The 144,179-nt window shown below is 39.2% G+C and overlaps 3 protein-coding genes across 8 annotated transcripts in view; 1 reads left to right on the plus strand and 2 right to left on the minus strand.

The window, feature by feature from the left end:
- Nucleotides 1-2,425: 2,425 nt before the first annotated feature.
- Nucleotides 2,426-81,364, minus strand: LOC132133738 (anoctamin-3-like). 4 transcript variants are annotated; one of them, XM_059546667.1, is made up of 28 exons: nt 81,002-81,364; nt 61,999-62,199; nt 61,059-61,189; nt 60,363-60,518; nt 59,649-59,749; nt 59,508-59,552; nt 59,019-59,153; nt 56,315-56,421; nt 52,125-52,211; nt 49,710-49,765; nt 49,494-49,615; nt 45,278-45,412; nt 44,994-45,090; nt 34,742-34,802; nt 16,798-16,880; nt 16,625-16,651; nt 14,127-14,267; nt 13,035-13,199; nt 11,707-11,743; nt 11,482-11,593; nt 11,210-11,267; nt 9,851-9,948; nt 7,769-7,914; nt 7,245-7,397; nt 6,857-7,004; nt 6,439-6,525; nt 6,223-6,328; nt 2,426-2,829 (listed from the first exon to the last, which is right to left on the minus strand). In XM_059546667.1, the coding sequence occupies exons 1-28, from the start codon at nt 81,096-81,098 to the stop codon at nt 2,647-2,649; spliced, it is 3,075 nt and encodes a 1,024-aa protein (XP_059402650.1). In that variant the 5' UTR covers nt 81,099-81,364; the 3' UTR covers nt 2,426-2,646. The 4 variants fall into 4 exon arrangements, with proteins under 4 accessions (XP_059402650.1, XP_059402651.1, XP_059402652.1 ...); XM_059546668.1 differs by having other exon boundaries at nt 61,999-62,196; nt 81,002-81,363; XM_059546669.1 differs by lacking the exon at nt 52,125-52,211 and having other exon boundaries at nt 81,002-81,363.
- A 30,248-nt stretch (nt 81,365-111,612) lies between these two features.
- LOC132133743 (small VCP/p97-interacting protein-like) lies at nt 111,613-115,061 on the plus strand. Of its 2 annotated transcripts, none has more exons than XM_059546677.1 (5): nt 111,613-111,771; nt 111,998-112,061; nt 112,700-112,750; nt 113,571-113,675; nt 113,965-115,061. In XM_059546677.1, exons 2-5 carry the CDS (start codon nt 111,999-112,001, stop codon nt 113,977-113,979), a joined length of 234 nt encoding a protein of 77 aa, XP_059402660.1. In that variant the 5' UTR covers nt 111,613-111,771; nt 111,998; the 3' UTR covers nt 113,980-115,061. The 2 variants fall into 2 exon arrangements, with proteins under 2 accessions (XP_059402660.1, XP_059402661.1); XM_059546678.1 differs by adding an exon at nt 113,188-113,225 and having other exon boundaries at nt 111,613-112,061; nt 113,965-113,985.
- Nucleotides 115,062-115,785: 724 nt separating this feature from the next.
- LOC132133742 (growth arrest-specific protein 2-like) overlaps nt 115,786-144,179 on the minus strand; it is a 31,062-nt gene continuing 2,668 nt past the window's right edge. Inside the window, exons 2-9 of one of the 2 annotated variants that reach the window (XM_059546675.1) lie at nt 142,662-142,744; nt 142,005-142,153; nt 137,803-137,927; nt 124,569-124,710; nt 122,881-122,944; nt 122,471-122,657; nt 122,231-122,338; nt 115,786-116,495 (exon numbers count right to left, since the gene is read on the minus strand). In XM_059546675.1, coding sequence (XP_059402658.1) covers nt 116,286-116,495; nt 122,231-122,338; nt 122,471-122,657; nt 122,881-122,944; nt 124,569-124,710; nt 137,803-137,927; nt 142,005-142,152 — 984 coding nt within the window. In that variant the 5' untranslated portion in view covers nt 142,153; nt 142,662-142,744 and the 3' untranslated portion in view covers nt 115,786-116,285. The remainder of the gene's footprint in view (nt 116,496-122,230; nt 122,339-122,470; nt 122,658-122,880; nt 122,945-124,568; nt 124,711-137,802; nt 137,928-142,004; nt 142,154-142,661; nt 142,745-144,179) is intronic. The other variant, XM_059546676.1, reaches the window with a different exon arrangement.

Genomic DNA, 144,179 nt, shown 5'->3' on the forward strand with positions numbered 1-144,179 from the left:
TGTGTCCAAGAAGTCGAATGTCAGTTGTTTGAATGACTACAGACCAGTGGCCCTAACCTCTGTTATCATGAAAGTTTTAGAGCGATTAGTGGCTAATTACCTCTCAGATACGTCATTTGATCCTCACCAATTTGCATATAGGGAGAACAGGTCTGTTGAAGATGCAGTCTCTCTCTGTACCCATAATATTCTCTCCCCTTTTATAGTCTTTTTATACCAATGACTGTTTTTCTCATCATGACTCAGTCAAAATTTTTACATTTGCAGACGATACCACTGTGGTAGGCCTCATTACTAACGATGATGAATCGGCCTACAGAACAGAAGTATCCTTACTGGCTGAGTGGTGCACAATTAACAACTTGTCCCTTAACATCTCCAAAACCAAGCAGATGGTTGTTGATTTTAGGAGCAAAAATATTAAGTAGCTCCAACCCCTTGCCATCAAGGACAAAACTGTAGAGTGGATGGAAAGTTTCAGGTTCCTTGCGACCACCATATCCTCCAGTCTTAAATGCAACCTTAATGTCAGCCAGATTGTTAAAAAAGCTCAGCAGCAACTTTTCTTTTTGAGACAACTTAGAAAATTTAAAGTGTCCAAGGCTGGAATGCTCCACTTTTACAGGACTGTGATAGAGAGCATTCTCACTTTCTCCATCACTGTATGGTGGGGTAGCTGCTCGGCGGAGGATAAGTCTGCATTGAACAGGGTAGTTAGCACTGCGTCAAGAATAATTGGGTTGGACCTCCCTAAGATCTGTGACATCTATAACATCCGTCTACTCAAAACTGGTCTGAAAATACTCAAGGATTCATCACACCCTGCTTATTCCCTTTTCATCCCTCTACCATCAGGCAGAAGGTTAGGAAGCACAAGATGCAGAACCACCCGTTTTTCTAATAGCACTTACCCGCAGGCTGTGAGGGCTCTCAACTCACAACAACAATCTCTATCTACTTTCCTTTTACAGACACAGCTATGCCCTCCTTCTTCTTAGGGTTACTAAATGCACTAGCAATTTGTCTGATTAGCTTTATTAGTAATTATTATCAGTAATTTAAGTATTTGTTTTCTGTTTAGATTTCATGTTTTTATTGTATAATATGTTATGTTGTACTGTCTTGTGTGAGCCAATTCACCAAAATGAATTCCAGGTGATGTGGGTCGTTTTGGCAAAATAAAGACTTGACTTGACTTGTGCATGGAATGATGGGACCATAAGCACATACAATACATGACACTCACACATCAATTATGTTCACACACGCTACAAAAACCAGGCATGTGGACAAAAGGACATAGTCTTATTATAAAATAATGAAAAACAAAGAAACAACATGCAATCAAAGAATATCATGCATGTTATTTACATCACCATTTTGCCAATTTTGGCTAATTGTTTTATTTATTTTGTTTTGACAAAATGAGTTATCGTACTGAAAGACAGATCTGCATATCTTGTCAAGGCAATGCAGTACATAAAAACTGTTCAGTTGCATAAACAAACTGATTTTTATTTGGTAAACTTTACCAGAAACCACTTTTGTAACAAGAATCACAATGTGAGATGCTGGCAAGCAATGAGAGAGGGCATATCGTTAAATATGTTCATACGTAAACGTCGTCATGTTGCCTGGTCTCCAGGTAGAGAACTGCTTCACAGCGGGATGATAGCTGCCACGCACAGAGATGCAGACAAGTAGGTAAGCAGAAAACAGGAACTTCAAAAGCCCTTCGTCTGCATGGTAAACAATCCAACCGCAAAAGTGCTCCATTCAGAACTGCGACAGAACACAGGTGAAAGTGCAGTGCCACTGCAGGCCATGCTGGGAGGGATTCGTGTTCAATGAATGTTGTGAATGATAATACCCACCCACACACTGGAGTTTACTGTGTGTTAGAAAACACTGTAATCCATTGATCTCAATGTTGATGATGCTTCACATGAACGATGGTTTGCAAAAGTGAATATCCTTCTTGCGCTGCAATGTACGTTTGTTGACTATTGAGAAGGCAGGTGGGTCCAGTTGCGCTTTTGGAAATCCTGTTTCATTTGCACTTGATTTCAAACTAATCCCAATCATTCCATACGCTCAAGACACATTTATATAGACAAAATGCCCTATCAGAGCTTTCTGTATTGCAGTGGTTCTCAAACTTTGCCAGACTGCTTTCATAAATACTTTTAGCTAATGAAGCTAAATTAACCAACAGTTTAAGTAGCCAATCACTACAGTTTGAGAACTACTGCTCAAGTGTGTAAATGCACTCAGCAGGATGAAAGTATAGGATAATCAGAGGGCTCAGGTAGGGACTGAGGAAGATCCTCTTTGGTGCAGAGTACAGCTGCCAACTCCTGGCTCTAAAGGCCCAACCATAGTTAAGATTTGACCTCAAACACTGAATCCACTCCCTGGTTTGTCACAGCAATGAAAAGTGGGCAGCCCATGGATGCATGGAGTCAAAGCTAGCCATCCAAGGTAGCAGAACGGTTGTACATGAATGTCTGTGTTCACATGTGTGCTGCAGTTGTGCATGTTGCAAAGACGCTTGTTTGCCATTCTCAAGTCTTTATGTGCTTTTGTGGGTGGTTCGTGCAGTTCTCCAGTGGGCATTACTGTGTGTGTAATTATGGACAGGCATGGCTAAGGCCACTCATGGTGATAACGTTTGCCGTTCTTTTTCCGCTCTTTCTGCAAGTGCTCCAGTTCTGCCTCATACATCATCTCCTGCATCAGGTATTTCTCCCTGCGCATGCGATCACACAGGTCTTTGGGCATGTCTGGAATCATGTGGGCTATGAAGGTCTTAATGCCAAACACCAGGTGCTATGGAGAATATAACAGACAATCAAACAATGGGAAAATCATAAACATTAAATAATCTTAGATTGAATTGCAGTATTGAAAAGTAGCTAGATTAGCCTTGTGTGAAGGAAGACCAGTGCCATCATGGTGCCATGACAATGAGCACTTCAGAATCTCAGTAGTACTACATACTAGGAGATGTAGATGTAGGAGGTAATTTGGGTATTTTGTGCATACTGTTTTAAGAATACTACCTATTTGGACATACTACTCATTTAACTATTTTTCCAACATGAACATATTCTGGTGGTTCTTGGCCAGAATAAGTCTTTTTGCCAAGAGTCAAAAGTCTGGCTCCTGTTATTCGGCTAGTGTGACCGGTTCCTCTCAGCCCAGTGCAAGCAAGGCTTGTACAGATGATAGCTGGCATGGAGGTGTTAACAATTACGCTAAACGTCTCTTGTATCAGTGCCTAATGCACTTCTTGAGGCCAGGACAGTTAAGTTCATTACCTACACAATGATCATATACCAGCTGGCCTCCGTTACACTCACCCCACTTAATCTCACTCCCATCCGGGTCATGGCACCACTGTAATCTGTTCTTTCCAGGTCACTCCATGTGTGGTTTGAAGCAGTGATGGAAGTCAGGCACATTAACAGGACTCTAACACCGTGTCTACACCGGATGTGACAGCTGTCATGTTGTGCTGCACAGCTCCACAACAACTAAAGGATGTCTACACTGTAAGCGGCAATGGGAATTTTTACTGTCTGGGACTTTGGACGCACTGCACCGTGCGTGCAGTGCGTACACTATAGCATACACTATACACTATAGCTAGCAGCCATATCACCCTGCAGGCCAAGACTGGTTGCCCACTGAAGCTAAGCAGGGTTGAGCCTGGTCAGAACCTGGATGGGAGACCTCCTGAGAAAACTAGGTTTCTGCTGGAAGAGGTTTTAGTGAGACCAGCAGGGGGTGCTCACCCTGTGGCCTGCGTGGGTCCTTAAGGCCCCAGTGTAGTGATGAGGACACTATAATGACAAAAAGCACCCGTCTTTCAGATGAGATGTTAAACCGAGGTCCTGACTCTCTGTTGTCATTAAAATGTATGTCCTTCGAAAAAGAGTAGGGGTGTATCCTCGGCATCCTGGCCAAATTTGCCTATTGGCCTCCTAACCATCCCAATACACTGATTGTCTTCATCCCTTTGTCTCCTCTCCACCAATAAGCTGGTGTGTGGTGGCAATATGGCTGCCATCGCATCATCCAGGTGGATGCTGCACAATGGTGGTGGTTTAAAGACTGAACACTTGCACTTGCAACAGGTTTAAAGACTGAAGCCTCTAATGTCAGCAGTAGTGCACCTCCTGAGGCCAGGGAAGTGAGGTTTATCTGCATTCCCATCTTGTACCAGCTGGCCTCCATTACACTTGAACAGGGGTGTCTAAACTCTGCCCTAAAGGGTCGGTGTCCTGCAGAGTTTAGCTCCAACTTGCCTCAACACACCTGCCTTGAGGTTTCTAGCATGCCTAGTTAGATATTGATTAGACCGTTCAGGAGTGTTTAATTAGGGTTGGAGCTAAACTAAGGGGGTAAATCAGTAGCTAAACTCGAGAGGTTGAAAATCTGAATGTGATAACTTGTCATATTAATATTCGTATTTGTAAGTTGAAATTTACACTCACAGCTCTGATGTGAAAAGCTGAATCTTTCAATTTGCTGCACAGACAATGATCCAAACGCCTGTGTTTTGAATTTGAAGTTGTAGATTAATAGTCACAAATGTGTAACATGACATTCACACATACACAAATGTTTACGACATATTTACTTTTGCGCTTTACCTCAATATCGCTCCACAACGTCAAGTCGGTACTTACAACCTCTCAGATCTGTCAGTACAAGTTCAAAACCTAGTGCTCTGATTTTTGCTACTCCTTTTGCGGTATTCCTGTTGCAAAACTCACTTGTGGACTTGTATATGCAGATGTGATTGAGCAGAGCTGGGGGCGGGGCTTTGGTGCGAATGAAGACATTTTATTGGTCGATGCCCGACCAATGAACAACGGCAGCCATAGCGACTTGTCATGAAAGACATTTGTGTTGTATGCATATGTATCAGTTATTTGTAAAAACACTGCAAACTATTTTCACTGAATATCCTTAGCTTTTACAGGATTTTAAGTTAAGATTTTAAGGTATCAGTTGGTAGACAAATAATGCAACATTTTTCATGTATATCCCACTGCATATTGCTGTAATAGAGTTGCAACTTGATGCTGTTGTTTTTATTTTTGCATGTTTTGTTAAAATAATTTAAACTTCTTCATTGGGTTAAATTCATAATTTGCTTGTCAGTAATTAACCTTTTTAAATGCAACATTAAAAAAAACTTATAAAAATCGAGTGTTTGATAATGTCTAAATTTACATTAAAAAGCAAAACCTAAAAAATAAGCAGTTTAGACATTATCAACCACTCAACTTTTATATATATTCAATGTTGCATTTAAAAAGGTTCATTACTCACAAGCAAATAAGGAATTTAACCAAATTAAGAATTTTAGATTATTTTTAAAAAACATTAAAATAATAAAAACAACAGAGTTATGTTGCAACTCTGGTACAGTGATATGCAGTGGAATATACATCGGAAAGATGTTGCATTATTTGTCTACCAGGTAATACCTGAATGATTAATCTAGTGTCTTAAAATCCTATAAAAGCTAAGGATATTCAGTGAAAGTGTTTGCATACATATGCATAAAACACAAATGTCTTTCTTGGCAAGTTGCTATGGCTGGCGTTGTTCATTGGTCAGGCATCGACCAATTCAGACCAAAGCCCCGCCCCGGCTCTGCTGTCTCACATCTGCATCTCACAAGTGCACAAGTGAGTTTTGCAACAGGAATACCGCAAAAGGAGTAGCAAAAGTCTAGGATTTGAGCTTGTACTGACAGATCTGAGAGTTGATCTGAAAGTGCCAATTTGATGTTGTGCAGCGAAACTGAAGTGCAAAAGTAAATATGTTGTAAACATTTGTGCATGTCATTTTCTTTGTTTGAATTCCAATAATTTTCAATTCAAATTCCAATTCAAAATACAGGTGTTTTGATCATTGTATGTGTGTGCAAATTGAAAGACTCAGCTTTTCACATCAGAGTTGAGTGTAAATTTCAACTTACAAATACGAATATTAATATGACAAGTGCTCACATTCAGATTTTCAACCACTCGAGTTTAGCTACTGATTTACCTCCATGCAGTAAGACCTTACTTGGATATGTCTGACATGAAACCCATTCAGAGCTTATGCCAGTTTTGTGTTTACAGTGGCTCCCATGAAATGTAGGCTGAGATTGTTAACGGTTTTTACTCAAATAAGTTTATAAAAACGTGAAGCACTGACCTCAAAGACTATGATAAATGCTAATCTGGCAGCCAAAACATGCCAGAACTGCAGGGTGAACTCATAGGGTTCAGGACTCCATGGAGGCGCTCTGTAATCCCGATACCTGTACAGGGATATAAGACAAATTTTACTCAAATATTTACATAGAGAGAAAAACAAAACAAAAAAACAACAACAACTTAATGGCATAAAACAATATGAATGTTGTAGTACCTGCAGTATCGAGTATGAAAACTCCCATTTTTTAATTCGCCCATATCAAAAACAGACAAGCTGTTGTTCAAGTATCCTCTTAGACATCTTTGTAAAGACACATAAAATGCAAATACACAGAATTAGTAAAGCTGAATTTGGGATTTTGAATGCAACCAATTATCTTTTGTAATCAAGTTACATGAATTTGTATGTCTAAATACACTGAGTACAATTTGTTCAAGTTGATTAACTGAATTTATGATTTTCAAAATAATTTCACAGAAATGCACTGACATGGATGATGGTGAAGCTGAATTTTGGCAACCACCCATCACCACCAGAGCGGCTAACCAAATAAATCTTCTCAGCTTTACAATGCACACACCACTGGTGTGTTTGACCTAGTAATTGCTGCTTGTAATTGCTGCTTTCTTACTTCTCGTGCCGGTAACCCTTGTCCACACAGGGCCCATATTTAAAAGCATAGACAAAGCGAGGGATGTAATCTGAAGTGATGGCAATGACAAAGGCATTTGTTATGACAGCCACAACTCCAATTCCCTCCAGGATACCATGCCAGATTCCTAATGATAAAAAAAAATCTATCAAACCAAAATATACTGACATTTACCAGGACAGATTATGCATAAATCTATAAAATAATCTGCTACATTAAAGAACATTAAGCATTTAAATATTCTGTATATACATGCTAACATTCAATATTTACAACAAGCTAAATGTAATTTTAACAACTGACTGTTGTGTTTCTTTTATTTAGATAGGAATAAACTAACACCAGGCTAATGGGGAAAAGGACCAACCAATGTCAGTGGCTCGGGCAGGCATCGGTCTTCTCCACTGCGTGACAAACTTGTAGGCGTCTAATCGAATCTCAATGATGTTGTTGAGCAGAGCAAGAAGAGGAGCCAGAGGAAACGCCGCCACAAAGATTGTAGTGAAACCAAACTGCAGAACTGTACAGAAAGCATATGAAATTTGCAGGCAATCAAGATTACAAGCAAATAATGAGACAAACTAGAATATTTTCAGTATAATCAAGGGGGTCTAACAATTGCTTATTTAAGGCAGCAGCATTGGCACAAATGTTTGCCCAATGGATTGCAAACATGCTGCCCTGTTAAACATACTTACTGTTACATGTTTTTGTGTTACTGTGGTTTTAACAAAGCAGCTATCAGCAACCTTCAGTTACATTAAATCAGATGTGTTATTTCGAAGATAGCGGTTGTTTAACTTAAACTATGTAATTTGCTGCTTGTTCACCATGACAGAAAATGACACACTTCACCAGATCTCACAATAAGTGTTGTCGAGCAGAACTCACCCATCTCTAGATACTCGTCCACCAGGCCATGTGCGTTCATGGGCTGCAGGTTCCAGTCTCTATCCCACTGCGGCAGCTGTTCTTTACTGTTATTCTGCTCTCCTGCTCGTTTCATCTTACGCCGGGACCACCAGTTCTGCAGCAGCCTGGAACAGAAAAAAATGTAAAAATGTTTAATTTGATAAGTTATATAGATTGATGTTTATGTATGTATCTAAATAATCAAGCAACAGAGCAGTACATTTGCTTTACTATGTTAGTCAACACTATTCTTTTAAAGCACAACAAAAGATTATTAAAAAAGCAATGATTTAACACTTTTGGACCCACTTCATATTAAGTGTCCTTAACTGCTGCTGCTATGTACTTACATTTAAATTAATCATTTGATACAATGCACTTATTGTGTACATAAATGCTTTTACATTGTAATTATATTTGAAAATACGATCCTGAAATTACAACTGTTATTAATTTCTGTAGTTACATGTTGACTCTATATCTCAAACCTAACCATAGCACCAAACCTGCCCCTAACCTTACCTGTATCCCACCTCAATAAACAGCAAATATATATATACATAAACCTTACTTTTTACAAGTCTTCTGTGTTCCATGAAAAAGACTGGTGAAATAAGTGTAAGTTCATAATAAGTTATTATTTTTTTGGAAAATGGAAGAGAGTGGAAGAGAGAACAATAATGATAATCTAAACTAATGTCCCTCAACATGTTTACTGACCGTCTGTTAAGTACACTCTGTTGTCGAGGAACTTTCTGATGAGGCATTCATTTCTCTCTGCACTGCAGTGTTGGCAAAATCAGCCAGACGTGAACGCAGTGGACAGGAACTGAGGACAAACTCTCTCTTTGTATGTCCAGTGCAGCAAACATATCAAATGGCTAATAATTGAGTGACACAGACCTCTGTGTTCATACACTCAATAACAAAGTCAGATCTGATGGAATAATGTAGATATTTAACAACATTAAAATGTACTACAAAGAAAGATCAAGGATTGACAAAGAGACATGAAGAAATCTGTATGACTGCAGCTTAGGTTTAGGTATTAAGAAAGAACCAATACAATCAAACTAAATGCAATTTACCCCATCCTGGAGGAAAAAGAGTGTATCAAGAGTTGATTGGCCAAGTAAGACTCCAATTACGAGCAGTTTGACACAATAAGTATCTTCCCAAATCTATGTGAAATATGCCAGCTGTATTGTGTATATACACAATATACGATACTTGTGTGATTAGAACATGATAGGCGAGAGGCTGAATAGAATTTCATTGGTTAAATTGGCAATACAACATTTAGGTTGATAGCCAGGTGTTTTATAGCCTTAGCCTCCAACAGACCATTCATGAATTATGTATTTGCAGTTGTGATTTGTTTTAATTTGCTGGTGTCTATCTAATTTGTGGGAGAGAACAGTCATTATTGCAGACATTATACCAGTCCCAATTTTTTGAAGGGCTCTTAAAATGAACTGTTTTCTCCTTGTCTGCTTGTCATCTTTGACATCTCAGGATAGCTTGAAAGTCTTGGTTAGCAGCTGAGAATGCCCCGTTATTTTTTCACATTAACATTGTTGTAGTTCAGAGATGTCATACAGACATGGATACTCGGAGTCCAGCAGTATTTATTTTCTCTCTGTTGTTGTAAGTGGAATGCGATGGTTGGTGAAATTTGTCCCGCCCCTCCTCCACTGTGATTGGACGATAGGGTTAACAGTGACACTGATGAGTTCTGTGTTTTACCCAAAGATGCTCACCGCATTGTCACGCTGCTGCCGTTTTTGCAATAGAAACAGTAATGTGGCTAAAGAGCTTACACATACTGGTGAATTAACCATTACAGAAACATAAAAAATGTTTTTAGAATCTACAGAATAAGCCACTGTGGATGAGATGTTAGAGAGCTTCAAACTAATGACCCCAAAACAGTGAAAAGATTTTTCAATCATTTAGAAATGTCTGGATTGTTTTAAGATACTGCAGGAGGGCCAGTCATCGTGTTTCATGGCCTCCCCAGGTCTGCCCCTCTGATACCACAGTGTGTCTGCTGATACTCACGGGTAGCCAAGCTCCATGAAGTTATTCCAGATCTGTTTCAACACCATAATCACTCCCATCTGTAGGCACAGGTCGATCAGACAACCACTGGGATGACACTAAGAGAGAGAGAGAGAGAAAAGCATAAATATTTTGGTTGCCCTTGTGAAATAGAAGTACACTTTGAAAATGTAAAAGATGAACTTACATAAGTGCAAAATGAATATTACATTTTTATGACACTGCGTGTTAATAGCAATTAAATTAAATGGTAGTACTGTATGCAGTTTAATATAGTCTAAATGTATGTCAATGCATTTTGTATAATTTTAGTGGGGCTTTTTTATGACACTCTAAAATAAGACTTAAATGCACCTCTATATAATGGTGAAGTTGCAATTTAGTACATTTAAAATACAGGCCCCATCATACACTCAATGCAATGCAATGCCAGGCTCGCGCGACACAAGTGTTTTTTGCTAGTTATTGTCACGTCCTGCACCACATTGTTTAAATAGCAAATGCATTTGTGCCCATTTGTGCGTCCATGGGCGTGCTGCTCTGAAAATAAGGTGTGTTCAGGCGCATTGACACGTTGCTATTTTGAGGCAACTGAAATAGACCGTGCCTTTGACGAACTGAAACCTGGCGTGAGCGCAACTGGCCTTTAAAGGGAATGGGAGGTTAGACTCTGATTGGTTTTGCTCCAAACACACCCATGACTCATTTAAATAATAGGTACATCTGCATCCCTTTCCCGTCATTAAACTAGCAAAAGTGGATTCAGACATGCCCTAAGTGCACTTGCGTCATGCGCTTTTGACCAAAATATGGGCCATTAACTTTTAAATGTAATACTGAATACTCAGATAAATTTGAAATTAAATGCTGTGCACATGCTTTAGTATGTTAGGGTTAGGTAGTCAACACGTAAAAAAAAAGTACTTTCATAAGCTCAAAAACAAATATTAAACAGTTTTTTAAACTGTACTCTTAAGTAAAACTTTTCATTTGACAATTGGACTTTTTAAAACTGTTAAATGAAGTCATGAAAGTGTACTCTCTCTGTAGGTGCAATTAAAATGAAACTGTCTGCAAGATCAGTTCTTAAGTTAAGATTTCCAAGTTTTATAATTCAATACAATTTACCACACTTCTTTTTTCACAAGGGTGGTTTTTTATTATATTACATGATTTAAAACAGTACACTAATGTTATGAGCAACCACAGTTGCAATAATGAGGCAATTGTGTCTGCACAGAATAATGACAATTTTTATTGAAATCTCATGGCAGTTGCGTAACTGAGGCAGATATTTGATCGTGCCGAAGGGCAATAATAAAAGTGTGAGAGGACTCATTACGGCCTCATATCACCCACCTCCTCCATCCTCCACCGGTTGAACAGCTTATTATAGTCACCCGGCCTGCCAGCAAACCTGCAGAATACACACAATCACAACACACACACGTCAAATTAGCTTTGAAATTCAATTAGCCGGGCTATTCTGGAGAGGCATTTGTGTTAGCGCTGTATATTTCCTGTATGAGTTGATGCCAAACAGATCTTAAGTGGTATAATCTAGGCAAATGAAAGCAGCAACAGCAAACCAAGAACTGAATAATTCATCAACTAGGTCAAAAGTTGCTTACCTTCCTAAAAAGAAAGCTATGTAGAAGGTCGAGCTGTTGAGATTGACGAACTGGAAGAGGAACATCTTGAGGGCAAAGCTGTTTTCCCATTCTGACTCTGTCCGTGGGTGCTCTAGATCACAAGTGAACATGTTAAAATCATTAGGGAGCAAAGCACTGCATGGTACAGGCGTGAGGAGAGTTGCACTCTCAATCAATAGTAACTTTGACTAAATCAATACTTACCCAGGTTTGTAAGTAGGTAGGCCACTTTCTCATAGACCTGGGGGGTAAAAGGAAATTGACTCAGAACTATTTTTTAGACTAGGCTGAAAATATGAAATTAATAACATTTTGCAAGAGATTTACATCTTATGCCATTAATAATTATTTTAATACATGGTTTATACTAATCAACAGGACATCAGTACATTTATTTATTTATTAAGAAATTAATAGCTTTATTCAATAAGTATGCATAATGTAAATGCATAGTGTATAATTTATAATGTGTAATGTAAATAAATGTACAGTGTTATAAATCATTTATATTTTAAAACAAGCTGCGGTTTTGAACTTTGAACTTTTATCAAAGCATCCTAAAAAATGTATCACAGGTTACATAGAAATATTGATCAGCACAACTGTTTTCAACATTGATAATAATCATAAATGTTTCTTGAGCAGTAAATCATCATATTAGAATCATTTCTGAAGACTGGAGTAATGTTGCTGAAAATACAGGTGCACATCACAGAAATAACAATATATTACAATAGAAAACTGTTCAATTGTAATAACATTTTTGAGCAGAAAGCATCATCTTTAAAGAGTAAAAACCCCAAACTTTTGAAAGTTAATTTAACTCACTATATTTCCAATTAAGTTGCAATGTTATTAAGGGAAGTCACTCTTTCATTGAGTTGAATAAATGACTTGCTGTTTTAAGGATGCAAACAAAACAGTGTAATAAAATATATATTTGCCAGCAACCACCTTACATTTTATGCCTGGGAGCGTCAGTATGCAATAGTATTCAATCATTTTGATGATTTCATTATGAGGCTCTGGCATTTCAGAATAACATCTGAGATGCTATGAAATAAGAAAAATGTAAAAATAATAAAATAAAAAATAAATAAATGCAAATGTCACTGAATTTTTTTGCATAGCCATGGAAACACTTGGATTAACCGCATATAACTATGCTGAAAAAAATTGGAATGTATTTTATTTAAAATCTATATTATTTTTATTATTATTACTGACAGTATCATCAAATATTACTAATTGAACCATACCAAGAGAGAGAGAAAATATCAGTTTACATTTTATCAATGAGTTTAATTTTGCATTAAACTATTTATTTTACTTTGTACTTATGTTTTTATTGCTTCAAAGTGCATTTTGCTTTCATTTAAGTTCTTGTGGCAAAGCCCTCCAAAAACGTATTTCTCTTTTTGTGTGAAACCTCAGTGTAAAAAAGTTTTGTGTATCTTTTTGAAAAGTTTGTTTCTTTATTGTGTCTCTCTCTGGTGTGAAGAGGCCTTCGGGACTAGAGGAAAGACACTAACCACATTCAGAGACATGATGATCATGAAGTTGATGCAGACTCCAGTGCCTGAGGTGGCGAATTGCCAGTTCTTCTTCACAAACTCCCACTGAAAGGAAGCAAACTTCTCCATAGCAATGAGCCGGAACACCACCACGGCAAACACGGCTGTCAGGACCAGAGAGATCTGAAAAAAAAAGATGATGAGAGGTGAACAGGATGGATTATTTGAGATGGATGGATATATATTGGAATCTTGCAGAAGTTTCCCTTTACAAACTTAGATATAGTTTTGATATGCTTTGACTTTTAGTTCAGGGCCACCAGAGGAAGACAGCTATTTATGGTAGTGCGACTGTGTGAGCTAATTTTAATCAACAAGAAATCTAATAAAAAAAAAAAAAATTATAATGATTTTAATTTAAAACATAATTTCGGGCTACAAATAGGGTTCCGAGTTGAAAATAATGGAATACTGGAACTGATGGATGATTTTCATTCAGACGCTTGCATTCTTTTGCATGTGTGGATGAAACACTGGCATAAAATATAAATCATACCATGTACAAATGCATCTTAAAAGCACCTTTCTGTCAGCTGTGAACAAAAAACTACAATCCTACCTTTTCATGGTATGTACACAGATGTGGTGTGCATGATTTGGCTTTTGTGTAATTACAGTGTAATTACACAAATGAGTATTGAGTGATATTCATTATTTCATAACAGGCTACTGAGAGCATTACATTCAATAAGTACTGTTTTCTAAATATTCTCAATTCCTTCATTTGCAAAATTACTAAAATAATTGGGTAATTCTTAGTTTTACAGTACCCTTGTTACACATTACATGCATTAACTAAAGAAATAACATGCAATAACAAGCAACTAAACAAAAACTAAGCATTACTCTAACATTAATGTTAATTAGTTATTTCTACAATGACTTGTTGAAATAAACCAGTGTTTGTGAAAATGTCAAGAAACAAAAAAAATATCTAATTTGAAATGAAACCAGAATTAAATTCCATAGAATTCCCGTCCCAATTTTCATGACGGGGTGGTGATAAATCTGATCTGCTTGTTGTAGCTTCAGGGATATATTGAATCTTACCATGAAAAAGATTCCCGAAACAGACACCATGAGTCGGCTGAGTTTGTCTGTGAAGGGCTGGAAGGGCTCTGGTTTCCCTGAGATGGGGTTTGCTCTCTCCTTCCGGGAGTATTTGGCTTCAAACTGGGGCCGTAGTTCCTCCTTTTTTTAAAAACAAAAACAACAACATCATGTTACTCATGAAACAAGTGGCTGAAGATCTTTTTACAGATCTCCTGAATGATTCTCATCACACACAGATGTTCAACATCATCATCTGTTTCGGTTGGACATGATGATGTCAATCCAGAGGCTGTTTACATATGCTGAATGAGTTAACATAAGAAACTTCAGTGCCTCAGCATGAGATCTATTTATTAATACATTCCACAATATGACAGTTAAATAAGGAAGAGATTGTATACAGCAGCAGTTCTCAAACTTTTCAGGCAAGTTATCACATCTGATCAAGTCACACCATCCAAGTATCACCTAATCACCACCATACTGTCCTGCACTGTCAAGGTAAGAATGTAGGCTACATAATAGAAACACAAAAATATAATAAGACTAGTTCACTTAAAAATTTAAATTATGTCATTATTTACTCTGCCTATTGTCTTTCAAAACCCCAATATCATCCTTTCTTTCTCAGAGCACAAAATAAGATATTTTCAAGACTGTTCGAGCTCTGCTTTTCCATACAATGATAGCATATAGTGACCTGGCTCTGCTAAGCTCTAAAATAGAAAAAGCACAATAAATGTCACATAAATATAGTTAATGTAAGTAGTGTGCTACATTCCAAGCCTTATGAAAATAATTTGATAGGTTTATGTAAGTAACAGACCAAAAAAACAAAAATAAAACAAACAAAAAAAAAACAAGAAGAAGCTTTTTACTTCTTCAGGAACAAATTACCAATTAAAACTTTAAATAAAGTTTTTCTAACAACAAACGTTTAGCTGTACTGTGTTAACGTGTACACTAAGCACTTATAATGATGATGTATTTTTGTAGGGCAACCTGTAAGATAGCATCACCCTGGTTCCCTCAATAAAGAACACAAACCTTATTTCAGGCAATAACCAAAATCCCATTCAGTAAAACCACTGACTTCAAGCTCAATGGAACTGAAAGTGTTTAAATCCTAACTTGTTTACAGGTTTTGTTCAACAAAAATACACCGAGCCTGCATCACTTTGTGTAGCACTTTGTGTGTTTGTGTAGCACTGTTAGGTCATGAACCACAGTTTGAGAACCACTGTTATACAGCAGAAATCTACAGGGCAACGAATGCAAACTCCAGACGTACAGCAAGTATGAGCCACATCTGATCGCTTTGATCTCTGGGTTATTTTGAGGTGTTCCCTCAAACGCATTTCACACAAAATATGCACAGAACATCAATTCACCATCACTCTGTACATGCTGATGTTATGCGGTTCACAAGTGCTGTTCACACTGAGACTTCATCACGGGAAATTGTCAAGGGAATGTGTATGAGTGTACATTACTACAACTGGATGTCTATAACCAAAATGTTACTGGTGTGATGTGCAACTGGCCTTAGCTAGAAAATATGCTTACAAATGAGATTCTGTTTTGACAACAAATAATACATCATATGAATAAAATTAACGAATTATTAAATCAACGCACTTAGAATGACGATTCACCACATGTAGGCATAGAACAATTATTTTTTGCTCACAGAAAAAACATTGGCTCATTGGAAATACCTGCCTATACCTAGAATTTTTGCAAAACAGCAAAAATGGACAGTTACATAGAATTCACACCAGTTTTCAACTGAAACGAACACTAGTGGCAGTAAAACACCAACAGCTTTTATTCCTTTTCATTCAAATTATGACTACAGGGACAGATTATTGATTAATAAAACCATATATGTAACGTTTAACGTAAGTGGTTCTTTTTTTATCAAATACAAAATTAAATTAAATGTATGCATTTAGCAGACGCTTTTATCCAAAGCAACTTACAGTACATTCAGGTTAATTTTTAGGTATCATGTGTTCCTGGGATTCAAACCCCCAACCTTGCGCTTCATAGCGCAGCGCTCTACCACTTGAGCTACAGGAACACTAATACAATTGAGGGTTAACATTTTAGCAACACTTGCAACAACTAATGTAATAAAATGATAGCAGAATTACATTCATCTTTTGGATAAAACTGAAAGCGTTTTAAGTGCCACTAACTGGACATTTCACTTTGAATGTTTTGAATGTCTCGCAAATATTTCAAGAAGGAATGTAATAACATTTTATATATATATATATATATATATATATAAAGATTTTCCAATGAGCCTGGTTTGCTGCAAAATTAATGTCTTACGTCTTGCTGACATTTTACTAAAATCAAAGAATGGCACGCAACAACAGACGCTTTGTCAAAGCTAATTCGCTGTCAGTGTGAACACACTTGAGTCATATTCACATTAGGAGCAAGGCATGCACAATACAACATGATACGGTAGGAGGCACACTCACAGAACACACCATGACACAGGGTTTACACTATAGGAAATACAACAGACAGCACATAGATTGGCCACACACCAGTTACAGTTGTTCATGAACTTAATGGTCATTTTAACAGGTTTCAAGAAATTTATGATATTTTTAAATGGAACATAAAGCAACAAACAGGAAGGCAGGCTCACCTCCTCTTCCTCCCAGTCAATCAAATCCCAGTCGTAGGTTAGCTCCGCCCTTCTCCTCTTCCAGAACTCAAGGAATACCGTGGCTGTGACAGCACAGGAGGAAGTGGTAAGATGTGAACACAATATGAGCAAGAGCTTTCAGATACAGTATGGTTCTATTCAAAGTTACAAGGCTTATCTAAGTTAGGTGAGTAAGGAAGGTCATCTTAGGCTCAAACATATGTACAGTATACAGGAAAACAAGTCCTTTAACTATGCAAACTCAATTTCAGGCATCGTTAAGAATGCAAATGTCTTTGTGGGCATTTGCATAATCCTCCTCCATGGAGGTTTTTTTTAATATGTATATTTTTAAGGTCAATTACTGCCTATAACAACTGCTGAGGAAGTTTGTTGTATTTCAACACATTTATAGCCCATTTAATCCCATTTGTGGGTAGGGTATAAAATATGTTGGTGATGATTTTTTACATTGTGTGAATAGTCACATGACCACAGCCATTGTGTATTTGCCACTCTGAAAGATGATGTCTGTGCCAAGTTAAAAAACACAATATGAAAAACCTGTTATAATGTAGCTACAACTCTCACATTTGGTTCTTATGACATTTAAAGCAAAGAAAGCAGGCCAGGGCCCACTACTCGACTGTGGCAAACATAAAGGGTGACCTAAGTACTAAAATTATTAAAATGATTTAAATTTAGTTACATTAACAATCTTAATTAAAATGCATAAAATTAAAAGTACATTTCATCTTAGATACAAAGGCTTTTAAATGTCATATTGGAAATGTGCAGCAAAAATAAATAAATAAATAAAATTCAAAGTATAAGTAAATATTATACAACCTGCTTTTGGTCTTATTTTTGCAATGTTGAGAGGAAACCAAAGTCATTTAAAAATAATTAAATTATATTTTTCATCTGGATCAAATATGACCTGAATAGAATACAAGGATTGTAACTCTTGATTGCAAGTTTGAATCTTGTCTTTGTCTATATTCGTTTTCTCCATTCGCAATAATTTAGCTCTGATGAAAGCATGTGTCGAAAAATGCTGTAAATATAAAGCTTTATCATTTGATTATTTCATTTCTCCATTCCACAGGTGTTGCTTTTTTGCTGTTTATCAAAATACTTTTGTCTTTTCCACACACATTGCTGGTTTCGTGAAGTTGCACCTAAATAACACCACAAGACTGGTTATACAGTAATAACAATAATATAGAACACATGATCACAGATATGTGTTTATCATATTACACCAGCTTTGAATGCGCAACCAAACAGGGTTTTGGATTAGAACTATCCATTTTTATAATGTTTCATCTCACTGGTAGATATTCAGATTCAATCTAGCTTGCAGATTGTAATCAGTTATATAATTCAGAAGCATGAATTTTTTACAGTATCAAAAGAACTGAATTAGGCACTAAAAAGGAATACTAAATAAACTGATTTAGGCACTAAGAATGAATACTAAATAAATCAAAGTAAAAATAAGATAAGTTCTGTTAGGTTTTCATGTTAAATTTAACTATTAAAACAAAAAACTGCAACAACAACAACAAAAACATCTGGGCTCTCTGAGTTCACATGTCCCTTGTTTCTACCAGAGGACTGTATGACCCACTTTTGTTGAAAGCAAAACAGTTGGAATGGAAGAAACTGATTGAGAGACCAAGAAGAGAGACAATGTTTAATTTTTAAAGCCCAGTATTTTTGCTGAAAGCTGTCTTCACATTTGAGCTTAGACTTGATTTAGACTTGCAGATCCACCTGGGTCTCTCAGTCAGGAACAATACGCTCCCCATCACAGTGTTCTTACACTATTATGACTTTTGTCAACATCCCCCAAAGTAGTGGACTCTTAAAAGGAAAGCACTAAATTCAGCTTTTCAGTTGCCACCCATCTCTCAAAATCACACAATTATCTTGTATTTACAGAGTTACTGAGGTGTCCTGTATTTTCCATGTAACCCATCCAAAGTGCACACACACAGCAGTGAACACACACCCAGAGCAGTGGGCAGCCCTTTATGCTGCGGCGCCCAGGGAGCAGTTGGGGGTTCAGTGCCTTGCTCAAGGGCACCTAAGTCCTGGTATTGCCGGCCCGAGACTCAAACCCACAACCTTAGGGTTAGGAGTCAAACTCTCTAACCACTAGGCCACAACTTCCCATGAGGAGGTCAAACCAGCGCATGGTTATGTTAAGAGTTGTGTTGAAGTCCTGACCTCAAGGTCATAATGTCCTTGCTCTCTCAGTCGGCCATTCTACTTCCCTAATTTGTTTACTCTAGATTGCCATTTCTACAGCTAATAATTTAATCATTTACACTTGTAGAATAAAAACCTAACAAGCCAGATAGCATTCAAACAGCCATTAGTCAAATACTTTCTGAATCAATTTTGTAGCTCATTTACCAACTCTCAAGAGCTTCTACAAACATTCAAGAGCTCCTACACCACTTAACAATAACCTGATTATTAATCACCGGACACTTGCATCCACTTACCACACCATTCAAAAACACACTCACCACAGTCACTCGTTGGCTGGTCTCAAGGTTACAAGCTTCTCAGCAGGTCTGTTATTTACCTGTCAGCCTGTCGATCCCAGGATCCTCTGCTATCCATTGAAGAACTAGAAGTTTCAACCCAGATAAGACTGCTTATTCTTCTTTGGTTGATCACCTCAGTTTTGATTCCCCTATTCAACCCATGGCCTCTGTTTCTACTGTGGATCCAATGAGCACCAGTCCTGCACCTGCAACCATGCCCAGTGGTGAGTACTATCGAGATCACTCCAGATGTATCTTGCATGCATCTTATAAATGCACTTCTTATGTATCCAATCCTTTCCAGTCAAAATCGTCATGGACTCAGGAGCATCAGAAAATTACATGTCCTCCCACAACCTTGCTGGATTCAAAATTCCCCGCTGCAAAAATGACACCAGCTACCAGATCACCACTTTCCAAGGAAAACCCCTGGGCAAGGGCCTGGTGCGGCACCGCACACCAGAGGTCATTCTACATATTGGGTGCTTCCACACCGAATAGATCTCGCTACTGCTGCTAGAGGAGGCTGTCGTGGACATCGTCCTATTCAGTCCTGTTCCTCCTGATATTCCCAACATATTTCTGATATTATCGATCAATCTTAGATTAATTTCGATCGTTCACTTTTATGTTAAATCAGTGAGTGCAGTTCATCTGCATTGCGTTAGCACTCGTTAACCTGTCATTAGCATTTTCATTCATACCTATCGCCGTTTTCTTTTCTCTTCCTCTCTCTCGCTCCTCACTCTCACTCCAGTTTTTCACAAGTTCATCAAACAACTGTGGCAAGAATATTTCATCAAGCACGGTGAGTAATGGCTTCTCCTGCTATTGTTATTTGCCCCTCTTGCCACATGTACAGTTTGTCTATCTCTGTCGCTGATGAGGGATTCACATGTGATAAATGCAGGGAAATAGTTAGACTGACAGAGAAGATTTCAGAATAAGAGACAAGCATCCAAACTTTAATTGAGGACAGTAAGAATGTTAGGGCTCTAGATACGGCTTTGGATGCGTCTAGCTCAGGGATTTCTGTACATTGTTCGGTTCCGGAAACATAGCCCTTGCAGCAGGGCAACTGGGTGACGGTGAGGCAGCGTAGTCGTGGGTGAAAACACTGCTCTTCTGTTCCGATCAAAACATTAAACAGGTTCTCCCCACTCAGTGATACACCCACTGAGAAACCTGATGAAAGTGCTCTAGTTATTGGCGATTCTATTGTACGGAACGTGAATATAGAGACAACAGCCACCATAGTCAAATGTTTACCGTGTGCCAGAGCGCCTGACATCTTGGCAAATTTAAAAGTGCTGGCTAATGTTAAACGTAAATACAGTAAGATTGTTATTCATGCCGGCACTAATGATGTTCGACTTCGCCAGTCGGAGATCACTAAAAATAACATTAAAGAGGTGTGTGAACTTGCAAGCACTATGTCAGACATTGTATTATGCTCTGGTCCCCTCCCTGCTTACCGTGGTGATGAGATGCATAGCAGATTGTCATCACTCAATGGCTGGATGTCTAAGTGGTGCCCACAGAATAACATAGGTTTCATAGACAATTGGACAAGCTTTTGGGGCAGACCTGACCTGTTGAAAAGAGATGGTCTTCATCCCTCCTGGGGTGGCACCACTCTTCTCTCTAGAAATATGGCAAATAGTCTTAGAGTTAATACTTGACTAACTGGGGCCCAGGTCAGTAAGCAGACAAACTGGCTAAACTGACCATGTGCTAGCTGCCTCTTGTCACAGAGGTCAGTTAATTCTCAGCACATAGAGACTTTTTCACCTAGATATCACACTATAGAGACTGTGTCTATTCCCCGAACTAGAAAATGCAAAAAACATCCAAACCAAGCTAAGAGTAACAATTTAATTGAGGTTCAACAAACAAAAAAAATGATGCAATACGGATAAACAAATGATAATGCTTGGCTTATTGAATATCAGATCCCTTTCTACGTAAACACTTTTTGTAAATAATATGATCACTGATCATAATCTAGATGTGCTCTGTTTGACTTAAACCTGGTTAAAACCTGATGATTACAGTATTTTAAATGAGTCCACCCCCCAAGATTACTGTTATAAACATGAGCCGCGTCCAAAAGGCAAAGGGGAAGGTGTCGCTTCAATTTCTAACAATGTTTTCAGGATTTTTCAGAGGGCAGGCTTCAAGTGTAACTCGTTTGAAGTAATGGTGCTTCATATACTGGCTACTGTATACAGGCCACCAGGGCACCATACAGACTTTATTAAAGAGTTTGGTGATTTTACATCCGAGTTAGTTCTGGCTGCAGAACAAGTTTTAATAGTTGGTGATTTTAATATCCATGTTGATACTGAAGAAGATGCATTGGGATCAGCATTTATAGACATTCTGAACTCTACTGGGGTTAGACAACACGTTTCAGGACCTACTCATTGTCAAAATCCTACTCTAGATTTAATACTGTCACATGGAATTGATGTTGATAGTGTTGAAATTATGCAACCAAGTGATGATTTTTTCATTATTTAGTTTTGTGCAAACTTCTGCTAAAATTTTAAATTCTACTTCTTGTTACAAGTATGGTAGAACCATCACTTCTACCACAAAAGACTGTTTTGTAAGTTATCTTACTGATGTATCCGAATTCCTTAGCATATCCAAAACCTCAGAACAACTTGATGATGTAACAAAAACTAGTTTTTTTTTTTTAAGAAAGTGAATGTGACGTGACATTCAGCCAAGTATGGTGACCCATACTCAGAATTATTGCTCTGCATTTAACCCATCCGAAGTGCACACACACAGAGCAGTGAACACACACACACACACACACTGTGAACACACACCCGGAGCAGTGGGCAGCCATTTATGCTGCGGCGCCCGGGGAGCAGAAACTATGGACTCTCTCTTTTCTAGCATTTTAAATACAGTTGCTCCTTTACGTTTAAGGAAGGTAATGGAAACCAGTCTGACACCATGGTATAATGAGCATACTCGCACCCTAAAGAGAGCAGACCGAAAAATGGAGCGCAGCTGGAGGAAGACAAAACTGGAGGTATTTCGTATTGCTTAGCGGGAAAGTAACCTATCCTACAGATAAGCATTAAAAACTGCTAGATCCGATTACTTTTCTTCTAGAAGAAAAAAAAACATAACCACAGGTATTTATTCAATACAGTGGCTAAATTAACGAAAAATAAAGCCTCAACAAGTGTTGACATTTCCCAACATCACAGCAGTAATGACTTTATGAACTTCTTTACTTCTAAAATCGATACTATTAGAGATAAAATTGTAACCATTCTGCCGTCAACTACAGTATCGCATCAGACAGTGCACTATGGACCCCCTGAGGAACAGTTCCACTCATTCTCTACTATAGGAGAGGAAGAATTGTATAAACTTGTTAGATCATCTAAACCAACAACATGTATGTTAGACCCTATACCTTCTAAGCTCCTAAAAGAGGTGCTTCCAGAAGTCATAGATCCTCTTCTGACTATTATTAATTCCTCATTGTCATTAGGATATGTCCCCAAAACCTTCAAACTGGCTGTTATTAAGCCTCTCATCAAAAAAACCACAACTTGACCCCGACGAACTAGTTAATTATAGACCAATCTCGAATCTCCCTTTTCTGTCCAAGATGCTAAAAAAGGTAGTATCCTCACAATTATATTCCTTCTTAGAGAAAAATGGCATATGTGAGGATTTCCAGTCAGGATTTAGACTGTATCATAGTACTGAGACTGCTCTCCTTAGAGTTACAAATGACCTGCTCTTATCATCTGATCGTGGTTGTATCACTCTATTAGTTCTATTGGATCTTAGTGCTGCGTTTGACACTATTGATCACAACATTCTCTTGCATAGACTTGAGCACTTTGTTGGCATTAATGAAAGTGCATTAGCATGGTTTAAATTGTACTTATATGACCGCCATCAATTCGTAGCCATGAATGAAGAGGTATCATATCGATCACAAGTGCAGTATGGAGTACCTCAAGGCTCAATACTAGGGCCGCTACTCTTCACGCTTTATATGTTACCCTTGGGAGATATCATCAGGAAACATGCTGTTAGCTTTCAATGTTATGCTGATGATACTCAGCTCTATATTTCTTCGCAGCCCGGTGAAACACACCATAGTCGATATAAAAAACTGGATGACAAGTAATTTCTTACCGCTAAATTCTGAAAAAAAAACCAGAGGTGTTAATTATAGGACCTAAGAACTTTGCATGTATTAACATAGAACACTGTCTAAGACTTGATGGCTGCTCTGTCAATTCTTCGTCATCAGTTAGAAACCTAGGTTTGCTATTTGATAGCAATCTTTCCTTAGAAAGCCACGTTTCTAGCATTTGTAAAACTGCATTTTTCCATCTCAAAATATATATCTAAATTACAGCCTATGCTCTCAATGTCAAATGCAGAAATGTTAATCCATGCATTTATGTAGAAGCAGGAAGTATGACCATATTAGCCCGGTCCTGTCGACACTGCACTGGCTCCCTATCAAACATCGTATAGATTTAAAAATATTGCTTATTACTTATAAAGCCCTGAATGGTTTAGCACCTCAGTATTTGAATGAGCTCCTGTTCCATTATAATCCTCCACGCTGCATTCTCAAAACTAATTTGAAGGCACCATGGTTTTTTGGAAAAAATGTTGTATTTTGACATCAAGTTTTCAAAAGCTTGTGGCTTGAAAGGGCTTAAAGATAGAGACCTACTGTCGATTAGAAAAATGTTTGGCATGATCAAAGGTTTATGTGGGGTGTAAATATATTCATCTAATTTGCATATTATGACGTCACCAGGGGCAGCCATCTCGAATTTCATAATATTCAGGAAATATTAGATATTGAATTGATGTTTGATTGAATTGATGTTTGAACATATTTGCATGTTTTTGTTTGTGTGTCTTTTTTATCCTCATTCCAAATCATCAGAAAAAAGGAAGCCAACAATAAAACAGGAGAAAGTACTAAATTATTACTACACTATATAGTAGTAATGTGAACAGTAGCCTACTTTTTGATCAGTTCATCAGTAATATTCAGGAAATCATAGATATTGAATGGATGTTTGAACTTATTTGCAAAATGTTTTTGTATTTGATTGTTGTTGTTGTTTTTTGTTGTTGTTGTTTTTTTGTCTTTTTATTCTCATTCCAAATGATCAGAAAAAAATGGGGAAAGTAGTACATTATTACTATATTACTGTGCCATAGTAAAATACATGTGCCTAGTTTTTTGATCAGTTGACCAGCTATCTGCCTAATCAGGTATCTATGTGACACAGTTCATAGTTCTTGAGAGTATGGTTCCTCTCATTCATTGCATGACACAGCGCAGAGTGCACCTTCTCTACACAGACTGCACCTGTACTGTCTGCCGGCCGTGCATTAGAGTGTGCGCGATCAGCAACAGCTCTCCTATGGACACTATGACCACGTTCACCTCTGCCACCCGCATCCCTGTTGAGCAAAGGGTCGAAATGATCGCTTGTTTGTGCTTCGTGAACACTCTCGCCTTGCACGGCGGCACCATTTCGCTGCAAAGATGTACCGCGAGAAGATCGACCATTAGACGGCGATCGTCATTTCCAAAAGGCAAATATTCCCCTTCAGATTCAGAATCGGCAAACAACATTTGCAACACATCCTCGCGGTATAACTTTGTATTAGCCATCTGGCGATTTTCTCTCATAAATCTCACTATTTACACTCACGCTATGAAATGAATTGCTTCCGCATCAATGACATGAGAGCTCACTTACTCTGCTATTTCCTCGAACACATTGAACAGAAACATGGCATAATGTTGGTCTAGAATCAAAGTACTACATGTCTGCCATCTAGTGGAAGGGAATACAAATTAGATATTACACCATATAAGGAACTACAGTCTATTTTATTAAGTATGAAATCTTGTCGCAATTTTGCAACTTTGGCGCTTAGAGGGTTAAAGACCCATCTCTTTAACCTGGTTTACACATAACATACTAATATGCTTTTAATATCCAAATCCATTAAAGGATTTTTAGGCTGCATTAATTAGGTAAACCAGAACCGGGAACACTTCCCATAACACCTGATGTACTTGCTACATCATTAGAAGAATGGAATCTACACTAATATTAGTCTGTTTTTCTCTTATTCCGAGGTCACCGTAGCCACCAGATCCAGTCTGTATCCAGATCAGAGGGTCACTGCAGTCACCCGGATCCAGTACGTATCCAGACCAGATGGTGGATCAGCACCTAGAAAGGACCTCTACAGCCCATAAAGACAGCGGAGACCAGGACAACAAGAGCCCCAGATACAGATCCCCTGTAAAGACCTTGTCTCAGACGACCACCAGGACAAGACCACAGGAAACAGATGATTCTTCTGCACAATCTGACTTTGCTGCAGTCTGGAATTGAACTGCTGGTTTCGTCTGGTCAGAGGAGAACTGGCCCCCCAACTGAGCCTGATTTCTCCCAATGTTTTTTTTTATCCATTCTGTCACAGATGGAGTTTTGGCTCCTTGCCGCTGTCGCCTCTGGCTTGCTTAGTTGGGGTCACTTCATCTACAGCGATATCGTTGACTTGATTGCAAATAAATGCACAGACACTATTTAAACTGAACAGAGATGACATCACTGAATTCAATAATGAACTGCCTTTAACTGTCATTTTGCATTATTGACACACTGTTTTCCTAATGAATGTTGTTCAGTTGCTTTGACGCAATGTATTTTGTTTAAAGCGCTATATAAATAAAGGTGACTTGACTTGACTGAGTATCAGGTATTCCAAGACATGTTCAGCAGGGTCACAGCCACTCACTTTCCACCTCACCAGCCATGGGACTGTGCCATTGACCTGCTGCCTGGGGCCAAATTACCCAAAGGACAGGTCTACCCACTGTCAATCCCGGAGAGAGCCGCCATGGAGGAGTACATTCAAGAAGCCTTACAACAGGGGTTCATCCGTCCGTCCACCTCAACCGCAGCGTTGAGCTTCTTCGTGGCCAAGAAAGATGGGGTTCTGAGGCCCTTCATAAATTGCGTGCACTCAATGACCAGATGGTAAAATTCGCCTATCCCCTTCCTCTGGTTCTGGCCGCCTTGGATGAGCTACGTGGTGCCCGCATCTTAAGCGAGCTTGACCTAAGGAGCACCAATAACCTCATCCACAGGCGTGACGGATGGAAGACCGCTTTTGTGATGCCCAACGGGCACTATGAGTACCGTGTGATGCCCTATGGGCTCTTCAACTCACCTTCCATCTTCCAAAACTTTATGCATGAGATCTTCAGAGACATGCTCAACCGGTCCTTCCTCATCTACATAGATGATGTACTCATACTCACCTAATCTAGAAGAAAACCATGGCCATGTCACCCGTGTACTCCAACGCTTCCGCCAACACCACCTGTGTTTAAAAGCTAAGTAATGTGAATTCCACAAATCCACCATCCACTTCCTGGGCTACATCGTCAACCCTGCAGGAATGTAAATGGACCAGAGGAAGGTGGATGCGGTTCATAACTGGCCACAATCCTCTACGGTCAAAGAGATGCAGATGTTCCAGGGGTTCACAAATTTCTATCGTTGCTTGTTTGCCCACTTCAGCCAGAAGGGGGCACCACTCACCTCTCTCCTCCAATGGAAGGCCAAAACCCTCACCTGGACCCCAGATGCACCAGGCCTTCCTCCAGCTCAAATCTGCCTTCTGTACGGCCCTGGCTCTTTTACACCCAGACCCCAATCTCCGTTTCGTGGTAGAGGTGGATGCAGCAACCCTGGGAGTTGATACACCTGCCTGACCATTACCATATCTTACACACCTTCCATGTCTTAATGCTAAAACTATTCAATAACCCTCTTACCCTTCTCTCCACAGAACATGAGGTCTTTCGTTCCAGGCTATCTTGTTTCCAGGTGGAATGTTGAAGAACGCAACACATGTCTCACAGAAATCCTGTAGAATTCAACCAATCCACTTCTGAAGTGTTTCCACTTTTGTGTCCCTTATGCATCAGACGTTTAGCCAACGGTTTGTGGGTGTGATGTCCGAGGCTGAGACTATGGAATCACCTGCCTCATCAGTCAAACCAGCCCTTCTACACCTATTCACAATCACGTGATTTTCACGGACACCTGCATCCACTTACCACATCATTCAAAAACACTCACCACAGTCACTCGTCGGCTTTTGTCAAGGTTACAAGCTTCTCAGCTGGTCCCTTGCGTTCCTGTCAGCATGTCGATACTGGGATCCTCTGCTATCCATTGAAGGACTAGAAGTTTCAACCCAGATGAAACCGTTTACTCTGCTTCCGTTGATCACCTGAGTTTTGATTCTTGTATGTTGGAAACTTCTCCTCAGTTGCCTTAATAAACTTACCAGCTTGTTTGAATCTGTCTGTTTTCCTCCTTTACCAGCTGTGACACTGGGAAAGGTGGGGGGTTTCAGAAACTATGAAAAGCATGCTGCAGGAACCTCTAGTGAATGCTAACCAGCAATCCAAATGCAAGGCATTAAGCTCATTGGCTGCATATACAGCATTAACCAATCAGCTTGGGCCAAGTGGTTTAATTCTCTGAATATCATCAGTTACGTTAACAACCCATAAGCCTGCACCATCTCTCCACCAGCTCTCTCTCTCTCTCTTCCAGATAAATATATAAGTTGCCTTTTGATTGGAACTCACTGCATCAGTGTTTTGAAGGCCACAGCAAGGGTGTCCAATCTTGCTCCTGGAGGGCCAATGTCCAGCAAATTTTAACTTCAATCCCAATTAAACACCTGAACCAGCTAATTAAGGTCTTATCAGGCACACAAGAGACTTCCAGGCAAGTTTGTTGAGGCATGCTGGATCCAAACTCTGCAGGACACTGGCCTTCCAGGACAGAGTTGCCTTCCGTCCACCTCAGTTCAACAACATATTAACAACAGTAGTACATCAAGAATCAGAAAATATATTTTTCAACCAGGAAGTCAAGTCAAGTCACCTTTTTTTATATAGCGCTTTAAACAAATACATTGCGTCAAAGCAACTGAACAACATTCATTAGGAAAACAGTGTCAGTGTCAATACAGTGTCAATAATGCAAAATGACAGTTAAAGGCAGTTCATCATTGAATTCAGTGATGTCATCTTTGTTCAGTTTAAATAGTGTCTGTGCATTTATTTGCAATCAAGTCAACGATATCGCTGTAGATGAAGTGACCCCAGCTAAGCAAGCCAGAAGCGACACCGGCAAGGAACCGAAACTCCATCGGTGACAGAATGGAGAAAAAACCTTGGGAGAAACCAGGCTCAGTTGGGGGGCCAGTTCTCCTCTGACCAGGCGAAACCAGTAGTTCAATTCCAGGCTGCAGCAAAGTCAGATTGTGCAGAAGAATCATCTGTTTCCTGTGGTCTTGTCCTGGTGGTCATCTGAGACAAGGTCTTTACAGGGGATCTGTATCTGGGGCTCTAGTTGTCCTGGTCTCCGCTGTCTTTCAGGGATGTAGAGGTCCTTTCTAGGTGCTGATACACCATCTGGTCTGGATATGTACTGGATCCGGGTGACTGCAGTGACCCTCTGATCTGGATACAAACTGGACCTGGTGGCTACGATGACCTCGGAATAAGAGTGAAAAAGACTAATATTAGTGTAGATGCCATTCTTCTAATGATGAGCCTGGTTTCTCCCAAGGTTTTTTCTCCATTCTGTCACCGATGGAGTTTCGGTTCCTTGCCGGTGTCGCTTCTGGCTTGCTTAGCTGGGGTCACTTCATCTACAGCGATATCGTTGACTTGATTGCAAATAAATGCACAGACACTATTTAAACTGAACAGAGATGACATAACTGAATCCAATGATGAACTGCCTTTAACTATCATTTTGCATTATTGACACTGTTTTCCTAATGAATGTTGTTCAGTTGCTATGACGCAATGTATTTTGTTTAAAGCGCTATATAAATAAAGGTGACTTTGACTTTGATGTAGCAAGTAAATTGGGTGGTATGGGAAGGGTTCCCGGTTCCGGTATACCTAATTAATGCAGCCTAAAAATCCTTTAACTGATTTGGATATTAAAAGCATATTAGTATGTTATGTGTAAGCCAGGTTAAATAGATGGGTTTTTAATCTAGATTTAAACGGCAAGAGTGTGTCTGCCTCCCGAACAATGTTAGGTAGGTTATTCCAAAGTTTAGTCACCAAATAGGAAAAGGATCTGCCGCCTGCAGTTGATTTTGATATTCTAGGTATTATCAAATTAGTTTTGAGAATGTAGCGGACATAGAGGATTATAATGTAAAAGGAGCTCATTCAAATACTGAGGTGCTAAACCATTCAGGGCTTTATAAGTCATAAGCAATATTTTTTAAATCTATACGATGTTTGATAGGGAGCCAGTGCAGTGTTGACAGGACCGGGCTAATATGGTCAAACTTCGTGGTTCTAGTAAGAACTCTTGCTGCTGCATTTTGGACTAGCTGTAGTTTGTTTACTAAGCATGCAGAACAACCACCCAATGAAGCATTACAATAATCTAAGCTTGAGGTCATAAATGCATGGATTAACATTCCTGCATTTCACATCTAGAGCATAGGCCGTAATTTATATATATTTAGATATATAGGAACTGCAGTGTCTCCTTGCATAAGGAGCCATAGAGCATGTACCTCTCCCAAAGAAAGATTCAGGGTTGTACACTCTGTACTTTATTTTACCCCAAAAGAATGGATTGTTGTGTCCAGTTTTAGATCTGAGGGGCCTGAACCGTATTCTTTGGACATATTTTACAGGTTCAAGACGCTGACCCTCCAGCTTAGATCTTCTGTATCAAGCGCAGGAGATGATCTACCACCCCAAGATGAAGATTTGGAAACCTCTGGCCTCTCTTCCCCTCTCCCCCCTCCTTTTCTATCTCGCCCTGTCCCTCTCCCTAGATCCCGGCCACCCGGCCCTCATCGGGTCCCGCCCCGGGGGCGCGCGGGACGGACCAGGGATCCTTCGCGGGTTCCAGAGCCTCTCTCCACGCCAATTGTTCAGCCCACTCCCCATCGCTGGGGCAGGGGGAAGGTCTGGGCTGGCCTGTTGGCCTTGCGGGGATCCGGACCATTTTGTGGTTAGAGCCCTTTTTGTTCGCCGTGCGAGAGGTCCCACAAGCCTCCACGGGGTTTTCCCCCTTCAAGCTTCTCTACGGACGACCGCCCCGCGGGGTGCTGGATGTCCTGAGGAAAACTTGGGAGGAGGGACCCTCTAAAATCAAAAACGAAATTCAGTATGTCCTGGACTTGAGAACAAAACTCCACACTTTGGGGCAGCTATCATGGGAGAATTTGTTACAAGCCCAGGACAGACAGAGCCGCCTGTACAACAGGGGCGCTAAACTCCGCAAATTTGCACCGGGAGAGAAAGTACTTGTATTGCTCCCAACGTCAAGCTCCAAATTAATGTCAAAGTGGCAAGGGCCGTTTGAGGTCGCATGACAAGTCGGAGAGCTCGATTACGAGGTTATACGGTCGGAAAGGAACGGAGCACGTGAGATATACCACCTCAATCTCCTTAAAAAATGGAAGGAGGTCGAGCCAGTGATGATGGCGACGGTGATTAGTGGAGAGGACGATCTTGGGCCAGAGGCGAGTGTCAAAACGCAATCCCTCACCCTGGCCCCAGGGGGAGATCACCTCTTGCCGTCCCAGCTCACTGACGTCACGAGGTTGCAGGCTGAATTTGCAGACGTGTTTTCGCCCCTACCCGGCCGTACAAACCTAATTCAGCACCATATCGAGACGGAGCCGGGCGTGGTAGTTCGCAGCCAGTCATATCGTTTGCCTGAGCATAAGAAAAAGGTAGTTCAGGGTGAATTAGACGCGATGCTTAAAATGGGGGTAATAGAAGAGTCCAACAGCAACTGGGCGAGCCCAATAGTTTTGTGCCTAAAGACGGTTTGTGCCTTATTATTCGGACCTCACCAGCCCCTTGACTGATCTTACTAAAAAGGAGGCGCCTGATACAGTACAGTGGACCGAGCCTTGTCAGCAGGCCTTTACCCAAGTGAAGGCTGCCCTATGTGGCGGGCCGTTGTTACATGCTCCTTATTTTTCTCTCCCTTTTCTTTTGCAGACAGACGCGTCGGACCGGGGTTTGGGTGCAGACCTGTCTCAGGAGATGGAGGGAGAGGAACGGCCGGTGCTGTACATTAGTCGTAAGCTCTCTAAGAGAGAGACTAAGTACAGCACCATTGAAAAAGATTGCCTGGCTATCAGGTGGGCCGTACTCACCCTCCTCTACTATCTCCTGGGACGGGAGTTCACCCTCTGTTCGGACCACGCCCCCCTGCAATGGCTCCACCGCAAGAAGGATACCAACGTGCGGATCACTCGGTGGTATCTGGCTCTACAGCCTTTTAAGTTCAAGGTGATCCACAGGCCGGGTGTTCAAATGGCTGTGGCCGACTTCATCTCCAGAATTGGGGGGGGGGGCTGCAGGCCGGATGGCTCCCTGGCCTGAGTCGGGCAGTGGGGGTATGTGGAGGCGGAGGCGTGGTTTAGTGAAGTCTGCAGCCGGAGAGAGAATTGGGAGACGAACGGTGAGTGAGCGGGCTGAACGGAAATAATCAACACCTGTCTCTTGTTTCAGTAATTGGCGTGGAGAGAGTATTTAACGGCAGGAGAAACAGGAGTAGAGAGAGCCGCTGCTGACGAGTGTGAACGCCAAAGCTGCGCATACCGGACTGAGTTTCCTGCTTATGGTGCGAGAGGCACCGTCTTTGTTTTATGTTTTTGTAATTAAAGTCGTCAGCAGTAAAGCCGACCCCTCGTCCTCTTCCTTCCAACCTCTGAACTCATTTACAGTTATGTATGTATCACAGTTCCCTGAAAGGGCAAAGAGACACTACATCATGTGACCAAACCCCGACCATGCTTTTGTGTCTTGTCAGACAATTAGAGTCTGATGACATGTTAGCTTGGCATCTATTTATTGTTTGGGTGATTTACTAAGCCATGTTGCTACGTCATCACACTCAGCTAGTCAGTGGGTGCAGACTTGTGCTTCAGGCACTGGCTTGCGTGAAGCATTACCATAGCATCAAAACAATGATGCACTGTTTTGTTTTGTAACTGGGTTAATTACATAAAATTTGAAGTTTTTTTTTGTGTGTGTGTTTTTTTAACTAGGAACTCAAAAGCTTCTGGCCATCTATTAAATGTTTCATGCTTGTATGCTTGCTGGTAAATTATTATTTGAGTTAAAAGTGCCAATGAGGTATTCTAGCATGCATATGCATGAAAGGAAAGACGGTTGAGTGATACAAGAAAAAGTAAAATAAATCTTTTGTTCCCATAGACAATTAAAAATATAAAGCTTCAACTTCAGAATGTAAAAACAGGCATCATAGTGAGTGACCAATTAGAATCAATAATTACAAAGAGCTTCTGCAGATCAAGAAGGTTGACACTCCCAATAGTCTGCAGTAAGGACATATATTTAATTGGTATTTTTAACGTTAGCTTATATTTGTACACATTTTGTTCCATTCTAAGCTTAAAGCTGTTGGCAGATTTCCAATGTGTTAATGGCCGGTCATCGTTGTAAAGCTTTTGATTTTGCCTGAACTATAATTTGTTTCTGAGATGCCTGAGGGAGACCAGACATTTATTCTGGTTTCTCTTGACAACAGAACTTAATCCTAACTAAAGCCATCCTTTTGAACAGTTCATGAATTTCATGAATAAACTTAATTGTTAAGTTAAATTGTTAAATGTATCTTTTGTTCATTATTTATAATACATTTTAATCATTTAAAGGGGTTTAATTAGTAGCCTACAATTTCATGTTATACACAGTGTATTTGCGCGTAGCGTGTGCGCGCACAGCGTTTGAAGCCCAATTCATGTGTACCACAAATTGAGACTGTGTCACGCATAATCAATGCTTGCTCAAAAAAAGTTGGTCGCTCTATATCCTCGAGCCCCAGGCAGCCAAACGAACATTACTTGACAGTTCAGCACGCTACTGTTGCCACACCCACCCCTCAGTTGAACTGCTGACTAGGTTGTTGTCAACTGTTTCGTTGTTGTCATGACAGCGCACGCACGTGCATACCAGACACACTGGGAAGGAACTTTTAGATGCATGCTTTCCAATTCGAAAAATGAAGAAAGTGAGGCACCGCCATCATCAATTAAAAAAGAGAAGGTGTGTCCTGTTTCAAACTGCTTTTTTTTTATGCGCCTGCCTTTACTAACATGCAAGTTCATCATCCTTTCCGTGAACCTCTGGAGTTGTGAGTTTAGACTTTTTTTTTTTTTTTTTACTGTTCCTGTGGTGTTTAGCATCTACAATTCATTTTAATTTATTTAATTATAATTTATTTAAAGTGAATAAATTGTAATGAAAAATAAATAAAATAGCTAAAGTAAATCGTAAGTGGAAGTGCATCTGTCAATTCTGTCATGAGCATACATCAGCAATTACACATGTTTAGGGGAATAGTGCATTATTAATATACCATGTAAGGTAGTATGTGCTAGAAATGGGTAAACCATTATCAGTGAGTCTGCCCATGGGGTGGGAGCACCGCCGCGCAAGGCAGTGTCCCACATTGTCCCTCAGAAACATACCCCTTGTCCCCCCTTGGGCTTATTAGCAGGTGGTCACCCTACCCATACATCACCTAGATATCTGCACCTGAATATATCATACAGCACAATAATAAGCATGGCCACAAAGATTATTAGTGCAAACTTTTACGGTTTGTCTTTCCTTGTTATGGTGGAGGAACATTGTTGAACATTGTTTTTAACTAGCTATTGTACTTAAATTATAAAAAAATGGTTTAACAGCACATTTGAAGGTAAACATCTACACCCCTGTAAATCCCTCAGAGAACTTATCTACAAGCCCGTAGAGTGTCCTACTCACATTACTTTCCTCTAAATTCACTCCTGGGAAGTGTTTCTTTGGCTTCAGCCAGTCAATCACACTTTATAATGTGCCCACAATTATCAGGCATTAACTCACCTTTGATCGCTGCTAGCCATCCTTCAACACTCATCTGTGTATCCCTCCTCATGTTCAAAGGAATACACTGAAGTTCAAGCACTTAGTATTTACATGTTTAGGCGGTAAGCGAGGTCTACTGTGACCTGATTGGATCTTTGTTGTAATGTAGGACAAAGCAGTGATTGATTATAGCTACTTCTCTTTGGCTTTGGAGTGGATCCTTTTATAGCAGCCCACAGACTGCTATAGATTCTTATTCTGTCCTCATTTGCTGAAGGAAGCCTCTTTTATAATTACTTAATTTGTACTTTAAACCAAATGCTGATCTGCCTGTATTTCTGCTGGTGAAAGAGCAGATTAAATTGAAAAGATTCAAACTCACCCCATATTGCCATGAAGATGGCAAAGAAGACTGTGCCTCCATTGTCAAAAAGATGGGTCACCTGGTGGGCAAAAAGGGGTAATATATTTAAGAATGTATAATTAGGAAATTAGTCAAATCTGATTTTTCTAAATGAGTCTTATGATAATTCCTAACTATTTTACAAGTTTAAAATGTTTCCCATTCACACAAATTCATCTGGACATTTCGGTAGCTCAAGAAGCAAAGAATGGCACTACTGTACCTATTCCAAGGTTTGAGTCCCAAGGAATGAATGAAGTTATAAAAATGAACATTATACACTTAATGCAGTGTAAATCTCTTTTTGATAAAAGCATATGCCAACTATGAAAATGTAATGTATGTGTTAGAGCAACTACCTCATGGTTAGGTTTAGGTGTGAGGTCAAAGGTGCAGGTTCATGCTTTTTTTATTACAAAGTTGCAATTTCTTACAATTTTGTATGCTGTTATTTGTTGGAAAACATGTTAATGTAATAAAAAAACATGAACCTGCATGAACATTATATATATAAATTTATATATAAAACATAAATATTTATGTTTTCTCCTGAGGTTGAGTTGAACACAGGTTGTGGCTGCAATAGATGCCACTTGTGTAATCGGTTCCGCTCTGACTATTCAGGAAATAGCCGGCACAGGAGTTTGTTCAAGTTACAAAGACACTGAAGACCACAGTCTACATTTCACAAAGGAGGTTAAGTAAAAACTCTGAGTATGTTAACCCTGAAATCAGGGAAACTCTAGGTTTTCTGTTTCAGAATGGAAGGTTTGTAAAACCCGAGAAAGCAGGGTAAGTCAAGCCCATTCCTGAAAGAGAGGTAACTTAGTCAGTTACCGTAGTAACTTACGCTATGAACCTAGCCTGGTCAGGAGCAGGTTTTCTTCGATAAACCCAGAGTTTATTTCGGTCTCCTCCCCCTTTTTAAACACTTCATTGATGCACGCTGGAAAAATGCTCTTCTTACTAAGAGTTTTTTTTTTCTTATTTTTTCCCCCAAATGCATATATATATATATATATATATATATATATATATATATATATATATATATATATATGTATATAAAAAATAATAAAATAAAGATTGAATTTCTATATAAGAAAATGATATAAGATACTTAGTCTTGTTTCCTGGGGGGGATCTAATTTAAGTGCATTTTACTTAAGTAAAATTATATTCCAGTGTGGTAATTTAAATAATCTTAATGCAAATGGAAAACAAGATTCTGAGTGTCCATTACTAAGTGCAAATCTACTGTAGCTCCGCCCTCCATCGACACATAAAGTTAAATACGATACATGTGAATAACGGCTTCAATGGTGTAGGCAGTAATATTTTGGGCACGGAAAATTAGCTTGTAACGCGATTGATTGGGTTAGAGTCCGGCTTTTGCAGAGCTCGTTCTTCTCACTTTTCCCATCACATGTCACATTAGAATTTATTTTCAATAAAAATGAACAAAATCTTCTAAAAGTGGAAATAAAGTGCCCAACGAGTGTTTAATAATGATACAACTATTTATAATTGTAATAAATATAATTATTTACAATCTTATTATTGCATCCTGTTAATGTAGAACAATACAGAGGTGCAAATGTATCTGCCAGTATAAAGTATAACTAGCATCTAATTATTATTTACACTTAGCCTGTTGCAAAGAACTGCTACTTTTACATGGTAAATAGAATATATCACAATTCTCACTGTACATTTTTTCTGTAAATAGCATCTAGAGCTACTTGCACTAAGCCTACTGTAAATAGGATCTATATCTAAGAAAGTATGTTAATTCCACTTAGTGTATATAGCCACTGCCGTATTTTTCTTACTCTATTGGCAGATCATTTGTAAAATAAGAAAAATGCACTTAAAATATTATTATTAATATTATTATTTTATATATATATTTTGCCCATGAGATACCATAAAATGATTAGCTATTAGTTCATTAATCTAACGGTTTGCCAGTTCTCACCTGTGATATTATACCACTGATAAGAATTACATTTGTCTCGAGTCTGAAGTATGCAGATGGCTTTTCGGCTGGAGCTGTTGCCATGGTGAATCTTAATATCAGCGCTTCATTGATAATGGCTTTTTATAGTTGTGGTGCACGTGCTTAACTCAGAGTCAGTCAATTTAGAGTTGATTAAACCAACTCATTTCAGCTGTTCTGTAACCAAAAACTCAGAATTTCCCATCTCAGGGTAAGTCAACTCAGAGTTCAAGTTTGAAACTCAGAGTTGGTTGAACCTCCTTAGTGAAACAGGCCCCTGGTCTATAGCATCAGTCACTAGTGCACCATTCGAGGCCAGAGGAGTGAGGTTTATCTATACAGCTATCCCATACCAGCTAGCCTTCTCTTATTGGGTCATGGCACCACTGTAACCAGTTCCTCTTGACTCTCAGAGTGGGATCATGTGTACCATTGGTTCAGAGACTACATTTCCCATGACACCCCACGTCAAGTACTGATTACATGCACAGCTGTTTCAAATTAGAAGGACTATTTAAGTTGCAAACTATTGCCTTGTCCAAATACCCACACTTGCAGTCTTTGCACTTGACTACTTGACTACTTCTATAATGTATTTCCGGTATTTGGTCCAGGTGAGCGTGAAGACCACAAGTGTGTGTGTAGAACTTTTAATTACCTGATGGGACACACCGATAGTGGGGTAAAAATGCAAGTGTTTACAGAGTTTTATTTTTATTTTCAATACTTTGCATTTTAAAATAAACATCTAAATGTCTGTTCAGTAGTCCCTATAACAGATGACACACTTTAATTTCTGGTGCTTCTAATTAATTGATAAAAAAAACTGTTCCAAAACTGTTGTACAAAATAAATATACTAATCTTTGCAGCAATAAAACATGTAGCACTTTGTTTTACTACCAAATTATATTTAATTTATTATTTAATATATTATTACTAATAATATTTAACTTACATTACAACTTACATTACATTGCAACGGTTTCTGTGAACTCTTGCGCAATCTTGGCAAAAAGAATCACAATTTATTTCCAGAACATGATGAATGATGGGATACACTAAGCCTTAAATACCACTCTGAAACTGTATTCAAGATAGTGTGAATTTATTGTGTGTTAAGGGCACTGCGCTTTGGCGTTTTTAAGATCTGGACAGTCTTGCGCACTTACTTCCTGTCGCATGTATATGCTCTCAAGTGGCCAAGACCGCAAGTGTGGGTATTTGGACAAGGCATATCTCACTCACATGATGAATTAATGTTTAGCTGTTGCGGACTCTACCAAGTGTTTTCATTAAAAGATGGCCTTCCACTCGTGTGTTTCTGGATGTGGTAGCTTCCTGGCTCCATCTAATGGTCACACGATGGGAGGACCCCCATAGATGCCCGAACGCAATCGTGCTCTCCTTTCTGCAAGAAGGGCTGGAGCAAAGGCTGTCTCCCTCCATCCTCAAAGTGTTTATAGCCGGCAACATACACTTTATGATGCAGTAGATGGCAAGTCCGTTGGAACGCATGACTTGATCATCAGGTTCCTTAGGGATGGGAGGAGGCTGAATCCTCCGCGCCCTCACCTGGTACCCTCCTGGGATCTCCACCCGCTCCTGATGGCCTTGAAGCAGGAGCCCTTCGTGCCTCTGCAGTCAGTAGAACTTAAGTTCCTGTCGCTAAAGTCAGTTTTCCTCACTGCATTGGCTTCGGTCAAGAGGGTGGCAGACCTGCAGGCATTTTTGTTTGATGATACTTGCCTTGAATTCGGGCCAGGCAACTCTCTCTGAATATGTGCCCTAAGTTCCCACCACGCCTTTCAGGGATTAGGTGGTGAACTTGCAAGCACTGCCCAGGAAGGAGGCAGACCCAGCCATCGCTCTGCTCTGTCCCGTCCTTGCTTTATGCATTTATGTGGACTGCGTCTTCCTGGGCATTCACCAAAAATAAATTTGGGTGAGTTATCTTCCTCTGTAAAACCTTGGGTTAAAAATTTAGGGGTTATTTTTGATGATAAGCTGAAATTTGACAAACACATCAATACTGTGGTTAGATCATGTTTCTTTCAGCTTAGACTACTAGCTAAAGTTAAACCCATTTTGACGAGTAAAAACTTTGAACAATTGATCCATGCTTTCATTACGACGAGACTGGATTACTGTAACTCACTATATTTTGGGATTAGCCAGTCAGCTTTATCCCGGTTACAAATAGTTCAAAATGCAGCAGCTAGACTCTTAACCAGGACTAAAAAACGGAGCATGTTACAGCAGTTTTACGTTCTTTGCACTGGTTGCCTGTGCGTTATCGAGTACATTTCAAACTTATTCTTTTGGTGTTTAAATCATTAAATGGTCTGGCCCCTCCGTATCTTTCGGAACTACTTACTGAGTATCGTCCTGTTCTTTCTCTCCGGTCATCTAACCAGAAGCTGCTATGTATCCCAAAGTCAAAGCTGAGGTGCAGAGGCGACCGGGCTTTTTCAGTAGCTGCCCCCAGATTATGGAATGCTTTACCTCTGTGTATTCGCTCTGTATCATCCTTATCTGTTTTTAAAACTATGCTAAAAACGCATCTTTTTGAATTAGCATATTCTAAGTGAGGAAGTGGTATTGAAATGTTTGTTTTATTATGATGTTTTTATTGCTTATTTGTTTTGTGCAATTGTCTATTACAATATGTGCAGCACATTGGACAACCTCGGTTGGGATAAATGGTGCTATATAAATAAATTTGACATTGACATTGACATTGACATTTGCATAGGGAGCCCACGATAGCAGAAATTTGTAGAGCTGCCGGCTGGGCAACACCTAACACATTTCCGAGATTCTATAATCTCTGTGTAGATCCTGTGTCCTCTCGTGTAGTGGCCTCAGATGTTCAGTAACACCGGACTCGCTCTGTGTCGATCTGCGCCATTCTCCTCAGTGGACTGAATACGTGCGCTAAAGTGCTTCTCAGTTTCCCTTTTGGCGAACCCTGTAGAAGCTCTTCCTGCACCCTCAGCAGTCAGGTGTGGCGGAGCTCCAGAAGCCAGGTCCAGCACTTGTGTGTATACCCAAGGTCAGCCCTTGTGCTGGGCTAGGTGCCCGTGTTTAGTGATTCCCCCTTTGGGTGATCCCACATGAGTGTTCTTCCACGGTATGGCTTCCCTCATGGTAAGCCTTTGTCTTTCCCTGGCAGAGTCCTTCTGCTGTCTCTGCTGTGCATTGATCTCACCCCAGGTTGGCTGAGTCTGCCGCAGGGACTTCCATATGTAGTACTGCCCTTTGGCTAGTCCATATGTGTAATTTCCACATGTTACCTCCTATATGCAGGATGTGGCTTCCGTAGCGTTCCATTACTTGGGTACGCTCTCCCAGTGTTATGTATGTACGGAACAGCAGTGAGGGATTCCTCTGCCTAAGCCCTGTCCTATTTTCTCCCCCAACTGGTGTGGGAGGACTTGCTGGCTTACACATGGCACTGGAGGGGGTCAGCAATAGTGCTGTTTTCCACAAGGATCCCAATTTGTCAGTCGAATGTGACCAACTGAAAGGGAACACCTTGGTTATGTATGTAACCCTCGTTACCTGAAGGAGGGAATGGAGTTGTTACATTCCGTCACCACAATTGCTGTTCCACTGGTGTACGGTCGTGGCACACCATCTTGGCTCCTCAGCGAAAAACTGAATGTGCGACTGCACATGCTCTCCTTATATACCCGCACTGTTGGGCAGGGTGCGTGATGGTGATCCGTCTCTAGCGAGATCCCAATTCATCAGTCACTGATGTAACATCTATGTTCCCTCATTCAGGGAACGTCTCGGTTACGTACGTAGCCCTCATTCCCTGATGGAAGGAACAGAGACGTTATGCCGAATGACATATGGGGTCTCACTTGGGAGGCCAATCATCTCTGAGTTTAAGAGAAAACACCAATGAAACTTGGCTAGTGGATTTTGCATGCTGAGCCACTCCCTTTGCCTAAGTGTATATAAGGCAACAGCGTGCATCCACTCATTCAGGTTTTACCTAGAGGAGCCAAGAACATGTCCCGGCAGCAGCGAATAGTTCAAGGCTGTGGCATGGGGACATAACATCTCTGTTCCCTCCATCAGGGAATGAGGGTTACGTATGTTACTGAGACGTTACCTATCTGTCGGTCACTACGAGCTATGTAAAACGACATATGGGGTCAATGGAAAACGCCACAACCCAATCACAATTGTCAAAAAGCCGCAGAGTGTCACAAAAGCTACACCTCCCAAAGCCCCAGCGCAAATTCACTGACCTAGGTATGGAAGGGGACCAAAAGGGTGAGAACATTGCTGCTGGAGAGGGCCATGCTGCTGTTCCGTCCACAAAAGTTTTTGGAAGGGATTTCAACCTTCAGTGAAGATTTCTTCGAATCTTTCCTATTTATTCTTTCAGCTTGGCAGAACGATGGGGAAGCGAGACTAGGAAAAAAGTTGATACTGAGACCAAATCCTACCCGTAGGGAGATGACATGTGAAGATACTGATATGGACTGACCCAGGGGGCAGTAAAACATATGTAATGGGTCTCTGAGGCAGGTCCTACCTGAGATTAGGGATGAAACAGCTGCCAGAAGAGACTGACAGAGCGGCTCTGTCAAGGGAAGACATGGGTTTACCAAGAGGGAAACCTTACCATGGAAGAATACACATATGGGATTACCTATAGGGAATCAAGCGGTATGGGCACCTAGCACAGTACAAGGGCTGACCAGGACTCCAGGCATGCTAACACCAGTACTGGGCCTGGCAACAGACTGCTTCGCCAAGTCTGACCACCGAGGGTGCTGAAGGTTGCTCAACCAGGATACGCCAACAGGGGAACTCTACTGGGAAAAAAGGCGCTCGCATCCCTGTGGGAGGGGGAATGGCGCAGCAAGCGTGACACCTAGCCAGTTCTTCCTGCCAATTACCTGTTACCCAACACATGGGAAGAAACCGGCTCTACATGAAGGTTGTAAAAACTTTGAAGGTGTTATGTGTCGCGCAGCTCAACAGATGTCTGGGGGTACGGCTCACCTTGGGAATGGTATGCCAAGTCAATGGCATCCACTATCCAGAGGGCCAACCTCTGCTTGAAGACTGCCTTCCCTTTCTGCTGACCCCTAAAGCAGACCAGGTGCTGCTCAGAACTTCTGAAGCTCTGGGTGTGGTCCACGAATATGAGAAGCGCTCATACGGGACACAGCAATGCCAAGGCTGAATCTGCCTCTTCCCGGGGCAGTGCTTGCAGGTTCACCACCTGGTCCCGTAAGGGAGTGTTAGGAACCCTGGGCATGTTTCCAGGCCGGGGTCTCAGGACAACGTGAGAGTAGGCCGGTCCGAACACAAGGCACTCTTCACTTACTGAAAATGCTTGGAGGTCCCCGACCCTCTTGATGGAAGTGAGCACAGGAGTCAGGAGTGCTGTCTTGAGAGACAGGAACTTCAGCTCGACTGAATCAAGTGGCTCAAAGGAACCCCTCTGAAGTCCAGCCAGGACAATAGACGCTGACCGAGCATCTCTGGGAGTCTTCTCGGTGAGAAGAATACCAGTTCGTGAACAGATTCCACTTCCAAAGCATAGGCCTGCCTCGTAGAGGGAGCTCTAGCCTGCAGTTTATTTGGAGTTTGTTTCACATGTTCAAAACAGCTTACAAAAAGGGAATCTTACTGAAAATGTTCAAACTACCATTGGTCCATGGCAATTACATGATTGGAAGGTGTGTTATGCATCTCCACCTTCTTTGACATGAATCTCTTTTCCATTTTATTTTTTTCTTTTCAGTCAGTTCATTGTATAAAGTTCTATATAAATAAATGTAATGTGAATTTTTGTTGTGTGCTTATTTTGTCATTGAGAGGAAAGCATGGAGCACATATTTACATATTCACCTAAATGTGCTCCCAGCAGCAGGGATGTTCTCTTATAGTATAGACTGTTTTATACCCCTAAACTTAATTTTTAAGTGAAGGATGAAAACTATGTTTGTTGTGAGTATATCCTTAAGGGGTTTTCATTCTGATATCAATTTGCAGCTATTTAGGCGGCCAATATATGCAATTTAATGAGAATTGCTATTTTTTGGTAACAAGAGCAACAGAAAGCACTGGCACTGAAAGATCACCTTCTCATATAGTCTTTGAGCCAAAAAACACACTTTGACAGCTTAATCATTAGGAAAAGCCCAACTAGATGCACTCACAAGACATAATATATGGTATGCCTGACAACAACATGCATTTATACAAGTTACATATTACTTGAAGTGATGTTGGTAAGTACAAATCCAGAGACCCCCGGAGGAGATCCTCTTGATTAAATTATTTGGTGAAAAAGGTAATAGATAGTGTGCTTTCCATGACTGGATGCTCGGTCTTGAACTGAGATTAAGCTTTATAAGGAATACATTGAAGTACAGGGTTAAACATGTGGGCATAAATGTGAGAGAAGGTGACGAGGTGGGATACTGAAGAAATGTCATAGGAGAGAAGTAAACTAAACTGCTGCTTATATACCCGTGAAACATGACTGACATGTTATAATAATATTATATATATTGTTATAATAAGCTCCTTCCGAACTTGCATTACGAACTTCCTTAAGAAGCAGGAAGAGAGACAGAAGATTGTTGGTAGTTGGTGGTTACCAAAACTCCAGAAGTAGGACGCAGAGAAAGTGATTGGTGTGTGTCAAATGACTCTCCATTATGATATACATTTAGAGTAGAAAAGCAAGAAGAATCTGTTGTTTTGACATCCCATTGGGAGCTTTGTTTGTTGAGGAGGTGGAGATTTTGGCAGAGGAAATTTGAGCTGTAAGTCTTGAGGAGCTTCTGAGGACTTGGCAGGATCATTTTCTTTTTTTCTTCCTTTTTTTTGTACAGCTCATATAATTGTTTATTTAACCTGCATGAAAAGAGTATATTGACATTTAATCCTTTTTGATATGGGAGGAATGACAGGACTTTTCTTTTTCTTTTTTTCAGCAAAACTCCTAGTATTGAGTGAATTTTGAAGCGAGTTTGAAGAACCGTAACCGATGTTTTTGAAAGCAGAGGAGTAGCAGGCAGGTATTAAATCCCTTCAAGCAGATGAATCAATGGTGGGCTGTAAAAGTAATCCTCAGAGGTGACGAATTTGCAACCATGTGACAAAATTGTTTCCCTGGTGTGGCTGGGACCAGTGGGAAAGAATTGCTGAAAGATGTAAGGACAGTAGCTGATAACATTTCCATTTTTACCGCTGGCCCGTGTCCAGGCTCAAGACAATAGTGGGTAACTGTGACTACATTGTCTTCTGAGCTATGACAGAGCAATCTTCAAGCAATAAAGCTCTTCTGGGCAGGAACCAATTATTTTTATGTGTATTTTATTTAAATAATAGCCTCTCTCAGGCACATCACTACCATGTTCCCACGACACAAAAACCATCTTTTAGTCCTCAATATTGGCTACACAGCTTGGGGAATCTGTGTTTGATTTGCATGTTGAAAATCCAGGACCAAACTCTAATTTAAAACATGTGAATATCTTTGACTTCAGACAAAACAGGCTTTCCAAATGAGTCTACAATAATAAAACAAGACATTCTGAAAAAACAAAGCTATTCTATAAACCATGTCTTTACACTGGAACATAGAATAGAAACATCTTTTCACCAAAACAAATTGTATTTGCCTTAAAATGTCTACAGGAATAGAATCTTTATTTATCGTCACAACCAACCCACTAAACATTGGACATCGGATAGACGTCCTGATCATGTCTATAATAGGCCTGTCAGTTCATGACCATTTCTGAACATCTATTCGACGTCCAAACTAGGTCCACTATTTGGAAGTCCAACCATGACCCAACTTGGACATCATCTTGATGTTCAACATTTGACCTGGGTAATTTTTTTGGACGTCATTTGGACCGAATTTGGACGTCCAAAAATTACATGAAAAAGACGTCACTCTGACAGCACATTGCGCAGTGGGAAGATGTGTTGTTTTCTTGACTTTCATGTTGTTTGTCTTGGTTTTCTTGAGTTTCCATGTTTCCACAGAACAGCATCATGAACTAATTACAATGTCAGATGCCTAGATGCAAACTGACGACACTATCGGGAACATTACATCACATCAAAAGTGCTATTTGAGTTACTGAAACTTTATAAAATTTGTCAGTTTCACTGATCTTCTAAAATTTTCTAAGGGGTTTTATGTGGTTTATGTCAGTATTGGGTGGATGTACGGTACCTTTGCATAGACACAACTGTCACTCAGCGTCCAAGAGCTGCAGTTGCCTTCACACATGGGGCACATGATGGTGGTGTTGGCCTCACAGATCTCTTTACTGTAACACAACAATCGTGAATCAGTGCTTTATTTTAAATAAACTGTAGGGGGGGGGGTGGCAATGGATACTAGTGAAAGAAAATGGCATAAAGTTTATAGAAATTCTCTTTTTTGAATTATGGACTACTGGGACCTGGACACTGGGGGTTATTCTGAAATAACTGAGCATACCTGCTGGGACTGACCTTACTTGGCTGGAGTCCATGGTGAAAAGCCCATAGAGGAAGACAAAGAGGCCGACTAGCGCAGCAGGGATCAGCATACCTGTATACCAGCCCAACCAGGCAAAATACAGTCCAATCTTCTCCCCAAAGTACCGCCTATGAAACATCAGTAAGAAACAACATTTATTAGGACTCATTTTACAGTATTTATCAAAGCTGATAAATTTTTATTTATGTATAACAATACTACTGTTCATTGTTACTTCATAATTTCAAGATTTTTATTCCTCACGTACACAATTATATATAGAGCATATATAACCAGCAGTGAAATGTGAGATTTATGTTATTTATATAAATTTATGTTAACATACAGTATACAGTTTATGTTACATTACAGTTTATACCGTACATGTTTATGACTATATATGATTCTAAAAGTGTCCCGATTATTTAGTTAGTTAGTTGAAACCAGCATGTTTTTGTTTAGATACAAAAAAAAAATTAATGAATTAGTTTTTCTTTATAACAAATACATATCTAAGATTTTCCAGGTTATTTGATTTATTTACTTACTATTTATTTACTACATGTTTTTTAACACAATAATAATAATAATAATAATAAAAATGTTAAGTGGTTTTCAGTATATTATACAATTGACAGTATATCGACAGTCACATAAAAATCCAATACATTTACAGTATTTCATTAAAAATGGACTGTAGTTTTTACTGTAAATATAAGACCAATAAGTAAAACTTAAGACATTGCTACAGTGTTTTTTTATAATGAAGTTCTAACAACTACAGCTGTTTTTTTTTTATCTGATCTTATAATGAATGCTTCATTAAATGCATGCTATTCCAGACACAGAGAGAGAGAGAGAGAGAGAGAGAGAGAGAGAGAGAGAGAAAGTTGTCTCTTTAATCAAAATATAAAAACTTTATTTTTCTTTGAAACAAATTTCTTTTCTGCTTATATCAACTTATCCATATGGGCTTAATAGATAGTCTTAGCCCAGTCTAAGCAAACATTATTTAAATCATTGCATTGTAAAAGTGTTTTTAATAAATTATTAGATCAGGACACACACACAATGAACGTATATGTCCCAGATACTAAGTTAGACAGATATTGTAGAGTAACAGGAGGAAAGACTAAGGTGACTAAAAACAGGGCCATTCATTCACTTAAAACATACCAGGTCAGGATGGTTATATAAATCTGAAAATAGAGGGTGACCTCACTCTCAAACTGATGAGCAGCTCCAGCAGAGAGAATGTGTCTGCAGATCACCATCACAATTATTTTTCAATCTCCACTTTAAAAGCAGAGAGATCGATCTAATTCAGCTTCAATATATGTTTGTTATGAGCCTGAGACTCCATTTTCTCTTGCTCTATTTGACTACAGCAGAGATTTACACTAGAAAGCTGCGTTCTCCCACATCAATACAGTCTTGCACGAGTTAGTGACATTAAAGCTGTTCTCACACTGCAAATATTTCCTTTCAGGATTTGACTGTCATTCCTACTGTAGTCGCCAAGAGCTTTTCAGAAAGACATTTGAGAAAGCCCCAAACAAACAGACTGGGAAGAATTTTTAGGCTTTATTCAAAATGCACTTAATTTATATTTGTTTTTGAAATCAATAAAAATCCGATCCATTTGTTTAGACAGCATCGTAGTAAATATCTGGATCATCTACATAAGTGCTTTATATTGGTGCTCTATATGTACCCTGTATACTATAGATAGCCTGTTGAGTAAACACATTTATTCTGTACCATTAATTGTGGAAAAAAATTATGTGAACATGAACATGATGCAAGATAGTGACTGACTGCATCATTAGAATGCAGTTATTTGAAAAAATAGAAAGAAAAAAAAAGACCCTGCATGGATTATTGTCTTATATTTATATCATATGATATAGGTAAGTAATATCATGTGAGCAAGAATGGTGTTTACCCCAAATATGATTGCAAATGTGAAAATGATTATTTATTTATTTTTGCAATACAAAAAAGAAACTCTTTAGACACAATATTGTCAGTACTGTCTATTTTGCTCAGTTTCACAAACAAAAATATTTCCAAACAAAGCCACAGCAATATGGGCCTTTCAGATCAACACAGCTGTGTTTTGTTACTTGCTTTGTTTCTGAATGATTCAGCCATTTGAACAAATCAGTTAAATAAAAAACTGAATGACTCGCTCATTAAAACAGTGGCTTGCCACCACCTATTGGTGGTTTAAGAATAACATTTCTTTTTTTTACCCCTTTTTTATATTTCAATATTCATTAAAAAAATAATACTGATTTATTACAAATATTTATGCAATATAAATATTTCTTTTTAAATCTACTTTTTTGTAATGTCTACTCAATGCTTTTCTCATGTCACACAATAATGATTTTAAATAATCTTTTTAGGGCTAATTTCTCAGCCAAAACTGCAAAACTGGTATTAATTTGTAATAAATTTGTGTATGTTTCACCAAATATATAAATTTATATATATATATATATATATATATATATATATATATACAGGTCCTTCTAAAAAGACTAGCATATTGTGATAAAAGTTCATTATTTTCCATAATGTAATGATAAAATTTAAACTTTCATATATTTTAGATTCATTGCACACCAACTGAAATATTCCAGGTCTTTAATTGTTTTAATACTGATGATTTTGGCATACAGCTCCTGAAAACCCAAAATTCCTATCTCAAAAAATTAGCATATCATGAAAAGGTTCTCTAAACGAGCTATTAACCTAATCATCTGAATCAACTAATTAACTCTAAACACCTGCAAAAGATTCCTGAGGCTTTTAAAAACTCCCAGCCTGGTTCGTTACTCAAAACCGCAATCATGGGTAAGACTGCTGACCAGAAGGCCATCATTGACACCCTCAAGCGAGAGGGTAAGACACAGAAAGAAATTTCTGAACGAATAGGCTGTTCCCAGAGTGCTGTATCAAGGCACCTCAGTGGGAAGTCTGTGGGAAGGAAAAAGTGTGGCAAAAAACGCTGCACAACGAGAAGAGGTGACTGGACCCTGAGGAAGATTGTGGAGAAGGACCGATTCCAGACCTTGGGGGACCTGCGGAAGCAGTGGACTGAGTCTGGAGTAGAAACATCCAGAGCCACCGTGCACAGGCGTGTGCAGGAAATGGGCTACAGGTGCCGCATTCCCCAGGTCAAGCCACTTTTGAACCAGAAACAGCGGCAGAAGCGCCTGACCTGGGCTACAGAGAAGCAGCACTGGACTTTTGGACAAATTTTGCATGTCATTCGGAAATCAAGGTGCCAGAGTCTGGAGGAAGACTGGGGAGAAAGAAATACCTGAAGTCCAGTGTCAGGTACCCACAGTCAGTGATGGTCTGGGGTGCCATGTCAGCTGCTGGTGTTGGTCCACTGTGTTTTATCAAGGGCAGGGTCGATGCAGCTAGCTATCAGGAGATTTTGGAGCACTTCATGCTTCCATATGCTGAAAAGCTTTATGGAGATGAAGATTTCGTTTTTCAGCACGACCTGGCACCTGCTCACAGTGCCAAAACCACTGGTAAATGGTTTACTGACCATGGTATTACTGTGCTCAATTGGCCTGGCAACTCTCCTGACCTGAACCCCATAGAGAATCTGTGGGATGTTGTGAAGAGAAAGTTGAGAGACACAAGACCCAACACTCTGGATGAGCTTAAGGCCGCTATCGAAGCATCCTGGGCCTCCATAACACCTCAGCAGTGCCACGGGCTGATTGCCTCCATGCCACGCCGCATTGAAGCAGTCATTTCTGCAAAAGGATTCCCGACCAAGTATTGAGTGCATAACTGAACATAATTATTTGAAGGTTGACTTTTTTTGCATTAAAAACACTTTTCTTTTATTGGTCGGATTAAATATGCTAATTTTTTGAGACAGGCATTTTGGGTTTTCATGAGCTCTATGCCAAAATCATCAGTATTAAAACAATAAAAGACCTGAAATATTTCAGTTGGTGTGCAATGAATCTAAAATATATGAAAGTTTAATTTTTATTTTGTGTGTGTGTGTGTGTGTGTGTCTGTCTTTGTGTGTGTGTCTGTGTGTGTGTGTGTGTCTGTCTTTGTGTGTGTGTGTGTGTGTCTGTCTGTCTGTCTGTGTGTGTGTGTGTGTGTGTGTGTGTGTGTGTGTGTGTGTGTGTGTGTGTGTGTGTGTGTGTGTGTGTGTGTGTTTCTTACCGTATAAGGTCTAGAGGCTGGTATTTGTACCAGATCCCCCAGCGCGCCCATCTTTCGTACAGAAGGTGTCTGTGGTTTTGAGCTCCATGAGTTTTAATCGGATGTCTGCTTTTATAACTTCCCTAGAAATACAATAGCAAAGTTTTCCATGTATCTACGAGCACTTCAGCAGTAACCAAATAGAGGTTAAAAAACAATAAATTTTACTTATTTTACCTCATGTGGAGGAAACGCTGCTTCATATGTGCCGTTGCCAAGTAACCGATTAATACCTACAAAATAGATGGAAACAGAAGAAAAAACATGCATGAATGTAATATTTCTTTCCAATCTTTTTATTATTGTTGTTATTATTTATTTAATTGTTTGTTTTTTGTTTTTTTTTAATCTTAGTGTCTCTTTGGCATCTTTTGTGCCCAGACATTTATAATGTCTGACAGTCTGATGATTCTACACACACACACACACACACACACAAAATCTAGAAACCTTCATAACCACAACATATAATTTCACATAGAACACTGACCAACATCACAGTCACTACAAACGTGAGGGAATAACAGACAATAGCAAGAAAAAAACAAACAAACAATCAAACAAACAAAAGTAAAGCAATAAAGTATGGTGGCAGAGAGAGCTCACCGCGAAAAAAACAAACAAAAAAAAAACGACTTCAATTCATTATTTGGTTGTGTAGTGAGCATTTGCAGCGCCTGTTGTCAAACTGATGAAGATGTTTTCATGATTGCTGGTGCTTTTTCTATTTGCATGTGTTTTCTAAAGTTGCAGTGCTTTGAGCTCACTCGGCCACCAACACAAGATTTTTTTTCTCTTAAAATTGTACACAACACACATTTTGATTCCAGAAACAGATGGGTAAGTAAGGGTGAGGTTGGGAAATTAACTTTTTGCCCACCAACCTAATGAACTAATGAATGCCCAATTTTAGTGTATATATACTGTATATATAGCCTCTGACTGCATTTATTTAGTGATTTTACTGCTTGATGAACTCGTGGCTAACATACTGTAACATCCCCTGTATGTTTGGCTTCTAGCAGGAGATGAACAAACAGATAACAGCAGACGTGAAACTGGCCTGCTTACAGCAGAGACAAAAGTGCAGCAACAAGAATACAAATCATTTTCAATAAAAGGAGCAGGTAGAATTGAGCGCAGGCAGAATCCTGTAAATAGTGCTGGAGCTTGTCTTTTCAATATGTGGGTGCATGTGAGCGCCTGGGTTAGGTGTGAGTTTCAGTGATTGGGTTAGGCCTATATCAAACAGCTGCAGAAGGTATGAGAAATGGCCCAAAATTGTCATGTATAATATATGTATTTAGCTAAAGGGGTTTTTTGTATTATTATTTTTTTTACTGATGGACTGGAACATTGTGGATTACTTGTCGATCATTGTGATGTTTTATCAGCTGGTTGGGCTCTCATTCTGACGGCACCCATTCACTGCAGAGCATCCATTGCTGAGCAAGTGATGCAATGCTACATTTTTATAAGAACAAGTACTAAGCAAAATCAAGCACCACACTGAAAATTTAAACAAACAGCCAATCAGAAATGTCTATTCTTCAAGATATAATAAAAAAAATGTATTGCAAGTAGGTGCTAAGGTACTAATCAATTCTGGACAAAGGCATAGGCTCTAGTGGCTGGCATATACAGAAAAATAACCTCTTTGGCAGGTTGCAGGTATTAATTTCCCACCTTAGTTAAAGTGCAAAAATAAATAAAATAAATACATAAATACATAAACACATAAACACGCACACATACACACATATGCAATCAGAAGAAAATAAAATCTTCCTGAAATATAAATGTAATATTGAGCATTTGTCTCATTATTATACTGCAAATTTCTGTTTTTTATACTGTGTGCAATTCTACACTTAAACACTTAAACACACTAAATTAATGAATCTCACAAAACAGTCCAGAGCATTTCTTGGTCATATTCAAAAAAAGAAAAGAAAAAAAAAAAAAAGAAAAAAAGAAAAGAAAAGAAAAAAAAAAGAAAAATATTTTTTTTTACATCTAAACATATAAACATCTAGATGTATTGTGGTATAAAGAATTGGGGGGGGGGTCGATTTAAGTCTTAATGAGTATTTGGTAAATGACTGGAAGAAAGATACAATTTCTACCAATATATATTATTTTTTATTAATTACTTTTATTCTGAAAGGATGATGCATCAAATTGATCTGACTGTAAAGACTTTCTATAAAAACATTTAATAAATAAATTAGCCAGGAATTATGAAGTATTGGTTTTCACAAAAATATTAAGCAGCACCACTGTAAATGAAGTTTGCCATTACATCAATTACATTTTAAATTATATTAAAATTAAATTATATTGATCAGACAGAAAACAGTTATTATATTTCACAGTATTATTGTTATTTGTTTATTTATTTATTTATTTTTGTCTTCTTTTGCATGGTGGTGCAAAAGAAATCTGGTCTGGACATTTCACATTTGTGAGATTCAACCCAAATCAGTGTTAAAAAAGCACACTCTGTTTTGCTGATGCTACTTTTAGAGGTGTGATGATATTTGGGCACCCCTGTGTGCCAGCACAACAGAGACTGTACAGCACTGTACGCACCTTCCCACGAACTCCCTGACTGGCCCATGAGGAGCCGATCGTGATGCCCATAATAATTAAGCAGATACAGACAACACAACGGAGGAGCTGCAGAGAGACGAAGACTGTGTGACCAGCAGAGACATGCACATATACGCTCACACATGAGGGACACAGATGGATGGGGCCCATTTCGGTTCTGTGATGTCTATATTTCGATTAGTGCTGGTCCTAAGGATGGAGTTTGAAGGCTTAATGAGTATGTGGTGAATGACTGGAAGAAAGATACTATTTCTACAAATATATGGAGAAACAAATGTCCATTTACAAATGACAAAATGGTACTGAACCTGAGCTGGCTCAGGAGCCAAGTTGACAAACTCTCTCTCAGAAGCCTCAGTTGTCATCTTACAAGTTTTGATTAAGAAGTAGTTAGTTAGTTAGCTAGTTTATTTATTTATTTTTTTTTCCGACTAGGAATAAATAGGAATAGTTCTTCCAAAAATAAAAATTCTATTCTATCATTTACTCATACATGTTTTTCCAAATCGGTATTTCACGTATCTAATGGAAACAGGCAGTAATGTTGGTAGTTATATTTATGCCAGCTGTGTGAAAATGTGTATTTGTGGATGTACTATCAAGCCTCTGCAACTGATCCAGAATGCTGCACCAAGAGTGGTCTTCAATGAGCCGAAGAGAGTGCACGTCACACATCTCTTCATCATTTTGGACTGGCTGCCGATAGCCGCTCACATCAAATTCAAGGCACTGATGTTTGCCTATGAGACAACCACTGGCTCTGCACCAAAGTACCTAAACTATGCGGCCTCCAGAAGCTTGCGTTCTGCAAGTGAACGACGCCTCGTGGTACCATGCCAAAAAGACACAAAATCACTCCCACAGAACTTTACCTGGACTGTTCCAAGCTGGTTGAATGACCTCAAATCGAGCAGCTGAGTCTTTGAAAAATATTTTTTTTGTCAGCACTTGACTAACTCATGCTAACATTTTCTCATTATATTTGTCTCTTTTTCTGAATTGTGTTATGTTAGACTATCTGAGACTTGTTACAGCACTTACATACTATTGCCCCCCTCTTCTCATCTGTAAGTCGCTTTGGATAAAAGCATCTGCTAAATGATTAAATGTAAATTAAATGTAAATGTGAAAAACTTTTAAAGATTTTTTAAGGTTTAGTTATTTGCTAACTGTTCTTTGTATGTGCTGGAAAAGACCAACCTCATATGAAAAGACATGTGAGTGAGAAAATGATGACAGACTGTTCATCTTTGGTTGAAATATTGATAAGATTTTGAAATAAATGGTGTTGCTTGGTTTAAAGGGATTGTTAACCCAAAAATAAAAATTTGACCACACATTATTTTAAGGTCCAATTCTCACTGTAAACTCACTATTCACAATGAATTTTGCCTTAATTAACTAGCGAGCATTGTGAGTGACCTGGCATGTGACGACAGACACAAAAATTACAAAGGGACGCTGGTACACAATACAGGTAGCTTTTTATAGCTCAAAGCAAGTTCCTCTCAAGCATACCGTGGTGTGGCGAAGAGAAGCAGTGTCTCGTTCCCTTCCCAGGGAACAGGGGTTACAGTCGGAACCCGAGATATTCCCCTTCGAGGGAACTCGAGCTGTGTCGTATGATGATACTTTGTGGAATGAGATACCTTCTGCGCCACACCGGATAATGTCTGTCCTAGTGTGAACTGTCCAGGCACAACTTAGGACGATATGAATCAAAAATTATGAATCAGCCTTTCATGACTGTGCCTGAAATCGGTTATTTTTTGTGTCGATAAGATGCCCCCAAAACTTGGTCCTGGACAGAAACCAAGTCATACATAGATGCCTTCATGCTCCGGTCATATAGAAGAACCAGCACAAAGGACCAAGACAAGAGCACGAAGGCATCTACGTGTGCCTTTGGTCATGTGGAATGGAAAACCCCTTGGTTTTCAACCACCACCACAGGGGTCACATGTACAGAAGGCCAAAAGGTATCATGTTGGACGCAGTTGCCATGAGGCCCAGCACCCTCTGAAAATGCTTCATATGACCTAGCTTTATCCTAGATACTGTAACCAGGATGGTCTCGATACATGTAGGAGACAACCTTGCCCACATCGTAGTTGAGTCCCATACCCCACCCCAGGAACATAGTACACTGGGAAGGTATCAAAACACTCTTTTTTGTGTTGAGTCTCAACCTCAGACATTTTATATGGTCAAGGAGAACATCTTGATGCCAAACTGCCATATCATAAGACTGGGCCAATATGAGCCAGTCATTGATGTAAATCAATACACGGATGCCCTGGAGTCTTAGCGGAGCCAGAGCTGCATCCATGCTTTTGGTGAGTGTGCGAGGGGAGAGCGCTAGGCCAAATCGAAGAACCTGATGTTGGAAAGCCTCACCCCCAATGGCGATCCTCAGGAATTTCCTGTGAGCAGGAAGGATGGAAATTTGAAAGTATCCATTCTTTAGGTCTATCATGATAAACCAGTCCATGGACCAAATTCATATCATAATAATAGGAATAATTTGCATCTTGAAACTGAATCTCCTCAGAGAATGGTTCAGATTCCCAGATCATTGACGGGACGCAGCCCATAATCCTTCTTTGGAACTATGAAATACTGGCTGTAGAACCTGGAATCCCACTTGGGAGGAGAGGGAGTGCACTTCCTGTTCCAGCACCCGATCCTGCTCTAGGTCTATGGTAGTCCAGACCACCCCATTGAAATTCGGTGGGTGAGACCCGAACTGAAGTCTGTAACCTTTTTCTAGATGCGCAGGACCCACTGAGACATATTCGGAAGCTCTTTCCATGCTTCTAAGTGATCTACTAAGGGAATTAGCCAGACAGACTGTTTACTCTGCTTCCGTCGATCACCTCAGTTTTGATTCACCTATGTTGAAAGCCTCTCAGTTGCCTTAAGGAGTTTTTACTTAAAAACACACTGAGGGACAGGTGGAAGTTGTTTTCTTTGAGGTTATACCACAAATGCTGTAAACAGACCTTAGCTAAAAAAAAACAAAAAAAAAACAAGACCTGAGTGCCTCACGTCAACTACCAAAGATTCATTGTTGACCAACAATGAATTGACCAGCGCTGGTAGGCTATTGCCGTACGTCATTTGATTAAATCTCTCAGTTTAAAATTCAGATTTGTTAACTACGGCTCATTTGCTGCAGATGTTTTGAGTTCACTAGTAGGACATTGAGCTGAGCTGCAGTGGCATGATTGAGCAGTAGCATTTGTGGGGGATTTAGAGCTCTTCTCCCAATCTGATCTAGTCTGAGCAGGTGAGCGGTCACTGGTATTAATTTATTAACATGAAAATCCCAAATGCAAGACCAGCTTTAATCAGCAGAAAACCACAACAGCATGCAGACAAGAATATGAAGGGCACAAGTATGACGTTAAAATAAGAGAGATTAGCAAAAAGGACGGCATTCAATTAAAAAGGTCAGAGGGATTGTAGGTCACTGCAGATAAAAGATGTCACATCTCTTCAAATATTTACTGGCAGAAATGTATTGACAACAGGTGAATTTCATGAAAACATACTTATGTTGTATAATTTTAAATTAGCTTTAAAAAAAATTTCAGTTTTCTTTTACATTTTAGTTTGATTAATTGATTTTGTTATGGGTTTTTATAAAAAAATATATATTTTTATTTTTATTTCTGTTTTATTTTCTGTAATTTGTGTGCTTCATCTAATTTATTAAATTTTGTTGCCAAGGCAACATTTCTTTTTTCTTTTTTTTCTTCTTTTTTTTACATTTAAATCTTTTATTTTATCCAGATTTTTTCATAGTTTGAATTTTAGTTGAATTTAAGGACTTCTTTCTTTTATTATTTTATTCGATATTATTCTTATTCTTATTATTTGATTTGGGGGTGATGGGTGACCTGCATATGTTTTTTATTTTATTATTATTATTATTATGATTATTTGTTTGTTTTAGATTCAACCAATTTCATTTAGTATTACTGAAGAAAAAAAAGATCATTTAAGACAGAATGGTATGAGCAAAGGTCAATATCAATAATGAGCAAGAGAAATGGCATATCATTGTGCATATTCTACAGACAAGGTTGTAGTGTCTGTGGAGTGAGAAATGAGTGTATGTGACATGTTTGATGAAGATGTTTGAGTAGATTTAGCTGTCATCTTACCCATCTTAGACTTCCCGTCTTCATACTTCATACGCTGTAGTACATGATGTACTATTCTGCTTCTGGTTGAGTTTGAGAAAAACGTCTCTCTGTTGTTGATGCTAAAACTACAAGAAAAAAAAGTCCATTGTTTTAAGACACAAAGTTGCTGTACGTTGCATGCATTAATTTACTAAACTGAATACAGTCAATATTAATATACCAACAGCAGCCTAGAGATCAGTACTCAAAGCTTTAGTATGTCAGTGTAAATAATAAATTGGAGCCCAGCTGGACCACAGCTGACCCAACACATAAAGCTCAGAGCAGATTGTATGTCTTACTACACCCAGCTATCTCAGCTAACAGAAAAATTCATATATTTAAGATAGGCTTCCTTCTTGAATGAAATTAATGTTATTAATGTTATTATGTTTCAACTAAGTAAGCCAAAAGGCACATATTGCGTTCTTGCTAGCTATTACTTTCCCTACAGACTGTAGGAGACCTTTGGGTGCTGTCAGTTGCATCTTCCTGCCTTAAATTTGCTCCATTCATTCCATGTTTTTGCAGGCTTTTCATCCCCCTCCCTTTGTGTCGGCGGATCTTGAGATGCTTCACTCTTGAGATGCTTCACTTTCACTTCAACACTTAGGTTAGAAGAACATCTCACTGGTGAAAAACTGACCAGCTATTGGTATGCTTCGGGACCCCCAAGAAGGGGACCCAGCCTCTAAACACAGCATTATCCGATGGCTTGTTGAATCGATATGTAATGCATATGAGTTGCGGGACATGTCTTCACCTCTACTGTTAAAGGCTCATTCAACCAGAAGTATGGTGTTACCCAGCACTACCCGCTCCTCTGCTTGTGCCTCAATAAACTGTGTTTCTGTTACCTCCTGTATTGGTATTCCGTAACATATGGCAACTTCAGAACTTTTTATATTTGAAAAGATTTTAAAGTCTGGACCTGCCTTCTACTATAGACTGTTGAGTGCTTTCATCCTTAGTAGTTCCAAGACAGTTTCACACCAGGACAGGCATTTCTCAATATGCCGGAGTAGGCATTTTGTTACCCATAGTGTAATCATATGGATGCAGTGTGAGTTCCTTCAAAAGGTTAATGTCTTGTTTCATGACTGTAACAACAGTTCCCTGAGAAGGTAACAAAATGCCGTGTCCGCTGCCCATACCTACTGCATGCCTAAGAGTTATTTACTTCAGCCTATCAGAATCTAGGCAGTGAGGGGGACATTTTTCAGACAGTCACGCAAAGGCATTCCCTATATTGTCATCATTTGGACAGTGCTTTGTTTCCTTCTCAGGGAATATTAAAACTCAAAAGTAAAGCTTTAGCACAAATTAGATTAAAAACAAAAAAAAATGTAAATGTGCTCTAAATACACATTTAACATTGCAAAATTTGAAGTACTAAAATTACACAAAAAAAATAAATAGAAAATTGTTACGTTTATGAACTTTGTTTCCTTATTTGGTCTTCCTGTTCTAGTTTTGGTTAATTGATGATTCCCCACCTGTCTCCAGTTCCCTCATTACCTTCTGTGTGTTTAAATACCCGGTCTGTTCAGTTCTCCCTGGTTCTTGATTGTATGTGAAGTTATCTGTGAATGTCTATGTTAATGCTGAATGTAATGTAGTATATTGTCTGTATTCTCCTTCTTCCTTTAGTAAACTCCTCATCTGATCCCGATCCTCCTCGAGCACTTTTTTCCTTTTGTTTAGCATACATACACACCCATAATTGTAACAAAAATACTAATAATAAAAATTAACACTGACATAAAATAAAAATCTAAATAGCAAAATTTCTAAATCGTATTTTAATAAAAATGATAGCAACAAAATCACTAAAACCTAAAATTAAATAAGAAAAGAGGAAAAAATACAAAAGCTAAATCAAATTATTTATAATTATAACAGTATAAATAATACTAAATAATATATGCAAAAAAATAATTCTAATCTAATCTTTTTTAATCTTTTTGGGGGGGGGGGGTAATATGACATTTTGACAGACTTCTGCTACTGTGGAAAAAAATACAAAACCATCATCTGTCTCACGGGTTTTAATTTTTTTAATTTATTTTATATGTTTGACACTGCAGGGCATTAGAAAGATATCTGCAAAGAGTGTTTCCAAGTTGTTTTTCAGGTTAAACCCTACTTGCCCTCTGTGCATACAAAACCTCTGGCCGGCCTCAAATAAACCCTTCCTAACAGCCTCTACTGAACAAAAACTAACTCACTAACTCTACTGCCCCAGGACACTGTTCTTCATGAGGTCATGCATTTATACTGATCTCTGTTCTGTGAAGTAAACGTCAGAAACCAATGAGTCATAAATTCACAAACAGTCATCAGGTTCAAGTACTGTACATCAAGTACATGATCTGAAAGTGCCTCCATCATAAAATCTGCTCTAAGAGGGTCAGCTGAGGCTAAAATCTGTGATCTGTGGTGGATTCAATAAGTCCCTTGAGCTCATTGGTTAATGAAGGTTGCAAGATTGTGTTTTCAGCCTCAGTTAGCAAACCATGGCTGAAATGTATATGAGGCCATGGCTATTTAATTGCAGTATCATATTCCCAGAAAACAAAAAGTGCCATGCAATCACATTTTTGTTCTGTATACGTAAAATATATGATATTATCTGAGAAGACGTGGAATTAATTTAAAACAAGGTCATGGAAGAGGGACATACTGGTGCATTCTGGCCCTGCTGAAGGGGGCGGTGTAGCAGTCGGTTTCCTCCAGGTCTGGCAACGCCTCTTTATCCAGTTTCATGGGGTTTCTGGGCAGCCAGCTCTTCATCTGACGATACCTCAAATGAAATTGACTGTACACATAATGTTTGCATTAGCATTTGTCAAAAATAAGGCCCAACAAGAAGAAAAAACAACTCCAACGAGCAGAGATATTATTTTATTCATTTCACTCACAGTCACTTCTAGAATTAAATTAGTTTCTGATGCAAATTAAATCAAGCCTGATTAAATCTCTGAGATACACAACAAATATTGGGCTAATTAACTATATACATTTTTTTACTCCCCACAGTCTGACTCAAATTAAATTTCAAGAAAATTAACAAAATTGAGATACTTGAGAGGCTTTTGACTTCGATGCAAATGAAATGAAATCATTAACTATCAGCCAAACATGTGGAAACACAGAACAGGAACAGTCCTACCTGCCCATGGTTTTTTTCTTCCAGTCTGTGAAGTAACACTTTTTCCTATAAAAATATATATACTGTATATCACATGGTCACAATGCATTCATATACAGTACAGTATAAAGTATAGTAGAGTATGGTGACAGTAATTTCTACCTGAAGGGCATTCTGATGTTCATCTGCTCAGCATATTTACACAGCGTGTCCCACGGTGCATGAATCTTCACAAACATGATATCACTGTTGGTTAATGAGGGCTGTCAAAGTGACAAACAAATCATTATCAGCATATACATTCAATTAATATGACATGTCTTGGTTTTATAATATTGGAACTGAGGTTTATGAGCAGAAATGACACATAACTGAAATATTGCACACAATTCTGATTAAGTTTTTGACACTTGACTGACATTAGGTTTGTTCTCAAACTTATCAGCTTAAGTCGTGACATATCAAATACTGTATACTACATTATAATTGGTTATGGTAAATATACAACAGCTATGTCAATGTTTATCAGAATATTAAGTAGTAAGCGTGAAAGCATGCTAACATCAGACTCTATGAGAATCAATCAGGAGTCAAGTCTCCTGTCTTTCCATCACATTAAAAGTGCTATTTGTGGGCTGTTGTCTATGAAGAGTTTTACTTCTAAGGTTTTATTTCAGACAGAATGCATTAGAAGGCAGCGGCCCAGACAGCAAGGCAGCTCACTTTGAAACAGAGCTAGTGTCTATTTTCTGCTGCCATTCAAAATAACCCTGATTGTTTCTATTCTGTGATCTTTCCTTGAGGGCAAAAATAATCAATCCAAACAAATGACCTTTAAAATACCACTGTCATCCAGAGAAAGACCTTGTTCTGTACCTCCTTCTCCAGCATTAGCCCTTCCGCCCGCAGGTTCCTCTCAAATGTGGCCCTCTTCTCCACCTGAGGGCTGGATTTCTTATAGACTAATATATAGTCAATGCGCTTCTTCCCATCTCTAAACATCAATCCTGAGGGCTTTTCTAAATCGTTCCCCTGAAAAAAGAATCACATTTTTTTTTTTTTTTTGTTATTACTGCCTTTCTTAGGGATTTCAAATTATCTTTTGAAGTATGAGTGTCATTTATATCCAGCAAAATGGGAAATGCACTTCAAATAACATTTTACCACGGACCTTTTTGTATTTATAAATCAAAAACGACTTTTCTAAAAACCCATTAGAATTTCCAGAGGGGATTTTTTCAGTGTTGGCTTACAAATTGACATCATTGAATATCATCTCGATATTCTGCTGAATCAACATTTCTTTTAACATGTTCTTTTGAATGAACATGTTAATGTGATAAGCCCTTTTAAATGGGTGCTACTCAAAGTAAAAAGGTAGTGTTCCTGTGGCACAGAGGTAGATCATTGTGTTAGCAGCGCAAAAGGTTGTGGGTTCAATTCCCAGAGAACACACATACTGAAAAAACAAGTTATATCCTGAATGCACTGTAAGTCGCTTTGGATAAAAGCGTCTGATTTAGTTCATCATCAAACACAGATCATCAGCAGGTAAGAGGACAGATGTTGTACCTGTGTGGAGTCTGTGCGGGCCTCTAGCTTTGCTCTGGACGCTGGCTTTTGCTGGACGAGTAATGTTTTGTCTGTTTTAGGCTCTAACTCCGCCACCTCCCTCTCTTCCACATAGACATCCTGACTAGTGTCTGTCCAAGAGAGAAACATTGAGTTTTATGAGTTTAACTTGTTACAATAAAATGTTAATAAATACGGATGTGCAAATTGGCTCATAAAAGTTAGCCATTACTAATCACATGCCATTCATAACCCAGGTTATTGGCTCAGAAACAAACAAACAAACAAAATCTTTACCCATGAGTTAACATGGCATCATGAGGGTCACACACTTCTAGAGGATTGCGATTGGAAATAGCTTTCTCGGGGTATTACAGACCTAACTGGATTTGACAGGCTGGGTTTCGCTTGACAATGGGCTATGAATTTGAAGTTGAAGCAACGAGCCATTACATTTCTGCTAACACAAAGTTAGTGCTTTCATCACCAACATTTGCCTAATTTATCTTCTCAGTCCTGATCGCTGCTGACCGCTGCAGCCAGTAGCCCTCATTAGCTCTACAGGTGTTTAGACAAGACAGCTTGTTCCAAGTGCTGCTCTAAGGTTCTCAGTGAATCATTTCCGGACTCTTCTAAGAACAGCATTACATTTTCCCTTGAGTTTAGTACCACTAATGGTCATCATTTTGATACAACACTCTTGCCAGGAGATCTTTTAGCAAAAGCACCTGACCTGATGAGGTCAACACAAAAGCAGAATGAATAACGGATAATGAGATGGTCCTTTCTAAGCCAGATGATTTTCATAGTTATTTTGTGCCTTTAGTCCACAAGCATGCAGAGAAAATTTAAGCTCTGTCTTTTGTTGGGACGATAAGTGATGGTTTGGATCTGATTCATGATAACTGAAATACAAAGAAAAACGTTTGCTAGTGCGTACCTATGGGAGGAGGTGTGATGTGTGTGCAGGAGGCACTGATGTTGTGAGTGTATGTTTTGGGTTCAGGACTCAGAGGCACAGACAGGAAGTGATTGAGGTTCTGAGGATGCGTCTGACTCTGAGCCAGACACGGCAAACTGCGGCGAGACGACTTTAGCGTTTTCTCCTTCAAAATCTCACTGATACTGGTGTGCATACCTGCTGAGAGAGAAACACAGAAATACATAATCAAGACTTTGGATTAAAAATACCAACATTTCCACTTTGAATATCAAAATAGATTCTCTTCAAAAAGGCATTTTTCATTCTGTTGTAAATATCTCAAGAATCAGTGTCATCTGTATTTGATCCAAATTCTCTGTAAAGCAATATCGTACCAGTAAAAATCACTTACGCTATCAAATACAAAGGTACAGTGATCACATCAAGGATAACCAGTGTATTTACTTAATTAAATAACTCATGGAAGCACAGTCAGTCTTTATTGACTCACAAGGTCAGCTAAGGATAAAGGATTTACTAACTGCATTTCAGAACCACGTGGGCCAGATGCTGTTCGATGGTTTGCAATAGTCAGATGAAACAGCAGATGTTTTGGTAGACATAATAATTTCTATTAAAGGGGCCATAGACAAGCTGACATGGAAAATCGGACAACACTTTATTAGTCCACTCTTTAGGGGGGTGCAACTGGTGCGGTCGCACCGGGCCCTGCGTTCAATGTACTCATGGGGACCCCCCAATATATATATATATATTTTATATTAAAATATATTTTATATTAAAAACAAAACAGTAAGCCCAGCCTAGATGTGAAAAAGTAAGGCAAAAGTGACATAAAAAAGTCACTAAGTACGCAATTGGATATTTTTATTTTAACTTTAACTTTCCCCAACACTGCATTTTATAATAAAGTTTAATTTGTAGCATAAACGTTAACAGTTTATCGTTATGAATGTTAGTTAATAAAAATAAAAGTTTATTCATTGATTGTTAGTTTACAGTGTATTAAATAAAAAATAATGAATAAATGATGAATGAAGGAATAAGAATCAGCAATGAACAGTAGTATATTTATAATATTTAATAAATGCTGTAATAAGTTTTTTATTGTTAGTTTATTGTTGGTCGCCTCGGTGGAAATCGTATTCTGCAGGGCCTCTCTGGATCGTGGGACCCATGCAATTGTGTGGTGCCCAAACACCCCACTGTTAACTGTTAATGAACAAAGTTAGCCTTATTTTAAAATGTTCCAGAAAATACATATTTTAATAAACTTTAAACTCAAAAGATATCATTTATCATATCAACATCACTGACCAGAAACATACATCATTTTAAAATCTAGATCTCATTTTAATATAATATTACGGTGAATGTATTCTGAATGTGCATTCTATAGCTGCATTTTATCAGCTAATACGCATTGAAATTAATGATAATGTGGCATAGCAGAGTGAAATTAATCCTGCTTGCAAAAAAAAAGAAAGAGAGAGAGTTATTGATGTTGTGACATCATGCTTGCATGCTTGTTCAGTTGTTGACATATCGAACGTAAAAACTAACCTAACTCTGTCAAAGTATTGAATCTCTATTCATTACTCAATTGTGCAATAATTCAAGTCACATAAACTGAACATTTAAATAGCAATTGCTTTCCCATACTACTTTGCTTTACTTTAAAAGGTGTTTACCTTAAAATGAATGTTTCATCAGAGAAGTAATGTCAAAGATTGATTGCTAAGTTATGCCATTATACTAACAGTGGATATCAATACCGATGAAGGCAACTTAATCCCCTTGGGAGCAATTTTCAGTCTATGAATATAATATGGGATTGTTATCCTCATGTACAGTACACAAGGAATAACCCATATGGCCCTTTTGGTATGCCTTTAACAAACATGTTTTCATGCATACCAGATCAAAATGTCTAAATTAATTTACATTAAAAAAATATAGTCATCTTTGTTATTATTAATAATAAAAGTTAATATACACTCCACAGCTTCTCATTCTCAGATATTTACTGTATAACATAAATGAATTGAAATAACAATGTGCCGAAACTCACTGTAAAAACAAAACCCTTGAATACCAGAATGCTAGCAGAAGCTGCGGTCAAATCTGGAAAAATGACTCCACATAACCATTTCATGTAATATCCATCCTTCCCGGGAAGGCGTCCAGGAGGCATCCGAAACAGATGCCCGAGCCACCTCAGCTGACCCCTCTCGATGTGGAGGAGCAGCGGCTCTACTCTGAGCTCCTCCCGGGTGACTGAGCTTCTCACCCTATCTCTAAGGGATCGCCCAGCCACCCTGCGGAGAAAGCTCATTTCGGCCGCCTGTATCTGGGATCTTGTCCTTTCGGTCATGACCCAAAGCTCATGACCATAGGTGAGAGTAGGAACGTAGATTGACCGGTAAATCGAGAGCTTCGCCTTGCGGCTCAGCTCTTTCTTCACCACGACAGACCGGTACATCGACCGCATTACTGCAGAAGCTGCACCGATCCGTCTGTCAATCTCCCGTTCCATCCTTCCCTCACTAGTGAACAAGACCCCAAGATACTTAAACTCCTCCACTTGAGGCAGGAACTCTCCACCAACCTGAAGAGGGCAAGCCACCCTTTTCCGACTGAGGACCATGGCCTCGGATTTGGAGGTGCTGATTCTCATCCCAGCTGCTTCACACTCTGCTGCAAACCGTCCCAGTGCATGCTGAAGTTCCTGGCTTGATGAGGCCAACACGACAACATCATCCGCAAAGAGCAGAGACGAAATCGTGTTGTCACCAAACCTGACCCCCTCCGGCCCCTGGCTGCGCCTAGAAATTCTGTCCATAAAAATCATGAACAGAACCGGCGACAAAGGGCAGCCCTGCCGGAGTCCAACACGCACCGGGAACAAGTCTGACTTACTGCTGGCAATACGAACCAAGCTCCTGCTCCGGTCGTACAGGGACCGGATAGCCCTTAGCAAAGGGCCCCGGACCCCATACTCCCGGAGCACCCTCCACAGGCCGCCGCGAGGGACACAGTCGAATGCCTTCTCCAAATCCACAAAGCACATGTGGACTGGTTGGGCAAACTCCCATGAACCCTCCAGCACCCTGTAGAGGGTATAGAGCTGGTCCAGTGTTCCACGGCCTGGACGAAAACCACACTATTCCTCCTGAATCCGAGGTTCTACTATCGGCCGGATTCTCCTCTCCAGTACCCTGGCATAGACTTTCCCAGGGAGGCTGAGAAGTGTGATCCCCCTGTAGTTGGAACACACCCTCCGGTCCCCCTTCTTAAAAAGAGGGACCACCACCCCGGTCTGCCATCCCAGAGGCACCGTCCCCGACTGCCACGCGATGCTGCAGAGGCGTGTCAGCCAAGACAGCCCCACAACATCCAGAGACTTGAGGTACTCAGGGCGGATCTCATCCACCCCCGGTGCCTTGCCACCGAGGAGTTTCTTGACTACCTCGGTGACTTCAGCTTGGGTGATGGACGAGTCCACATCTGAGCCCTCAGCCTCTGCTTCCTCAATGGAAGACGTGACAGCAGGATTGAGGAGATCCTCGAAGTATTCCTTCCACCGTCCAACGACATCCCCAGTTGAGGTCAACAGCTCCCCACCTCTACTGTAAACAGCGTTGGTAGGGCACTGCTTCCCTCTCCTGAGGCGCCGGACGGTTTGCCAGAATCTCTTCGAGGCCGACCGATAGTCCTTCTCCATGGCCTCACCGAACTCCTCCCAGGCCCGAGTTTTTGCCTCCACAACCACCCGGGCTGCAGTCCGCTTGGCCTGCCGGTACCTGTCAGCTGCCTCAGGAGTCCCACAAGCCAACCAGGCCTGATAGGACTCCTTCTTCAGCTTGGCAGCATCCCTTACTTCCGGTGTCCACCACCGGGTTCGGGGATTGCCGCCTCGACAGGCACCGGAGACCTTACGGCCACAGCTCCGAGCGGCCGCTTCGACAATGGAGGTGGAGAACATGGTCCACTTAGACTCAATATTTCCAGCCTCCCTCGGGATCCGGTCGAAGCTCTGCCGGAGGTGGGAGTTGAAGATCTCTCTGACAGGAGACTCGGCCAAACGTTCCCAGCAGACCCTCACAGTACATTTGGGTCTGCCGAGTCTGTCCAGCTTCCTCCCCCACCATCGGATCCAACTCACCACCAGGTGGTGATCAGTTGACAGCTCCGCCCCTCTCTTCACCCGAGTGTCCAAGACATACGGCCGGAGGTCAGATGAAACGACCACAAAGTCGATCATCGACCTACGGCCTAGGGTGTCCTGGTGCCACGTGTACTGATGGACACCCTTATGCTTGAACATGGTGTTCGTTATGGACAAGCTGTAACTAGCACAGAAGTCCAATAACTGAACACCGCTCGAGTTCAGATTAGGGGGGCCGTTCCTCCCAATTTCATTTCATGTAATATTATTCCACAATCTGATGACAGCATGAACGTCTGATTCACACACATCCAGTGAAAAGCTCATTTGTAAGCCAGTGCTGGGAAAATGCCTGGTCTTCCTCACATGACCGCACAAAGATAGAGCTGATGTGGAGTTCCTCTCGTCCATGACGGCCGCAGCAATCTAACCCATTCATAACTCATGGATGGCCTTTTAAATAGAGCTAACGTGAAACAAGAAGCAAACCCAAAGCGCACAGAAAGTTCAAACACATGCAGGGCTGAATTAATCTAGATTTTCTCACATTTTGGATGCGGGAGAGAATTCAGTACAAGGCTCTTGAATCTTAAATGCTCAGCTCTAAAATATCTTCTTCCTGTAGCATCTTGGGATGAAGACTTGAGAGAGAAATACGATGCGATATTTCTATATTAACTCATTTTGCCTTTAATTTGAAGATGATTTGAGTGGTGCTTTCATGTGAACAACGCACCACCAAGATTGCGTGTTATCAGTGGTTGTTTCAAGTGATTTTTGCTGTTTTACTACTAAAGCGTTCTGTTTGTTCCTCTCTGCTTAACCACCGTTATACGATGCTTTATTAGAGAAATCAGCTAACTAGTCATGGCTGTTTCCCAAACCTGTAACATGATTGCACTGCCATTGTTTCAATCACATTAATGCAGAATGGGCATTAATGACGTCATGCACAGGTGGTGCAGTAATAATAAGGTTTAAAGTTCATTTTTTAATCAATTTAACATATACTGTAGTATGTAATTGGCGTACACATTTGGTAATTCCCGTATACATTTGGTTAATTCAGCAGCTATCTCTGATATGTGTATAACTCTGAAACGCTGCTTTAACAACATTAGCATCTGAGGACTGCTTCCCTGTTTTTGATCCCTGTGGTTTGGTTGAACAACCACAGGTCCCTTCTCTTTCTTCTTTTACTGTCCATAAATCCTGAGATTAGAAATACAAACGCACACCGCTTGATTTGAGGCATCATTCACGTTCGCATTGCAAATGGTGCAGGAAAAGTTACACGCATGTAAATCAAAATGTAATTCATCCTGGTTTGCCAGATGATGAGATTTCCCACTGAACATATACTGAACACAGCATGAAAGTTTCTGAGATTGTGCAAAACACTTGAATATTTAATGAGGTAAGCACTGAGGCAGTTTATGATTGGTTGTCTGCTACAAAACAACTCAACATAACATTCAAACACAGCATTGCTTCCCACTTCATTTCTTTTGCACTGCAGTATGTTAAGCCAGCTCTCAACCAGGGTTTCATAACCAAGGGTTAAAACAGTGCTAAGCCCCTTTTAAAATTAGTCTATGGTGTAAACTTTCGATTTCTTGTTTACACACATATTCAGCTGAAATGTGTGTCTCTCTAATCAAAATGTGTGTAATATCTCCATATTGTCTGTAGAGATGCATCACCATTGCCCAAATTCATTACACTCCACAATAACCACAGCCCCCCACAGGCAGAGAAAATAAGACATCCAATCAACTAAATGCAGACTAATTATCTCCTCTGCTTTATCTGGGTTTGGAGATTTCTGTGCAAGAGAAGAGCAGATGGTGCTATGGGCAGCATGTGCCAGAATGATGATATCGCATAAAAACACATAAAAACACTCATTAAACATTAGTATTCTTTCTATGATGCTGTAATTCCGAGTTTATATAATAATATTGAAGTTGTGAGAATAAAGTTGCATTATAAATCTTTGAATATTTTAAAGTCAGCATTAAAAAGCGCCTGTAAATAATAATAATAATAATAATAAATGCTGTTGTGGGAGCAGGTGGTTCTCATTAACACATTGTATAGGTTTATATAAAAATATACAACTATAAAAGCCTGTTTGGTCCAGATTTAAATCTGGCTCTGAGCTCATACTGGTGTGAAACATAATAATGAGAGTACAACACAACAATTTCAATGTGCAACACTACACAGAACAGCAGTGCTCTGAATCTCTCTTCCTCTTTTCCTCTGTATTACTGCCTTTCTGTAATATTTTTCTATATAATCTTATCAAGCACATCTCCACTACTGATTGAAAATGTGAGAAATAGAAGTGACATAATAAATGTTCCCAAAGACAACAAACACTGCTGTTCGTGCAGCACGCTTGCACCATGCTTGCTGTGTCAGGGGTGAAAAAAATCTGCAATCCTGGATTTATCCACAGAGACAAAGCCAATAGGACCTTGTGATTGAGTGAGATTATCATTGTGTGTGTGTGTGTGTGTGTGTGTGTGTGTGTGTGTGTGTGTGTGTGTGTGTGTGTGTGTGTGTGTGTTCCTGCTACACGCTCACACACGTGTCCCACCTGGACAGTTGATTCTTTACCTTAAACCTGCCTTTCACATCAATAATAAAAATAAAGAGGTACTCTAAACCGATCTAGAGTCTCGTTGCGTGTAATCCATGTACAGCTGTGTGCTGTTCACGTATCATTCCAGCTTTCAGTTTCCATTTTTATACAACACACTGTGAAATGCTACATAGTGTATTCCTGCAGCTATGTATGTGTTTGAAAATATATAATAATAATTATCATAACTTAATTACATGATTCTGGCTTACTTTTCATAAATTATTGCTTGGCGGGAAAGTAACCTATCCTACAGAAAGCATTAAAAACTGCTGGATCCGATTACTTTTCTTCTCTTTTAGAAGAAAACAAACATAACCCCAGGTATTTATTCATTACAGTGGCTAAATTAACGAAAAATAAAGCCTCAACAAGTGTTGACATTTTCCAACATCACAGCAGTAATGACTTTATGAACTACTTTACTTCTAAAATCGATACTATTAGAGATAAAATTGCAACCATTCAGCCGTCAGCTACAGTATCGCATCAGACAGTGCACTATAGACCCCCTGAGGAAAAGTTCCACTCATTCTCTACTATAGGAGAGGAAGAATTGTATAAACTTGTTAAATCATCTAAACCAACAACATGTATGTTAGACCCTATTCCATCTAAGCTTCTAAAAGAGGTGCTTCCAGAAGTCATAGATCCTCTTCTGACTATTATAAATTCCTTATTGTCATTAGGATATGTCCCCAAAACCTTCAAACTGGCTGTTATTAAGCCTCTCATCAAAAAACCACAACTTGACCCCAACGAACTAGTTATTTATAGACCAATCTCGAATCTCCCTTTTCTGTCCAAGATACTAGAAAAGGTGGTATCCTCACAATTACATTCCTTCTTAGAGAAAAATGGTATATGTGAGGATTTCCAGTCAGGATTTAGACCGTATCATAGTACTGAGACTGCTCTCCTTAGAGTTACAAATGATCTGCTCTTATCATCTGATCGTGGGTGTATCTCTATATTAGTTTTATTGGATTTTAGTGCTGCGTTTGACACAATTGACCACAACATTCTTTTGCATAGACTTGAACACTTTGTTGGCATTAATGGAAGTGGATTAGCATGGTTTAAATCGTACTTATATGACCGCCATCAGTTCGTAGCAGTGAATGAAGATGTATCATATCGATCACAAGTGCAGTATGGAGTACCTCAAGGCTCAGTACTAGGGCCGCTATTCTTCACGCTTTATATGTTGCCCTTGGGAGATATCATCAGGAAACATGGTGTTAGCTTACACTGTTATGCTGATGATACTCAGCTCTATATTTCTTTGCGGCACGGTGAAACACACCAATTTAAAAAAACTAATGGAATGCTTAGTCGATATAAAAAACTGGATGACGAGTAATTTCTTACTGCTAAATTCTGAAAAAAACAGAGGTGTTAATTATAGGACCTAAAAACTCCGCTTGTAATAACCTAGAACACTGTCTAAGACTTGATGGCTGCTCTGTCAATTCTTCATCATCAGTTAGGAACCTAGGTGTGCTACTTGATCGCAATCTTTCCTTGGAAAGCCACGTTTCTAGCATTTGTGAAACTGCATTTTTCCATCTAAAAAATATATCTAAATTACGGCCTATGCTCTCAATGTCAAATGCAGAAATGTTAATCCATGCATTTATGACCTCAAGGTTAGATTATTGTAATGTTTTATTGGGTGGTTGTTCTGCACGCTTAGTAAACAAACTACAGCTAGTCCAAAATGCACCAGAAAGAGTTCTTACTAGAACCAGGAAGTATGACCATATTAGCCCGGTCCTGTCAACACTGCACTGGCTCCCTATCAAACATCGTATAGATTTTAAAATATTGCTTATTACTTATAGAGCCCTGAATGGTTTAGCACCTCAGTATTTGAGTGAGCTCCTTTTACATTATAATCTTCTACGTCCGCTACATTCTCAAAACTCAGGCAATTTGAAAATACCTAGAATATCAAAATCAACTGCGGGCGGCAGATCCTTTTCTTATTTGGCGCCTAAACTCTGGAATAACCTACCTAACATTGTTCGGGAGGCAGACACACTCTTGCAGTTTAAATCTAGATAAAAGACCCATTTCTTTAACCTGGCATACACATAACATACTAATATGCTTTTAATATCCAAATCCGTTAAAGGATTTTTAGGCTGCATTAATTAGGTAAACCGGAACTGGGAACACTTCCCATAACACCCTATGTACTTGCTACATCATTAGAAGAATGGCATCTATGCTAATATTTGTCTGTTTCTCTCTTATCCCGAGATCACCGTAGCCACCAGATCCAGTCTGTATCCAGATCAGAGGGTGACTGCAGTCACCCGGATCCAGTACGTATCCAGAACAGATGGTGGATCAGCACCTAGAAAGGACCTCTACTGCCCTGAAAGACAGCGGAGACCAGGACAACTAGAGCCCCAGATACAGATCCCCTGTAAAGACCTTGTCTCAGAGGAGCACCAGGACAAGACCACAGGAAACAGATGATTATTCTGCACAATCTGACTTTGCTGCAGTCTGGAATTGAACTACTGGTTTTGTCTGGTCAGAGGAGAACTGGCCCCCCAACTGAGCCTGGTTTCTCCCAAGGTTTTTTTCTCCATTCTGTCACCGATGGAGTTTCGGTTCCTTGCCGCTGTCGCCTCTGGCTTGCTTAGTTGGGGACACTTCATCTACAGCGATATCGTTGACTTGATTGCAAATAAATGCACAGACACTATTTAACTGAACAGAGATGACATCAGTGAATTCAATGATGAGCTGCCTTTAACTGTCATTTTGCATTATTGACACTGTTTTCCTAATGAATGTTGTTCAGTTGCTTTGACGCAATGTATTTTGTTTAAAGCGCTATATAAATAAAGGTGACTTGACTTGACAAACTATTATACATTTCAATATAGCGTCTATTCAGGCAAGTTATGACCCTAGATAATAATACTGTATATGATTATCTCAAGATGACTCACAGTTGAATGTTTAGGTGTTTTGTATTTGTTGCATTTTAAACAGATCCACTGACTGCAAAAAGAGTTCTCAGCTGCACCATTGCATATTATAAGAAACGACTGGAAGAAGACAGACTCTATTTGCCAATATGAGTTGTATACCTCAGAGAATACTGCTTGAATACTGTCACATAATGCAAATGATATATCCCACAATGTAATGTGCTTCCACTTTGAATTGTGACAAATAAAATGGAACTAATATCAACCTTGACTGATATCAGCATCTCCATTATGTGTGATCTGTAATAAATAGTGTACAGTGCAGTGTTCACTGAGCAACACACTAGTGTTCTATTCTGAATATGTAAACCTGCATTTTTTTACACACAATCTCAGAACAAAAGGCACAAAAGCAGTCACTGTGGCAGTACCTTTTTAAATGGTACACCTATGTATCTACAGAGTCCATATTGGTACCTTAAATGTACATGTTAATACCCAAAAGGTACAAAATTGTACCTTAGAATACATATATGTGTAGTATATGGTGTACTGCCTTTTATATATGATGATTTAAATAGATATACTTATGAATGGGTTCAAATGCTATTAATAAAATTAATAAAAATAAGAATAAACACACACGATATAATGTCTCCTCTCTCTCTCTCTCTCTCTCTCTCTCTCTATATATATATATATATATATATATATATATATATATATATATATTTCAACACATACACACATGCAGATATATCACACAATCTTTGACAGAATCTGTATTGCATAACGCACCATATAAATAAAGATGACTGGATATATAACACAGATATCATTTCAGCCCATTCAGTGACCTAACCATGTTATTGACAGGCTTCATGAAATTCAGCCAAATGTCATGTGAGGACAGCTGGTGAGTAAATTAAACAAATGTAGCTGGATTAGTGTTTATATAATGCACGTAGAGCCGAGTTAAGACCTAGAATAAGGAAAGTCCACGATTGAAGGTATTATTTTTATTCTACTGTAACCAAAAAAAGGACAAAGAGAGATACGCTGCTATCTGAAAAGTAGCTGATAGCTACAGAACAAAATTAGTTGAAGTAAAGATCTTTCCTTGCTTGAGGGAAATGAGAGAGTGAACAGAGTGAAGGAAATGAGGTCAGTGGGTTTGCCCGTCTTCCCTTTCTGAAAACCGTGCATAATTTATCTCTGGTTCCCCACCGCTCTCGACACGCAGGAGTTTTACATCGCCCTGCCCCACTAACAGATGCTTTTTATAGATCGGAGAGGCAGAGTGGGCTGGGTAACTCTACACCCCTCTCAGAGCCAGTCTTTACGGGACGTTAAGGGGCTGCTGGCTGACCATCAGATGAGGCTGGATTTACAGGAGCTCGACTGAGGCTTTTTCAAAATCAAGTGATTTACAGCAGCTAGACTGACTCTGTGATACTGTTAGCAAAGTGCAATGCAGCCTAAATTAATTATTTGTGAGTTTCATAAATTCAATTTCCATCAGTCTGGACTGTAAATTTGGTCTCAGCACTTTGTAATGGAATAAAATGGATTATAACGGAATAGTATCTAAAAATAAAAATGAATATTTGTTGAGAATTTACTCACCCCCAGGTCAAACAAGATGTAGATGAGTTTGTGTCTTCATCAGATTTGGAGAAATGTAGCATTGCATCACCTGCTCAACAGTGGTTGCTCAGTAGTGAATGGGTGCCGTCAGAATGAGAGTCCAAACAGCTGATAAAAACATCACAACAATCCACAAGCAATCCAGACCATCAATTGATTCTCCAGTGAAAAAGTCATCTCATCTGAATCAGGAGAGAAATATGCACAAATCAAACAGCATTTATAAGCAGGAAACAGAATATGTGGGTAGATTTTGATGTGATAGGACAACAGGGGATGGGATTTTTCACTGGAAGAAGTGTTCTTATGAAAAATGGACTCGCATTTTAGCCAGAAGCAACGGTTTGAAGTGAAAAACATCTTAACAATAGATTTGTTTGATCTATTTTTAGTTTCTAACAAACAACAAGCTTTCCACTTCACAGGATGTTGGTGTTGATGTTTTTATCAGCTGATTGGACTTTGATGGCACCCATCCACTGCAGAGGATCCACCGGTGAGACATCTGATGAAGAAACAAACTCCTCTACATCTTGAATGGCCTGAGGGAGAGTACGTTTTCAACTATTTTTAATTTCTTGGTCAACTATTCCTTTAAAAATGTGTTTTTAGGTAATGTTTTTCATGTGACTGTTGTTTTTTATGATCATCAAAACTGAAATCTCTCTATTTCAATCACACTGGGCCTTAGGTTAGTAGCAGATGGCACTTTTCCAGAGCTTAACTGTGTTCAGCACAGAATTACACACAAGCCAGTCAGCGCCGCACTGAAACATACAGACGGGAGATTACAGTATCCATCACTCTACTCTCTTCAAATGTCAAACAATGTCATAGTGTCCCCTGTACATAAACATATACAAGCTGAATATCTACTCGTGTGTATTCACTTGCCATCAAATGGAAATTCTTGCTAAATAGACATAGTTCATTTCTAAACTATGAATATTAAACTACATACAGTAGAAAATGAATAGCACTTAAAACTATTTCAAACTTACAAGTAACATTATTTCATTACAAATGCTGTCACAATTGTGTGGCAATTTGTTGGTTAATATAAGTGTTACCATTTTTAGGTTAATTTAATTTTATTTAACATTGGAAACACTGAATGGGGAGAGCTGCTTTAATACATGGTAATAAACTAAATTATTATAGCACCTTTACAGGTAGCTCTTCAAGATTTTTTGCAGAGAAAATGTATTAAAAAGGTTACATAGAAATATGATACAGTATTATAGTCAAAGGCAAACAAGTTAACATATAAAAAAGTTCAGAAAGGCTGAAACTTTAAAAAATATATATATTTATATATTTACTTTAAAATTCCCTGGATACAAAGATTGATTTTTTTTGCAGAAACAATTTACACTTGAAACCTATTAACAAGGTCCAATAACCAATGTCTTTATTAATCTTGACACTCCCATGATTTTTGAGCAAGTGATTCCCATTACTTTTATTGTGGTTTGACTTCACAAAGTACGGTATAGAAATTTCCTTGACATTTTCCATAAATTTTAAAATTTTAACAATTTGCATTAATTTTTTCAGCCATGAAAACAAATTGGGGTATTCATTCATTCACTCATTTATTAAAAGCCAACACGTTTCTGATAATCACAGGTTGTTGTTTTAAATAATACATCTATTGGTCTGTCTGGGGGTCTGTGATCTGCAGCGATACTCTTCCCCATCTGTGTGCTATGTAACATGACAGGTGGCAAGTGTTGTGCAACACACACACACTCTCTTTGACACAGAAAAAGATCAATTCACAGCTCCCCCGTGGAGAAAGCCACGTCTCCCTGAAAGTGGGCCCTCTCTTTTTAGCAACCTATATCTAGTTTAACAACTCACCTGTCCTATCTATTACATCAAACATATAGCTTGAGCTTATATACAGTCATGAGAGCCAGGAATGTGGTGCCAATCCCAGACACGCTGATATCGTCAGCCTCCTACTAACTTCAGTTATTGGAGAGTCGCCCATGTCGCAGGAAGTCCTCGCGTCTGGCCAATCTGTTTGTGACGGCAATGGATCACTGCCACACAGCCAGAATCCCATGTTAACAAACTGCTTGCTTTTCAATTACAAATTTCTGGAGAGAAATCATCTAGCAGTTTGTTTATCCACATGCCATGGTTTCTTTAACAGTGAAGTCTTTATTATGGCTTCCGGTCTTTGTTCTGAAGCCATAAGGATTCTGATGCTTGTTGTTTGATTCTGGAGTGAGGCATATACAGTACTGTAAATTATCACCGCCGCGGAGGCATATATCAGTTTATTGCTTTGGGTTATTGTCCTGGTTGGAATTGATTTTGGTGCTCCACTGAGTCTTCAATGGTTTGAAGATGTCAGTACAGGAGCTAATAAATCTCTTATGGCCGCAGCTGAGAAATGTTGGTTATTTGGCACAGGTTAGTCTTACAGTAGATCTAATTTCTTCTTCTTATCACATTGCCCATGTCTCTGCTACATGTGGCTTCTCTTGAATGAAAGTGTGTTAGTCTCTAATTCTGGCTGTTTGTCGGTTTCATCTGTTTAGGTTTCAGTAGTCCAGCTTTCATCACAATGTGCTTAATGTATGGCACATTTACATTGTGATGTACTGTCGGATATATATATATAGCTTTTGTATCAGTCCACTGGAAAACTAAGGCCATTTTTACCAGTAGATTGTTCACTTTGTTCCAAAACAGGGAACTGAAATGTTACAATCCGTGTACAATCACACAAGTAATGCAAGTAATGTAATCAAATTACTTTTTTCAAGTAACTAGTAAAGTAGTGCATTACTTTTTAATTGACAAGTACATTTCTGAGTTACTTTTTCAAATAAGTAACTCCAGTTACTTTGTATTCCAATTTATTTTGCTGGCACAACTGCATTATTAAAAATATCCCGTTACTCGCTGATTTGTCTCAAGTTTTGCCACAGGAAAGGAACTGTGAAAAGATTTTCTGTCAGAATGTAATATGAAGATTGTATAATGTAACATCTGAAAAGTGGATAACAGGCACAACATTGGCACACCATCTTGATTGAATGGATCACATGATGAACATGCATCAGCATTTTCAAAAAGCTCGGATTTCGCTGAGCAAAAATGCCCCAAAACAGAGCTAAAAAAGATGTGTTTTTAAATGTATCAAGATTGAAGTGGATTTAGCTGTAGTCCAGTTTGGCCCTGAACCTAAAATGAATTTGAGAGCATATTTTCAAGTCCACTTCAGTTTTATGTGGTAAATAATAAACCCCATCCTCAGCCGTCTGTCACACTTCCTAGAATTATCATTAGCCGAGAATTCATCTCATGCTTTTAAGATTAGCCGAAATGCTAATTTTCATTATTTATGGTATTGTTAGTGTATTATCCATTATCAACACACAAATAGTACAATTTGCAAAAAACATAATGCTCACAATGTATTACCCTGGCACTGCATATTTCTGTGATAATGTGATAAGATACACTGTATGCCAGAGAAGGAGTCTGGGGACACACATGCTTTGATGTGGACATAACTGAATATAAAACCCAGTCTTCTGCAGAGGCCTAAACATCAAAGAGTCTCTTTCTCTCTATTCCCATCACATCTCACCTTCCCTGACTGACATGTTTCTTCCTCTGCAGTCTCCACACTTCACTCTTACTGTATATCAAGGGCATGCACTGTTTGGGCAAAATCCTGTTTTGCTGTAAAATGCTGTAGTTATTTTGTCATTAAGCACTTGAGACAGGCGAGGTTCTGGAGTCGGTGGATATTTGGGTTTTGGTCAGGCATCTGAGGAAGCTTCAGGGCCATTCTTTGATGCAGAATTTGACAGCAAAAACAGCTGAACAGTTTAAATGAGCCAGCACTAGTTTGCTGGGGTCCCAGGTTCGGTCAGGCCGGTCTGTTGGCAGTTTTCTGAGCCAGCCTGAGACCAGCTAAAGACCAAGTTGTGTTGTTTTTACAACATCTGGGATTCTTTTGGATGCAATTTCACCCAAATCAGACTTTTTACACATACTACAGTACTTTGTAAATTTGTAAAACAAATTGGTCAAGAAAATATTTTTACTGTTAGTAAATTTTACAAAAGTACAAAGAAATTGCAAGTAACGCTAAGCATGGAATTAAGCATTAATAGTTGATAATCAAGCAATAACTACCAAAAAACTGACATTTCTATAACATTTTAAAGGTTTCCTTATTACACGTTACATGTACTTACTATTACAATTAATTACGCATGATTACATGCAAGTAACCATAAACCAAACCCTAATCCTAACCCTACCATATAGTGAGTACATTTAATTAATTAATATCATTCAGTACTTAAATGTTTAAGTACACCGTAACAAGGACACCTTAAAATAAAGTGTAAATGACATTTCTAAATTTGTTACGATACCTTTAAGAATATTAATATTTGCTACCACCATGGGGGAAAACTGCCACAACATTAAGGGCATACTGTAAAGATAAATGCAACAAGCCTAGAACATGACAATGAGGTGAAAAGTTCTTGAGGTGTTAAAACACTGGTGAAAACTTGTGGATTTGCATACGTTTACTTCAAATTTCATTAGAAATAAGTATGATGGTTAATGGTTAATCTGCATGCCAAATTTGCTCTTAAGTCACACAGTGTGTTTTATGTAGTTTTAAATTAAAGGGGAACCCAAACCGAAAACCAGTTCCAGCGAACACTTGCAAACAGTCTCACAAACTCTTGTGGTTGGAACTACAGCTCTCGACCTAGTTTTCTTGTTAGTATAACATGTGGACTTTAATAGATCATGCTCCTGAGTGCACATGTTTGTGTGTGCTCTAAGAGGGAAACTGCGACTGAATTATAACACAAGAGAACAAACTAGTCGAGTAGTCCTCAGATGCCATGTTCATTATCTGCAGCAGTAATCTAATGTTTATTCGACCTTAAACTAGTTAATTCTCTGAAATTATTATTCAACCGCGCATGACGACGTCAATGGCGACTCCGATTTCATATTATTGAACACAGTCCTGACTAGTTTATTTTTCCAGCAATGCTAGGTAAGCAGTGAGGGATGCTGTTAAACACTCCCTATTCCTATTCCCTATTCTGACACACAGGTTCATTTGTCACAATTGAACAGATTTCAAGGCTTTGTTCCAGAGGGACTGCCAGTGTGATAAGTGTGACTTTTGGACTTTTGGATAAAAGCATCTGCTTACTGTAATAAACAGAAATTGCACTAGTGAACTAGTCTCCCGTGAAACCCTGAAGAAGCAGCATTTGGTGGCTTTAGCTTTGTCCTGGCATGCTGCACAAATCCTAAATAATTAACCGGGAGTCATTAAAGAGCCTCTAATGGTTGCAATAATCTGCATATCCGCTCTTAGATCGATAGCTGATGACCGTGACCGAGTCGCCTCTAGGTAGTGCAAAGTGCCACTATAAATACATGCTTAAAAAGGGGAAAAGTCTAATTTACTGTGGCACAAGAAATGGCATCACACTGGAGCCATTCAGTCCAATCACGTAACATTCAGAGATACAATGAGGAAGAGCTTGATAATAAAGTGTGTCCTCATAGGTGTGGAACAGACTCTCTTTTAGCTTCTAATCCCTCTTAGCTACTATTACTGTCCTTGTAAATCTTTCAGCACTTTTCTGCTATCAGAGAAGTAATCAGGTTGAGTGAATTTCCTCAGGAACTACTGTATAATAGCTTTCATGTGTTATTATATATTACATTTATTTAAGCATAAGATAACATAAAATAAAATCCATTACATTCTTATAATTTATTATGATAAATAATTTTCCTTGTGATTTATTTTTGTTTTGTTTTGTTTAGTTTTTTTAATTATTCAAATGTGTTGATAGGGCCACAGTTACATTATGTGTTGTTAAAACAACACGGACATCTGGTTCTTTATTTATTTAAGTTATTTTAACTTGTATAATTAGTATTCGTTTTTAGTATTATATGTTGACTCTATGGAGAAGTTCTGGAACAGGAGTAAAAATTTTGTTCTCATGTGTAGAGAATGACAATAAAGAGTCAAACATTATAATAATTATTATTATTACATTTTATAAATTAAAATAAATTAATAATAATTCCTATTATTATCATTATTATTATTTTATCATTTTTATACTAAAATCTTTTTTTTAATGTGTGATAGGGCTACATTTTCAAATAAAAACTTTCATTATTATTAATGTTGTTGTTTTTGTATAATTACACTGATTTTCCATAAAACAAATATGCATCCCCATATGTATTGTTATTATCTAAATAGTTCAAGAATTCAGGAATGCTGTGATGTTTTTCTTGTATGGCCCACTGCTAACTGGCTGCAGGAGACGGATGGATTTGGGATTTCTAAACTAAACTGCTGCAGAAGATTGATGCTAAAGTCGGCTAGATCTGCTTAATGAGATGAGAGTGCTGTAAATAATCTACGCACAAATACACAGACTGCAAGTTACTAGGTGACAATGCATCTTTTACCCGTTTCAATCTCCATTTCAGTCTCCATAACAGCATGCTGTAGTACTAATGAGATTTTATAGAGCTGTTTCCTCAAGTGCTTTTCTTTACAGTGACCACGTCCTGAGAAGTGTAATCATATCTGTTTGTGTTACTGTATCTAATATCTTCAATACAAGGGACAAAGCACTTTATCAAAACAAAGTGTAACATACAGTACGCCTCTAGTTTCACAGTAGTGCACGAAAGTTGTTGTCCTTTTCTTCCCATGGCGAGCTACTAAAACCTGTAAAACTGTCTCTTTCTTTTCCATTTCACTGTAATCAAACCATCAATTCAGTCAGAATCACCCTGAGAGCAGCGATTTTCAGCACAGTGTGATTTAATAGGCAGACGACCACTTAGTGTGTGTGCGACCCCATTAAACCAGATGAAGGAAGATCAATGGAAAGTGTTTTCCCATAACCCTGAGTCAAGATCTACCAGTAACTGCACTGTTTTTTTTATTCTATGGTTCATGTTACTAATCACCAAAACTACAGCTATGAGAACAACAAGAGCGAAGCAACATCCAGTCCAATTAACTCAAATGGCAAAAATAAATCTGTATAACCCCCAAGTTACATCAGAGCTGCACATCACAGATGAGTAGTTTTAATATAAAAAAAATAGACAAATATATCAGAGAGAAAGCAATGCTTTAAAAAAAAATCCATCCTTTCAGATTATGGGATCAAACAAAGGCAAAAAATAAATACTAAAACAATATAATCACATATTAAGAAGCATTTAAAATATTTACACAATAAAATGAATATTTTAATATTTAAATGTGTTTTTAAAGCCTTGAAAACGCATCTATGATCTACGCGAATAAGCTCAAGTGTTGTTTCTCTCGTGATCTGTTCATGAGAACGATACTGTAGTCTCGTGGCATCTGTAGCACTCGAATATGCGACAAACACTTCATCACGAAGTTGAGCATATCATGAAAGCATCTTTAAACCGTACACTGGGTAGCCTACAGCTGCCCAGAGCCGCACTTTCCCCCAAAACACGTTATCACACACAAACCCCCGCAGAAACAGCGCACGCACTGACCCTTCTGCTGCTTGAAGGACTGTATGGATCCAGAGTGATGCACCATGGTGGTTCCCGACACAGATCCTCGCGTGCAGAAGATGAAGGCAGGATACATGGGAGAGTATGGAGCGATCGCGTAGATGTCTCTCCTCTGCGCAACCCGACACCTGGCTACCCTCGAGCTCCACCATCCGGGGATGTTGTCATGGTTTCGCACTGTAAGAGGGTGGACGGACACCCGTCAGTGGCTCGATGTTTTGGGGGACGTTCACACAGGACGTGCTCTCGCGTGCCGTCTGCGCTATTTTAAACTGTTGGACACATACACTTGTACGCTGCGTCTGTGACTGTTACGTCGCGTCCTGCTCTTTATTCCTAATGCTTTGCGACATAGCGTTGCGACCTAATACGCGCTGTCAAGTTAAACAGTAACTTTTTGAAAAACACATCTCCGACGCTTTCTGTTCCATTCCGTTCTGTTTTTGGACACGAGATAAGGAGATGATGAGACTCGAATGACTCGAAACGTGTCAATGCCATTATCCCGGGAAATAATACACCAGCTATAGTCATAATCTCCAGCTATTTGCTCCATTTTGTCAGAGAATATAGTCATGAGGCAGAAAACATGTTCTGCATACTGTAAAAAGCATGTGGTAAAAAGGCAATGTCGATTAGCAATGGATTATAAATATATACCAACTACAAAAAAAAAAAAAACTCTCTTACCTCTGTGCTTGCCAACAAGGGTTTCTGCAGTGAGTACTAAGTCATGTTTTACCAGGGATCGAATACTTGTTTCACTCACTGAAATGCAAATCAATTTCTAACCTTAATATAACGGTTTATTTATGGATTTTTTTGGTTGGTATTCTGTCTCTATATATTAAAATAAACCTACCATAAAACCATTTATACATACCATTTCTTTGTAGGTGGACAAATTTACAAAATCAGCAGGGGATCATATAAATTTAAGGTATGGACTCTTTAGGTACAAAGGTTTGCCTTTTGAAAAGGTACCACCCCAGTGACAGCTTTTTTACTTTTTTTTCTAAAATTGTACAAGAAATGTACCCCAGACGTACAATGTATCAATATAATTACAGTCCAATGTAAATATATAAAGGCCAAAAATCATGTCAAAACCACTGCGGTAAGCCTTGAAGTTTAAATGCAGCCTACTAATCCATTTTAGGCACAAATAAAGTTTTCCGACTTCCATATTATCGCTACTCTTATAATCTTCTCATAGGCCTGTAAAACAGTGGAAGGTCACTAACTCAGTCCCACAAAGAGTTATTTTGAGAATGCTTGAAATTGCTGGACTGAAGTGAAAATATTCTTTGATAACTTAAAGGTTCTTTGCTCTCATTTTGTACAATGAAAGAGTTACAGGCTAATTAGTAACTTTACAATGATTTTTGTTCGTTTTTTTAATTCACTTTAAATACAAAATCAGTCATATTAAAAGTATTTTATGGTATGACACTCAGATCTGGTACTTAAGTAAAAAGCCAGATTTTTATGCAAAGTTAATATACACTATTAGGCTACTTTGCCTATTGCCCATTATAGATCAACTAACATAATCTATAAAGGTGCAAAATGCATTTACTTACACATGTTTGAGAATCAAGATATTTCATGATATATTTTGGGAGTATTTAGAAGAAATTTTTTTTTTATAAAATGGCGATTCTATTGTACAGAACGTGAATATAGAGACACCAGCCACCATAGTCAAATGTTTACCGGGAGCCAGAGCGCCTGACATCTTGGCAAATTTAAAAGTGCTGGCTAATGCTAAGCGTAAAAATACAGTAAAATTGTAATTCATGCCAGCGCTAATGATGTTCAACTTCGCCAGTCGGAGATCACTAAAAATAATATTAAAGAGGTGTTTGAACTTGCAAGCACGATGTCAGACACTGTAATATGCTCTGGTCCCCTCCCTGCTTACCGTGGTGATGAGATGCATAGCAGATTGTCATCACTCAATGGCTGAAAGTCTAAATGGTGCCCGCAGAATAACATAGGTTTCATAGACAATGGACAAGCTTTCGGGGCAGACCTGACCTGTTGAAAAGAGATGGTCTTCATCCCTCCTGGGGTGGCGCCGCTCTTCTCTCTAGAAATATGGCAAATAGTCTTAGAGTTTATACTTGACTAACTGGGGCCCAGGTCAGGAGACAGACGGACTGGCTAAATCGACTGTCTGCCAGCTGCCTCACGTCACAGAGGTCAGTTAATTCTCAGCACATAGAGACCCTTTCACCTAGATATCATTAATGTTGGCATTAATGGAAGTGCATTAGCATGGTTTAAATCGTACTAATATGACCACCATCAGTTCGTATCAGTGAATGAAGATGTATCATATCAATCACAAGTGCAGTATGGAGTACCTCAAGGCTCAGTACTAGGGCCGCTACTCTTCAAGCTTTATATGTTACCCTTGGGAGATATCATCAGGAAACATGGTGTTAGCTTTCACTGTTATGCTGATGATACTCAGCTCTATATTTCTTTGCGGCTCGGTGAAACACACCAATTTGAAAACAAATGGAATGCATAGTCGATATAAAAAACTGGATGACGAGTAATTTCTTACTGCTAAATTCTGAAAAAACAGAGGTGTTAATTATAGGACCTAAAAACTCTGCATGTAATAACCTAGAACACTGTTTAAGACTTGATGGCTGCTCTGTCAATTCTTCATCATCAGTTAGGAACCTAGATGTGCTATTTGATCGCAATCTTTCCTTAGAAAGCCACGTTTCTAGCATTTGTAAAACTGCATTTTTCCATCTCAAAAATATATCTAAATCACGGCATATGCTCTCAATGTCAATTGCAGGAATGTTAATCCATGCATTTATGACCTCAAGTTTAGATTATTGTAATGCTTTATTGGGTGGTTGTTCTGCATGCTTAGTAAACAAACTACAGCTAGTCCAAAATGCACCAGAAAGAGTTCTTACTACAACCAGGAAGTATGACCATATTAGCCCGGTCCTGTCAAAACTGCACTGGCTCCCTATCAAACATCGTATAGATTTTAAAATATTGCTCATTACTTATAAAACCCTGAATGCTTTAGCACCTCAGTATTTGAATGAGCTCATTTTACATTATAATCCTCTACAGTACATCCACTATGTTCTCAAAACTCAGGCAATTTGATAATACCTAGAATATCAAAATCAACTGCGGGCGGCAGATCCTTTTCCTATTTGGCGCCTAAACTCTGGAATAACCTACATAACATTGTTCGGGAGGCAGACACACTCTTGCAGTTTAAATCTAGATTAAAGACCCATCTCTTTAACCTGGCTTACACATAACATACTAATATGCTTTTAATATCCAAATCCGTTAAAGGATTTTTAGGCTGCATTAATTAGGTAAACCGTTACCGGGAACACTTCCCATACCACCCGATGTACTTGCTACATCATTAGAAGAATGGCATCTACGCTAATATTAGTCTGTTTCTCTCTTATTCCGAGGTCACCGTAGCCACCAGATCCAGTCTGTGTCCAGATCAGAGGGTCACTGGAGTCACCCGGATCCAGTACGTATCCAGACCAGATGGTGGATCAGCACCTAGAAAAGACCTCTACATCCCTGAAAGACCAGGACAACTAGAGCCCCAGATACAGATCCCCTGTAAAGACCTTGTCTCAGATGACCACCAGGACAAGACCACAGGAAACAGATGATTCTTCTGCACAATCTGACTTTGCTGCAGCCTGTAATTGAACTACTGGTTTCGTCTGGTCAGAGGAGAACTGGCCCCCCAACTGAGCCTGGGTTCTCCCAAGGTTTTTTTCTCCATTCTGTCACCGGTGGAGTTTCGGTTCCTTGCCGCTGTCACCTCTGGCTTGCTTAGTTGGGGACACTTCATCTACAGCAATATCGTTGACTTGATTGCAAATAAATGCACAGACACTATTTAAACTGAACAGAGATGACATCAATGAATTCAATGATCAACTGCCTTTAACTGTCATTTTGCATATTGACACACTATTTTCCTAATGAATGTTGTTCAGTTGCTTTGACGCAATGTATTTTGTTTAAAGCGCTATATAAATAAAGGTGACTTGACTTGACACTATTTAAACTGAACAGAGATGACATCATTAAATTCAATGATGAACTGCCTGTCATTTTGCATTATTGACACACTGTTTTCCTAATGAATGTTGTTCAGTTGCTTTGACGCAATGTATTATGCTTAAAGCACTATATAAATAAAGGTGACTTGACTTGACTTGTATTGGTTTTACTGGAAACTGTAATGGTGCCTGTTGGTCTCTACTGGTAATTGGTTGCATTCTATTAGTGGCCTGTTAAAACCTAAATCCTAATGGAATTTGTCCCAAAACACACTACAGATAACCATTTGGTTAAAAGTTAATAGTTTGTAATGTAATTCAGACTTTCTGTGTTTGATTTATTTGGGGGGGGGGTATTGTTTACCAAAATTTATCAAGAAAACAACATCATAAGGATATTAAGGAAAGACCATGAAGATATTTTTGTAAATTTCCTACTGTAAATATATCACGACTTGATTTGATTAGTAATATGCATTGCTAAGAATTAATTTGGACAAATTCAAAGGTGATTTTCTCAGTATTTAGATTTTTTTTTCACCCTCAGATTCAAGATTTTCAAATAGTTGTGTCACAGTCTTCTGTCTTTCTGTCACTGTCTTCTGTGAGTGTTGTGTTTGTTTGGTGCCATGTGCTCTCTCCTGTCCTTTTCTGACCCCACCCACCGTGGCTGATCACCATTCCCACGAGGCGCCGGTGGCCGCTCAGAAAGCTCCAGAGGTGGCGGCGTCCACTCACTACCCTCTCGGGCGGCGGCGTCCGCTCTCAGTTCCCCCGAGGCAGCGGTGTCCGCTTAAAGTTCCCCCAAAGTGGCGGTGGCATCCGCTAACAGTTCCCCCGAGGCAGTGGCGGTGGTGTCCGCTCACAGTTCTCCCGAGGCAGTGGCGGTGGTGTCCGCTCACAGTTCCCCCGAGGCGGCGCCGTCCGCACACAGTTCCCCCGAGGCGGCGCCATCCGCTCACAGTTCCCCCGAGGCGGTGGCAGCGTCCGCTCTCAGTTCCCCCGAGGCGGCGCCATCCACTCTCGGTGCCCCTGGAGTGAACCTTTCTACCTCTTTCTCCAGGCCCTCTTCCACGACACGGGCCTGGCCCTCTATCCCTCCCCCTGATCCACCTCCGTTCCACCTCCCGCCCTGATTTCTAACTTTGGAGTGTCTGGAATCCACTCCTTAAGAGAGGGGTAACATAGGTGTCACAGTCTTCTGTCTTTCTGTCACTGTGTTCTGTGAGTGTTGTGTTTGTTTGGTGCCATGTGCTCTCTCCTGTCCTTTTCTGACCCCGCCCACCTTGTCACCTCATTACTGTTTAGTTGCTCCACCTGTGTTTCTCCCTTGCTCCCGGACTCATTACCTTCACTCCGCACACCTGTTTTACCCGCTCACACACACACACACACACACACACACACACACCTGGTGCCCATTGCCTTGGCTATATATTCTCCTCTGTCACACCACTCTGTCTGGCTGGATTAATGTTAATCGTAATTGTTACTTGTTACTCGTGTCTTGGATTTCTATTACTTCTGCCCTTGTCCTGGTTATCGGTTTCTGTTTTGTTTTTGCCTTGTCTGTTTTTTGTTTTGTTTTAATTAAAAGATTCTTCCCTGCATTTGGACCCAGACCATGTTTTTTCCTCTGCACGTCCTACCGTTCCGTGACAAGTTGTATCTCGGTCAAATATTGTCTGATCCTAATAAACCATACATCAATAGAAAGCTTATTCATTCAGTGCGAAAATCGAAAAGCATTCGATTAGCTACTTTATTTCTGTTACATCCTCTGTTATTTCATGGCTATTAGAATAGCTGTGGTTAGACACTAATGATTTCAACTTTCCACACTCATTTAAGCATCAGAATGTTTCAGTATAATGGTCAGTCCAGACAGTCAAATAACAGCTGGTCTCATTAAAAGTCATCTATTCACACTGCTGCTGTCACAAACCCCATGGATACAGTGAACACAGAAAAGCTGTTTGAAATACTATTGGCTCGTGTGATTATGAGTCCAGCCAGCCTATGTTATTATAAGCCAAGCTGACACGCTATTTCAGATCTAAGTTTGGGTTTAAAAGTGACTGCATATGATCCACAGAAAGTGTTTGGTACACCTTTGAGACACTGACTATATCATGGCTGGAAAGGTGAAATTCAATGCGGTCTTTTCCATCATGACTGAAATGTCACATATCCTATGCAAGTTCCCATACTGAAAAAGAGTCTGACAGTGCTTGGAAAAAGTGTTAGAAATCAATATCCATTTAAGGTTAGTGCTGACACCTCAACTATGAGTGACGAATGACAGAGACATCTGCTGAGACCAGCAAAAAACAATTAATCATACAATATTTTGCACACACACATGGAAACATATTGGTAGCATTAATAGAAATCATCGTCTGTACTGCACTGATGCATATTGACATGTTAATTAGTTAAGTCAAGCATCATTTGCTGGGTTGTTGATTCTAACAACCCCTAACGCTAAGTATAAAACTTCAGCACATGAAGCATTGTGCTAGGGGTACGAGTGATAGCTCTAATTATGCAGTTTGTTGAAGAGATGTTCTATTATTTTCCTATGAAGTTAGATGTACGGTTTTCACCTAATGCATGATAAAACAGGTGAACACCCCCCAAAATATAGACAGACCAGAATATCATAAGGACTTGGAGGCTGATACGATAGCAAACATCCAGACAGCCTAGCATCTTAATAGCAATAAGCTAACAACCTACAGTAGAAGACTTGGCAACAACATGCACTGTAGTAACCTCAGAGATGACTTAAGAATCACACAACAATGCACTAACTACCCCTGAAAACAACTTTGTTTTCGAGTAAACTGCATAGCTAGCAAATATATTCAGAAGACCTTTGCATACTAGTGCTCTAGTGACCACTCACAACACCCTAGCAACCACTGTGCAATGTGCTAACTAGTCCTAGGAATCACAAAGAAATGCACTGACTACCCCTGAAAACAACTTTGGCTTTGAGTTAAATGATAGCAGCATCCTAGCAACCAACCAGAACACAGTAGCACAGGGGGTGTCCAGATTTTTAGTTACAACCAGTTGCAAGTTACTTGCCTTGAAGTTTCTCATGAGTCTGAAGATCTTTATTAGCTAGTTCAGTTGTGTTTAATTAGGATTGGAGCTAAACTATAAAGGATAGTGGCCCTCCAGAACAGGTTTGGACATCCCTGCACTAGCAAGCAAATAGTAATGCTCTTACAACGCTTCAGAAGTCATTTGTAACTGTATAGTAGTGCCCTAATGACCACCCACAACACCTTAGCCGCTATGTGCCACTGTTATGTAATAAAAACTAGTAAAAAATACCTTAAAGTAACAACATAGCAAAGCCCTGGGAATCATAAAGAACACCCTAGCAATGGCATACAACATATTAACAATTCAAAGCCTTTGCATCCACCTAAACAACCAAGCAAACAAATAGCTAAAAGTGCTAATTATACATGTTTCCCCCCAAACCCCGCCCACAGCTAGTTCTAAAGATTTCAATGGTCATGCCAATCACAGTGCTGACTGCCTAACCAACACTGAAACAAATACTTACCCACAACCATTACCTACACCCTAACCCCAGAATAGCATTGTTAGCTCATCACTTCAGCGTTAGCATCACTCTAAACTCTGAGCTAAATCAAAAGGAGTACATATTGACAGGTGACTGCACGATTAAGTTGGCCAATTAAATTGGCTACAGGGCGAGGTTTGGAACTGGTTTGGAAGAAGCACATCCATATAGCTAGCATCTGCATAGCAATATACTAAAAGTGTGGTCACATTAGTGAAATTTCAACAAAATTTGTCAGGCAAAAAAGGTCTTAGAACCATATAATAGAACCAAGTAACCTTCTGTTGGACAGCAAGGTGAAGTCGAGTGACCAACTTGAATCAGTTGGGAAATCTGCATGGAGAAATCTTTCTTCATACATGAAATTCCCAAACCTGTGGCTTCCAATTACAATGCAAATTTCTTCTGGAAATATATGACCGCAGATTAACAAACATGTAGCACTGCATCACATAGCAAACACCTACATCAACCTAGCAGTGACTCTGAATGGGAAAGCATTAGTAACAGTTTCTTCAGAAGATGCAAAGGCCTAGTTTATGTACATAACAAACTCTTTCTTGTCAAGTAAGTGCTAATTACCAGAGCTGGTTGCCATGAATTAGTGATAGGAATTCCAGTTCTTTTCAGGGATCTCAGCTCAGCAATAAGAACCATCTCTTTTGCCTCCCAAATATCCCTTTATTTAGCACCACTTCCAGCTTTAATTTAAATTATTCCAAGTAATTACTAAAGCTTTCCAACATACCACAACTGTACATTATTTGTGGTATAAAAAACATAAATTATGTAAAAACATCAAACACTATTACAGAATGTTACAGTGAACTATCAAAACACAAACCATTCCAAAAGAATAATACTTAAAATGGAATACAGTGTGCCATATTATAAATAAAACTCATAGAGCCGACTCATTCACCACGCAACAGCATGAAATGCAGCAACATTAAAGTGCTTGTTTTGTATGGAGTTCCATTTGTGCCAAAAGAATGTTGACTACTTTGTACAACACATTTGTTTACTGTATGTGATGACTTGTCCATAACTTTTAGACATATTTATCATTGTGTTCTATAGACCTTATGTAGCTCCATCCTTTTCCAACACTGCACTCATTGTCTTCTGTCTTCCAGTTCAAATTTCTACAGTGTAAAGATAAGGTCCTTTGAATGGATCCTATGGATTTATGAATGAACTGCTCATTTTGAAATCTTAAATTGGTTATGACATTACAATGCACATGATAATTTCGATAACTATAAAATAAGTAAATACACTTCACGTCATAGAAATATACAAAGCTACCTGTTTCTCTGACTCATAAGGTCTTGAATTAATCTGTAGTCCTTAGGTTTCATCTTAGGTTTTAACCAAGATAAACGTTCTGTTGTTTACCTTAATATCTAAAATGGATTGCAGAATGTTCACTGAGAGCAGCAATTGCATAAAACTGAGCTGAATGCATAACAGAGAGAACAACACAAGCAGTCAACACAATTTTTGGCACAAATGGTATGCCATAGTTTATGTGCTAAAGTCACATAAAATGTGCCTCTTTAAATGATTATTCATGACACTCTAAATCTGAAAGTGCTATTGTGAAATACATTGGACTCAAAATGAGCCCTTTTGCACTTGACAGATTCAAACGAGGACTTTTTACCTTTGTATTGCTTCCTAGACAACTGCAATCAATTACAATAAATGAAACAATGTGCATCTCTTCTCATCCTGGATTATTCATTTCTCTTCCGCCCTCTTTGATGTTTATTTTCTTCATTGCCCGATGTTGGGGTGGTCTGATGAGAAGGGACTTATAATCGAGATGGACATGTGCAGTGGGATGCGTCACGGTGGTCCAAACACTTTAATGTCAGAGGTGTGATAAACAACACGTAAACACAGATGCATCCCAGAATATGACTGTTTGAAAGCCTGAATATGTGAGACAGTTCCATTGTCGGTCCTCATTTTCATCCCCCATCCTGTCTGTGTTTTTCACCTCTGCAGTCGCATGTACAGTACTGTCTGCCTTCCCTGCAAACAGCAGGCAACCTCCACTACCTACTGACCCCACACAGTCTCCGAAGTGTCCTGCTGGACCGTATGTTTGTCCTCTCAACAGCACACTGCACATGCATAGTGTGATTTGTCACAATAATGGAGGTGTTTTTGCAGATTAGCATTGGTCTTGTTTTGATATCCTGGTCAAATGACTTTGCTGCAGTGTACCGCATGTCATTTCCTGAGATCTGATGCTGCCCCCTACTGGAAAAATGAAAGTGCATTAATGTGGATGGGGGAACTGTACTGCATTGCTGTCATTCTGTACTAGGAGTCATTTGGCTTGCCAGTCAAAGTGGCTGATTATATCAGTCTGTTGTATCCACTGATCTTTAATAAAGAACATAATATAGATCAGTGGTTGTATGCATGGCATGTGATGTCATAAACAGGGTAACAGCAGTAAGTTATTTAAATTACGATCTTTTAAAAAAAAATCATATTTTAGTTTTCTAAAAAAAAAACTTTTTCATGACTCATCATGTATTATATTGTCTTTATTCTGTTCAGGGTAATCATTTTTAAAACTAAAATTCAACCTAAAACCATTAAAAACTATTATTGTTACTTGAAATAAAATACATTTTTAACTTAAATAAAGGTATGAAAAAAAAAGAAATTGCACATTTAAAATCTCTAGACAAATGTCTATAAAAATTGGAAGATTTTGAAATATGCTAATAATAAACAATTGTTTCTTCATTTACTTCATTTACCGTAAATAAAATAAAATAAAATAAAATAAAATAAAATAAAATAAAATAAAATAAAATAAAATAAAATAAAATAAAATAAAATAAAGCTAGCAAATTGAAGTTCTGGTGTTGGTCTCGGTCTTAGGGGTTCTTCTGGATTTTATTTTTGACCTTGTAGAGTCTGGTCTCAAACTATTCCACTGCGAGACTGTCCTGGATTCATTGTTGTGCAGGTCTGCACAGGTACCAGGACACAGCACATCAGAGCAAATTCCCCACTTATTCCATTTCATTTCATTACATTATTTGGTTTCATTCTGAAGCTTTGGGTTCACTATATGATACACAATATCACTAGTAAAAATAAAACAGAAGGGCAGAAGTGAATTAATCGACTGAGGAGCTCTGAAGTCTCTGTAAATGAAACTGGCAAATGGTTTTCCAAAGCAACAAGATTCCAACAAACTTCATTTATCTAAAAGCTTCTAGACGATTTCTGCTTCTGTGAAGAATTCAAATAAAGCATGGCAGTCCCTTACACTGATTAAAAAATTGATCAGAGGTTGAATCAATAAACCAAGAAGCGTTCCTTCGAGTTATTAGAGTTCCTGTGAGTTAATTTTGAGCTGATCACTTCAGCAATTCAAACTGAATGAATATGTGAAGGAAATTTCAGACAGTTAGTGCTATTGATTTCACTGTTGTTTATAGACACATTCTCTCGTTTAGCAGTTAATCATTTCATGGCTTTCACCACAATAATACAAACCTCAGACAATAATAATAATAATAACTCTCAAACAAAAGTCATCCATAATGAAGGCAGATTTTGACTAAAAGTTTAACTGGATAAAGCCACTTTCTCCTTTTGTTTTTGAATTGTCATTGGTTTCATAATTGCTTATGAAACCATGTTTAAATCTTGCTGAAAAGCTATTAAATAGACTCCCTGAGGGTTATATTAATTTTATTTTCTCCCAGAAGACCAAATGACAATAAATACCACCACAGCAAATGAACCTTCACCTGTTCACCATCACTAGAAACTGCACCATTTTACCGGGAAGTGGACAGATACAATCATAACAGGGAATTAACTTCTCTAAAAAAAATTCTTTATAAACATTTTAGAGACAGTGTGCTGTTCATTTATACATTTTTCTTAATTAAGAGGTTTTGTAATGCCGAATGTTATAAAATTAGTAAGAATTGTTCATATATTTAATAAAGTGTCAAATTAGAAATTATATGTACTTAATTTATATAATTTAATAGATGATTTCTTAAATATGAATAATAGGTAAATATATTGTATACTTATATTTAAGAATATAAATACATTGTAAAATAAGTATGCACTTAAATGTTATAAAAATATATACAGGATAAAATATTTGCTGATAGTGCTAAATTATTTATTGTAATGTATACCAATACATTTACATTTACATTTACATTTATTCATTTAGCAAACGCTTTTATCCAAAGCGACTTACAAATGTCTCAGTTAGGTTAACACAGTACACGTAGCAAGGGCTTTTAAATAATATAATAAATAAAAAGAAAATAGGTAGAATACAAAAAAAAGATTAGAAAGGTGCTAAAATTAGAGGGTCAAATAAAGATGTAAGAGATGTGTTTTAAGTCGATTCTTGAAGATGGCTAAGGAATCAGCTGCTCGGATTGAGTTGGGGAGGTCATTCCACCAGGAGGGAACATTTAATTTAAAAGTCCATAAAAGTGACTTTGTGGTAAATTATTTATTCTAATGTATACCAATACTTCACCAAATCACATTTTATCTTGTGCTATAGTCCTTATATTTATTCTCAATCAAAATAAACATATTTTACCAAAAAATAAGTTCCATCAACTTTCAACAAAAATAATCTCCTTAAAGAATTTCCCTTAACTAACCGTCGTAATTGATAACATTTTCTTATTTGTTTATGTATTTTTTAATAATTGAATTATTTTTATTTCCCTTTTTGATATCAATATTCAGTTTTAAGATGGCTGCTGATAGACTAAAACTACATTTATCAAGCAAGATTAAATAATAAAATACTAAGTCTGCTCCACAGGCTCTGCATTAATTTCCTATATTTGTCACATTTGCCTGTGGATGTGAACATGCCATTTGGAAAGGCTGGAGGAGGAGAGCATGTTACAGACTATCATTCCCAGAATTCAATGCTCATTCATCAGGTGCCCTCCAGCTCAGATGAGCCTTCCAATTCTGCCTGATCTCCATACAGAGATTGAAAAGGAATGGAAGAGGCCGTTTTCTTCTCGCATCCATCAGTTTCAGCATACGAGTTATGCCAACAATGTGAGGTGATGCGCAAAAGCAGCCCTCTTTGTTGGGGACACGTTCTCTCTTGAATCTCCCTCCTTGCCATCTAAGCCCCTTCAGGATACATCTAACTTAAATGGCAAGGCATATGCAGGCTGATCTGCTAAAGACCTGGATAAAGGAGAGGGCCTTTCTCCTGATGAGGTAGTTGGTAGCCCTGATCAAGCACCACAGATCTCTCTCTCTATGCTACCAAGCAGGCCACCTCTGCCATGGGCAGGTCTATGGTGGCCATGGTGGTAACAGAGAGACATCTGTGGGTGAACCTGGCAGATATTGGGAAGAAAGAAAGGGGCTTTCTTCTCAATGCTCTGGTTTCTCCTTCCAAACTATTCAGTACCTCCTTTGAGATGCTAGCCAAGAAGTTCAGGGAGGCGAAGTTGCGCTCAGGGGCCTTCAAATCCTTCATTCCACGAAGGTCCAGGTCAGACAACATAGGGGTCCTGGTCCATCTTGTCTGAGGATCAGAGACAGAGACAGATATTGAAGGCTAGTGTCGCGGCTCGCGCTCCTCCCCCACCTGCGGGAAGGGTTAGGAGGAATCGCGGGTCAAAGGAAGGCAGGCAAGACCTAAGGGACGTGAGCCATACAAGGAGTCAGCGCTTTCATCTGAATCAGAGTAATACTTGAGTATTGACTAGTTCCCTTTGGGGGTTTTATACCTGCCCTTATCTTCCCTTTCCTAATTCCCTTATAACCACCAGTTCTCCACCTGACCGAGGTTAGTTGGGAACTTCTTGCATCACATTCTCCTATGCTGGACCTATAATGTTTTTGGTTGATTCGATGGTTTCATAGTGACCACCAGAGGTGGAAAGAGTACAAAAATATTCTACTCAAGTAAAAGTACCATTACATTAATGAAATTTTACTTAAGTACAAGTAAAAGTACCAGTCTAAAAATCTACTCAAGTAAAAGTAAAAAGTAGCTCATTTAAAATTTACTCAGAGTAAAAATTACTTAGTTACATTTTAACAGTGGGAGGGAGTCAAAATGGGACAGGCCAAGGGTGTCAAACTCAGTTCCTGGAGGGCCACAGTCCTGCACAGTTTAGATATAACCCTAATTAAACACACCTGATCCAGCTAATCTAATCATTTAGGTTTATTTGAAAACTACATGATATGTGTGCTGGAGCAGGGTTAGAACTAAACTCTGCAGGGCTATCGCCCTCCAGGAACTGAGTTTGACACCCCAGGGATAGGTCTATTAATCTCAAACTAGTTGTTTTTAATGAAAGGAATCAGTTATTTAGAATAATAAAACATTTGGGCTGTTACCAGGCAAATCAGTATCAACAAACTCATCTTTTCATGCAGAGGAAATGCAGAAGATTCATTGGAAGTGGCATTTAGATGTATTTACACACTGTTTAGTGCAGGACAAGAATGCATTTAACCTGCAGTTACAAATGCATGAATAATGTTTTGATATACAAGACATAAAATGTTGAATACTCATTTGAAATTATAAGAAATTAATTATTTAAAAAAAATCAAAAGATACTTTAAATGTGAATTTAAAATGGCCAGTATGTGTCAGCAAGTCACTGTTAATAAGTGAGTCATTGCGATTGAACCGAATCATTTAAACGGTTGATTCATTCAGAAACGAAACACTGTCACGTTGCTCAGAGACGCAAAACTGTGCTTTGGTGGCTGTGTTTGGAATTATTTTCTGTTGTAGAAATAGAGCAAAAAAGGCAATATGGTGTCTAAAACGCAAGTCTCTTAATTAACTTGTTTACTGAACTGTTACCTATATATATATATATATATGTATGTATATATTCATGATGATTTTTGGAGGAAAAGATGGCATTCTTTGTGTGATTTTGATTTAATATATGGAATTATATAAATATGTGAATTTTCTGCCCCTATATCTTCAATTTTGTGATCATTCTAAATGCATTTTAGGAGACTGAATCACACAGTGAAAGAACGCACTATAAATGCGCGCGCACATCATTAAAACAAAAATAGCACACTCCTCACCACTGTCTTTTTGGCTAATTTGTGCAAAGCCTCTTGCTAAAATGTCAAAGCTTCATTTTAACCACCAATGCAACGATGCAATTATTTAGCTTACCTCTACATTCTTGCGAAGGGTTGATGTCTTGTCGAGATTTTATAAGCTGCTAGTTTGGTCTTCCTAGGCAAGTACAGCTTACACTGCATAATAGAGCATACATATGGCCAGGGGTTCACTTCATTTCCTTCGAGTTCAACTTCAGAATATGACGGGGTTTCGTTTTCAGCGGTGTCTGCACCACTAACGCCTGTTTTGTCCATCTGCATCTTTCTTGTGATTTTAGCGCCAGTTTGCCCTCCTGCCCATTATTTACTGCCGTAGTTTCCAGGGAGCGATTTTTTTTTACTCAGTAATTAATGTGTTTTAAAATGTAGCGAAGTACAATACTTCAAAAAATATATACTTAAGTAAAAGTAAAATTACAGATTAAAAAAATTACTTTAAAAAGTATTAGTACACAAAAAAGCTACTCAATTACAGTAACGCGAGTAAATGTAATTCGTTACTTTCCACCTCTGGTGACCACCTTACTGATGGTCCGGACTAAAGGGAGTTGCCCCTTAAGCGGGGCTCCAGCACAGGAACCAGGCTGGGTGAGTATGATCCAGGGTTTTGGCCTGCACTCCCCTCAGCATGGTGGCATGGTTAAACTGTTCCCATTAGCAACTCCGAGAGGACGCAGTTTGAAGTTCCCTTGAAAAAGAACGTCTCAGTTTACGAATGTAACCATAGTTCCCTCTAGCTTTCCTGCCATGCTTCGGATGCAAGCTTCAGATGAAGCAATGAATGACGTGTCCTCCCGGCACCTATTTATTTTATAGTCACACCAGGAGTGACGTCAGGGGCTGTTGCCGGCCAACTTGTTGGTGTTTTTTCAATGTATGCTTCAGACATGGGTCACAATGAGGGGTTCCCCATAGTGACCCCTAGAGGATGCAGTGTCTTGTTCCCTTCTCAGGGAACCATGGTTACATTGTAACCTGAGACGTTTTGCATAACCAATTAAACTCATATAGATCAGTGAGACTAATCTTACAAAACACTGATGACTTAATATTTTCAATTAAATCTTGACATTGTATCAGAATCAGAATAAGAATGAGCTTTATTGCCAGGTATGTTTACACATACGAGGAATTGTTTTCGTGACAGAAGCTCCGCAGTAGCTTCAACCAGATGGCAACAGTTCAAAGAGGGCGTGTGCTGGATGTGAGGGATCCAGAGTGATTTTAACAGCCCTTTTGCTCACTCTGGATAAGTACAGTTCTTGAATAGATGGGAGGGTTGTACCGATAATTCGCTCAGCAGTCCGGACTACCCTCTGTAGTCTTCTGAGGTCCGATTTAGACGCTGAGCTGAACCAGACAGTTACTGAAGTGCAGAGGATGGATTCGATGATGGTGGAGTAGAACTGTTTCAGCAGATCCTGTGGCAGGTTAAACTTCCTCAGCTGGCGAAGGAAGTACAACCTCTGCTGGGCCTTTTTCACAATGGAGTCAATGTGAATGTCCCACTTCAGGTCCTGAGAGATAGTGGTGCCCAGGAACCTGAATGACTCCACTGCAGTCACAGTGCTGTTCATGATGGTGAGTGGGGGGAGAGCAGGGGGTTTCTCCTGAAGTCCACGATCATCTCCACTGTTTTGAGGGTGTTAAGCTCCAGGTTGTTGAGAGTGCACCAGACAGCCAGCTCTTTAACCTCCTGTCTGTAAGCAGACTCGTCACCGTCCTGAATGAGGCCGATGAGTGTGGTGTCATCTGCCATCTGCAGGAGCTTGACAGAGGGGTCCTTAGACGTGCAATCGTTAGTGTACAGGGAGAAGAGCAGTGGGGATAGAACACAGCCCTGGCGTAACAATCTGGGCCTGGTGCTTTTTTCCTTTTCTGTTTCCGGAAGACCTGGCGCACAGCATCCTCGCTTATCTGTTTTGCAGGTGTGGGGGAGAGGGGGAATGCAGGAGGTGTGAATGGTGAGAGCGCTTGATTGGAGATGTGTTCAGGGTGGGTTGCATGAGTTGTTAATGGTGTGACTGGTTGTGTGGAAGGCGTTCAGGGCAGGTGATGGGTGTTCATCTTTCAAACCTGCAGTAAAACTCGTTCAGATCGTCTGCCAGACTTTGGGTCTCCACAGTGCTGGGGAATGGTGCCTTGTAGTTGGTGATCTCTTTCAGACTTTTCCACACTGATGCTGAGTCGTTGGAAGTGAACAGAGTCCTTTTTTTTCCAATATAATTCCTCTTTGCCACTCTGATTTCTTTTTCCAGTGTGTATTTAGCCTGTTTATACAAGACATTGTCCCCCTTCACGTAAGCATCTTCTTTGGCCTGACGGAGCTGTCTGAGTTTTGCAGTGAACCACGGTTTGTCATTGTTGTAATTTAGTTGAGTCTTGGTAGGAATACACATATCCTCACAGAAACTGATATATGATGTTACGGTCTCTGTGAGTTCGTCCAGATCGGTGGCAGCAGCTTCAAAAACACTCCAGTCAGTGAGGTCAAAACAAGATTGTAAATCCTGCTCTGTTTCGCTGGTCCATCTTTTTACAGTCCTTAATACAGGTTTAGCTGACTTTAGTTTCTGCTTGTAGGTCAGTATAAGAAGAACCAGAAGGTGATCAGAACGTCCCAAAGCTGCTCGTGGAACAGAGTGAAATGCATCCTTTATTGTGGTGTAACAGTGATCCAATATACTGTCTCTTGTGGGACATGTAACATGCTGTCTGTATTTTGGCAGTTCACGGGAGAGATTGGCTTTATTAAAGTCCCCAAGAATGATTGAAACAAAGTCTGGGTGTTGTTGTTCTGTCTCTGTGATCTGCTCAGCGAGTTTCTGTAAAGCCAGGCTTACATGCGATTGTGGAGGAATGTAGACACTCACCAAAATGAGCGAGTGAAACTCCCGCGGCGAATAGAACGGCTTGCAGTGGACAAACAGCATTTCTAGATCAGGACAGCACATCTTCTTTAACACAGTTATATCTGTACACCACCGTTCACTGATGCAAAAGCATGTCCCGCCGCCACGTGATTTCCCCGTTGATTCTGCTTCGCGAACCGCTCTAAACAGATGAAAGTCCGGCAGATGGAGCGCGCTGTCCGGTATGGCGTCATTCAGCCAGGTTTCTGTGAAAACCAGAGCAGCAGAGTGTGAGAAATCCTTATTTGTCCGAGAGAGCAGAAGTAGTTCGTCCGTTTTGTTGGGTAGAAAGCGGAGATTTGCCAGATGGATGCTAGGCAACGGCGTTCGAAATCTGCACTTCCTGAGTCTGACGAGCGCTCCCTGGTGAAACTGATTGCAGGAATATAAAGACAGGACAAACTAACAAAAAAACACAAAAACAACTGCATAGCACGTCACGGAGGCAGCCATCCTGTATCGGCGCCAGCTAAGCAGGTTAGAGAGTTTGACTCCTAACCCTAGGGTTGTGGTTTCAAATCTCGGGCTGGCAAAACCATGACTTAGGTGCCCTTGAGCAAGGCACCGAACCCTTAACTGCCCCCACCGGGCGATGCAGCATAAATGGCTGCCCACTGCTCCGGGTGTGTGTTCACTGCTGTGTGTGTGTGTGTGTGTGTGTTCACTGCTGTGTGTGTGTGTGTGTGTTCACTGCTGTGTGTGTACACTTTGGATGGGTTAAATGCAGAGCACGAATTCAGTATCAGATCAATATCTTCTTCTAAACATTTTTTCAAGGTTTTGCATGTTACCATGTTATTATCATGTTTATATTACTTTGAATGTTTATATTATCACAGAATGTAAGCTATATTATCACATATCTATCTCTAATCTGCTAAATGCACCTTTATGGCATTAAGATATTTTAAGCAATAACATCATATGTTTCTGTAAAGCTGCTTTGAAACAATGTAGTATATTTACTAAAATAAAAATGTCTTGACAATTTCCCGCTTTTTAATGATTAAAAACGTAAAAATTACTTTGAAATTTCAAATCATGCATTACAAAATCATAGTAATGTTATTAATTATGGTATATTATATGTGAAATATAATATTACATTTATAACCACATATAATATGATAATGACCAGTTTCAACTGAATTCAATTTAAAAGTAATAGTGTCATAAGTCTTTAAGAAAACCAGCTCACAGCAGTGTATTTAAAGTTGTCAGACTCGTGTAGCATGATGTTCTTGCTTCCTCCACATTAGCATGATCGATAGTCTTAGACTTCCTGTGATATTGATTATTTAGTACAACAAATAAGTATCTTAAATGCTCTTGAGTCTGAACCTCTGTAGATAAACACATTTCCACTTCACCATATAAAAAGATATGTGGCACAAGCTATGATAAAGTAGAAATTTGTATCATCAACATATCATCATCAGTAAAATTCTATATGAACATTATGAAGACAGTATGTGAAAGAGAAATGGCCTGTGTCACTTTTCACATGAAACGTACTATATATATATATATATATATATATATATAATGTATAAACTTTTTAAGACAAAATATGAGTTTGCTTATTAAAATTATGGAAATTAATATGGGCTTTTTTGAGTTTTCAGGTAGAAAAAAAAAATATTGGTACACATACTGAATTGATTATCAAACTAGTTATTTGCAGCCCTAAAATAACCATACACAATAATACAAATAATATAATAATCTGATAAAATATAATACAATCACAACCTAATTGTTAACATTTTATATGCAGATGAAAACAGCTTATTACCAGATTCCTGTGATGAAGAAAGTGCTGGCCTTTTCCCCAAATCAAAGCTTTCTGCCTTCTGCTTTCTGTAAGCGTCCTGACGCTCTGATGGGATTGGCTGAAACTGCATCTCTATTGCAAACTATTTTCAAGTCCCTTACCACTGTTTGTTCATTGTGGTGTTTTAAACTAGTGGAATAAAGTTGTATTCAACAGAAGTGCTGGCACAATTTATGAGCCCATAGTGATGAATATTTGTTCTCAGCAACCACAGATGGGGTGGAGTTTTACATACTGTACATTTGCAAAACTTTTAATTCACAGATAATGTAGCGGTATTCCGGATCTGGTGCTGTTAACATCAATCTCCCATAAATAATGTATCAGTTCTGTGTTATTGTTTACTGTGCCATAAGTGCTGTATTTTAAGTGCACACTTGGCTTACTGGCATGGGAAGTGATTATGAATCCAACACACTACTGATTCGTAAAATCAGATGTGAACAAACTTGTTTCTCATGAAACAACAAACATTGCTAATGACCAATCAATGACAATGAAGGGTTCCCTTTTGTCAATTGTCCAAAAGTTGGCAGATTTCAAATGGCTTATACTTCCAGGAACGTCCTCACCAGCTGAACAAGTGTTATTGAGACTAAGAGATGTTAATGGACTGTTTTGGTTGTTACATCTGTGCGTTGTACTCAAGGAGGTCTTAGCACTGTTTTGCTTTCAGAATAGCTCTCCTAAAAAATGAAAATTAGCTGAATATTTACTCATCCTCAAGTCAAACAAGATGTAGATGAGTCAGTTTCTTCATCAGATTTCTAGAAATGTGCCATTACATCATTTCCTCACCAGTGGATCCTCTGCAGTGAATAGGTGCCGTCAGAATGAGAGTCCAAACAGCTGATAAAAACATCACAATAATCCACAAGTAATCCACACCACTCCAGTCCATCAGTTAACATCTTGTGAAGTGAAAAGCTGTGTGTTTGTAGGAAAGAATCAATCAAGGCATTTATTTTTCCTTCCAGCTAAAATAGTCATTATTAATAATCCATTATTAATAATAATAATACATATAGCGGCATCCTATAGCCGCTGAGAGGCTAAGCAGCAGGACAACATCAATGACTCGTTCTCATCCGTTTAAAATCTACATACTTTTATTGCCCTGATGTAATATTGTCCATATGCAGATAGAGATTTATTGATACAGTTGAAATACGGTCAACTGAAAGTGAGCGTTCCTGGCTACGCACCCCCTCTCTACACGGTCTAGTCAAAAACAGGAAACACTAGCAGGTAAATACACACCTACCACCATGTGACCAACTACCCGGAAACACCAACTCCAAACACAAAATAAAAGACAAACATTTTCTGCACTTACATACCAGCCCCTGATTATTACACAATAAACCTGTAATAATCACCAACACAATCAAAATACAGACAAGATAAACATGTACATTACATAATTTATACATTAAATCCCCTTTTTTTTTCCTTTTTTTTTTTTTTTTATGTAAAAGAATGTCCAAAAAACTCAAATGTTCATTTAGTTCATTAGTTCATCCTTGTAGCTGAGTACAGTTAATGTCCAAGTCCAGTCTGTCAGTAAAGTCAGTCGTCAGTAATGCGATCAAGTCTAAGTCAAAAGTCAAGTCAAAAGGGTCAGTTGAGAGCTCTCAAATGTCACTGTCGTAGTTAGTCTTTAGATTCCTCAGCTTCAAGAAGACGACAAATTTTTGTAATTGGCCTGGTCAAGCATGTACTCATGGTCTTAATTTTAACTTGCCGTGTGAATCCCTTTTTGTCCTTTATTGTGTGAACAATCTTGCCCATGATCCAGGAACTTCTAGGTGCATTATCGTCCACTACCAGTACAACCTCTCCCAACTGATGGTTGTGTGTCTTCACCATCCACTTTTGCCGCTCCTGTAGTAGAGGTAGATATTCACCAATCCATCTTTTCCAAAATAGGTTAGCCAAATATTGAATTTGGCGCCACCGTCGACGGGCATACACATCGTCCTTCTCGAACAATCCAGGTGGTAATGCAAGCTTTGTCTTTAGAAGGAGAAGATGATTAGGTGTTAACGGTTCCAAGTCGTTGGAATCCGATGATGATCTGGTGATGGGTCGATTGTTAAGGATGGATTCTACCTCACATAAGAAGGTATGAAGACCTTCTTCATCCAAACTTTGCCCTCGAAGAATGGAATTCAGTATTTTCTTTATTGATCTGATGAGTCGTTCCCAAATCCCTCCATGGTGTGAGCCGGTGGGAGGATTGAAAATCCATTTTATATTCTTTTGAAGAAGAACATTATTGATCTGACTCTGGTTCCAGTTTTGAATTGCCTCTTGTAGCTCACGCTCAGCCCCGACAAAATTTGTTCCATTATCTGAACGCATTTCAGTCACTTGTCCTCGTCGAGAAATAAAACGTCTTAGTGCGTGAATGAATGAGTCGGTATCCAGTGATGAGATCATTTCAATGTGAACTGCTCTAATGGCCAAGCAGGTGAAGATGACTCCGTAGCGCTTCAGGGTGGTTCTTCCTCGCTTTACCTCATAAGGGCCAAAACAATCCACTCCAACATGAGTAAAGGGTGGTTTGTCTGGTGACACTCGATCTTGAGGCAAATCAGCCATCTGTTGATGACCTGCAATTCCATTGAACCTTCTGCACACTACACATTTTGATATAACTCTTCTTATAGCTACACTCGCTCCAAGGATCCAATATCGCTGTCGAAGGCTAGCCAACATGAAGTTCCGTCCACTATGTCCCACTTCTTCATGAATTTGTCGCAGAATCAAGGTAGCGATGTGCAAGTCCTTAGCCAATATGATTGGGTGTTTAAAATCTTCAGGAACCAATGCTTTATCAAGACGTCCACCGACCCTGATGATATCAGACTGCAGGATTGGATTAAGACGATAGAGAGGACTATTTCGCTTGACTACTCCATCCTTTCGTAGACTTGTCAGTTCCTCAGGAAATCTATTCCCTTGAGAAAGTCGGATGATTTCCATTTCAGCCTTCTCCAATTCTCCCAAGGAAAGCAAGTCCTTACACACAGTAGACTTGAACTTCTGAATTTCCTCATTAATAGTCATCCCTTGTTGATGTGGATTTGTGCCAGAGAAAGGTCCTTTCCTCGCTAAGGTCCATCAAGATTCCTTTCAGACGAAGGATCCATGCTATAGCTTTCTTTAGTCGAATCCAAGAGGAGAAGTAATTAAGGAGACATGATATGGAGTCAGACTCTTTGGCTTCCACCATATTTACCAGAGCATTTCTTTTGATCTCAGGATCATGAGACAATATCACACACCTATTGGTGGGATCCATTGGCCACTCCTCTTGTGGTCGAACAAGAAATGTGGGACCAGAAATCCACATCTCGTTCTTCAAGAATGAATCCACTTTTGCTCCTCTAGAGGCCAGATCTGCTGGATTGCTTGAGGAATTCACGTACCTCCACTGTGCTACATCAGAAGCCTTCAGAATTTCAGACACTCTATTAGCCACAAAGCACTTAAATCTTGAGGTCTTATTTCGAAGGTATTTGAGTACTGAAGTGCTATCAGTCCAAAACACAGAATCCGTAAAGGGCATCTTGAGTTCTTTCCTCCAAATCTTGTCCATACGATTAGCAAAAGTGGCAGCCGTAAGTTCCAGGCGAGGGATCGTAATGGGTCTTAATGGTGTAACTCTTGCCTTGCTTACCAGAAGAGTAGAATGTGCCAGTTGTTGGTCATTATGAAGCAGCAGATAGGTTACCACCCCATATCCTTGCTCACTTGCATCTGAAAAATGATGCATTTGAGCAGATGTTACTTCTCCAAACCCATCAGGTTTTAAACATCTCCTGACCTCAAAACTCTCCAAGCGATGCAGATCATCCAGCCAGTTCATCCAACGTTGAACATACACTGGAGGAATAACGTTGTCCCATCCTATTCCCTCTCTGCACAGATCTTGCAATATCCTCCTGGCAGACAGAATCACAGGTGACAAGAACCCCAGAGGGTCATAGATGGAGCTAACCACTGAGAGAATTCCTCTCCTGGTAAGAGGTCTATCCTTCACTACCACTTTGAAATGAAAGGCATCTGATTCCGCACACCATTGCACTCCTAATGCTCTTTCAAGAGGCAAAGTATCATGATCCAAGTCCAAATCCTTTACCTTCTTCTCTCTGTCCTTTTCAGGTATCGCGCCCAATACAGCACGGCGGTTACTCATCCACTTTGTTAAATGAAATCCTCCTCTGGCACACATTCTAGTGAGATCCTTGAACAGCTGCACAGCGTCTGTTTCGGAAGGTACAGAAACAAGGCAGTCATCCACATAGAAATTATTGAAAACAACATCCAGTGTCTTGGAGTCAAATAGATCCTTTTGATCCATTGCACATTTCCTCAATGCAAAACTCGAGCAACTTGGTGATGATGTAGCTCCGAATAAATGAACCACCATTCTGTATTCCTCCAGACTGTTGTTTATGTTACCTCCTGGCCACCAAAGGAATCTCAAGAAATCACAGTCTTTTGGGTGAACTCTGATTTGATGGAACATAGATTCGATGTCAGCCATCAGGGCAACAGGTTCCAATCTAAATCGTACGAGCACACTCACCAAAGAGCTGGTTAAGTCTGGACCTTGCAGAAGTTTGCTGTTCAGTGATGCACCCTGATAAGAAGCTCCACAATCAAACACAACCCTAATCTTGTGTTTTTTGAGATGATATACACCGTGATGGGGTATATACCACAGGCGTCCATCACACCTCTCCAGCTCAGCCACGGGTACCCTTTCTGCATAACCCTTATGGATGACGTCCTCCATAAAGGTGGTGTAATCTGCATGAAAGGAAGGATTCACTTTAAACCTTCTTTGAAGAGTTAAAGCACGCTGTTCTACAATTCTCCTGTTCATAGGCATGACCACTTCAGTATTTCTGAATGGTAGACTGATGTAATAATGACCATTGCTCAGTCTTGCTGAATGGGACACAAAATCCATAAACTGCTGATCTTCCTTGGACATTCCTGTCAGTTCTTCATGAACAGTCTCTGGAAAATCAGCCTTAAATTGCTGCTTCCACAACTCCTCCAACTTTATTACTGCAATCCTATTCACAGTAACAGGAAGTTGTTCAGCAGGATCATCTCCATTCATACCCACTCCTTTAAGTGGTCCATTAACAGTCCATCCAAGCATGGTCCTTATAGCATAAGGGCCGCTATCCTGACTGCGTACGATCTCCCAAGGCTCCAATGCTTCTGGAACATTAGCTCCAATCAGAAGCTCAATACCAGCATTAATCTTAGGTAAGCAGACATGACTCAAATAAGGCCAACATTCGAGATCTTTCTGTGAAGCAATGTTAGCTGTGGTCACAGGCATGGTCTTTTGGGTGTACAATTCAGGCAATGCACAGTAATCTTCTTGATTCAACCCAGAAACCTCCAGGTCTTTCAGAACATAGCTATCAACTGATTTATCTTGACTCATGGTTCTGAGAAGAATATTAACTCTCTTTCCAGAGAGGTTGAGCTTGTTCATCAAACTTTCCGTACAGAAAGAAGCAGAACTTCCAGAATCAAGAAAGGCATACGTCTTCACCACGCTGTTTCCCTTTTTTGATTTGACACAGACTGGAACGATAGATAATGCACAAGTGTCTTTACCAGCCCCAGTAAAACCATTGGTTTTAAGAGAGACCATGGCACTGCCAACTGCCGGCTTGAATTCGGTTCTCTTCTTATCTGACGTGTCTTCCTTCTCATGAGAATAAATGTGAAGAAGACTTGGGTGTTTCATACTACATATATTACAGATGATTCTCCTTTTACAGTCTCTGCTAATGTGTCCTGTATGCAAGCAGCCAAAGCAAATTCCTCTCGTCATCAAGAAGTTCATCTTTTCTCGGTGACCTTTTCTGGTAAGCTTATTACAAACATCCAGTACGTGTTCACCACCACAGAAGAGACAGATTTGGTTAGCTGTTATCTTACTGTGTTCTTTTATTTCAGGCATAGTAGTGATAGTGGTAGCAAAACTGCTCCTGGCCTTTGGTGGAATTATTCTGGTGTTCGTCTTCCTACCCCCAGCAGGTACTGCATCCTGAATATTACCAAATACAGGATCAGAGAGAATTTTTGCTTGTCTCTCTATAAAGTCTACAATATCAGGAAAGATGGACTGACGGTGGCATCGCTCCTTTAACTCATATGCAACGACTCTCCATTTGTCTTTGAGTTTGTAAGGAAGCTTTGAGAGTATAACTTGCATGTTAGTGGTAAGATTCAGCTCATTCATATAATGAACATCTTGCATAGCGTTACAGCAACTCCTTAGGAAAAGACCATACTCTTGTAGGGCGTTAGCATCTTCAGATTTTATAGCTTTCCATGAAAAGGCCTTTTCCATATATGATGAAGCTATTTTCACCTCATTGCCAAAGTTCTTAAGGCCTTAAGCAAAGCCTTAGCCTGTAGATAACCTTGTGAAGGGTTCATGTGCTGGCAACTTCTAACAAGTACTTTCGGCTGTCCTCGTGTATATTGCTCCAGGAAGTGCAGACAATCCCCTGGGTTGTCTGCTTTCTTTTCCACCACCTCCTCAAATGAGCGCATGAACTCATGAAAGCGCAATGGATCTCCATCAAAGTAAGGAATTTCTCTGGGTGGAAGTGAAGACAAATTATGCTGTTTAACCAATAAAGTAGCTATTTCGTTTTGCTTACCAATGAGCTGAAGCATGCTTGTGTGGCTTTTATCATTTTGAAAACTTGATCCATGAGCATATCCAGTATTCTGGTTATCAGAAGATGACATGTTGGGCAATGTAGATTGTGAAGGTTTCAATTTAGATCTTGTTGAAGGTTGTTGTTGTACTGACTGTGATAGAGAATAATTTGAAATCCTTTGTGTGTTATCAACATGTGAGGTACAAGATGCAGGCAGGGACTCTGATGCTGCTGGCACCCTAACTGAAGGGACAAATGGTTCCACATCAGAATAAAGAGGCTTGGACACATTTCTAACAGATGTATGAGATTCCGAATGCACATCTTGATACACCTTTACTCTGGCCATTGACTCTGCTAATTTGGTTTCCAGCGCCAGTTCTTCTCTCCTTCTCCTCAACTGCTCCTCTTGTTCCTCTAATTCATGTTTCTTTCGCAGCATTTGTTGAGAGGCCAATAAAGCAGCCAGTTCTGCCTTAGCCTTAAGACGAGTGGAAGAAATGGAAGATCGGCTTGATCGAGATCCATGAGAAGATCTTTAGTAGATCTTTTACTGCTTATATTCGAAACACTGTCCATTGGTTGAATTTCATCCCCAGAATCCCTTCCAGCCTGTATGTGCGCATTAGAGAGCTGCATGTTATGTGTTGTCGACACAACTTCAACAGAAGGTGAAATATCAGATACATGAATCCCTTGAGATGGTGCCTCTACTTCCACAATACTAGGTTCATGAGTATCAGAAAGAGCAATGCCGGGATTTGATTTCCCAGTTTCAGTCATCCATTGTTCAACCTCTTCTACAAAGTCGTTATAGTGTTTGGAAATTGAGTCAAACCAGGCATTTTGTTTAGTTTGTTCTTCAGAAGGTAATAGAAGCAGTACACGTTTATGTAACACAGATGCATCATCCATCAGCAATTGTATCGTTTTCAGCATTGAACACACTTGAGACGCATTGTCATCACATCTCATCAAGTCCTTCATGGACACAATCACATTCTTCACTTTATTCACTTTACTCTTGCGATCCTTTTGCAAGGCTTCAATTTTAGCCAGCAGGGCTTTTGCCGTGGGCTTATGCTCTCGTTTGCCGCTATCAGCAGCGTGCTCCATATCCTCAGAGTTCATTCTCCAAGGCAACAAACAACTTGAACTCAGTTCCAAACGGCGCTGTATTCAGCGCGAACTGAGCAAAACAATGAATGAATGAACGTAGAGGCAGCACATAAGAGCCCATCAATATGCAAGAGCAACACCAACCGCGTTCAATACAATGCCAATCCCACTTAACGGCTATATCAGCGTCTTTCACAACTTAAGCGAGTCCAGCCACAATCCATTTAAACCGCTGACATACCTCTTCTTCCGTCTGTATGTGCGTCGCGATCGTTGACCCACTTCACAGTGCGCATCTGTGACAACATGCGGTGTGCGGGTACAGCCATTTTTTTAGATCGCGTCCATAATCCAAAGCTGTGAAGTTTTCAGTTGACTAACTATAGCGGCATCCTATAGCCGCTGAGAGGCTAAGCAGCAGGACAACATCAATGACTCGTTCTCATCCGTTTAAAATCTACATACTTTTATTGCCCTGATGTAATATTGTCCAGACAAACATTTTCAAAGAGACAAAAAGACAAACATTTTCTGCACTTACAATACATAATCCAGTTCAGCTGTCTTCCAATATTGTCTGTGCAATCAAGCCAACAATTTTGCCAGCATCCCCAACTAAGCAAGCCAAAGGCGACAGCGGCAAGGAACCAAAACTCCATCGGTGACAGAAAAAAAAAAAAAAAAAACCTGGAGAAACCAGGCTCAGTCGGGGGGCCAGTTCTCCTCTGGCCATAAGAAACCAGGATGGTGTGGTTTAATTCCAGACTGCAGCACAGGTCAGATTGGACTTGTCTGGTTCCCGTGGACCTGTCCTGATGGCCATCTAGTTGAAGCGGTCACCGCTGACATTTAGGGTTGTACATTCTAACATTGAGGTCTGAACACAAATTAATGTTTATGCATTTGACATTGAGAGCACAGGTCGTAATTTAAATATATTTTTAGATAAACAAATGTGGTTTTACAAATGCTAGAAACATGGTTTTCAAAGGAAAGATTGCTATCAAATAGCACACCTAGGTTCCTAACTGAGGGCGAATAATTAACAGAGCAGCCATCAAGTTTTAGACACATTTAGGTTAATAATGCAGAGGTTTTTGGTTCAATAATTAACACCTCTTTTCTTTTTTCTTTTTTTTTTTTGAATTTAGCAGAAATTCATCCAAATTTTTATATCAACTATGCACTTGGTTATTTTTCTTGTGGTACTCTATACTGTACTTGTGACTTGATGATGTCTCTTCATTCACTGCATTGCATTGATGACAATCAAATCAAAGTAAGATTTAAACTTTTGACGATGCAATTCCACTAATGCCAACATTATCTTGCTGTCTACTCAAAAGAATGTTGTGGACAATAGTGTCAAACACAGCACTGAGATCCACTATCACTAATAGAGAAATACAACCATGATAAGATAAGAGCAGGTCGTTTGTAACTCTAAGGAGAGCAGTCTCAGTACTATGGTCTAAATCCCGACTGGAAGTCCTCACAGATAGCCTTCATCTCCAAGAAGGAACATAGCTGAAAGGATACTGCCTTTTCTAGTATTTTTTGACAGAAAAGGGAGATTTTTTTGAGATCGGTCTGTAATTAACTAATTCTCTAGGATCAAGTTATAGTTTTTCAATGAGAGACTGGTCCCACTTTATATTAAGTGGCCTTAGCTACTATTTACTTACATTTTACAATTTACTTTACAATTTATCATTTGGTACAGTGCACTTATTGTGTACATGTTTTTACATTATACTAATATTTTTAAAGGGGTCATATGATGCGATTTCAAATTGTCCTTCCTGTTACAAGTTATTGGTGCTAAAGAAGATCTGTAAAGTTGCAAAGACTAAAGTCACAAATCCAAAGACTTTCTTTATAAAAGTCAAGACCTGTCCACCCCCCACCTCTTACCTCTTTGCAAGGACAGTCTGGTGCTTCTTTTCTTTATACGTATGTAAAGGATTTGCCACTGATGATTCAAACGTGAGTTTTGAGCAGTGTACTTGTTGTTTGTCATTTCTCTGATCATACATGCAGACATGGTTTTATGTTTACGCGGCGCAATATGCAATGCATCACATAAAAAAAACAGTATAAGTCATTAGAATCAGTAATTATGTTCCCACTGGATGCAACAACTGCCTCGTTTGTAATGGGTTTTATTGTTTTTGTCCTGTCATGCCGGTGTTCTGACAGTTTATGGTGAGGGGCGTAACATTTCCGTCAGACGCTTGAAACATTCAGCCAATCACAACGCACTGGATAGCTGGCCAATCAGAGCACACCTCACTTTTCAGAACGAGGAGCCTTTTAAAAATCAACACGTTTCAGAAGGAGAAACGTAATGTAATTACGTTTACAGAAATGTAAATTATGTGGAAAAGAATGTGTTTTTTTAACCTTAAACCACATGAACACATTTCATTACACCAAACACACAAAATAATGTTATTTTTAGCCACATCATATGACCCCTTTAAAAATACCTTTATGTAATTACATCTGTAATTAATTTCTGTAATAACATTAATAATTACATTGTTGACCCATCCCTTACACCCTAACCCACCCTTAATCCTACACATATGACATTGACAAATCAGTAATATGAGGATTACTTCTGGAAGCACCTCTTTTCGTAGCTTTGGACGGAACAGGGGCATGTTGATGTTAGTTTTAATGATTTGACAATATAATACAATTATTCCTCTTCTATAGCCATATTTTGAGATGCTAAAGACTTTTGGACTACGCTTCGCATGCATATTTTTGCAAGCTTTCAAAGACTACATAAAATAAATGCAGACCAGTTTTAAACATTCAGATTTGTAGCTTTGAAAATTTACCACATTCTTTCTTAAGTTATGTATATAACTGTTATATGTTAAATGTTTATTTACTATTCGTCAATTATAATAATTATTATTATTTCAAATGTAAATAATATATTACAGTTGCATAATGATTACTATGCAATAAATATTATTTTGTTAGTAATTTCCATGCTATTCCTATTATATCGGATTATTATAGTCTCTTATGTTGCTGCGGTATTTCCATGGTGTTCTTTGAACTATCACGGTAATCATTCAGTACCCAAGTATAATGGTACAACCACGTGACACCATCACATCCCCATCAGTTAATGTAACTCTACAGTGATGTCACTTCCTTGCAGCAGCACGGCGCTGTTGAGCTTCACTTCCCTCGGAGCTGCTGTGATGGTGTCATCCTGACAGCTACACTTTCAGCTAAACTAATACGCCATAATTACACAACAACATCCAAAACAAATGTCGGGAGGCGTGAGAAGGAGGTTCGGTGAAGGTTAAATTAGTCTATTAGTGTGGTAAAGGTTACTTCTCAGTAGCGGTAGCTGGCTAAAGTAGCTCAGCACAGCCTTGTTTACATTGCTAGTTGAGTTCAAGCTGCTCTCCTGCTGGGTTTAGAAGCGCTGTTAGAGCACAGCATCATCATAGCTGCTCAGATTTACTCTCATTTGGCTGAAAAGAGTTGTATTTTGTGCCTGTGCTTCATTAAACGTCAGTATGGGGATGTGTTTGCCCTGTCTGAGTGGAGCTGAGGATGATGTAGTAGTCACACCAGACCCTGTGAGTACCTGAGCGTATTTATTTATTAAGTTATGCAAATTATTATAGTTCACATTTCAATCTTGAACTTGAAACAGAGCATAGCCTAATGGATTTCACTGACATTAAGAATACAAACATGTTGATAAAACGTTACGTTTATTTGGTTATTGTGGAAACATTCAGAAATGTTGTTGTCATATTGTTTTGCCAGATCTTTATTTATATATATATATATATATATATATATATATATGCATAGGTGTTTTGTGTCTGTGTGTATGCTTTCTTCTTGATTTTTATGTGTGAAGCCTTTTTTTTTTACTTTAAAGTTTCCCTAAATATGTTTTTAATGGACCATTTCTGTATTCTTAGAGAGAGAGAGAGAGAATGTAAACAACTAAAACACATGGAAATATAGAATTACCAACTTCGTGCGGTTTAAACAATAGTGTACTGTAGTGTGTTTTTCTGTATCTGCTACAATTTTTATTCATTTTAAATTAATAATAACAAGAAGAAGTGAATAAGATGCCAAGTTTTGTTAAGAAATGTATACATTGACAATTTATATTTGTCAAGAATTGGTTCTACAATTTTTGTCTGTTTTGAAGGCTGGCAGATCCTGAGGTGATTTTGCAAACATTTGTTTTCCACAGGAGACGAGGAGAAGACAGCTAGCAGAGGCTGCAGAGAAGAGACAGAAAGAGGTGATGCTTCGAGAGCTTTTGATAACATCATGGGCATAAACGGCTACAGAAATACTCTGTTTACTAAATACTGTCAGAGATTGGGACTCAACAGCACAAATATAAGATCAGATTCATAACACTGGATATCTGTCTCAGCAGCTCCACATTGCATCATACTTATTGCTATAATCTATAGGTATCACTATTCTGATAAACTCATTCTCTCATGACGTCCAGCTCTACATCTTTGTGCTTTCATAAAAAAATATATATAAATATATATATATAGCCTATGTATTTTATTCTCTTTTTTTCTCCAAGTTGGCAAATAACTATTAGGACAACTAAACAATGATCCTCACATTTTGAGATCCTTTTTAAACATCCAGTGATTTATGGACTAGTGATGTTAATTTGCCTATGTGTGATTGCTGGGCCGTTTTACTGTCTCTTAGAGGTTTAAGGCAAAGCATAGAGGTGCTAAAGCGGCACGGTAAGTTCACATCCTCATTCTGCTGTCCACAGACACTCTGCAGCTGAAACACCACGACAGACATTGAATGAGCTTGATTCTTACTGCCACAGTAATGTCACCGTGCTCTTTTTCTGCTAATGTAATGGTGAGGATGATAGTGATATTTCAGTGTGGATGGGATGAGGTCTGTAGTCACATTCCCAGCTTGTCTACGGTGCAGCATGATGATGGCATGTGAGCACTGAATAATATCACACTGTAACTACTGAACTAGTTGTTCTCTAATGTTTTGATTCATCTCTGAACTGTACTGTTGGGAACATGTATGGTGTGGCAGCTTTATTTTGTCTGATCTGTGTGTAGATCACCTACAGAGGCATCAAAAACCCAGAAGCCTTGGAGAGGAAAAAGAAGAAACAAGAAGAGACAGAGAAACAGACTGTGAACTCTGAAGGCGGCGGGCTAAAGGTACATAGACTACTCACGTTTTCCACAAATAGCGGACAGATTGGTGTCCTATTTTTATTATTATTATCATTTAACATGTAATTAAGATACTTAGAGTTATGATAAACTACCATCTAGCATGAAAATATTTTTTTATCAAAAGTCTGTATCAGATGTCGCACTTCAGAGGTCATGATTTTTGATTTCTTTTTTCTTGTATTATGCTCCAAACTCTTGAAGAGCAGTATGATTATTTTTTTATTAAATCCAGATTGTGCTTATTTATTGAATTCATCTGCTTTCTCTCCAGTGGCAGGTTGGCTAACTCAAGCTAAGGGGAAGATCACTGGTCAACCTTCTTCTGCAGTGTTTCCCGCTGACTTGAGAGATTCTTAAAACTCTGTTCTTTCGGTTCTTATTTTGAAGTGTACACTAGCAAGGGGAGTTTGCACAACACTCCTAATCTTCCAGGCCTTCTGACTGGCCAGAGTGCATTCAGGACACACCCCTTTAAATGCCAAGATGGGCAAGCTTTTGGATTTCTGGGATAGTGCTTTTAGCAATTAATGTGTGTTTTTTTTTCTCCACAACTTATTCAGTTTAAGTTTATGCATCATTTCACACACGCAGCTTTTGTACCAATGTCCTTTCTATTAACTGAATGTCATTTTAATACACATTTATACATCTGAAAAGCATGTTTTATATTGGATTTTGGATAATTTAATACATATTTAGTCATGTACAGTATATTTATGCATCAGTTACCAGTGTGTTTTGGTTGTAAGCTCCTAGTGTTTAGGACTTGAAGTATAATAATAATGAAGAACAATGAAGGATATTAAGTCAGCACTTTCACTGCCTGTTGATTGTATGACTTGCTGTTCTTATGAACCTAATTGAATGTGCATCACTTTATCTTATCAGACGCATCAGTTTCTCATCCTTTCTGAAGGGCTTTGGTTGTCTTAAGTTAAGAAAATCTTAACTTATCACATTTAAACTCAACATCCATGTGTCTGGGTCGTGCAGCAGTGACTGTAGCAGCCTGATCTACAGTGATCAGTGTGGAATACACTCGAGTGAACTCTACATATTGCCTTTGATGCATTTCTTATATGCTATGCTCATGAGTTGTTACTTCTGCCAACATCAACTCACTCAATGCTTGTGACAGGGAAACAGATTTGAACCAAATTACCAATTGAAATATCTTCCCAGGGTTCATTCAGAATGGGTTATTAATATACAGACACTATAACAATAATACAAAACATCAGACAAAGTTGTGCAATTTTCATGTTTACCAGTAGAGGGCAGTGGCACACTTTCAGATCAGGAACTGTTTTAGTACCACAACTGCAAGAAGGCATTGCTTAAATAAAAATGGTTTGATTGAACAGCAAAGTATTTTTTTTACTATTTGTTGCAAAACTGTCAAATCTCTTTTGTCTTGTAATTGATGTACTCAAACTTTTTCAGTGCACTACTGTACTGCAAATAACTCACACAGTGCTTGATTCAACAAGGTGCTGGAAAAAGTCCTTGGAGAGGCTGGTACTTTATTAACTAGAAATAAAGCTTTCAATGCAGATTTGTTGCTTGCACATTCATGCTTTGAATGTGACATTACACCCAATACTGGACTGAGTTACTGTCTGTGGAGACTGGATTACACATTGAACTCATGAGAAGAGATTCCTGTGCTTGGCTGACTTCAGGAGATCATTTGTTGTCCATCCAGACATGCTCTTCTGTCTTGCATTGATGTTGCAATCCAAGGTTTCCAGTCTGGTCATTCTCCTTTGACTACAGAGCTGTCGCTCACTGGATTGTCCCAGCAGGAGATTTCTGATATTCAAACCACCATTCAATAAATATAGTCATTTACATCACACTTTGTCCCATTCTGTCCTATGTTTGGCATGAACAGTGTTGGGAAAGACTAAGACCGGGTTTGCTTTTTTGTTTTTTAATAACAAAAAAAACAAAAAGTTATATTTTGCTAACTGTTAAGGCACTTTCACACCAGAAGTGAAATCAGGCTGAAGGAAGTGCACCTCATTCCCAATGTCTCTCAACATGGGGATAGGAGAGCAGTCAATAAATGGGAAAACTTATTAGAGAAAGTAACTCAGATATTTAAAAGTAATGAGTTACTTTACTAATTACTTGAAAAAAGCTAACTTTACATAATACCCCATAAAAAGAAGTAAAAAAAAAATCATTAATACAGATGATATAAGAAGCACTAAAAAGAATAGCCACCAGGGTAGAAGTGAATACTTGAATTCATCCAGCGATTTCACTCTGTATACACATGATTGAATTATAAGGTTATTATGCAATTTATATTTAATCAGTTAAACAAAAAGAGATTAAAAAGAAAAGAAATGAAAGAAGCTGGTATACGAGAAAACAGCCTTGTTTGTGTATTCCGGTTCCTCCTGTATCTTTGTTGTACACAGACTAGCTGATCTACACTATCATGACTTGGTTTTTGGATTTTTTCTTTTTTTTCCTTTTAACACTTGGTAGTTCTAAAAGCCAGTGGAAGTCAATGTGTCAATGGCTAGCCAGTGAGTTCAATGCTACATTAAAAGTCATTGTTTTATTTAGTACATTTCTTCTTTACTTCTTGCTTTTGTAGTGGGCCGCCACTACCAGGTAGCTGTCGGGCGCGAGGTCTCTGATGTTGGGAGATTTGCCGGAGATGGGCGAGATCTTGCCTTCTACACGAGATATCTGGAGCATGCGACATGGGTCATGCTTCAGCAGGTAACTCTCGAACGTCTCCCAGCCTCCACCAACTCGCACCATCACATGTTTATTATGCAGCATCTAGAGAGACAGACATATATTGTACGTGAATTTAGATTTTGAGCATCTCTGGTCAGATCGCAATCCTCAGGAGGTGAGATGCATTTAGACAGGCCACAGGCATTTGAACTCTTTGACCCCCTTGAAAACTGACGTTTGTTAACACCACAGGATGCACGACTGTATGAATGAATGGGACTGCCTGCTTTGCATCTGGGTTAATACATAACTGTATGTCACATATAAGTCTACAAAGTCTGAAGTAACATACTTTTTGTGTACTGAAAACCAACTAGAATGAGATAGCTGTGCAGGTAAGCTTCAATGCCCTGGCCTGTATAAGTGCGTTAGCAACTGATGCTAGGGGATGCACTTCAAAGCACATCCAACTTGGAAACCAGTTACTTAAACTGTAATGTTTAGAACTGACAAGTGGTGCCATGACCCGGATGGATATGAGCATAATAGAGGCCAGCTGGTACACTCAAATCTCAATCTCCTGGCTACAAGAGGCATGCTATTGGCTGCAGTCCTTAGCATCCTCGTTAGCACGCCGGACTCGCTTGCTATTGCCAGTTCAAACCCCCACAGAGTGAACCAAGAGGGAACGGTTACATATGCAAGTACATGAACTACATAGTCTTTTACTAGGCTTGATTTTCAGTATGTCAGAACGTGTTACTCTTTAACACGTTCTGACTCTCCATCAAACTCTTTAACAGCTCCGGTGCCATAATCACACCCTTAGATTAGCTATCTGTCACCTGCGGTTCCCACTGTGGAACTCCCTCTAGGCAGAGAGCTTTGTGAGTCATGAGAAGAGAGGCTGTATTTCCTGTAAATTATTTTTTCAGGTGTCTACATTCCCCAGAGGTCAAAATTCAGTGCCTTCACTGCCTTGTCACAACATCTGTTATTACCTCAGATTATCTGATCAAGATGGTTTCTTCACCAAAAGAATTATTCACATTTATACAGGAAATAAGCCCTTTTAAATTGCACTAACTAATTTTTTGTTTCTGTTTTACTAGTCTCATATATTGTATTCATGGACCATCATAGTCTGTTCACGGACCATCTGATGCGTGCTGGACAAAATGGCAAGATTTGACTGAAAACCAGACCGTCCAGTTAGGAGTGTGCAATATTTATTGTCTCTAATACAATATTATTGTAATTTAATGTATTATATAATTCAAGTTATGAAAGTAAAAAATATCCCTGTATGGATGATTTATAAAGTATTTATAAGATATGATATACTTAAGTAATATGTGTTTTTAAATGAGTCAATGATTCAATTATCCATTTATTAAGACAGACACTTGCTTTGTTCCTTAAATTATTCATCTGATTTGAATGAATCATTTGAATGAATGATTATATAATATATTATATAATATATATATATTGTTTGTGGGATACTGGCTTAATTTAACAAGCAATTTGTTGGAAGATAGAAACTACACAGCTTCTGTAAAGACAATGCTGTGTGATTATTCAAATGAGTTGTCTCTCCTTTGTCTTCCCTGACAGTTGTCTTATTCTCTATACTGACATCTTTTGGTGTGGATGTATGAAATATTTGTTTATTAACTATTAGTGCCATGAGGGGTCCCCTTGCTTAATGTAGAATAAAATGGTTATTTTATGCCATATCCAAAAAAAAACCTGTAGTAGAAAGAGTGTAGTATGAAACGTAATATCAAATATATTTACTAACCCATATTCACATTGAGATATCTTTAGTAACCATTAATTTGTGTGTGTGTGTGTGTGTGTATGAATGTCAGGGTCATATTTAAATAATAATTGATATTTGCATGTAGAAACTATGTATGCATATGCATACTGACTATTAATCAATATTTAGTACCCCATTCTCAGCAGCATACTGTAATGTAAAATAAAAAAATAAAAAAAATAAAAAATATATATATATATATATATATATATATATACATATATTTCCTTAATGAATAGAAAAACATTATTCTAAATCTTATTATTCTAATTATGCAATTCTACTGAAAAAAAGTTCAAGTTAATTATATTCTTAATTGCAATAAAATAGGATAAATGGTGAAATATGAGCCTGACATTTTTTAGTGAGTTTAATGTTGAATCTTTGGTTTGGATTTATATTTACAACACAATTTTAATTCACAGATAAATTATACATTTTACTAAATTGATTTATTTATCTTCCTATTTCACCAACCAATAACAAAGGCACACACAGAAAGCTCTGAAGAATACACCAAACACAAAACCCCATCACATAATAATAGCTAATCACAGTCCCAATAAAAAATGCCACTTGAGTAATGCTGCTGTGATTCATCCTCCTATAAAAACCTCTGTCTCTGCGGCCTTGAACACACATGCTGCTAAACGATCTTTCATAAAGGGTGAGAAATAAAAAAAAAGAAAAAGAAACCTTCTCCTGTGGGATAAAAAGCTGAACAAGCCATAACCTTCAGACACACGCTCAAAAACAGATCTGTGAGGACGAGAAAAATGAATAAACAAAAACAGTGAGCCGCAGCTCATATTAACCCTTCAGGGGAATGATATTAAAGATGCATAAGGCTCTTAGCAGGCTGGCAGAGGGACATTCACAGGTCAGCCTCTCCAGATGGGCGTCTGTGTGGCCCTCAGGCACTCAGCCACAAATATATTAGCAATCAGACTCTACAAGTCACCACAGGACCCCTAAATGAACACACCACAGACACACTTATAAAGCAGCTCAGGTCTGTGATGTTGAAGGTTATCACACACACAATCAATTTCTTTCAGGAGCACCAAAGTTCAGCAGGTTAAACGACACACACTGAAGCACGCAGTGTATTTAAATGAGAACTGAATGAAAACACACCTTTCTCTATAGTAAACCATCTGGGGAATCTGATGGGTATTTCAACAGGAAGGTCTTTCAAAGACAAACACAAAAGGAATGTGTCCTTGAGACAAACTCGTTTCTCTTATTTCACTTGAAAACGAACAAGAGAAAGCAGATTTGCTTAACCTGGCCTTGGTTGCTTGGCAACACGCTTTAAGACAGTTGGATTCGTTCTGTCAAAAAATAAGCTAAGAAAAGGATTTTAGTAACTTAAGTCATAAGATGGATAGAGAGGAACAACAGGACCTCTGTGTTTATTTAAATAAACATTTTGTAACCAATTACATGTATAGGTGTGGTTTAATAATGGAACTGTTGATACACTAAGGCTGTGATTCCCAACTGGTTCGCCTTCAAGGCTCAGATTTTACACAGACATAAACAGGCAGCCAAACAGTGCCAAAATTATATTTTTTGAAAGTCAAACATTATTTATAAATATGACCCAGAACTGCATAAACAGCAGAAGTGTGACAGAGTTTGAGTGTTTGGTCTGATTTTTCCTCCTCTTTTTCCTGCCCATGTTGGCATCCGCCTAATTTGATTTAAAAAGATAAGTCCATTTAATTTTCTTTCATGACTGTTCAATTGCATGGTTGTTGGTAACCCAGAATGGGTAGGAGCTTTTTGAATGTGCCATGCAGTGAGGTGCAGAAACAATCAGATGTGTTCGTTTCCCTCTATAGGGGGCAGCAGTGATTTCATTTCTCAGTGAGAGAGCAAATAAACCAGCACTGACTAATGGGATTCTCCACAGGTGACTGGATTAATATCAGCTGCAGTGGTCTAACATGATGAATCGCTGCAGTCGGTGTTTTAAATGAGAGCCAAGCTCTGACATTTAAACTTGAAGAAAAAATAAAAGAGAGAGCGAAATAGATATGCTATTTAATTTGTCTGCTATGAATGTCTAACAGTGGACAACATTTCAAGCTCCAAACATCCTGAGATTCAAGTTTCATTACAAGCAAGCTCTTAACTCCCACTGTCGTATCCTTGGTAACCAGGGAGAATATATAATAATAATAATAATAGTAATAAACTTTTTTATGGTTTATGGTTAGCTGCATGTAATCATTTATTATACTGTTATTACTAAGTACATGTAAAGTGTAACTACTTCACATTAAATGTAAACATAAATGTTACGATTTTAATTTGAATTAAAAACTATTGTTAGCATTACATCACTTGTTTACCAGTGGATCTTCTGCAGTGGATGGGTGCCGTCAGAATGAGAGTCCAAACAGTTGATAAAAACATCACAATAATCCACAAGTAATCCACACCACTCCAGTCCAAAGAAACAAATCCATCAAGATGTTTCTACTTCAAACTGTTGCTTTCAGTTAAAATATAAGAGTCCTCTATCTATAATTTTGCTTCCCCCAGTGAACAAGTCATCTGGTCTGAATCAGGAGAGAAATATGCACAGATCAAACACAGTTTACAAGCCAAACCAAAACAGCTCTAAAAAAATATGTGGGTGGATTTTGACTTTTCACTTTTAAAACAGCTATTCACTTAACTTCTGAGATATTATTTAATCAACTGGAGTAGTGTTGTGAATTATTGTGATGTTTTTACCAGCTGTTTGAACTCTCAATCTGATGGCACCCATTCACTTAATTGGTAAGCAAGGGACATAATGCTTAATTTTTCAAATATGTTCAGATGAAGAAACTAAACTCATCTACAGTACATCTTACATGGGTTGAGGGTAAGTATATTCAGCAAATTACATTTTTTGAGTAAACTATTCCTAATGCATCTGTTCAGACCGTTCTCAAGTTGGTCAAGTTATTATACAGCAATTGGTTTAGTGTTCAAATGGTTTTCTTTACAACCGCCATTGAGTGTTGTGATTTTTCCATTAATTTTCCTTCCACAGTGCAAGACACAAGCACACCGTTATCCAAAAACATATTGTGATCAGCTGTGTTATAATAGATGTTAGAATTACATTTTAATTTAAAACAAAAATATTAAATCCAAAACTCTTAAAATTGTGGCATCAACATTTCACTAAACATTTACCAGCCAACTAGATTTTTCTAAGACTTGGCCACAATTCCAGTCTTCATCTCTTATTTACACTCTTTCTTATGAGCTATGAATGACGGGAGTGATGTCATCAGAGCAGGGTAATAAAACACAACTGAGCACACAGATACACCACGAGGATAACTCCGATCTACAGCATCTTTTAGTCCTGTGTTGCCAAGTAACAGGTTTCCATGGTAACCAGGCCCATTTCACTGCTCAGTCTTGGTCAGTTAGTCTGTTATGGGATGCCATAAAGCCATTTAACTGAATAATGAAAGTGATCACACAGCAGTTAATGAATCGAGAAATGCTAAGAGATCCTGTGTGCTTCCTGACACAAAGTAAGCAGCATTGTGGTTCTTCTGACATCTTCTTTTGGCAAAATGATAATGCAGCAATGCATTTAGCAACATCATTGGAATCACTTGCGAGGGATGCTGTTTTTGTGGCGTGCAGACTTGTTGCCTATGAAATATGTTTCAGATGAGTCACATGAAGTGACTGGCGCTAAACACTGTGTTCAGTTTTGCCCAAAACGGTCATACAGTTAAAAAGTTTTATTACATTGGTTGTTGTATGTATCATGGCAGATCGGAAATTTAATGTCCGGTAACTGGCACTAAAATGTTAACGCTCTGTTGCATTTGAAATTAGTTTACCACCTACTCTAAACTCTTAAACCTAGCCAATAGTGTGAGAAAATCAAACATGACATAAAAAAGATACGACATGTACAGTGTGTTGAGGATTTGTAAATATGGCATCTAGCCTGACTACGGTTATGTGTTATGTGTTTTATACTCACTCTGATGAAAAGCATTTTCTCTCCAACACGGTAACGGCCCTGTGATTGTCGCTCTATGCAGAACTTATTTGGGCACTTACAGGGTGGATCATCAGAAATGTGCTTCACCTGGAACATGTTACACGTAAATTGACAGAAATGATTAAATTCTCATGATAGAAGACATAAACATCTGTCAGTCTAAAGGTTACTGTGTTCCAGATGACAAGAGTGATATGAGAGAGAGGAGATGTTCCTCACAGCCTCATCCAGGAGCTTGCCGGTGCTTTTCTTGCTGGAGTTGGTCTTGTTGAATGGAGAGGTGGATGGAGAAGCAGATGGAGATTGAGAAGTGGGAGGAATGGGTGAGAGCGGAGCTTCAGGCGTCTTCTCTTCCTGTTCGATCTCTTTCTCCAGCTTTATAAGACCAGGTGGCTCGACCTTATATCTGACACAACAGTGACCATTCACACTTTATATCATATCAACAAAATGCTGATTTAATATAACAAACACAAAATGATCAATATTAAAACAGACAGATGTAGGACTATGGACAATACTAAACAGATAACAGAATACTTATTGATTGTAATATTGGAACAAGCCATTTTCTGTGAAGCTGGAGAAAAAAAACTACAGGTATATAAATAAACTTGAATCATATTTACCTGGATGCTATTCTTCCCAGCTCCAGCAGACATAGACAAACCTCTCTTTGCTGTTTGTGTAAAACTAGAAGAACATAAATGCAAAAAAACCCATTAGCTTTGGCATCTTGTGCTAGCTGACATACTGTACAAATCAAAGAACTACAGAAAACCCTCAGTGTGGTTGAATGATGAACCCAAGAGACCGCAGAATGACACACACATAATTCACTGACAGTTAATGTTCTCTCAGTGTGTTTTCAGCAAACAGTGACTGAACTACACATGCTTCTCATATGGCATTGTGGAGCATACAAACTACATTTCCCATGATCCAGTGGAGCCCTGTTGAAAAAAAAAAAGCTTATGCAGGTCAGGTATGGTTAGGTTTGAGCTGGTTTAAGTCAGTCCTGAGCAGGAGCTAGTTGCTCAACCAATCTTAAACCAGCTGCCATGCTTCAAAACATACCTAACCAACATATGCTGTATTTTTTTTCTTTTTCAACAGTGAGTTGAGTGATGGCAACACAACACAACATGCATGAAATCTATCATCTCCACATCGAGCCTCAGAGCATCCCACCTGAGCATAACGCATCCATGTGTTCATTTAGCTATTTCTAAAGAGGGAAAAGGAAGAAAAATTAATAAAGAATCTCTTTCAAAGGTGATTATTTTTTTTCAGTTGACATTTGGTTAAACAAGCCATCTTTTAACACCCTTTACACACCATTCAGATGTGCTAATTTGATGATCAACCAGTTTTTTTTTTTTTTTTTTTGGTGTGTAGAACAGATCTACAGCACAACACACCACACGCTTGATAAATCTCTTCTTGCACTGTTTGCATTTCAAATCTCATGGGCGGCCAAGCAGGTTTATTGTGAATATTCAAATGAAAGTGAAGTTAGGGCAGCTCTTCTGGCTTGAGTTTCTTACAGATATGTCTACATATAGTACAACACATTTCACCACAACTAAAAATACACTCACACGCACTTTCTATTGTGTGTTACTCCAGAGGGAGAGAATTGATTCTTTCTGCATTCAGAAAACTCAGCTGTGCTGCCCTGCTGTACTCCCTAGATGGCCCGAGCCCGTCTTTCTGTTGTTTCAGCAGACTTGTTATTTTCTCCAGCTGTCTTGAACAGCAAAGCATAAAGAAGCAGAAGCTGCGCAACAATCTAGCTGGAGCCTTCACTGTTTGTATCCCTGACACATGACAGAGAGATATCTGGTCCTCATACACATCATACAGCTAGAAGAAGACTTACTTTCACCAGCATAGTTCGTGCCTAGAATGCCACAATTCTGAGAAATGCAGGAAACGATTTTATATGATTTAAATATTATTTTATATTTCTAAACTATTTGTTCAAGCCAGAGACATACTTCTCCATTTGTAAATGACCCTTTCAGTCAATCATCCTCTCAAGTTTCAATATATTTCTGAATAATAGCATTGTATGTACTGTAGAGCAAAACAAATTAATCATCATCCAAACATATTAGAAGCATTAAGTCATGTGACGTTACAGAAATATCCTTCAAATGAATTTGTGTTTATGGCCGCATTGAACTGCAGTATTTGCAATAAATCAGGCTTTAAGTCCTCTCACTAAGCAGCAGATGATTCCATGTGAATAAAATCCAACAACTGTTTACTCATAACTCTTTGTGTCAGAGCTGGATTTGTTTAAAAGACTCACCAAGCCCATCTGACTCAAACAGACAGGTGTCGTCCACACCCACCTCTCGACACCATGACAGGAAGTTGGCTGTGTTGTCCCTGGCGAAAAAAGAACCGGACGCAGCACTGGCTCTGCAGGGAATCCTGCGGCTGGGGATCAACTGAAAGAGAGAATTTGCCTGTGTTACTCAATGCCATAGTAGACAGACATTTGCATTTAAAATGTCTCTGAAGAGAAGGGTAGCGAAGTCTTAACACTCCAAACATACTAAAGGCAGAAACATTAAGAGACAGTTCACTCAAAAATTTAAATTCTGTCATCTGTTCATGTCGATTAATGTGCTTTTTGAAGTTTCCAAACTGTGGTTGTGTGTACTTTCAGCGAATGGGCATAACTGATGACTGAATATTAAAAATCTTATGAATTTGGAATGACATGAGGGTGAGAAAATCTTGATACAGTTTTTGGGTGAACTAACCAATTAATGCAAGTATGCAAATGCAGCTTGGTCAGCGCACATACTTGCAATTGCAAACACATTCTGCAATGCAATGATACATGAAGTTAATCTTACATTGCTAGAAGCCAACCAAATGCAAATGTCAAGCACTTGTGTAAACAAAGGGGTTACAGTGGTGCCGTGACCCGGATGGGAGTGAGGTTTAGGGACATGAGTGTAACGTAGAAACTGACGCTAGAGGCTAACACGCAAACATAATTTGTTTAAAGTATGTTTCTGGCCTAACTCATCTAACCTTTCCAACATATAGTTAACTACCTTGCTATCCAGAGTCAACTAAGCTATAATAATTAAAATGTAACCTGTTATAAACCATTAATATGTGCTATATAAGTGCTATTAAACAAACAATACGCTAGTAATATGCATGCTAATAAGCAATAGTGAGAATTGTTCTCTAAACTATTCCTTCAAAATGCTGTCCAGGCAGCTCACTAAGTCTTGAAGCAGAGCTTCAGTCTTGATTTGTATTAATGCACAGTAAACCAGAGAATCTGATCACATGTGGAGACAAAACCACAAGGTTGAGGGGGTAAAGGGGACTTCTGGTTAAAACTGGCCAAATAAATCAGGACAGAATGTTATTGGCCAACGATTTGGGGGTTTTAGAGAAGTTTTAGAAATCCCCTTCCCCATCTCTCCCCCTCCATTTCCTTTCTCACTCAGTTTTCCCTACAGTTCAGTATAGTTTTCCTTTCCCACCACAGTTTCTCTTCATGCTTTAGCTGGAAGACGTCACCCACTAACATTAAAGAAGTATGTGATCTCTTGTTTTCTGTCAGTCTCTCTCTTACTCTCCGTCTATCTCCTTCCCCCAGCAGGGGTCCGGATCGCTTTCCAAGCTTTCATTATTGCATATGTTTTCACAAACACAGTCCCCCAATCTCGTATAAATAATCAATAAGGATGAGCATTGCACTGATAGATAAATGCATGCATTAGGAGCTGGTGGTGGTCAAATAACACATATGAATCTCAGTGGGAGATTCACTCATTGTATATTTTCATATAAGACACTGGGGAAGGTTAGATGAGGTCCTGCTGGAAGAACGTAGTAGTTGCTTGAATAGATAGCTTTTCTCTCGCTTTTTCCAGAACATTCTCAAGCTTCCTCACTGACCAGTTATCAAAGTATTTTTTCCTCTTGTGAAGTAAGGGTTGATCACTGGAATGACAAGAAGAACTAAAAACAAAACAAAAAACAAACAAACAAACAAAAAACCCTGCTATTATAATATAAAAGCCTTTCTAATGCAAAAAAAATGTAAATACAGCCATCGTGACAGTAATCCATACGACCCCAGTGGATGAATAAATGTCTGCTAAAGCAAAGCAATAACCTTTTTACTATAAACCATCACTTCTTGCCAACTTTTGTACTCACGTTCAGGAGAAAGCTGAGTTTATGTTAAGGGCATTGTGAGCTATGCTTATTTGACTTCAGAAGACATTGATTCATCCACTGTGGGTGTTTGGATTACTGTTATGATGGTTGTGTGCACTTTATGGAGTGTCAAAATTTGGACGCACATTCACTTGCATTGTACATGGACTGATTTGATTGTTTTTTGATATTTTTATTTTTGTGTGTGTGAGTGTTCATTTGAAGAAAGAATGTCATATACATCTGGGATGGCATAAGGGTGAGTGAATAATGACAGAAATACAATACAATTGTATTTCTGTCTTTTTTTTGTGGACTATCCCTTTGAAACACCCACATACAAACCCTCCGTCTTCCTCTCAGAGGTTAGTAGTTGTGTTTGATTGTGTCTCTGTAGCCTCTGGACTGTGTGATCAATGAACAGCTCTTTATCCCTGAGGACTAACAACCTCAAATATTCCTCACATCTGTGCTGCTTTCACACATACACATACAGCGATCAGCCAAGCCAGCATGCAGCCTTTATACAAATGAAAACAGCGGAAACCTTTATTATCTTACTGTATTCAACTCCAATGTAATGCTAATAATCATATATTCTTTGTTTTACACAGATAATTCAAATGAACCTAAAATGGGCTTTTCAGACTGCAAACTTTGAACGCAGGGTCAGCTAAACCCTTGGGATTGTTAACCTCAAATAATGTCTTACTTGCAAATTTATTTATTTAGTCAATAGCATTGATTAGATTACAACAGCATAATTAACATAACTAAAAAGAGTAATGACAGTAATATCTAACCCACTATTTATTTAACTATACTAAAAATGCAATATGGGACCTCTCTGGATAATGACTAAAAACATAGGTTCATAGGTTCATTAAAATCATCAACAGTCAAATGGTTTGCTCAAAAGAACCGGATCACCCAACTTTAACTGAAATTAGTTTTTGGCATTTTATGAAGATGTGATTTGTGCATTCTCCTGCCATCACAATGTTGTGGGTGGTTAGCAGTTATGATACTGTTTTATTTATATAGTGCCTTTCAAACACCCAGAGACACTTTACATTAGGTAAATAACAGATAGTATACAACATAAACTAAACAGCAGACAGGGGGTAAATAATATGCAATATACAAGATAAGTTACAAAAGCATAGAACAGAAAATTAGGGCAAGCAATTAATTAAGAAATACTGTAAATAGGTTAATTTTGAGAGCAGTTTTAAAGGTCTGGAGTGAAGAGATAACACAGAGATCTTGTGGTAGTTTATTCCAGAGCTTGGCAGTGGAAATGGATACTCACTAAAGATGAGAGTCCACCCTGTCAATGATATTAAGCTCTATATACAGTCCCCCAATTTTAAGGGATTTACAGACATGATGAGAAATAGTAATGGTGAGGTTTCGCTTTAGCCAAACATGTTAATGATTCACAAGATTGTTTCTTTGAATGGATCTGTGAAGGAACTATACAATTGTAATGTATCGACTGAAATGAAACAGTCTTGAAATTCAATCTCTTTCCAATGAGACCAACTGGTTATGTTTCCCAGAAGTAAACTCTGTGACAGGAACCCTGGATTAGCATGAAACATGCCATGACATAAAACAACCTCCTCAGTCGAGTATGTAGCCATTTTACGCACAGTACAGCCAGTGGTGTAATGTAACGAAGTAAAAATACTTTGTTACAGTTCTTAAGTACTTTTGGGAGTATCTGTACTTTACTTAAGTTTTTAAGTAATTAAAATGTATACTTTTACTCCGATACATTTCCCCCGAGTATATTTGTTCCTTACTACAAAATAGTCAGAAGAACACAGACTGCAGGAAATTAGGTTTGATGAATCAGTGCTCTGGCATTTGCAAGTAAGACTCCTAAAAAAATAACCTTTGCTCATTTGCAAACGTGGATGATTTCAGTTTCAACTCAAGGTCGAGGCTGGGGTGTGGGATATACAGCATTGTCTGGGATAATATGGTAAGTGTTATTATAATGATCTGTCATTATCAAGTAGGCTATATCATCAAATCATTGATTTATTAGTCTATTACAGTGGTTTTCAACATGTGGTCCGCAGCCCCGTGGAATTGCAGGTGGGCCGCCAATTACTATTAAAAGAAATAATATTGTTAATATATGTAAAAATGTCTAAGTCATAACATAACATCATTTCATATATATAAAATTAAATAACAAAAAGAAATATTAAACTGTTACTATGCTTCCACTATTCGAGCTCGCTGAATAGCTTTATAGCACAATTTTCCGCGGCCCTGACCTCCTGCAGTATGCTATCCGATCCAATCAGAATGCAGCGCCTCTAGCGCGAGAACAGAACAGACTGGGCATAAGCCTAACTCCAGGTTCACACTCTGTCTGTGATGCGTCTTTTTTTCCGAGCCCATGTTAACGGATCAGAGCGTTCACACTGCATGCGCCAAAAGGCTAGAAATAAAAACATGCAAAAATAATTAATATCTAACACATGAGCATAGAGAGAGTTGTGAGCGCACAGGACGCAGTTTAAGTGAGAGGAGACACGTTTTAAGTGTGCACACTCTCTCCGGACCAGAGCAGCGTGTATCTGAGCAAGTACGTCTGGTTTTGTGACAGAGCAAAGGAAATCTGCATGTGAACAGAGAGATTCGCGCTTGTGCATTATTTTAATGTGCTTTCGCGTTATATTTATGCACTCTCGCTGCTGACTGCATACACATATATACACACTGCAAACACCTGAGGCACCACTATAATTAATGAGCTCTATGAACAATGCATGGCAAAAAGAAAAAAAAGTCCCTAATTCCGTGGGTTTAAGTCAGGAATAGGAGCCCACCGTGGGCTTAACTAGGGAACAGGAGCCTCTCCTGGGCCTAACTCGGGAACAGGAGCCTATTGTGGACTTAACTCGGGAACGTGGATGGCTTACGGGGTGCGGGCACTGGAGGGTGCTCTTGAGGAGCAGGCACAACACAGTGCTTTCTAGGGGCTGGCATTGGAGTGAGTTTAGGAGAAGCCGGCATATCTGGGCTGAGGACAGCGACAGTGCTGGGAGGAGATGGGTGTTCGGACCATTTGGCTGGGTATGTGGATGTTCCCGGCAAGTGGTGAGCTGGGGCTGCTCATGGTTTTCGGGAGGGACTGGATGAGGAACTTCTTCGACCTCGGAATTAGAACCACATAAATAAAGGACATGATTTACCAGCTCAATGAGGGAAAACTACACGTGGGAAGATCACAGCTGATGAAGTCATCATCCAGCCCCAGCCGAAAACAGACACTAAAAGCAGAATCTAACCAGCTCACCTGGTTGGAGAGCTCCAGGAACTTCTCCACATACTCCTCCATACATACTTACGACCGCCCTGCCGCAGACACCACAGTCTGTCTTCAGCCATTGTATTTGGGTAAGGCCCGCTGTACTGTCATGCTTTGCTTGGGAAAGGAACCAGGAGATACAGGAGAATGATGAAGTAGAATATTTAATTAAATGCACAAGGAGATACAAACAGTTTAATGACGTATGACAGTGGACATCGAACCAAGAATAGAGGACACTATTTAAAGATGGGACTCAAATTAACTAAATGGGGAACACCTGGAACTAATGGAACTGATGACAGGAACAGGAAACATAACCACATAAGGACAACAGGAACTAAGACTTGGGTAAAACAAGGAAACTCTAGTCCACAACACTGACAACACTAAGTACCGAATGAAGTGCTTCTTATTCTTACCTAAAAATAAAAAATGGAAGAGATCGTTAAAACTGAACATAATCTTGCTACTCAAGCTGTGTATGAATATACAAAGAAGCAAAAAAAAAAAATTATATATAATAATAATATATATATATATTAGGGGTGTAACGGTTCGTACCGGACCATTTCGGTACAGGGCTTTCGGTACGGTGCACGTGTGTACCGAATGACGGAATGCAATATTTTGTGCGCGGGCGGAACATAAGTACATTTTCGTGTTTCCAAACAAACATATTAAGTGGCGGACGTCTCCGCATACAGCGCAAATCCCGCCCTGCAGCTGATTCTAAGGCAGGCGACATACTGGATGCGTGGCGCAAGCGTCTCAGCTGCGTGGCGTGTCCGTTTTTAATTCGGCTCCCATGTTAACTCATAGTTAACAGGTTAGAGCTTGCAGACTGCCTGCGTGAGACGCGCATCTCAGGCGCGGAAATCGTGTGCATGCTAGAAATAGAACCGACGCCTATTTTTACCGTGACACGCGCGCGTGTTGGAAGCGTTTCCAGGCAAAATAGAATAGGAAAATATGTTTATATGTCATTTTGTACACAAATACATATTAATTCATGACACTTTGATGTTTGAAAGTCTGTAGGTTGACATAAATTCAGATATAAATGTAATTTAAAAAAACAAATTAATAATTATCGATTTTCAAATATTGCACCTGTCAAACATAGTCTATTTTGCCGTCAATACTGTTGATGGTGTCCTTTATCAGTAGGCTTTATATTTATGTTCAACATGAAGTATAGATATTGTTGTCATGAAGACAAGATCCTGGGGTGCTTCTCAATTCATATTTGTGCATCCTCGTTTCCTTTCCTCGCTTCCTTTCCTCGTGTCTTAGCTCCACCCTTTCAGGATGCGAGGGAAGGACGCAAGGAAAAGACGTGAGGATGGAGGACTTGAATCAAGTGAAATGATTTATCCTCGCTCCCTTCAGCGTTACTTCAAAGTGTCATCAGCTGTAATTAAAGGGATCTGCCCTTATGTTGTTAAAGTTTGCTAATTAAGACATTCATAATAAATATTAATAAAGCAAGATGCCCTGTTTGAAATATATGACATGCATGGTTTATTTGAAGTGAAAAGGTAAAATATAAATAAAAATTGTTACAACAGATGTGAAGGGGGAGGAGAATTTATACGTGCGTCACGTTAAGTCGATAAAATACTTCCGCATAGGATACACCTGTGTATCCTCGCTCATCTCTCCTCATGAAGCCTCCTCCCTCCTCGATCCTCGTCTCCTCGTGGTGCAATTAGAGAATTGAGATGTCCTTCAAGATGGCTGTGTTCGATCGGTTTCCGGGTCATAGGATGGAGGACGGAGGAGCGAGGAGACGAGTAGGGATATTGAGAAGCACCCCTGGTCTGTCGGCGGCCTCTCTCTATGTCACCTACAGCAGCAGCAGCGCGCCAGCGCCGCGTCAGGCACGATTCTGGTGAAGCAGGCCTACAAGCTGGGATTGGTAATGCTGCACTGTAATCATAGTTATTTATTTATATTTTTCATTATATTTTAATATATGATATTGGTTTGAGACTGAGAGTATTTTATTTAGTGGAGAACTTTGCAGCAGTATTTTATTTCTTATTCTATTTTTATTTTATATATATTTTATTAAAAAGTATTTTTTTAAAGTGTATAGTAATAAACAACCTCCAGTTTAATGTTTGCATTTCTTTTCCTTTCTGTACCGAAAATGAACCGAACCGTGACTTTAAAACCGAGGTACGTACCGAACCGTGATTTTTGCGTACCGTTACACCCCTAATATATAAATATAAATAAATTTGCTTCCTTTCCATTTTGCATTTACTTGTACTTTTACTTTCAGTACTTAAGTACGTTTGAGATTTAAAAAATACTTTTCATACTAAAGTACAATAAATATCACAAACATTAAGACTATTCTAAACGGTGACTTTAACTTCTACCAAAGTCATTTTCTGGTAAGATATCTGTACTTTTACTTGAGTATGACTATCAGGTACTTTATACAGCACTTAGTACAGCAGGCATGCTAACACACACACAGATACACAGTTTGAAACAGTATAGTATTACAGGGTGGCCTGCAGTATTTGTGCAATGTAAAGTGTAAAGTGACATTTTTTCATGGAATTATAATTAAAAGTCATTCAATGAACATGCAATGTTCATACTACAAGTCCAAATATATATGGCCACATTCAAAGAAGAATATGCACAGCATGAAGTATGGTGACACTGACTCATCTTATATCACTAACCAATTTGTAGGCAATATTAAGTGCATACATTTCATGATTACTTTGATATGCCAGCTGTGAAAACTACAGGCCATGAATTCTACTGTGTAATTCCTTAGGGACTCTATTAGAATGGGAGCAAGTCATAACTAACAGAAAGACCCATTCTGAGTATCTGTAATAGGTGGTTCTTGGCCAAGACAAGCAGAAATATTTTCTTAATTTACCTTCGAAAAATTCTCCCGATCTTAATGGTTTTACCATCTGGAGGAGTTTTTGAACACTTAACAAGTCACAGCTTTCATTAGACTGCTCTGTTAAAATGAAATAGCTCAGTGATTTTCCAAAGTTCATCATCCCACAATGCCGAGGTTTGGCAGGGAATGGCAAGCGGCCCTGACTTCAGACAAAGGTCTTTGTGTGAGAGAGAAATGCATTCAATACCAGCACCTGAAACCAATACACTGCAGTATTCTGTAATCTTAGTTTGAAAACTCGCACAGGTTTTGGCAGCCATGATGAATGAATTCATGTTACTGCTGTGGAAATACATGCAATGTGCTGAATGCAGAAAATAATGAAAGAGTGCTAATGTTATGCAAATGTGCTAATGTTCCATTCACATGAGATCACCCTACAGGCGTCTAGGTAATATCTGCCAATCGCAACTGAGTATATACGGCTAATTTAGTCACAATACTACCATATTGTGATGGGAGGAGCACAAGATAGACACAGTGGGCATGGCGTCAGGCCTCGGAGAGGCTTTTATTAACAGAAAATCAAATAAAACAGGGGATAAAAGTGGCCAAAGGGGAAGAGTGTCCAAAATAAACAGGGAATCTGGTGTCCTCGTCGTGCTGCGGGGTTCGTGTGGGTCGGGCAGTGTTCATGGAGGAAGGGTCCAGGTAAGGGGCGTAGTCCGGCGGCCACACGCGCTCCCCTCTTCGGTCCGGGGCGCGAGGGGCGGCGGCTTACTCTATCAGCCACATCACTCTCGTTGGCCGCGGCGCTGGCAGGGGATGGACGGCCCGGCATCCTGGCCCGACGGCCATGTAAACGGGTGCGGTTCCCATCCGGATCGCGGGTCCGGCACCTCATGTCTCTGGTGGCGCAGGAGTCCCTCAACGCACCCTTCCTGGACCCACGAGGACACCAGTGTGCATGCATGGGGAAGAGACCAGTCTCCCGAGGAGAGGCGCGTTGGGCTTTTAAACAGCGGCGGTGATGAGACTCCATTTCCTTCAGGTGTGCCCCATCACACGCCGCCAGCCCTGACTCGTCCAGCCCCCCTCCTCTCACACACCAACTCCAGTCGGGAGCCTGGTGAAGGGCGGCGATTTAGGACGGGGTGCCGGTGACAATCAGGGAGGAGGCAGCTGACTCGTCACAATATACATGAACACATAGAATATCTCATAATGCTTAGTCAAGCCAAGTCAGCTTTATGTAGCACTTAATACGATACAAATTGTGTCAAAGCAGCTTTACAGTGTTAAATAGGAACACAGTGTGTCGATAATGTAGGAGGACAATAGTAAGCAGTCCGTTTTTCAGTTAAAGTCAATTCATTGTTGATTCAGTGATTCAGTCATCATCCAGCTCATTATCTGTGCAATCAAGCCAACAATATTGCCAGAAATTGAGTGTTCCCAACTTAGCAAGCCAAAGGCAACCGTAGTAGGGAACCAAAACTTCATAGTCTATAGTGCCATTCATAAAATCAGATCACTTGAGTAACTTCTGAAAAGGGAGCTAGAGCAAAAAATTTTGCAGTTTGAGAAAACTGTCACTGAATTCAGCTGGTGTGCCTTAGATGGCCACCAGAGGTCACAGTGTGTTGGTGTTTGAACACATGGCTTGTTGTGTTTGTTGGTGCCATGAGCTCTCCTGCCTATTGTCTGTCCCTGCCTATCTTGTTACATCATTATTGTTTCAGTTGCTCCACCTGTGTTTCCCTCATTACCCTCCTCGTTTGTTTCCCTATTTATTCTCCTTGTGTCTGCAGTCCTGTGCTGGTCCATTGTTTAATGGTATTTGTCACTCGTGAGATGTGCGTTTTTAACGTGTGCTTCCTCTGTAGCTTTGCTCTTCCTGTTCCTGTCTTGCACTGCTGTCTTGTGCCTTGTGTCTGGCTTGCCTGTCTGTTTTTCTCTTCGGGGTATTTTGTGTTTGCTTTTGTTTTTACTATTAGTATAAGCCCATCATCCTGCAATTGAGTCCTCGCTTTATCCCTCATTGGAACCATGACAGAACGTACTAGCCAATTGAAGACTGAACAGAGAACAAGCACACTCCATCTTCCAGCCTCCACTATCTGCAGCCCGCTCTTCCATTCCATGCTTAAGGTAGCAGCATTGAGTTCCCTCAGCCAACGGGGGACTGACTTGAGGGAATTCGCAATGGAGCTCAGGAGTGCGTTGGAGGGGCTGGACTATCGTTGGAGTCTCGTCCCATCATGGCTGCCACTCCAGAGTCATGTCCCGTCATGGCTGCCACTCCAGAGTCGTATCCCTTCATGGCAGCCACTCCAGAGTCTTATTCCAACATGGCCGCCAATTCAGAGCCTCATCACAAAATGGCTTCCAGCCGAGAGTCTCCAGCCATCATGGCCGGCACACCAGGGTCTTCAGCCGTCAAGGATACCATGTGGGGAAGTCATGGCCTAATGGTTAGAGAGTCGGACTCCTAATCAAAAGGTTGTGAGTCCGAGTCTCGGGCCGGCAGGAATTGTAGGTGGGGGGAGTGCATGTAAATTGCTCTCTCCACCTTCAATACCACGACTGAGGTGCCCTTGAGCAAGGCACAGAACCCCCAACTGCTCCCCAGGCGCCGCAGCATAAATGGCTGCCCACTGCTCCGGGTGTGTGTTCACGCTGTGTGTGTGCACTTTGGATGGGTTAAAAGCAGAGCACGAATTCCGAGTATGGGTCACCATACTTGGCTGTATGTCACGTCATGTCATGTCACCATGTAAGTTTTTCTGGGTATTATGAACGAGCCGCATGAAGGTATTAAGATGTGCTCAAGGCATTTGAGACTAGTTTCCAGTTTGGTGAACCTACCTCTACTGTCAGTGCGAGCAGCAGGCATCACTGTGGGGGTCTCAAGTCCAGTGGTCCTGGAAGAAAGACTCCGGGTGTCCCTAATACAAAGATCCAAGAGGACCTGACTCCTTTGGTCCTGACTCCGGTGGTCCTAGTGGTTCCGGAGTTACCCGCTCCAGAAAAACCTTCCACAGAACAGCCCACCCTCACTGCTGCTGCCATGAAAGTGGTCACTGAGCCACCCACTCTCCTTGTCTCAGCCAGGGAGGCCGAAACAGAGCCGCCTGATTTCACTGCTGCTGCCACTGTCAAGAACACTGTCTTTGCCTTTCACCTCATAGCTGTTCTGCAGGCATGGGCCACTTCAAAATTCACTTCAGCCTCCCTGGAGCCTGCCTCAGAGCTCTCTCCAGAGCCAGCTCCAATCCAGAAGCTCTCAGAGTCCACTCAAGAATGCACCCCAGTCTGGGAGCCCTCAGAGTCCACTCCAGAACCTGCTCCAGTCCGGGAGCCTTCTGAGTCCACTCTAGAATCCGCTCCAGTTCACAAGTCTGCTCCAGAGCCTAGTCTAACCCATGAATCTGCTCAGCCATGGTGGGCTTCAGCTATGCATGCTCCACCCTGGAGGGCTTCAGCTCTGCATGTTCTGCTACATGGGCCTGGCCCAACGTCCCTCCCCCTGGTCTACCTCCATTCCACCTCCCTCCTGGATTCCTTTCTAGTTTGGTGGAGCATCGAGAATCTGCTCCTCAAAGGGGGGGTTATGTCACAGTATTCAGCTGATGTGCCTTAGAAGGCCATCAGAGGTCACTGTGTGTTTTGTTTGAGCACATGGCTTGTTGTGTTTGTTGCTGTCGTGTGCTCTCCTGTCTATTGTCTGTCCTCACCTATCTTGTTAACTCATTATTGTTTCAGTTCCTCCTCCAGTGTCTCCCTTCTAGTTCCTGCCTTGTCCTGCTTTGTTGTGTCTTTTGCCTGGCTTGCCTGCCTGTTTTTCCCCCTCAGGGTAGTTTATGTTTGCTTTTGTTTTGTTTTTACTATTAATATAATCCCATTGTCCTGCAATTTAGTCCTTGTTTCATCCCTCATTGGAACAATGACAAAAACTAGTCCAATATATAGAGAAATTGAGAAGTTTCCAATATAGTGTTTGCCAGTCACAACTAGCATTATGTTAGTGTGATTGAGCTACTATTATTAATATTTTCAATTCATTTTATTATATATGATTTGGATAATTTATGCATTTAGCAGACACTTTTATCCAAAGCGACTTACAGTGCATTCAGGCTAACATTTTTTACCTAACGTGTTCCCTGTGAATCGAACCCAGGGATTTATTTAATTTTATTTATTCATTTGTTGTTAATTTCAAGCAACGACAATGTTTTTATGGGTTTAGTTTTAATATAACTCACATTTTTAGAGCTATTTTTATTTATTTATTTTTATTAGAATTGGTTAATAAAAATATATACAATTGCAGTTTTTTGATAAGATTTGGACACATTTTTATGCCTTGTTCTTTGTTAAACACCATATTGTGACGAGTGGGGCGGGGCCGAGAGACGTGGGAACAGGAGCGAGGCCGGTGGAGTGATTGGAGATGAGCGACACCTGTTTGACCCACCGGTCTCGAGTCCCACGGAGGAGATGGAAGGATATAAAACTGGATCGACGACAGTGAAGGACGAGAGAGGACCAGGCCTGGACTTTATTTTGTATTTGGTTTTTATTTATTCGCGACAGTCGTCCGCGAGGGGCTGTTGCTCTGTTTTGTATTTATTTTGATTATTAAAGTTTATATTTGATTGTCCGCCGGTTCCCGCCTCCTTCTTCCCGAAGATTACGGAGTTTTTATCGTTACACATATACTGTATAATCAGATAATTAGCCCAGTTAAAAAAAAATAAATAATAATAAAAATAATAATAATTAAATAAAATGAATGAATGAATGAATAGCCACAACATACTTTTCACTCTGTGTGGGGGTAGAAATATGGTGGGTAAATTACACAATTCACCAGTAGGGATCTCATGTGTAAGTCATGACACAATGAAGAATCATGAATCTAGTCTATTACAGTCTTTACACTCTCAAAGAAAAAAAGAAAAATTACATAGTACAAAAGCTGTCACTGGGGCAGTACCTTTTAAAAGAGTGACAGCCTTTGTATCTTTTTCTTCTGGGAGTGTAGGAGACTTTACAAGAAAATAAAAAAGTGAATTAAAATAACTGCAATCACAGTGTTCCTATATATTATAAATAACAGTAAATTAGTACCTTTCCTGGTGAATTCACATCCAAGTCATTTTGCCTGAACTTCTCCTGCAGAGTCTCAGCCAGCTGACACAACAGGAAACCGTTATCTAACCTGTCCATGAAGCTCTCTGCTGTGATTTCTACACCTGATGGAAAAGATGACAGAAAGAGATGAATATCCCACAAAAGACTTTGGCTTGATTGTGCTTCCTTGTACTTAGCTTACTTGCATAACTCTGATAGGTGCATTACTGAATTGCAGTGTAATGAGCTTCTCAGCATCTGGGAATTAATCTGTATTCTCAAATCAGGATTATGCAAATTTAGAATTTACAAATGAGCTCCCTCTGAATTCATAACGTTCATTCAATATCAATATTCATGAACATTATTTTATCACTAAATTGAGTGAAATACAATACTAAGTGAAATAGAAATAAAAAAGAATCTAAGACAATTTTAACTAATAAAGAGAAAAAATATATTTTTTAAATCTATATATATAACTAATTTCTATATATAACATTTAAAATACTATTAGTATTATCTCATGATTCTAGAAATAATCCATATAATATTATAACATAGGATTCATATTAAAACATTAAATTTCCAAATAGAATAAGTAACTTTAATTAAATCTAAATTCTTAATATAAAAAAAAATCTAATTAAAACCATAATTAGATTAAATTCAATTCATATTTAGAGATCATATAAGACATTGTCAAATCACACTCTTAATGATGCACAACCCTGGGTCAAATCCAGACATTTGTTACAGCTATGATTCACAGATAAACACATTTCAGTCCCAAAAGCAGACAAGTGCTTTGGAAGGAAGCAGCTGATTTATTTCGCAGTATTCAGTATTCCAGATAAAACACACACACACACACACAGACTCAGTTCTACACAGATCAACATGTGGCGGCTGACTTCCAGGCGATCATTCTTTCTACATGATGTCACTGTGAAACAGGAGGCAGTGGCACGGGGGTTGGGTATCTGTCGAAAGAGCATATTTTCTCATCCACTGTGCTTTTTGTTTCTCATAAAGAGGGGGCGTCAGTGGTCGAGGGGGTTCAGATGTTTTAATGAGTTCCAAATGTGGTAATTGAGCCCAGTGGAGAGCTTGTGAAATTCTTTCTGAACATATTTCCTCACAAACAACTTCTTACCCTCGCTACCCCTTCAAAGAACCAAACCACCTATCCCATACTCTGAATCTAGAAAATTTAAGTAATACATATTGAGAGTGAACACATTACTTAGTTTACTCAGTGGTCCTATGAAAATTAAAGTGGTCATGATTTATTTTATTTTTTTAATGTTTCTTGAGGTTCACTTTTTTTTTTTTTTTTTTTTTGCACAAAAAATATATTCACAAAAATAATTATTTTTAAATCTCATTCTGACCCTCTGTCCAAAATAATCCATTTTAAGGCTCGTTAAAGGTTTGTCAGTAAACGGATTGTTTAAATTTTACAGTAAACATTTAATTTTGACTTAAATAACGCATCATCATATTGCCCATGAGTAAGTGTTTTGAAAACATTATCTATATAAAATTGCCATTCCTCTGACACAATACAAAATTAAAGTTGTTCCATTTGTTCTGGACACTTTTTGAAGTCTATACAGACACAAACATGTCATTAAGGGAATGTTCCTTTACTCTTCCATTCATCCTGTTGTCAGAAGTAGCTCAAGTGTTTGGAGAAATTGAATGGGCAGCTGTATACTGTATATAGTGTAGACAGTCTCAGTGATTATAATGGGTTCTATTTGCATTTGGCACAGCATGATGCAATGCTCATGACTTATCAGCCGAGTGATTGCCAGTGGTGTGTTGATGTGAAACTATTCATCCGTCTTGTTCCAGAGGCACTCATATGCAAATATACTTGCATGTGTGACATCACAAAACCCTCAATATAAGTTCATTATTAGAGATGTTATAGTTATGATGTGGTTATATACACTACTCAAAAGTGTGCAATCAGTACGATTTTTAATGTTTTTAAATATGTTTCTTATGCCGATCATTCCATTAATTTCAAGCGTTATACAAATAAAGGGTGAATTGACTTGACTTCATTTATTTGATAAAAAATACAGTAATATTGTTGTGAAATTGTTGTAATATTGTTTTCTATTTTAATATACTTTAAAATAGAATTTATTCCAGTGATGCACAGCTGAATTTTCATCAGCCATTACTCCAGTCTTCAGGGTTACACATGGACCTTCAGAAATCATTATAATATGCTTATATAATACATTAATAACGCTGACAGTTTTTAAAATTGTTTTTTTTTTTGGAACCTGTGACTCAATTTTTAGGATTCTTTGATTAATAAAAAGCTAAAAAGAACAGCATTTCTTCAAAATAGATATATTTTATTCAGCAAGGATGCAGTAAATTCATACAAAATGATAGTAAAGACTTATATTGTTAGAAAAAAATTAATCTATTTTGAATAATGACTGAATGGTAAAAAGGATATGTGAAACGGTCAAGAAAAATATTATTTATGATGGAGGTGCTTGGGCGCCCTTGAAAAACTGAACAATGATGGTGTTTTGCATGGTCAGTGAATGATCCTGAAAGCTTATTAACACATAGGGCATTCCTAAGTGTTTTCAGAGCTGTTCTATATTCATCATGACCATCTAAGTTATGCTTCTGGCCATTTCTTTTCTATCTAGTCAAGAGTCATTCAAGTACTATCTACTTAGAAATAGATTTTCTAAAGTGTTTGTAAAGATTACATTTCAATAACCTCACCAATAAAATCGGTCAACAATTATGCAATAAATCATGTTTCTTTAGCTTAAAACACCATGATTAATAAAAAGTTTAACAATAATTAATCAAAACACCAATAAGCACAAATAACTATAATAGAAAGCCTCAAAATGTCAGTGTTTCATGTTTACAAGTGGCTTCTGGTAAGACCAGCAAATTATCAAATTGTGTTCCTGTAACACAGATCAGTTTCAGAGATCTGAGCAGCTATATGTCTAAAAAAAACAACACGGAGACAGGCATAAGCCACTAAAGAGTGTGGACGATCTGGATAGGGAACTAGTGGTTGGTGTGTGGTTGAATATGAAGCCCCTATGTGGCCCACTGCGGCTCCTGGCTGGCTTTTGCTCCAGGCAGACCAAAGACAAAGCCCTGGTTTCAGCTGGCTGTTCATGGCTTGAGAGCTGCCAGAAATTCCACAGACATCCCCCTCCATCCGCACACACACAGAACCAAAGCCAGGGCCACGACACACTACCATTCGTCTCTCTTTATAATTTGTCTCCTGATTCAAATGGTGGTTGTTTATTTTTTCACACTTAACTCAGAATAGATAAGTTTTTGTTGTGATTAAAAGGGATAGTTTTAAAATCTAAATTTGATGTTTATCTGCTTACCCCCAGGGGATTCAAGATGTAGTTGACAGCTAAAACATACAATAATAAATAAAAAAACATTGCTCATGACGATACATTGATGTGTAAAAACACAAAACGATCGGTCTGTGCAAGAAACTGAACAGTATTTATATAGTTTTTTACCTCTGAATTTCACCGCAATGTCAGAACTTCTGAGCTCTCCTGAGCAAGTCCTCTTGTGCCCGTTCTCAAACAAGCGTCTGACGTGTCTTCTTCTACTTGCTTTACAGTGGAATGCAGACTTATATGTGCATTTGAGAGATAGGTGGCAGTAATGCACTTATAAGTCTGCTATCCGCCGTAAAGCAAGAAGAAGACGCCTCATGCTCCTGCTTGAGAACGTGCTCAGGACAGTTCAAACAGTTCTGACACTGTGGTAAAAATCTGAGGTAAAAAATTATATAAATACTGTTCAGTTTCTTTCACAGACCAATCGATTTGTGTCTTTACACATCAATGTATCATCACGAGGTTTACTTTGGTTTTGTTTGTGTATGTTGTGTCTGTTTTTTTTGTTTTGTTTTTTATTGTATGTGTTTTAGCTGTGATTCCCATTCACCTCCATTATAAGACTGACAGATTGCAACGGTTTGATTAAAAAAAAAATCTTTGTTTGTGTTCTACTGAAAAAACAAAGTCACCTACATCTTGGATGCCCTGGAGGTAAGCAGATAAACATCAAATTGTTGGGTGAACTATCCCTTTAACAGAGAATCACTGTTGTGAATGATACAGGAATGGCTAAGGCACTGAAGCAGGAACAGCTTGACTTACCCAGTATGCTAGAGAGCCAGAGCGCCAGGTCTTCCTTCATGGGCAGCAGACTGGCCTCATGTCTACTGGCCAGCCACTGACTGTACTGCTGCAGATCTGTGAGGCCTGGACCAGCCGGCTGCTGCTTTCCGCTCAGAGGACTGAACATGCTTCAGAAAACAGAAAACGAGAGAGGAACATCTACATCAGTGCAATTTAAAAACATTCATTTAATCAAATTGAATTGCTCAAATGAATTATTTCACTTTCCCACAGAGCACAGATGTCATCTGATCATTCAAGCCCTTTCTGTTGCTTCACAGTAGACTCTTATCCTCTACACCGATCTTCTCATCACAGTCCAGCTCCAGGCTCTATCTTCTCTGTCCTGTGATATAATACTCACTAGGCTTTTTTTTTTTTAAGAAAGAACAGACACACACTGTGTGGCTTCTCTCCAGTCCTGCTCTAGTGCGAATCTTTTCTGACCTAAAGGCTCTTTACACAAATGAGCATGCTCTTCCCAATGAAACATCAGAATTAGTTGCAATTCCACAATTAGATCATTCAGATTACATTTTCTAAAGAAAATGCGTTTTAGAAAGTGTGAGTGAGAGTATATATATATATATATATATATATACATACAGACAGTGTATATCAAACCTCAATATTCACCTTGAAAGACCCTGTTTCCACAAAGACCGAACACAGAGAACTTCTCAAAGCCAGCACCAATGAAAGAACTGAGAACACCAATGCTAAAATGTAAAGAAGAACAATAAAATGGTTTCATGATCATACATTCTTAAAGATTAAGGTGCTTCACGATGCCATAGAAGAACCTTTTTGTCTTAATGGTTCCATAAAGAACCTTAACATCATTTCTGTTTCACAAAAGGTTCTTTGTAGCAAAACAAGGTTCTTCAGACTAAAAAGGTAGGAAAGAAATGGTTCTTTAAAGAACCTTTGACTGAACCATTCTTTGTGGAACCAAATGCCATACGCTGTGAAGAACCTTTTTCAAGCACCTTTATGTTAAAACCTGGGCAGTTGGAGCACCGAGATAAACTTCAGCATCTGCCCTGGCTAGACATATCACCTGACAATCACTTTGAAAAACTCTGAAATATCGTTTTACCCTCATCTCTAGTTCACCGTACAAATGATGAAGATTTTTTCACATTTGTGTTTTTATAAAAGGAGTATTTCTTGTTTGTCTGAGGCAGTTATATTTCTCTGTAACAACCTGATGATATTTGCAGAAGAATGTGTACGAATCCAGTTGAATGTTTCAGTGATCTACTAGACTCTGACGAAGGCAGTGTAATTCTCATGTAATTCTAGTGAATCCTGCTGATCAGACGAGTTGATCTGGTTCTTGTGAACGTATAACTTCTTTCAGAAAACTTGTTACTTCACATCATTGCGGTTTGAAGTTTTGTTCAAGAGTTAGGACGTGATAAATGTGGTGGCAGCAGTTTGGTGTATTACTAATGCAGAAATGCCGTGATAATATGTGATGCCAGCCAGCATTGCGAGGGATTGCCCCTTACTCATAAATCATGCGAGGAACTAGAGAGAAGTTATGAGTTCTGAGAAGTGTTCCTAGTCTCCTGTATCCCACTGAGCAACCTGGGAATGAGGACTCGGTCCAACAATCGTCACTTTGTTTTGGTGGGCTCTGAATGGCTGGCAGGCGAAGGCGAACTGAAAGTCAATCTGTATATTTTCCTTGTTCCACAAAATAGTATGCCAGAGTTCACTTTACCCTGCTAAACGTCTATCAGATAAAGGCAAATCTCCTCTTTCTTTTTCTTTCTGAAAGAGCTCCTGTGCTGGAAAAGGTGGAGAGGAAAAGAAACCAGAGAAATGTAAAAGAGCTGTTACTGACTCTCTAAACAATAAAAATAGGACATACTGTCCCATATGGACAAAGGCAAGGTGCACAGCAGTCCACTAATCATATCAGAGCCGTCTGTCTGCTCTTAATATTTCCCAGACTGATTCTGTGTTCAGGAGATGAGACCAGAGAACCTGAGACTGACCCTATTAGTGGTGCCTTGATTATTTTTCTCAGAAAAATTTTACTAGTACCTTTTCTATGTAGCCCATAGAAAAGGTACTAGTATGTACCATTTAAGTACTAGTATATATATATATATATATATATATATATATATATATATATTATAT

This window comes from Carassius carassius, chromosome 50 (assembly GCF_963082965.1).
Source record: "Carassius carassius chromosome 50, fCarCar2.1, whole genome shotgun sequence".
Classification (NCBI taxonomy): domain Eukaryota; kingdom Metazoa; phylum Chordata; class Actinopteri; order Cypriniformes; family Cyprinidae; genus Carassius; species Carassius carassius.

Bases quoted from the DNA above. Each gene is read 5' to 3' on its own strand.
- LOC132133738 (XM_059546667.1), bottom strand. From the start codon at position 81,098: ATGTATCCTGCCTTCATCTTCTGCACGCGAGGATCTGTGTCGGGAACC. The intron at 52,212-56,314 runs GTAAGATGACAG...GTCTCTCTGCAG, and splicing joins AGACGGGAAGTCTAAGATGG to CTCCTCCGTTGTGTTGTCTG. The intron at 13,200-14,126 runs GTAAGATTCAAT...TTTTTTTTTCAG, and splicing joins TTTCGGGAATCTTTTTCATG to ATCTCTCTGGTCCTGACAGC.
- LOC132133743 (XM_059546677.1), top strand. From the start codon at position 111,999: ATGGGGATGTGTTTGCCCTGTCTGAGTGGAGCTGAGGATGATGTAGTA. The intron at 112,062-112,699 runs GTGAGTACCTGA...TGTTTTCCACAG, and splicing joins TAGTAGTCACACCAGACCCT to GAGACGAGGAGAAGACAGCT. The intron at 112,751-113,570 runs GTGATGCTTCGA...ATCTGTGTGTAG, and splicing joins CAGAGAAGAGACAGAAAGAG to ATCACCTACAGAGGCATCAA.